Here is a 144,179-nt window from a genome sequence, read left to right as displayed (position 1 = left end):
TACAACCTCCCATTTCAACACAACCCATACCTTCTATTCAGCAAATTCCCGTGCCTATTATAGAAGACAACGATGTTGTCAAACAGCTAAAAAAGACTAAAGTAGAAATGAATGTATGGAAACTTTTAGCCACATCTCGAGGACATAGAGTCGCAGTCATGGATGCACTGGCTAAGGTAGGCATAAATTCGGACACCACTCCTGAGGACTTGTAAACTTCCTCACGAGCGATCTCCCAAGTCCAATTAATTTGGTCACTTTTTCAGATAAAGATCTACCACCGAAAGGTGACAAACACAATAAAGCTCTAAACCTCACAGTCATATGCAAAAGAATGAATGTCCCTATGACTCTTGTGGATAACGGTTCAGCAATTAATGTGTGCCCACTTAGAACCGCAAGAATGTTAGGAATAAGAGATGAGGATTTATCCCCGTCAACCCAAGGAATAAGAGCCTATGATAATTCACGTCGTCAAGCATTAGGGACGATCACTATGAATGTAACGGCAGGCGCAATTGAACATGCTACTACATTTCAAGTAGTAGATATCAAAGCATCTTTTAACTTGCTATTAGGACGCCCTTGGCTTCATGATTTAAAGGCCGTCCCTTCGTCTCTCCATCAACAAGTAAAGGCCATAGTTGGAGGCGTTCCAATAACCATTGATGCTTCATCTATGAGGATTAAAACAGTAGAAAATCCACTAATTAATGTGGAACACGACGAAAACGATGAAGATTTGTGGGGCTTTAGCGAAGAGGTCTCCTTAATAGAGGAAGATGAAAGGACTCCTCTTCATTATGACCTCCACTCAAACATGATAACAAATGCTATCCTAAGAAAACAAGGACACTTTCCTGGAATGACTCTAGGAAAGAAGAAAGGAGTAGCTAAACACATGGGCTTACCTGGCCTCCCTAAATTGGATACTTTCGGACTTGGTTTTGAACCAACCCGCGAAGACCTTAAACGAGCCCAGGAAAAATCAAAAGCACGAAGAAATGCCCGCATACAAAAAAAGGAAATACCCATGGATCAATATCCTCTCACTTTAAACGGGCAATTTATAAGAGAAGGAGAGGATTACCCTTGTCACGAATTTCCTGAACCTTTTGTTGTAAATGGTATAAGGCAGCCTGGATTCGAAATCTTTTTGGATTGTTGTTTCCTAGACGAGATTCCAGCTCCAACATATAAAGAAAAGGCACCCCCTTGTTTCGACTTTAATGTCATGGGACTCCTCTTTGGAAGGGAAAAGAACGAATCAAGATATGCGGAAGATGATTCTTCACTTATCCAAGCAGTTCTCCAAAGCGAAAATTTCGATCCCTCCGAACTTATCACTCCAATAGAAGATCAAGAGTGTGGATGGCGCAAGACAGTGAAGATAGTTACTATAAATGGAAAGAAGATTTCAATAACTACAGGACAAGGACCAATGTTCGAAGAATCGTTTGAGTCAGAGTCTGAGTTAGAGTCCTCCCCTATCGAGTCTTCTAAGTCTTTAGCTGTAGCACCCTCATCTTCCATTTCTACTCCTAGGATAGTTAGCAATCAAGTCCCAACGAACATTTCTTTATTTGATGTAATGATTTCTGAATTTAATAATATGTCTTCTTCCCCGTATTCTTCTTGTTCTTCTTTATCTAAAGATGACGAGCATTGCTTAACTAATGATGAAAATGATAAAGAAATAATTAAAGCAATGGAAACACTTGAAAATAAGACTCCAACAACGCACCAACAACCAAACAACGCTGACTGTAAAAAAAAAAAATTCGCCGAATTAAGCACAAGGTATACCAATGATTTAAGGCACCCCTTGTAGCCATATCATATCTCTCACCCTTTAAATATATAATCCTTTTCTTGATAAACCACTTTGAGCCTCGTCTAACGATAGACCTTTCTTTTTTCAACCCACATCTACTAACCTTGGGATGGGATGGTGTGTAACTTATGCAAGTTCCAAATATGAAAGCTTGAGTGATTTCAAAAGAGTAAAATAAAAATAAGCAAAAATGAATAAAAGTGTACAAAAGGGCAAGTGTTCCAATGTCTTGGATATAAAAATATCTTTGATAAGAACATGTCTCAGATTGCGTCTCTTATCGAGTGCTCGGTACCGTGCCTGAGAAACATGAATGCCAAGTGAGTGGTAGACCGCATGATCGAGATTGCCCACACTTATAAAAAAAAAAAAGAGAGAGCTCAAAAAAATGAGAAACCTCAAGCATAAAAATAAAAAAGATTCAAAAGCATGGTTGCACACCTTGGGGGCTTATTCAGGGTCTTGAGCCTTTATCCCTTTCTTTCTTTAACCTTTAGCCTAACCACATTACAACCCTTAAAAGACCTTTTTGAGGTATACACACACTTGTGCGAGGTTCGGCTAGAGCTACGTTTGGCCTGATTCCTAACGGATACGTAGGCAACCCAGACAGGGTGCGGCCGCTTTAATCTTTTCAGATTCTGTATCCCCGAAGTGAAAAACGCATGTCTGCAAAATTTCAAAACTGGCGCCAGACGTTAGCCTCTGTCGCCAGACGACAATTTTGTCGCCAGGCGACAGAGCTAAATCGTCAGCGACAGTGCATCAGATAGCAGCGCCAGTTTTCTGCGAGTGTCTAGACCAGTTTCGCATGTTCTGGAAATTTATTCGACTTCCGTACTCGAATTAATTCTCCGAAAAAAAAATATTGTAATTGTTTTCATGGCTCTAATTGAAAGTTAATTAAAATAAAAGCTGAAATTTTATTGATTAATAAAGAAAGTACATTATTGATAAAATAAAAGCTGAAAAATTAACTAAAACAAATTAACTTTGTCTAATAAATCAAAAGAAAAGCAATGTTCTAATCTTTTTTCTCCTTCTTCATTCTTTTCCAATTTGTGTCTTCATTCTCTTCCTCTTGATCCATAACCTTCGCTAGGAGACAATCGTTAGAAGATCTACACTCTATTTTAGTATAGATAGTTTCTCCTTCCGCTAGGACTCCATGTTTCTTCTCTACCCAAGCTTCCTTCTTAGTAGAGTCGACTTTTCTTTTTCCTTGATTCTTCTTGGCACTCTTCTTTCTAGGCATAATAGGAGTCTTGAATTCAATTCTTTCCCCTAGGCGTTCTTTAGCAGGGACCTTCTTGTCACCTAGACGATCCTTCACATTGGTCTCTTCAATTGTAACTTGAGATTTTTGGAATCTTCCATCAAGCCATTGCTTCACTTTATTTGACAAGCAAGGTGGTTCCTTATGGGTAATCACCTCCCATAAGGGCCTACCACTCCAGTATCCATCAAAACGCTCAATCTCTTGTGACACAGGAAATTCATAAGGACGGCGAAGATCTCCTGTAGGGATGGTTTGTGCGAGACCATATTGTCTCATGACTCTACAAGGAAAGTAAAAGGTTAGTCTCGACAAGCTCGGGAGACGACAATATGCTTGGTTACTACAACCAATCATCGCCTCAATCCTCCACCAAGGAACAACCCAGTTTATGGTAAAGTCACCGGTAGCGAACACCTTGCTCCACTCACGGCGCCCGATTTTCAAAAATCGTTTCTTTCGGCGGACTATGCAATTTGGAACATATGTGTGAATATCATCAGGAGGATTAATAAGCTTCAGCCTCTCCATGAGCCATATCTGCAAATATGTATTTAAATTAACATTACAGTGTAAAAATAATATTCTTTAGTTCTTGATAAATTAATAATAACATTATTTTATACCTGTAATAAAATTGGAGAACCTCTTAAAGGTGCTCTTGAATTCTTTCTTAGTGCATCTAACCACAGCATAGTCTCTCCAACAATTAATGGCATTGGATTTCTCCCAGATTCAACTTGTTCTATAACAGATACAATTATCGATTGCCCCTCATTATCTTTACCACTCACTAAGAGCAATTGGTTAAATAAACAATAAAGGAAAGCCCTTCTTTTATAGACACGGAAATCGGGATTGGGATTATCATAAAAATAATGTGCAAATTCTGTCAAATTAACTATGTTACCATGCACTATGTGTTTCAAAGCCGTCCCCCTCAAATCAAAAAAGTGTTCGAAATCTTTATAGTAATATTCATTGATTCTAGGCATTACCGCAAGGTCTGTGGAATAATAACCTATGATGGCCCCAAATTCTTCCGGTAAAGGACATATTTCATCATGAAAAAATCTAAAACAATGAGTATCAATATTCCAATAGTCTATGGCAGAATAAATAAAGTCAATATCAAGACTCATCCCCTTGACTCCAAACATACCCCCCATATGAGAAAGATCTAATGCTTTTTTATCTTTAGCAGTTAAGTGACGACACCATTCATCCATGTACCCACAAAAGGTTCTTTTAGCTAAAGGCATGATTACTAGTTAATTAACTATTTAATAAGCTGGTTAAATTATGCAGTAAACGGATGATTCGGGGGCTATTTATAACTTTTTTTGCACGACAGACTTCAATTCCTGTAGGAAACAGGAAAGCGCGTCTGTCGCCAGGCGACAAAATTGTCGCGTGGCGACAGAGCCTGTCGCGTGGCGACAGAGCCTGTCGCGTGGCGACAGGATGGTTTACGCGGCGCCAGTTTATTCCTTAGCAGCGTCATCTATTGCGCGTAGGAAACCGTGTTTTCACGTATTTGATTTCGACTTTGACTTGACTTACTGTTCTATTCCTTTTCTCATACCCTCAATATTTTGATTTTTATTATTATTATTATTATTATTATTATTATTATTATTATTATTATTATTACTCCTATTATTATTATTATTATTATTATTATTATTATTATTATTATTATTACTATTATTATTATTATTATTATTATTATTATTATTATTATAGTAACGCTTAATTAATTTTAAGCTTGCCTTCATTTTCTTTTTTCTTTTTTTTGGGGGAGAGAGTCGGTACCCTCCATTAATATTAAAAATGACGGAAAAATTTTGCGCAAAAATTACACTTTCTCACACACTTACATACACAATGCATTCATTATAAAGTAACAAACTAAGTAAATAAAATGTTCAATAAATAATAAAATGCATATATATATATACAAGTGTCTGGTACATGAGTCATATAAATACAATAGGCAAAGTCCTACAAAAGTCAAACATAAAACAAACACAGGTACAACTATGGCGCTGGAGGTCGCAAGTCGCGAGGAACGCCAAATGTATCGAAAAATGCCCTACTCCGCGGAGTATGTCCATCATCGTCCCCTGGACCCCCAGACGGCGCAAACTGCAGCTCAGGACCAGGCCATCTAACCTCACCCTGAAACCCGACGGAAAGAGGCTGGGGCTGCAAAGGCTGCTGCGACGACGAGCCAAACTCGTATGTCCCACCACCCATCCCACCTCGAACGGTCGGCCCGGTCGGAATGTCCTCAGGTGATGACGCCGAATCCTCTACAGCGGCGGCCTCAGAACGACCACCTCGACCACCAGAAGTAGTCCGGCGACGCCTCGAGTCGGACCTAGTAGTCTCCCTCCTAGGCTCGGGCCTCGATCAAGTGCGTGGAGAAGGAATAGGCTGCCCCTGCAAAAGTAAATCAAAGTTAGCAAATGCAACGAAAATAAAACCAAAAGCAGTAAAAGTAAAAGTAATACCTCCTCAGCGTCGTTGCTACGACAGGTAGCACGGTTCCGCAACCTCACAAGCTGGCTGCGAAAGGCGTCAATGCACCTGGCCATAGCCGTCACCACCTCACGAGAGAACTGCCAAAATAGCCAAAGTCAATAACAATTATAAAGCCAACATAAGGATGGTATATAAAAAAAAACTACTTACTCGAGTCTGGTGACGAGGAATAGACCGCTCCACAAACTGCTCTCCCTCTGGAGCCGGCGGAATAAGCTCCTCGATCGGTCCATACGTACCCTGGTAGCGTATAGACATCCTCGGAGGGATGAACTCCCTAGGACCAGCCTGCTAAAAGTAAAAGTTAGAAAGATACTTGGGGGCTACCTAAGAAAGATAAACTAAACGAATAAAAGCATACCGCTGCCTCCTCTGAAAGGACAGGAGCCGGCGCTAGCAACGGTAGCAGGTCCTCCTCATAGCTCTGCTCGAGGAGAACGTATGACCTCCAGGGAGTACCTCGCAAAGGCCCACCAGCACGATCCCGCTGCAAGGCATCGTGGAATATATGCCGAGGTGGAGGAGCGGGAACAACGAAAGTATCCGAGGAGTGCTGGATGGCCACCCTCTCCCCTAGGTAGACCACCGCGCCATATGTCCCCAGAAAGTAACGACGCTCAGCTGTATACTGCGCCGCCAGCGCAGGGATAGGAAAAGCAGCCCAAGGTCGATATACCGGGCTAGGCTCCTGAAACATCACTAAGTAAGATACTAACGCTAAAAGGTGATAAAAGAGAAAGTAAGAATTAAAGAAAAACCCACCGTGAGGATCATCTCTCGAAGGCGTAGCACCTCCGGCGGACCTCTGCGGCCTCCCCAACTAGCAGCAATGGGGAGCACGCGAGGAGAAGGCCTCGCAGGCGCAAGAGAAGGAAAGTACTCGTAGAACCAGATCTATACGAAACAAATGAAAATTAGTAAAGATTGTGCTTCTAAATTTAGAGTTAAAACCTCAAAAGGAAAGGAGATGTACCTCTACGACCCTCCAGAAACTGGAAAGGGCTATCTCTCCAGACAAGGCCTTGTGACGACAGGAGCGCTGCAAGCCCAGTAAAAAATCAGCATAGGCCATGCTGGCCCAGTCATATGTCCCGACCAACTGGAGGTCGCGAACGGCAGACAGGTAGTATAGAAGTACTCTACTACCTCGATCAGGGGAAAATGTCCCTGATAGCAGAATCAGCACAAAGATGCGCACCCGCTGCTCTCGGGTAGTCGCATCATCCTCGAAAGCTGCAGCCAACGTGCAGCGACGAATACATCAGGAACTCAGCTGTCCCGACTGAGCCTCAGCCTGGGCCCGAATAACGATCGGTCTCAATAACTCCAAAACCTCCGGCGAGTAAACAGTAACGCCAGCATCGAAAGGTAGAGGAGTAGACTGGAATTCTAGCCCCGTAATGAGACTAAAGTCAGCTGGAGTGACTGTCATCTCACCCCAGGGAAAGTGAAAAGTGTTAGTGGTGTCCCAAAAGAACTCCACCAAAGCTCGGACGACGAGGTTACCCCCATCGTATGAAAACATGGCCCGAGCGGCCTGCAGCAGAGGAGTCAATCCACATGACTCCCAAAGACGACGAAGCCCCTCATCGCGGCAGATGAAGTTGTCGTACAAAGAAATGATGGTGGAATTACCCGAGCCATGGCTACGGGTCCTCCCACTCGCTAGACCTCGTCGGATTCTCTCCGACAGATGATGAACCGGCGCGTGAAATAGAGTGCGCTCGTCCCAATCCGGCGTGACACCCAGCCTGGAAGTAGAAGGCACGTCCTCGCCCTCGCTGGTGGGCTCGTCCTCTCGACGTGTGTCCCTCGATCGAGAACCGGAACCACGTCGTCTAGCCATGCTGAAGTATGTAAAAGTAATTAAACTTAAATTTCTACAGTATCTAAAAGTTCGCCTAAGCCGCATGATACTATGTTAAAAAAAAAACAGAGTACGTAGTACTAAAACAGAGCAAAATCTCAAACAAGCATGGAAGTGTTCTTTGAGCAAATAAATAATTTCTTGCAGACATATGATGAATATTGTGACAAATTGTACAAGTAAAAGCAGTCAAAATACAAAGAACGACTCACATTGTCTTCACGACCTTAAGAGGTCCTACAATGGTGAATTGTTTATTTCTTCACCAAATTGAGTCAAACAAGTCTCAAAATACTCCCAAGGTAATATACAAGCATAATTAAACAAATTCAAGGCATAAAATTCAACGAGCAAAGCAAATTAAGCAAAATGATTTTCGAATTTTTCGAAAATTCGCGAACAAGAACGCGTAATTCATCAAAAACCGAGTAGAGTTTGAGCAAAACTTACATAGATCGGGAAAATAGATAAGAAAAGCTTCGATTTGCAACAAGTTTGAGCGAATTTGGTTGAGAAATGAGCAAGAACGAGTAGATTGAAGTTTTCGCGAAATTTGTGAAGCAGAGCAGCGAAATGAGAAAGAAGAAGAAGACGGGTTTAAAACCCCGATTCTGTCGCCAAACAACAGAATTGTCGCGAGGCGACAGACTCTGTCGCGTGGCGACAGACTCTGTCGCGTGGCGACAGATGCAAAAGCTCGCGACAGGCATTTCTGGTCAGCGCTGGAGCGGCGACAGAGTGCTGGGCTCTTCCTTATGGTTTTGTGGGTCCATTTTAGTAATTTGGGTTCCTTGGTACGCCAGTTAGCCCCTTTAAGCAAAATTGACATGATTTAGTCAGCTTGATCAAAATGCACTGAGTGATCGACTTGATGAAAGATCGTCTCACTTAGCTTAAAGCGCCTAAGTATTGGCTCATAATAAAGCACCGAAATAATGGTTCAAGGCACCGAAATAATGGTTCAAGGCACCGAAATAATGGTTCAAGGCACCGAAATATTGGTTCAGTAAACGCGCCAAAGTAATGGTTTACAAAGGCAAAAGCACCAAAGTACCGGCACAAATATAAAAAACAATGATAAATAATGATATTAAGGGTTAATAGGTAAAGTGATTCTTTGGCAATGTCTCAGCATAAAGGGAAATTGTTTAGCGGCGAAGTACGGTCGTGACGAGGTAGTGTCACAAATGGTGGGGATGGCGAAGCAAGGCTACCTTCGGCGGTCCCTCAAGGTAAAGAAGAGATTGTCTATAGCGGCGACATACTGCTGTGGCGACGTACGGCCACACCCAGGAAATGACGACATACAGTTATTTTCGACGATGTTCCCGAAATACTGTGGAGGATTGTCACCAAGAATATTGAAGACGACGACATATGGTTATCTTCAACGATGGCGTTCACGAAATACTGTGGAGGTTGTCACAAACAACATACGATGCAACAACAAAATGGTTACGTTCAGAGGCGTGTGCTCGACGGTGCAAGATACGCGTTTCTTAACTCTTTTATCTGTTTAACTAATGATTGTTTTGCAGGTATCGGCGTTATAAGAATGATTTGGAATTGCAGAACATTTTGAATCATTCTCCGTCCCTATCGATACTTTGACTTTTGTTTTCGAAACATAAGTTTCTTCAAACTCAGTCAAAGTGGGGGCTTCTGTAGACACCCATTTGTGTCTCCCCAAAACCAAACCCAATGATGAATACCTTTTGCGTCAAAACATAATCGAATTAGGTGAAAGTGATTCGAAAGTCAAATGTTGCGGTTTAGTTTTAATTAAATTCTTCTCTCTCTGTTTTTGAAAACGACCTTATTTATTTGAAAACGTCCATTTCAGTTTATTTTGGTCCATGATAAGGGTCCAATAATGGTGTAGTTGGATGGGGCTCGAAGAGACCTTTCCAACGATATATTATAAGCCCGATTCCGATGAATATTGAGGAAGTTATGGCCAAAATACTAAACTGGGCCCAATATTAATTGTTATTCCTAAAATTATTAGGATTAATTATAGTTTTCTAGAAGTTTCTGAAAAGTTTCTTTTAATTCTAATATTGTTAGATTTAATAATTAATTATCTTTAAAAGATTTTTATTTGGAATAAAATATTGTTTTGTTATCTTAAAAATATGTATTTTATCTTCTGTACGGATTCTGTAGATCAAGTTGATTAAAGATCGGATTCCGCGTGAAGAAAAACGCGCTAATACAGGCTGTCGCCAAACGACAAGTCTGTCGCCGCGCGACAGACATTGTCGCGTCGCGACAGAGTTAATTCCTGGCGACAGCGTGGAGTTTTATTCCTTATCAAATTCTATGTTTTTCCGGATTATTTTCATTATAAATAGCGTCCGAATCCCTGTTTTCAGAATTCATTCACAATCATCAACTCTTTCTCTATTCTCTCTCTAAGAAATATAGCTTAATTTCTTTCTTTCTTTCTATTTCTAAACCAACCTTTTTACATACAATATTCCGCATTCACAAGACTTAGAGTCTCTTAGCCAAGTTCGAAGTTGCCTTCGCCCTAGACGTGAAAGGTTGATAATTTCTGAGGGTTTGGTCCAAAACTAGTCTAAACTTTATTTAATTTGATTTCAATTTAATTCTTTAATTGTTCTTTATTATTTTCATTGAAGTTTACTAACTCGTGTATTTTGTTATTAGAAAGAGGTACGAGGCTTCAAAGTATGTAATCTTATTACTCTCTTTCAATGTAGAAAGCATGCTTATTATTGTTTAATATTCCTAGTATCATGTTAGGATGTTATTTTGTGCTTTCTAGTATCATGTTTAGGATGCCTACTCTTTCTATTATCATGTTAGTACCATGTTAGGTTTAAAGCTTTGATCTTTATTGTTTAGTGACATGCTAGGATTCGTTATTAACCTTGTTAGTATCATGCCTAGGATCTTGCTATTATTATTGAGCTTTATTATGCCTTATCATGCTATTATCGTTATTATATATTATATATCATTATGTTGCTTGATTATATTTTATTGTTATTGCTTGATCACGCCTTTTATGCAGGTTTAAAGGGAATTTGTACTTGAAATCACGCTTAATAAGATAATTATTAATTTGGTTTAGGCTAATGTGATTTTAACTCAAGTGATCGCCAATAATAGTATTATTTGTGCATTAATATTCAACCAACATAGATAAACAGGGTAGGTTTAATATAATGTTTGTATGTTATTCGAAAAGCGCACATGAATACGAGTAGAACAAAGTAGAGGCCTATTTTATAGGGCGGGTCCTTTCTTTTGTAGATTGGATTCGTACCCTCATCCCCGGACCCTATTTGGTTCAAGACCTTATGGAGTAGTTGATGGTCCTTTTGGATTGTCTTTTGGGTTTACAATTTCCTAAAACTTGTTGGCGACTCTTTTTGCTCTTTGTCTTTCCCTTTGGAACGCCACCGTACTTTAGTGTATGATCACTGTGGGGTTCAAGTTTGGGGTTATCGTAATGCTTGAAATATTCCCTACAACCAGTTACATGTATTAAGGGTGGCGACGTTTAATCTTAGTTATTCCACTATAGTGATATCATATATGAAGCACATTAGACTTTTTCAAATTTTGAGAGAACATATAAACAATAATAAGTAATAACAATCACGAAAACTTACAAATTTGAAAGTAAAATTGCTATCCAACTAAAATTAGTTTGAATTTCAAATCAATTAAAAAGTTGGTTAATGTTTAGAGAAGATGAATTGGGGATTAATCATTGAAAAAGAATGAGGATTATGACGTAGGTTTTTGGTGCACTCATTATTATCAATAGTATTGCTATTGTGACGTTTAGGAAAGTGAATATAGGAGTAATTGAGTTAAATAGAAAAATGACACGGGTGTTACAATTTTTGGCTATTAGTACTTCCTAGTAGTACCTACTATGAAGACTTAAAATTAAATGCATGAAAAATTGAAAAGTTAAGGCTTATGCTACGATTTTCTACTACGTAATTAACTACCTACACGGCTTACACCAAATTATTATAACGGGATGTTTGGTATAGTATGTGGCTTATGTGAGAACCAGAATTTGAGGAATGGAGGTTAGGATACCAAATTATTATAACGGGATGTTTGGTATAGTATGTGGCTATGTGAGAACGAGAACTTGTGGAATAGAGGTTAGGATAAGAAGTGAGAACTTATTGCTAGGAATTAATTAAAATATGTGTGTTAGAAATCTACTATGGAGTACTTATTGCTAAGAAGTAAGAACTTATTGTAAGGGCCTGTTCTGACTCACTGAATTGAACTGAGCTGAGCTGAAGTGAACTGAACTGAATTGAACTGATTGGAGCTGAACTAAACTGAACTGATTGGAGCTGAACTAAACTGAACTGATGAAATGAATTGTTTATGAGAGAAGGAAATTAGGAGCTGAACTGAACTTAAGTTGAAGAGAACAGACCCAAGTTTACAGAGATACTCCCTCCGTTTTTAAATACTTGCTCTACTTTTTTTTTTCCGGCCGTTTTAAAATACTTGCTCCATTTCCTTATTTGAAAAGTTTTTACAATATTTAATTAATTTATCTCACCTAATGGATCCATTATAAATTATATTTTATTAATTTTATATTCTCTCTCTTCCAATTCTCTCAACTTTTTGCTTTTTACAATTTTTTATTTTTTCCTCAACCCCACTACCTCCATATTTTATTACTATCTCTAATTTCTACTAAAACTCCGTGTATGGAGAAATGGAGCAAATATTTAAAAATGATGGGAGTATCTTTCTGTCAAAAAAACTAAATAAAAAATATCTTTATTACTATCCTCGTTTTATATTATTGCAACGATTATGCATTTTTTATTCACACTTTATATGAAATTGTTACAAATAATATAAAATGAAAAATAAAATTTCTTTGGATTCCTATCCATTAATAGCATTTTAGTTATTTTTCAAACTTTTAATTCTCATCTCCTAATACTTGCCCCTACCCTCTTATTAATATCTAGTTGGAAATAAAGGGCATATAATCCCATGGTTTATTCTCAGACCCAGGAAGCGAACATGGAATTTCATTCACTTGGGATTTAAAATCTCATTCCTAGCCTAAACTCATCCATACCAAACATCCCCTAAAAGGTGAACTTAATAATTACTCTTACTCTCTTAGAACAATTGTCAATGATTATTAATGACTAATGAGTATTCTTATCAAAATGTCATTTATTTTATAGGATAAAGTACAATTAGTATGATGAGAACCAATTGGAACTCTAAAATGAGAACATAGAACAAAACTTGGGCCATTAGATCTCGGACAATCCTTATACTTATCATGTCCTTAATGTCCTTTTTGTAATTATTTCACAACTGTATAAAATATAAATTGGTATTTAGTTTCATTTTTTAACAAAAAAGTAAAATATAGTACTCCCTCCGTCCCCAAATGATAGTCCCTTATGGCCTATTTTTAGTCCCAAATTGATAGTCCCATTTGCTTTTTTCAAGTACCATCAATATCAATTTTTTATCAAAATTTCCTCCAATTACAACAATATTTGTGCAAATTTAACTTTCCCATGTAAATTTTGTTTTTCAATGTACTTTTATTACTTTTTCTCTCTACTATTTTACATACCCAATGTAAATTTATCTTTTCAATGTAATTTTACTACTTTTATTTAAGTTTCTTAATTCCCGTGATTTTTGCCCATAAGGGACTATCATTTGGGGACGGAGGGAGTAAAACTAAATAAAATCACTTTAAAAAACAACATAATTTTTAAGAATGCAAAATTACGAAAATGTCATTAATGACATGGGTCACATCTTGGCCATCCGATTATGATGATTATCAAACGAATATTATTGGTTCCTTGTTCTCTTTTTAGCCTTAAGACTCTCACATGATCTAACCTATATCAAACTAAAAAAAAACTTTACACAAAGTCAATAACTACAAAATTGTTCACTTTAATCGTAATTATCAACTTTCACCACTGACACACTGAAATATTTGTTTTAATTCAGGTGCGTAACACTTTGTGCATATACAAATGATTAGGGCTGTTGATCGGTCTAAGACCGGACCGACCCTGATTGAACCGAAAAAATAGAATTTTAAAAATCGAAGACCGAACCGATTAAGTTGGGACCGAACCCGGACCGGATCGAAAGAATCACCGTTTTGGACTGATTTAAGAATTTTTTTTTAAAAAAAAATCTAAATTTTTAATAAAGTTATAGAAAACACGAAAAAAAAAGTAAAGGAAAAACTATATTTTAACGTCTTCTTTTGTATGTTTAGTACAAAAAAGCTTATAAAATTAAAGTTTTCTAAGCTTATTAACGATAATCTTAACCATTATTTAAGATTTCACGTATATTTTTAATCAAAAAATCGGTCCGGTCCAACACCGATTTTTACAGGGTTTTGGACTAGTTGTTGTTACCTACACCCCCCTTTAGGCATCATTGCCTACACCCCCACCCCCCACACTTAATTACCATAATACCTACAACCCCTCCCCCTTTAGTTTCTTACATTTTCTCTCTCCTCTTATAAATCAGTTTTCTTCATAATTTACTAACACTTAATATTTCTCCTTTCTCATAATTTTACCACTTTCTTTCTCCTCATAATTTTACCACTGTCTCTCTCCTAAACTACCAAAATCTTCTAAAAATTTCTTGAAAAATAAATCAAAATGCTCTTAGATCTCTACTTGTAAAAGAAAAAAACAAGAAATCGAAGAAAAATTCTACAAAAGAACGACCATCGATCAAATTGTAAGTTGATGATTTTGTTTATTTTCGAAAAAAAAAAATCAAACCCTAACTTTTTTATTTGCCTTATTCTTCAATAATATGAAATTTCAATAGTAAGTTCATGATTTCTTATAATTTTACTTGATAATAATGATTTCTTAAGATTATAGTAGAATGATGTTTTATTTACTTTGTTTTAAGTTGATTTAAATTGTGGTGTGTGTTATTAGCTTATACAATTACTGAACAAAAAATTAAAAATAGAGTTCAATTGCCCTAATATATATATATGTATATATATATATATATATATATATGTATATATATATATATGTATATATATATATATATATATATATGTATATATATATATATGTATGTATATATATATATATGTATGTATATATATATATATGTATGTATATATATATATATATGTATGTATATATATATATATATGTATGTATATATATATATATATGTATGTATATATATATATATATATATATGTATATATATATATATATATATATATATGTATATATATATATATATATGTATATATATATATATATATATGTATATATATATATATATGTATATATATATATATAATGAATTATTTGATTTATTTCGTAGAATTGTAGAAAAATAAATTTAGTTCGTAATGGATTTTTTTTTTAATGAATGTTCATTTTTATTTTGGTAAATGTTCATTTATATACTAGTATATGATCATTTACTTATTAATAAATAATCATTAGAATTCTTCACATATCTAATAAGGATTTCAATTAGATTTTGTGATTTCTCATAGTTTTTAATGGAGGTGATTCTTATTATAATAATTGAATTATGTTATAAGAATTTTCCATAATTATATTATAATTTAATTAACATTGTTATTCGGTGAATTTTGACTAGTACATTTATTCTATCGTAAATGTTCATTTGTAGAAGGATAATATTCAAATTATAATTGAAAAAAAAATACAAATTATAAATTTACAATAACTAAAATTAAAGACAAATTATCAATTTGATTTATGAAATTGAAGCATCAGTTATTATTTAATATTACTTATTTTGTCACTAAAAAGTGTTATTTGACGAATTTTGTCTAGTATCTATCATAAATGTTCCTTTTAGATAAGAAAAAAAAATCATTTTAAATGGAATTCATATTCATTTAGGATCATTTGCATATTAATATATATTTATTCAAATTTGATACATGTTCATTCTCTCTGCATTACATGTTCGTTCTCATATGGAAAGATGTTCATTTGCATAATACAATATTTATTTTTATATCTAAGCACATTCATTAGTTTTACACTTTTTCATTCTCATATTAAAAGATATTTGTTTCAATTTTTAATACTTGTTTGTTATTATATCTTTAAAAAATGCTTAATCAAATTTTTTTATTTGTTCATTCTCGTGTTGAAGATGTTCATTTTACTTTTGGTGTATGTTCATTTTTATGCTGAAAGATGTTCATTTAGATATTAATATTTGTTCATTTTCTAGCAATATGTTCAAATTTGTTTTTGTGAATGATTTGATTATCATATTTTGTTTAATGGAAGTGATTTAAATGTTCATTTAGAATACAATACATGTTCATTTAGATTTTATACATTTTCATTCTCATATATTGAAAGATTTTTATATCTTTATAGTGTGTTCATTTCTAAATTCTAATTGTTATTTATGAGTAAATGTTCAATTTTGAATTTTTAAATTTCACATACTTTTGTTTGGAATGTGTTGTTATTATTATTATTATTATTATTATTATTATTATTATTTTTTTTTTTTTAAAAAAAAACTTGATTGATTTCTCATTGTACAGGATAATCAAGTAAAGAAGTTGAAGGCAACATATATATTATGCTCAGATTATGTAGTGAAATAATTACCAAAAGGACATTAAGAACACGATAAGTATAAGGATTGTCCGAGATCTAATGTCCCAAGTTTGTTCTATGTTCTCATTTTAGAGTTCCAATTGGTTCTCATTATACTAATTGTACTTTATCCTATAAAATAAATGACATTTTGATAAGAATACTCATTAATAATCGTTGACAATTATTCTAAGAGAGTAAGAGTAATTATTAATAAGTCAACCTTTTAGGGGATGTTTGGCATGGATGAGTTTAGGTTGGGAATCCCAATTGAATGAAATTCCATGTTCGCTTCCTGGGTCTGAGAATAAACCATGGAAATGGGCTTGGGATTATATGCCCTTTATTTCAACTAAATATTAATAAGAGGGTAGGGGCAAGTATTAGGAGATGAGAATTAAAAGTTTGAAAAATAACTAATATAGTAACATGCCATTAATGGATAGGAATCAGAAGATCATTTTATATTATTTGTAACGATTTCACATAAACTGTGAATAAAAAATGTCTAACTATTGCAATAATATAAAACGACTTAACGAGGATGGTAATAAAGATATCTTTGTAAACTTACACTAGTACTCCATAATACATTTCTTACACATATTTTAATTAATTCCTAGTAATAAGTTCTCACTTCCTATCCTAACCTCTATTCCACAAATTCTAGTTCTCACATACTATACCAAACATCCCGTTATAATAATTTGGTGTAGCCGTGTAGGTAGTTAATTAGAAAATCGTAGCATAACCTTAACTTTTCATGCATTTAATTTGATTATTCATAGATGTGCTAGGTAGTACTAATAGCCAATAATTGTTACACCCGTGTCATTTTTCTATTTAACTCAATTACTCCTATATTCACTTTCTTAAAACGTCACAATAAAGCAATAATGTTGATATTAATGAGTGCACCAAAAACCTACGTCACAACTCACAATTAATCCTCATTCTTTTTCAATGATTAATCCCCAATTCATCTTCTCCAAACATCAGCCAACCTTTTAATTGATTTGAAATTCAAACTAATTTTAGTTGGATAGCAATTTTACTTTCAAATTGTAAGTTTTTGTGATTGTTATTAATGTTTATTTTTTCACTCAAAATTTGAAAAAGTCTAATATACTTCGTATATGATATCACTATAATGGAATAACTAAGACTACGTCGCCACCCCTAATACAGGTAGCTAGCATTTTTGTGGGCCTTGTTTATTTTTGTTAGTCTTATTTAAAATATCTTTAGATTACCAAAAAAAAAAAAAAAAAAAAAAAAAAAAGAAAAAATCAATCAATATTGGATTATTAGACTTAGAGGATCCTTAATTCGCAATTTGTGTAATGCATGATTGGTCTTTACGACCTAGTAGTTTCTAGGGGATGTGGAGTGCTCTTTAATTTATCATGATTTGTAAGTTATCAACTTGTAGTTTGATGAAAGTAGTAAAAGTATATTTTTTTTTAGAAAAAAAAAATAAAATTGTCTTTTATTTTATGAGTTCATTTGAACTATTTTAAATACTACTATACGTACAACCTAGAGATATCTTTAATCCCTTCGTTTTAGAATGAATGTAACATCTTACATATTCACTCAGTTCAATTTAAATAAGAGCATAACTTGCCTAATTTGACCTATTTAGTATTACGTCTTCAAGTCATGGTATTATTGGCTATCAGTGGCGGGTCTAGCAATTTTGTTACTACGAGTGTAGAAAAGGGTTCACCAATGTCAGAAAATGCCCTGTACCTATGTTCTCGGTGTCTTTTCTAATCGCCATTCCCTTGCTATCATCTTAAATTGTTATTGCCATTTGTTTCGGGTTGATCTTGCCTTTGCCTTCTCTGTCGTCTTTGGCAAAATGGCTTTCGTCTCATTGATCGTTTTATCATTACTTCTGACTTCTCTGAAGCCCTGAGAACCTGCCTTCAGCTAGTTGGACTTCTATGTAAACAAGGCATATGCTTGATGATGCTGTTTTCATTGTTAATCTCATGTTTGGGAGAGGTCAAGTCGCGAGCTCTGCCTCCTGCACGATGATAATTAATGAATGTTGTTCACAAAATAAGATTTCTGAGGCATTAGAGTTGTTTGATGTGATGATCAGCCTACGTTACAAGCCTGATTTCTGCAATTACATCAAGTTGATAAAAAATTGTTGCAGTACTTATAAAATGACTGACAGAGCTCTTCAATTTTTTTTTGGATGTTTCTAGTGTGGTCCACTTTATTTGGACCATTACTATACTGAATTATCATTGGCCGAATTTTTAATTTTTTTTTTAACCTTAATCAAACACTATTTTTAGTATTTTTTTTAAAATTCAATTTTTATTTTCCAAAATATAATTACTGAATTTCCGAAAATTATTTTATAATTTCCGAAATTTATTTATTAAAATCAGTTTTTAATTAAATCAAAAAATAACATTAAATTAAAAAATCAAAATCAAAAAATTGTTCATTAATGTTCTTCATTATTCATCATTGTTCTTCAAGTTTGTTCATCCATTGATGAGATTAACCACCATTATGGTAATCTTTGTCCCATAAATATACTCGCACACCAATGAAAATTGAAAATATGCATCCATTTACATATTATATGTGAAGAAATTATTCGAAATTTGGATTCATGTATGAATCTGGGATTGTTTTTTATCCTAAAACAATATATGTTAATTGGATAATCACAAACAAGGGATGCAAAATTGGTCATTATATGTATGCGAAAATAAAAAAAATTAATAATTTTTCGAAATCTGGGTTTGTGAGCAAATTGGAGAAGACAACGATTTTTTTTTGGAATACTTGTTTGATCCGAAAAAAAAAGGATATAGTTTTCAATTCTGTTTGCATATAAGGCATTAACCCAAATGCTAATAGGACATTACCTATAAAACGCAATATTATTGTTGATTTGGTCTACGGGCCATACGTTATTTTGGACATTGCTAATTATTAGTTCATACTGTGCATGCATTAATATCCTAATATTTTTCTTAATTGATAGCGAATAGGATCGTGGTCCTCAATCCTCATTTACTAGCCAAGTCACAATGTACATATACCAAGTTTGATATCAATGATCACTTATATATCAGCTATTGTGGTTTGATTTCTGTATGCATATTCCTCAAAATTAAATTAACTCTCAATCAAACCACCTTTAGAGCTATTCTAATGGCAACCTAATTGTCAAATTAGATGATTATCTTCTTATCTATCGTGTGACCCAATGGTTGGATTACTTGGATACTAGTTTGTTATTAATTAAAATAATGAACCGTCTTTGGTTATTATTATAATTTTACAATAATTTAGGAGATTGAGACCAATTCTAAATATATAAGTGATGTCACACGAATCCCATATAATAACCAAATGAAAAAAAACGTGGAGGTGAGCAATTACATGGCAAACTTTTTTTTTTTCTTTAAAGAATACAATGACAAATTGTTAAATATAGTAAATATAATTTTGTATTTATAAATTAGGAAAGCCAATATTCAACCCCTTATATTTAGGCTAAATGCATGCTACTATTGCTAGTTGTATTCCTTATAATTAGGACATATCATGCTTTTGTTTTGTATATACACGTATTCTAGTTATATTAATGAGAATCAAAATATTCTTTTGCCTATTTGTCAAAATAGCGTTACATGTTAAATGTGATTTTTTGTATCTAGTTTTTTACCCAATGGTTAGTACTACGACTCTACGAGTATCTTTTTTTGATTAATTTAGTTTCATTTTTAATTTATAGTCTATATTGTATATCATTGATTTATTTCCTAAATAGTACGTTAGATATTGTAATAGAATATTTGAAAAAGATTTGAACGACAATTTATATGGGATAACTTATGTATCATTTAGTAACAATATTTCCTAAAAATAAGCAATCAACGGTCATCATATAGGCAATATTCTTCAAATAGATCTTAAATCTAACATATTCCATTGTTAATCTAAATTTCAATTTTGATTGGTTGCTTTAAATACATGATTTTTTTACCTTATAGAAAGATGGTTTGAATTTCAAATTACACAAACCAAAAAACAAAAATTAATGTCCAAACCTATATAATGAGCAAATCGGTCAAAGGAAGAAGACGCAAAGATATATAATGAGCAAATCGATTAGAGGAAGAAGACGCAATTTTTTTTTTAAATTTTCTTCTCATAAACCTTGTTTGATACGTAGAACACAAATGTGAATTTTGTGATCTGTTTATAGCTCAGGAATTAACTTATGTGTACTTTGGTTATTACCTAAAAAAGAAAGTTTATTGAGTTTGACGAATGACCATATGTATTTTGGATATTGTAAAAATTCCAAATTTATGATTTTTTCGACGTGGAGCTGAATGAAACCAACATTTTGATTTTATTTTACGATAAGCATGTCAAAAAAAAATTTGAATGAATTTAATCTTATTTTAGAAATGAACGACTTAAAGTATTTCTTTAAAAAAAATAAGATAGATTTAAAATCATAAACCTTAATTAAATTATGGTATTTTCCTAATTTTATCTTTTTTTTGAGGGAAAGTACGTAAGTTATTATCCTAAGATTTTGTTAATATTCTATTAACCAAATTGCGTGAAGAAATAACAAAATCTCAGGAAAATCTAAAATTTGAGGGAAAGTAAATCAGCTATTATCCTAAGATTTATTAATATTCTATTTACCAAATTTTATTCTCTTTTTAAATTCATTTTACACGATTGTTTATCAAACATTCCATGTTTATTGCATTATTAAAGATATATATTACTATAATTCTAGGCGTGATAAAAATCACTAATTTTACAAAATCATAGGATATGTCGACAAAATCAAGTGGTTATCATTATGTAAAAATCATGTGTGGCAAACAAATTATATGTACATATTTAGCCCTTTTAATTGAAAATAAGACTTTCCTTTTCTGAATATTGTTAAGACCATTATTCCACTTAAAATATTTTTTCACAAATATACAGATTTTAAAAGTGTGAAAAATAACAGTGTTGAGACTATATAAACTACTATACAACCATTGGGTCACAAGATAGATACAAACTATTTAGACAACAAAGATAACAAGATATTAACAAATTATAATCTAAAAATTGGTAATGTCCACAACATTTTATGACCATATCCAATAATTAATTAATTTGTTTTCGCAGGTAAATCCCTTTTAGATGTTTGGTAAATTCCTTGTTCATAAATAAGGTTTAAATTTCAATCTAAGTTTTTTGGGATCAAACAAGGGAATACAAAAAAAAAAAAAAAAAAAAAAAAAAAAAAAAAAAAAAAATTGTTAGTTTCTCTAAAAGTATTTAATCTAATATTGAAGTATGTGCATACATAAAGCAAACCACAATAGTAAATATATATTAGTTACCATTTATACCAAACCTGGTTAACATGAAATGTGGTTGTCCAGTGAAGACCACATTCATATTTACTACCAATTAAGAAGATAACAAGATATTAATAAATTATAAATCAATAATTGGTAATGTCCAAAAGAACTTAATGTCATATGTTTTTAATAATTACAATTTTCATAACAGGTAATGTCCTTCCTTTATTTGGGTAAAAAATTTTACACAAACAAGATTTCAATTTCGATTTCCATTTTTTTGGATCATACAAGGTTTTGAAAAAAATAATGATGCGGTTTCTTTTTCAGATGTTCATGACAAACCCCAATTATCGTAAAACTTAAAAATTGTTATTTTGATTACATAAAATCACCGTTTTTGCAAACGTTGACTGATTTAGTACAATCCAAACCTATTATTTAGGGATTTAAATCACTGCCCCAATTCGCAACGACTACAACTTTTTAATATCTTAAAATTTCGCATTTTCTTTTTAAATCGGTCCATATTGTTAATCGCCTTTCGATGTGTGAGTGAATTTAATGGACGTAGATCATGTGTTCGTGTTTAATCTCATCCATGGATGAAAAAACTTGAAGAACATTGATGAACTATGAAGAACATTGATGAACAATTTTTTTATTTTGATTTTTTTAATTAATCATTTTTTTTATTCAATCGTTTTTTTTATATTATTAAAATCTAATTTTAATAATTAAATTTCAAAAATGTTAAAATGATTTTCATAAATTCAGTAATTAAATTTTGGAAAATAAAAAAAGAATTAAAAAAGGAAATAACTAAAAATAAGGTTTGACCAAGGTAAAAAAAATAAAATAAAATAATTGGCCAATGATAATTCAGTATAGTGATGGTCCAAATAAAGTGGACATAGTAGAATTTTCGACTTTTTTATGCAATATTTGATAAAGAGATGTTCTTGAATGTGGAAGCCTGCATCATTCGACTAGTCTCTGCAGAACAGGTCAACTTCAGATTGCACAATTGCTTTTAATGGTAACCAAAGTGAGTGAGGAACACCCCTACTTCACCATGTGCTAGAACATCTACTTGGGGTGCCCAAGGGACTATCATGATATGCCATTTTGTTGACCCTAAGTTTTGATGATAACTCGAAGGAACCTAAGCAAATTCATAACAGTTTTACTTGTTGTCCTTGTTGAGTTTGATGACAGGAACTAAGTTTACGCTATGAAATTCTGGAGTTGGTGAAGCAACAGAACCAAAGCTCATTCGGAGTTGGTGAAGCAGCAGAACCAAAGATCACATAAACAACAGAGTTAGCCCTTTGTTGGTCAAGCCAACCCAATCAATTATAAGTATCTACCACTTTTGTTGGTGCAACCACTAGGCTTAGAGGACCGACAACAAACACAGCGAGAGCTTAGACTTTAAGTCATTGGTAACAATTGGGTCTAATTCTTCTCAAGAGCTCAAGCAAATTGCACTTGCATTACTTGCATAAGGTAAAACTTGACTCATTTTATGTAGCAATTGAGAAATGGGTGAATCAATTTTTAACCGAACTTGAGTTACTTGACCTAAGATAATGAATCCCCCCCCCCCTTTTTAGGTCGAAGTATATAATTCTTTAGTCTCCAATCAAATTTGGTCCTAAATTCTTCAAAATTATAATGTCATGAAATTTTCACCAAAAAAAAAAAAAAAAAACCAGGAAAACTTTAATTAGAAGATAATACATTGACATGTGTCATTACTGATTCGATTTTAGTCTAGATTTCTAGATGGATTGATTCATTGATATTTATTATGCATGCATGTAAACCCTAAAATGTAAACCCCATATTTCGTCTTTCTGTAACAATGGTGGATGGATGTTCAAACTTGAGTAAAAATTTCATGTTGCATGTCTAGCTATATGTACTACTTTTCCACCATCTACTACAAAGAGGTACAATTAATAGCCCAATTTCAATTCCCAACTAAGCAAATAGACGGATATGATACATCTATTTCAGTCATCAAAATCAAAATTAATTAGGTTGCACTATAGTACTCCACTATACTATTGCGCAGGTTAAACGTGTTCTCTTTGTAACTTATTGAATATCTTAGTACCCCACTATACTATTGCACTATAGGAATGAAATGAATCAATAAATTTGCGAACAACTTATTGAATATCTTAGGAAATCAACAATTTCATTTATGACACAAATGTAATTAAATTATTTAATTTAAACACCTTCATTTCGTACTCCATCCACCATTGTTCCATAAAGACAATGTAGGGTTGGACCATACAGCAAAGGAGGGGCACCATCATGACCACCACCTCCTCTTCATACTACCCACCACCACCACCTCTTCATACTACCCACCACCATCACCACCACCTCCTCCTCTTTTAACCACCAACTTCTTTTACCTCCGGTTTCACGATCTACACAGCCGCGGTAATGACGAGGAAGGACAAAGGGAAGTCGGTCGTCGGAGAAAATATTTGTTTTTTTTTTATTTTCTGAAATCGCAAGGAAACGCCCGGTTTTTTCGAACATCCTAGGCTCAAAAGCCAGTTTTTAGAACAACCGCACGGTTGTTCGCACGAACTAGGCGTTTGAGCCTAGGACGTTCGGAAAAACTAGGCGTTTGCCTGGGTTTTAATTTTTTTTTTAAATTCGTTTTTTTTTATTTTTCGCTATTGTTTATTATTATTATTGTTTTTTTTTAAAAAAAAAAAGTAAAATTCACAACTTCGTTAGTTTGTTTATAGTTTAGATTTGTACTAATTTGTTTTTTTTTTGGGTTGAAAATCGAAACCCAGGAAAACGCGTAGGATTTTCGAAAATCCTAAGTTGAAACGCCTAGTTTTTTCGAAACATCCTAGGATTCGAAAAAACTAGGCGTTTCAGCCTGGGGTTTTCGAAAATCTTAGGCGTTTTCCTAGGTTTCGAATTTTTATAAAAAATTATTGCAACGTACTGAATCCGTACGTTTTCAAATTTAAAAAATTTGTTTGATTTTGAAAATCACGGTGGTTGAAATGGTTGGCTGATGAGCGTTGGTGGCCGTTGACCACTAGAGGAAGCGGTTAAAATTTTTGTGTACGGTAAAAGTGTGAAATTGAGGTAAATTTAATTATTTTTATAATTGTTATTATAAGGATAAGTAAGTAATTTTATTTTATTTTGCGGGCGTTAGTTTAATATTCGAAGGCGATATTTAACAATCCCTATATATATTATGGCAAAACTAAATAAAATCATTTCAAAAAATTGACAATAGTTTTTAAAATTGCAAGAATACGAAAATGTCATTAATGATACGAGATACATTTTGATCATATAATTATGATGAACAAACGACTAATATTGGTTCCTTGTTCTCTTTATAGCCTTATGCTTTTACATGATCTAATCTATATCAAAGTATAAAAACTTTTCACAAATAAGTCAATAACTAAAAATTTATTCACTTTAATCGTAATTATCAACTTTTGCCACTGGCACACTAAAATATTCATTTTAATTCACACGCGCGTAACACTTTGTGCATTATATAAATGATACACTTATTTAATAGTGAAGCTAAGGGATCGGAGCGAGTGTCAACTACTGCTTATTACGGAGTATTAACTAAATCCACCTTAATTACTTTTAGTCGGTCAACTACTAATTAGGTGCCAACTACTCACTCTTTTTTTTTCTTTTTTTGAAAAGATTTGTCAACCTTATATATAGTCCATCCTACAAGCTATGCAATAGAGAATAACGACCACCAAAGCCATGAGTAAACATATAGCAGTATTTGCCTTCCCATTTACCAGCCATGGCACCTCTCTCCTAAACACAATAAGGCAGTTAGCTGCCTTAGCACCGCGAAACAAGGTGCATTTTACTTTCTTTAGCACACCCAACTCAATAAACTCTCTTTTTCCAAAAGGGTCTAAAAATGATGTAGACTACCCCAACATCAAGGCCTATGAAGTTTGGGATGGTAAGCCTGTAGGGTATGCTTCTAAGGGCAATCTCGTGGAGGAGATTGACCTCTTTGTTAAGGCGGCGACAAGGCCGGGTGCATTGAAGAAGGTGTTGGAGGAAGCTGAGGAAGATGTTGGTGTTAAAGTGAGTTGTGTTATGGGAGATGCATTCTTGTGGTTTTTGTGGGATTTGGCAAAGGAAAGTGAGGTGCCTTGGGTGTCTTATTGGGTCGCTGGAGAACATTCTTTCTCTGCCCATGTCTATACTGATGTAATTAGACAGAAGTTTGGCACTCAAGGTAAGGGTCATGAAAACTATGACAGGAATTGTACTGGGCCGATAAAATTGATCCAAAACCCGAATTGGGTCGGTTTGGAGCAGTTTTAGACTTTACTTATTTTTCTTTTTGGTTTTTTTTTTTTAAAGGTAGTTTTTTTACTATCTTCGTTAAATTTTAGTTGCAAATTTGAAATATTTTATATCTCACAAATAATAACCTAAAGTTGCTACTAAAAGTTAATGTAGGTAGTACAACATTTTATTTTTGTAAGGTGTTTTTTTTTTCAAATTTTGCTTTCTAAAAGGTGTTTTCTAACAACATTTACTAATTTTGGGGTTAAAGAAGTTATGTACCTCACAGGCTGACACATGCTCAGTTGGTAAATTGCAACTAAGTTGCAACGTCATGTATTCCAATAAAAGATGGTAAATTGCAACAAAATTTTTTAAAAAAAGTTTGTTCTCGCAACATAATTTTTTAAAGCAGTTTTTCACAAATTTTGGCTTTTAAAATGTGGATCTTGACAAATTTTCCAAAGGAATAAAAGTTTTTAAAGAATGTAAAAGTAGAATGATTGTTTAAAATCTTTTATAAAATTCTGTTATAAAATAGGTCATAAAAAATTAAATATTGAAATAGAAATTAATTATTTAAGGTTTATATGCATAATCAATATCATTGAATCAATAATAATCATTTTTAAGAGGCATAAAGAAGGTAAACAAACGATTTTATCAGAAAAATTTTACATAAGAAATAAAAGAAGACTAAATTACTATAAGTATAAATTATATGGGAAATTTGCAAATTGCAGCCATTTAACGTTCGTATTTTGCAAATTGCAGCCATTTAAAAAAAATTGCAAATTGCAGTCCAAAAGTTCGTATAAATTGTAAATTGCAGCCCGATTAAACTTTTTCATCGGTTTACATGTCGAAAAATCTTCGTTTAAGGTTTTAGGGGTCATTTTATCCCTTAGGGAACCGAATTGAGCTCTGAATTAGCAAAAAAATAACGTAAGTGTATCATTTTTACAATTTTCCACAAATCGATACATTTTTATTACGCAAAACGAGGCACTTGTGTTATTTTTTTTGCTAATTCCGAGCTCAATTCGGACCCCTAAGGGCTAAGATGACCCCTAAAACCTTAAATGAAAATTTTTCGACTTGTAAACCGATGAAAAAGTTGAATCGGGCTGCAATTTACAATTTATACGAACTTTTGGGTTGCAATTTACAATTTTTTTAAAATGACTGCAATTTGCAAAATACGAACTTTAAATGGCTGCAATTTGCAAATTTTCCAAATTATATTAATTAATTTGTTGATTTATACTACCTCCATTTCATATTATTTGCAACGATTAAACATTTTTTCTCTCTACTTTATGTCAAATCGTTGCAAATAATATGAAATGAAGGTAATATTATATATTCTCTTTTCAAAGTGTAAGTGAGGTTATATGTTAGGTTGTTAGCGAAGGAAGTATAAAATACTAAAACACGCACTAGAGATGACTATAATATTTCCAATTGAATTCCAAATTTCCAACCATTTTTGGTTTTCACATTTTCTAAAAAAGATTCGGTATTATATAATTATATCATCAATTTCATTTGAAATTATGGATACTATATATTTGACATGTTAAAGTTGTATCACTTACTAGCGCCATGTTTTTTTAAATGTTACAGTTTGACTTTTTTTTTACAATTCATATAATGGTTTTGACTTAGTATTTTACTAATCTTAAAAAAAAATAAAATGTTATTGTATAATACATTGTTGGATTCGTCATAATGTATACTTTCATAATATTATTATTCCTACAATTTTACTAACCTATAATTTGATAAACTAGATTATCCCCTTGCGATGCACAATTTTAATTAAAAAAATAAAATAAAATTGTACGGAGTAGTATAAAACTCGTATATACAATGAATCTTTTCAATTTTGTCATAAATTCATTGAAAGGAGATTTCTTAAAAAAAAAAATACAGTTTGAATATTTTAGAAAATTTTTGGACGTTCGAATATTCGTGTTAAGGAATTGAGGAGAAGGAATGACAGATCTTTAAATCAATAGAAAGGAATACAGTTGCTATTCAATTTACTATACTTCGATTTTCTAGATTAAAGTTTTTGAAATAACTTAATTAGCTTGTTTGCGAAGTATCACACAAAAGAAAAAAAAATATCACAAAAAATGACATCATTAATGGTTTTAGACGGGAAAAAATTTCATAAAAAAGTGACACATATACAGTTTTGATGAGAGATGATGTCAACAATATTTTGTTTTAATAATAATTAATAGATTAGTGGTCAAAATCGTGTCTCGACATGCATACTTAGTCAAATTATAACATTTAAAAAAACACAGAGTAATTAAAAATAACCTAAAGTCCACTAGCTAAAATAGAGATAGGGGTAGGGTTGAATCTGCAGAAAGATAGTTATTGTTCTATGCATGATTGTCGATTACAAAGATCTAGTCTACGTAAGGGCGATTAAAACGAAAACCAAGAATGAAATCAAATAGTAAAAATTCTAAGAGATACTGTCAAAGAATATTAGGAATTTAACAAGCATCACACATAAATATGATGAATATGGTCAAACTATTTAGGTCGATAAGTTCTCTTGAATTGTTTATTTCCCTTAGAATATCGTCCCTCTAGGAGTCTCTCGTAATTTACTTGATTGACTCACATATTATCGAAAGTGTTAGAGCAAAATTAGCCCTAAGCCTTAATACTTGTCATGACATTATCATGAAGTGGTTTGTCGATGTTGGGTTTGAGTATATTTTGAGTTAAGGAGTTAAGGGTTGAAGAATTGAATTTGGTTGAGTGACTTAATTGAGTCTGAAGCAATCTTAAGAAGATTATAAAACTTTAAAGAAATATTGAGTATTTAGTGGAAAGTCATAGAGATAAAGACATGGCTAATCTTGCTCAAACATGATGTTTCTACCTCGGCGCTTTACACGGTGCTTACAAGCATAATCAATCAAATATGGTCATAATTCAACTAATAAATCAATAATAACAAATAATAATCATTAATATCCCTCATATCATTTTTTTAAAATTGTCCTCATTATCGATTTCATATACTGTCATTATTGAACTAGGCATCGAAGAAGGGAAAGAAGAAGAGACCTTGGATTTTATACCAGGACTAAACAAGATCAAGTTGAAAGACATACCAGATGAAATTGTAACAGGAAATCTTGATTCACCCGTTTCTAAAATGCTACATAAAATGAGTCAAGTTTTACCTTATGCAAATGCAGTTTGCATTCGCTCTTGTGAAGAATTAGACCCAATTGTTACCAATGACTTAAAGTCTAAGTTCTCAAACGTGTTTGAGGTCGGTCCTCTGAGCCTAGTGGTTGCACCATCAAAAGTAGCAGACACTTATAATTGTTTGGGTTGGCTTGACAAACAAAGGGCGCGCTAACTCAGTTGTCTACGTGAGCTTTGGTTCTGTTGCTACACCAACTCCAAATGAGCTTTTCGCTTTGGCTGAGGCTCTTCAAGCTAGTGGACTCAAGTTTTTGTGGTCGATTAAGGATCAATTAAAGGTATTACTCTCTCTGTCTACAATTAATATTCATGTGTACGTAATAAGTCAAAATAAAATACAGTGTTGCATTGCACTTTTTTACGTGATTTAAACAGGTACATTTTCCAAATGGTTTTTTGGAAAATAACCAAGAAAATGGTATGGCAGTCCCTTGGGCACCCCAGAAAGATGTCCTAGCACATGATGCAGTAGGGGTGTACATCACTCAAGGCCTATGAAGTTTGGGATGGTAAGCCTGTAGGCTATGTTTTTAAAGGCAATCATTTGGAGGAGATTGACCTCTTCCTTAAGGCGGTGGCGAGGCTGGGTGCTTTGAAGAAGGTGTTAGAGGTAGCTGAGGAGGATGTAAGTGTTAAAGTGAGTTATGTAATGGGAGATGCCTTCTTGTGGTTTTTATGTGATTTGGCTTTGGAAGTTAAGGTGCCTTAGGTGTCTTGTTGGATCCCTGGAGAACATTATTTCTCTGTCCATGTTTATACTGATGCAATTAGACAGAGGTTTGGTACTCAGGGTAAGCCTCCAACAAACTAGGACCAGATTCAAACTGGACCGATAAAACTAGTCCAAAACTTGAACCGGACCGGTTTGGAGCAGTTATAGACTAATATATTTAACTTTTATAATATTAATAATTATTAAGGAAAAAATTATGACAAAAAAAGTTCTAGTATAAGAAATCTAATTGTTCAATGTTCTTATTAAATTCTAACCCAAAATAACTCATAATTAAAAAAATATTTTCAAATTATTCAAGGTTAACTTAATCATTTTAAGGTTTACATGCATGCATATATATCAATGAATAAATCTATCTAGAAATTTATACTAAAGTGGGATCAACAATGACACATGTTAATGTATCATCTCCTAAAAAAAAGTTTTCTACGACGATGCCCCGTCCTATCACAAGAGGGGTGGGGTGAGGATCGAACACAGGTCACAATTGGGGGAGATGGAGGGACTGACCCTCGCTCCCATTATTATTATAGATATGACATAATAATATGTTAAATAATCATTTTTCCTAAATAAAAAAAAATGTAAAATTATCCTTTACAATAGTCACGCTCCCACACCTCAGTTACTTGTCCTTATCATTTCATGTTATTGATCTAGGCATTGAAGAAGGGAGAGAAGAAGAAAACTTGGATTTTATACCAGGACTAAACAAGATCAATGTAAAAGATATACCAGATGGAATAGTCACAGGAAATATTGATTCACCCATTTATCAATTGCTACATAAAATGAGTCAAGTTTTACCTTACGCAAGTGCAATTTGCTTGAGCTCTTGCCAAGAATTAGACCCAATTGTTACCAATGACTTAAAGTCTAAGCTCTCGAACGTGTTTGTTGTCGTTCCTCTAAGCCTAGTGGTTGCACCATCAAAAGTGGCAGATACTTATAATTGTTTGGGTTGGCTTGACCAACAAAGGGCTAACTCTGTTCTTTACGTGAGCTTTGGTTCTGTTGCTTCACCAACTCCGAATGAGCTTTTCGCTTTGGCTGAGGCTCTTCAAGCTAGTGGACTCAAGCTCTTGTGGTCGATTAAGGACCACTTAAAGGTATTGTGTTGTTAATTACTCGCTCTGCCTATATATATAGTCGATGATTACACAAAATAATCAAATTTGGTTTATGTTGTCGATTAAGACTTTGATTAATTGATTGCTGTGTTTATATATAATAGTCATGTGTACGTAATACAATATAATACCTATAGTATTGCATTGAACTTTTTTACGTGACCTAAACAGGTACACTTTCTTAACGGTTTCATGGAAAATAACAAAGAAAATGGCATGATAGTCCCTTGGGCACCCCAAGTAGATGCTCTAGCACATGGTGAAGTAGGGGTGTTCAACACTCACTTTGGTTACCATTCCATCATTGAAAGTATAGCAGCCGAAGTTCCGATGATTGGGAGGCCCTTTCTCGGTGACCATAAGCTAAACGGACGACTGGTAGAGGCTGTTTGGAAGATTGGACTGAAAGTTGAAGGAGGGGTTTTTACGAAGAATGAAGTAGTGAAGAGCTTGGATCGAATTTTGTGGTGTGACGAAGGGAAGAAAATGAAGGAGACTATCAAACACCTAATTAAAGTGGTTCGAAAGGCTATTCCTCTTGATGGAAGCTCCAACAAAAATTTTAAGTTGCTATTGGAACTAGTAATGAAAACATAGGTGTAATGCTATTATAGTACTTCTACAATTGTACGGTTGAATAATTTTAATTTCAAAATCTTTAGATTTTTATGAAGTAATTGATATCAAACTTATTCATTTAAAAGATAACTCCATGATCATATATCATAAATATTTAATTATAATGAAGTTCGAAAATCAAATTTTATACAAGTTCACAACTCAACGTAGATTCGTAGCGCAAATTATAACTCATATGTTAGGAAAGACAGTTGTAGATGTAGTAATTAAAACAAAATTATTTGATCAACCCCTGAAAATAAAACAACAAAAGAAATAATATCTCCACCAAAAGCAAAATGAGATGTGGACACAGGACATACCTTTCCATATAATTAAGAATGGGCATGTTCTTAGCTTTGCGAATTGTATAATTATCAACAACTTCCTGCACCTCATAATCCCTAGGCACAAACTCAAGAAGATGATCGGGAATACGAATACCCATACATGTACCTTGAATCCTTTATCATACATTATGAGAAGGTACTCTATGGCCATTGAATTGTCGTGTTTCCTAAGATAACCTCGTACAAATATTGTAAGTGTAAGCATTTGGGAGACACTCATTTCTTTCCATAATATGAAGTAATTCAACAGCATCTGATAGCCTCCCTTGCAAAGATAACCCATAAATGAGACAATTGTAGGTGACACCATCAGGGATTGGGCCGCGATTATGCATATGTTAAAGTAATTGTAGTGCAACCTGAAGTTGACCTATTCTGCAGAGACTAGTCATTAGAATGATGCAGGATTCAAGATCATCCCTTTATTGGATATTACATAAAAAAATTTGAAAAGCCCTGTCAATAATTGTATGCTTCCTGCAACAATTTTATATCAACTTCATGTAAGTGCAGAGATCAGGCACGAGACATTGACTGATCATCACTTCAAACAACTCTAATGCCTCAAAAATCTTGTTTAGTGAATAATACTCATTGATTATCATCGTGCTGGTGACAGAACTCGGGACTTGACATCACTGAAACATGAGATTAACAATGATTACTGCATCATCAAGCATGCCTTGTTTACATAGTTCCACTGATGGCAGGGTTCCCACTTCCCAGGGCTTTAGACAAGTCAGCAGTATTGATAAAACTATCAATGATACAATTGAAGGTAACTTGATTGGGCTACATAAGTTGCTGGTGCATAATGTAGATAAGACTTGAGAAACTCGAATGCTTGAGTTTAGTTTCCAGTGAGAGTAATGCCATTAAGTACTACCTCTGTTTCATATTATTTGCAATGATTAGACACTTTGCACTCACACTTTATGTCAAATCATTGCAAGTAATATGAAATGGAAGTAGTATTAAAGGTGACATCATGAAGACGAAACCCAAGTTTAATAATTTTGCCAAAGACAGAGACGATAAGATCAACCTGAAACAAATGGCAGTAACTGTTTTGGGTGTTTTTGTCCCTCGGGAGAGTTACAGCTCGAAGACTGATCCGATTGCGCTTGTACCTGCAAAACAACGGAGACTCCGGGTGTTTGGAGTTCCGCCTCCGACGATCAAGTTAGTACTTGAACGTGAGTAGGAGAAGGTGCGGAAAATGAAATGAGATCTTCTCGGATTTCGAGATCAGGTGTTTCTCTGATGTGAGAGAATGTAGGGTAGGTGTAATAAATGATTGAATATCCCCAAAATTTGAGGAATATCTCCCTATTTATAGGGTCGTTAGTGAACGTGCCCCTTCTAGGCCATTTGACCTAGATTTGGTGGGCTGCGCCGTTTTGCGACGCTCTTGGGAATTGGGCCTTGAAGGCTGCAATTTAGGAAGCATCTGAGGTTGACACGTGTCAGCTGGCAATTGGCCCAAATGGACCTGCCTAGGCTTGACATGTGGTCCTCTCTAATTGGTCCACGTGGATAGGGTAATTTTACCTAAAACATTTTACCTCACAGGTGGCACGTGGCTGGCCACGTGGCGCCTATGACACGCAGCATTCAGTAAACGGTGAATAGTAAAAACTATTCACCTTCTAGGGTTTTACGGGGATGCCCCTGCTTTTACCCTTCTATAAATAGAAGGTTTTACCCTCTCTCTCTCTCCCCATTTCACACCAGAGCCTTTGACTTCTTAGAGAGAGAAAGAGAGAGCTTTTTAGAGAGAGAAGCTCTACATCTGTTTTGCTGTGATTTTGCATTTTTCCGACTGCATTTCAAGGAACACATCCGGTCACCGCGTGTAGCTGTTTTCAGACATTCAGAGCTAAGTTAAAGGCAACCGCCTATACTCCTTTCAAGCTTTTTATACTTTTCCGCTTGTGTAGTTAGGCTTCAAAGATAAAATGGACTATCCATCGACCCACACGGCACCGCCTAGGTCATTCAACCGGTCTCCTGGTACGGCTGAATCTAGAACCGGGGGTTCCATTTCTGGAAATTCGGACCTGCTTTGCTCATCCCAGAACACTTCCGTCTCTGTGTCTATGCAGGACAACATGGCTAGAGTTAAACAAACGGCTGTCAAGCCGAGCAGGCGGCGCGCTAGAAGAGTGCCCGCTGATGAAGTTATTTCAGATGAAGAATATGAGGAATATGAAAGTTCGGAGAAAGAGCAAGAGCAGGTGGGTTCTTCACCGGGTGGCACCCCTTCAACCCCCAGTGACACAATATTGGAAGGGGCAGACGGCGAGGACGATGCCTCTTCCCTAAGGTCTGATGAAGTGGGGTCAGGTGGTGAGGAAGCCTCCAAGAGGTTCGACTCAGAAGCGTCGGGTTCTGACCAGGATGATGTAGCGGCTGAGTATCAGCAGCCGGCTAAAGGGCCTGATCAGCCAAATCCCTTGACAACTAAAATGCTTCCTAGGGACTTAGCTGTCATGCAAAGCAGCTTTAGGGCTTTTGCGGATGCGCACCCGGTAGGAGAGGGATGGAGAATAGAGGTTCCTCCGACTGAGGCAACGATTGCCTGAGGGGGCGATATTGAGAATGCCGACACCTGTTTCGGCTGTTATGAGGCCGTGATTAAAGCCGGCCTCCGCTTCCCCCTTCACAAAGGGATTAAAAGAATTTTGAAGGGGTATGACTTGGGTGTCTAGCAGCTTACCCCAAACTCATGGATTAACATTCTGGGCTATATTGCCACCTACGAGTATCAAAACATAGAGCCTAGTTTTGCTGCGTTTGCTCATATGCATTATATGAGCCGGGCCCCAGGCGGGTATGGTGCGTGGTACACTCTAACCACACACCCGGAATACTTAATAACCTTGGACAAGCCGTCCAAATGGTCCTGGTGGAAGGACAGATTTTACTTAATCTGTTCTCCAACTCTGGGGCACAACCGGTTCCTTTGCCGGTACAATCAAGATCCGGCGCTACTCGAAAAGAAGTGTGCCTTGCCCCGGATGTCTTCTAGGGCTTACGAGCAGATCATGGAGCCGGGTTTTTTTAAGACAACAACTATGCCCTTGGAGGATGGGACTCAAATAATTGTTCCTAAGAATTGGATACCCTATCCGGACTTCTTTAAGAACGAGGCCTTCCTCTCCGCCTGTGGTCTTAGCCCTATGTTCAAGCAGGGTAGACTTATAACACACCCGGCGATTTACCGTCTGTATTAATACCTTGTTTGTTTTTTGTACTCTTTTTGACCAACCGTTTCCTTTCTTACTGCAAACGAAGCAAAGGATATGGTTCCTCCTGAGATGACGCCTGCTAAGTCGACTGCTCTTCTGAGGAAGGAGCAGCTTCTGGAGAAGAAGGTGGCCTTGGAAGCCAAGGAAGTCAAGAAAGGAGGAGTAGGTCGTCTGTTAAACTCAAACTTCTGGCTGTACTGACAGGCTAAAGTCGTATCACCTAATCAAAAGTAATTCCTAAAACCACTAACTAATAATAGATAGGGAAGTAGGGTCGAATCCACAGGGAAACAAGTCTTTCTATTCCTAATTAATTATTATAATCTAAATTATTAAGTAATCAAAAGTTGTTATTTAAAGGAACTATACTACGAAGAATATGACTAGGGAGAAATAAAAGTAGGGAGAAATCAAATGATAAAAGACCTAGGGCATAGGTTCGCCAATAAATAATATTCCAGGGTAAAACATAACAATCAATCATCAATGCATCAATTAATCAGAGCATAAAGGGCTTTCGCTACGTATTACAATCACAGAGTTAATTTACAGGTATTAAATCCCATCTCTCGAATCTCGACCTAACCATTTATAAATTAGTCTGCCTATTGAAACTAAGCCTAAATATCAATTCTCATCTCTCGAATCTCGAATCAATATTGCTAAACTCATACGAATTAAATCTGGCCAAAATTAACCGCATAACATTAAATCAATCAATAGGAAATTAATCAAGCATTGACAATTAACAATAATAAATTACCCCTTCATATCATTTATGGATCCCCATAACCCTAGAAAGAAAACTACTCACACATAATTAAATATAAACTAAATAAAGCAATTAAACAAGTCATGATGAAAGAGAGAGAATAAATAACTGAGATTAAAGGAGGAGAAATCGTTGCCAAAGTTGAAGGAAATAAGAGATGGAATTAAACAAAGAGTTGTAGAGAGGGAAAATAATACTAGAGTTTAAGAGGAGAGAGAGAGAGAGAAAAGTTAGAGAGAGAAAGAGAGAGAGAGTAAGGGAAAGGGAGAAAAGAATACTAAACTCGCTTAACAAAAGCGTATCTATACTAAGCTCAAAAATCCTAAGTTAAAACAACTTAAACGACGCTTAAACTTCTCCTCAGAAACACGCGCCCGATCGGGCGAGGCACCGCTTGATCGGGCTCGCCTTTTTCTTCGCCCACTCGTTCTGGGCATCCGCCCGATCGGGCCAAAGCTCGCCCGATCGGGCCCGGCTATATGCTGGACTTGGATTGGGCCTCATTCTTGGCCCAATTCGAAACTCCACTTCGGGTCTGAAATACTCAGTTTCCAAAAGCAATCGGTCATGCCTTCAAATGCTCGTAGTTGTACCGCAATAATCCCGGGAAAAAGCTCCAAAGATGCAATTCCCTACAAAACTCAACCGAAACTACGAAAACACTAGAAAACACCAATTAGTAATAAAAGTGGCTCTAAAGAGCCAAAAACACTACTAATTATGACCAAGGGACGAGGGTAAAACACTATATAAAATGGACATATCATGTACCCCTTTCATTCAACCTATGAATTTCTGTTTGTATCTCATACTTTATTGTTTGCAGGGCGAAAACAAGTCAATCCCCCGCTCCATCACCAAATTGTTAAAGCGGCCGGGGGAAGAGCTGGCCAAAACTCCGTCTAAGACGAGGAGAAAGAACCCTTCTACTCCCTCTTCAGCCAACCCAGATCGTCCTATAACCGGGGGCAAAAGCCCATCTGCAATGAAAGCTTTGAGTGAAAGCTCAGGGCGATCTGCTGGAAAACAGCCGGATGTCTCAACGGCATCGAAGGGTGGCATACCACCCACTACTACAGACGGCTCTGTAGTGGCTGAAGGGGAAACCCCTCAGCTTCGCGTCCAAGGTAAGACAAGGATAGAACTCTCTTGGCCGGTTGACTATATGCGAGTCAAGACTCGGGTCAATCCGCCTGAAGGCTCGACGAGCAGCCGGCATGAGTCAGGTGTCGCCTATGCTACTTTCTCACCAAGTAATTCTTTTGGCGCAGATGCTCCCTCAGCTCCGCCTGACATGCAGGGGTTTGCTAAGAGGATGGTGAGGACTCTCACCCGATCAGAGAAGCTCTCTGTGCCGGATGTCCATGTCGTGGATTTTGACTATATCCAGGGCCTGCTGGCTGAGGTAATCCCCTACTTTTTATTTAACTTTTTAAGTTTTAAGCTTACTCTTTCTAGAGCCAGCCGTTTTCTTTTCGATCAGATCCTTGATCTCACCCTTGAAACTCGTCATGAATTTCATGAGCTCGTCTCCGGTGACTGGAGCCTGACCTCTTACCGACTGGGTTTCCCCTTCCAGCTGACCAAGGGGCCTACTGGTACCCGTCTGGCTTTCGCCGCGTTCCAGAGTGTCTCTGGGACGGATGCGCTTAGTGATGAGAGAGCCATCTTTGGCTATGTATGTTTCAACCTGAGGATCATCATCCTCGTCATCTGTAAAGACCTCCGGCTGGTTAGCCTTGGGGTCAGGAGGCGGTACAGACTCTTGAACCATCCTTGAGGTACTCTCCCCACAGACAACGCCAAATGTTTTGGGTGTTTTTGTCCCTCGGGAGAGTTACAGCTCGAGGACTGATCCGACTGCGCCTGTACCTGCAAAACAACGGAGACTCTGGGTGTTTGGAGTTCCGCCTCCGACGATCAAGTTAGTACTTGAACGTGTGTAGGAGAAGGTGCAGAAAATGAAATGAGATCTTCTCGGATTCCGAGATCAGGTGTTTCTCTGATGTGAGAGAATGTAAGGTAGGTGTAATAAATGATTGAATGTCCCCAAAATTTGAGGAATATCTCCCTATTTATAGGGTCATTGGTGAACGTGCCCCTTCTAGGTCATTTGACCTAGATTTGGTGGGCTGTGCCGTTTTGCGGCGCTCTTGGGAATTAGACCTTGAAGGCCGCAATTCAGGAAGCATCTAAGGTTGACACGTGTCAGCTGACAATTGGCCTAAATGGACCTGCCTAGGCTTGACACATGGTCCTCTCTAATCGATCCACGTGGACAGGGTAATTTTACCCAAAACAGTAACAATTCAGGGTGATAGCAAGGGAATAATGATTAGGAAAGACACCAAGAGCATCGAGGTTCCTATACATTGGACAAAATAGAAAAGTAATCCTGAATTCTATAAATTGCTGCAGCAAATTGATTGAATTCAACAATAGTAGGAAGAGGGTTCATTCTACTAAAATAGCAAAGTAATACCACTATTACTACTCACAAATTTACAATGGTACCATTACAAGAATAGTCGTTAATAAAATTCCTAGATCCGCCACTGATAGCCAATAATACCATGACTCGAACTAGTAATACTAATTACAGATACCAATTATATGGCATCATTTTCTTCCAACAGCAATCAACATCATGATCATTCAAGCTTCCACAATGAATGAATGCATAAAAAATACTCAATTATCTAGCTGGATTAAAACTAAGAATTAGTGAATAGTATATGATAAATTGGCATATAATGCACAACAACAACAACAACAACAACAATAATTAATGATTTACTAAACAGATTATAACTAACTGTCTAACTTCAACAGATTATAACAAAATCATAAATTACACATCCTCTAGCAATTATAGAAATTATTGTTCTTTCTCCTTACCCTTGAATAAACCATCATTTGTAATCAATGTTGAGTAGGCGTATCAAACCAGTGGCAGCTTTGCCGTTATCGATATGTTTCTGGTGTTCCCATGGCGCCTAGAGGAGAGAGAAAATTGGGAGAAAGAGGGAAGATAAAAGGGGTTGAACTGAAAGGAACATTGTCACTTGAAAAATTGTACAATTGCCAGATGTACTCCGTTACACTTAAGGCCCATCATAGACATCACTCCGCCTTATTTTTGTTGAATCATTACTTAAATTATTTTTAAGTAGCTAAAATTATTGTTAGTGAAATGAAATTATTTTTACAACATTGAAATCAGCGTGTGAATCGTGTGGCCAGTTGACACACACAAAAACACTGATCCAATCAAGTAACCCCTGACCAACTGATTGATCTTTGACCGATCGAGTAACCCCTGAGTCCCTAACCAAGTAACCCCTGACTAATTAACTTCTGATCAAGTAACCCCTGATCGAGTAATCCCCGAATAAGTAATCTCGGTCATATGATGTGATTAGCCGCTTATGAAACTTAGTCTTGTGGAATATTGTTAATTTCTTTTTAAACATATAATTTCAAAATATTGATCACATTTCCTATCTATGTTGATAATTTTTAAAACTAATGACGAAAAGGAAATTAGAAACTCAAGTCAACAAAGTACGAGAAGAATGAAAATGAATATAGATATCATTTGAAATGCATTGGAATGGAATTAAAAAATCCATTCCATCTATTTTTGTTTGGTTGATTTTTTTAGTAATGGAATCTCATGCCCTAGGGATTCTAATACTCACCTCCCCCTCTCCTTCCCCAAAGATTCCCAATCCATTCTATTAATGAAGAATACAATCCATTCCAACATTAAACCAAATAACTTTAGGCTAGTATGGGTTTTAGAATCCATATCTTTCTAGTATAAGATTATATTCCAATCCATTCTAATATAATGAACCAAACACCCCCGTATTAACTTGTTAGCTTTATAAGACCCTTTTAAAAACCCTATATAAAGTTCAAATTTACTTTTGCTTAATGGCCTGTTAATCTGTTATAATTTTATTTGCAAGGTGTGAATGGGTTAGGTCGGGTCGAGCCTAATGACCCATGAGCCATGACCCAGCCCGATCCATTTTAAATAAGGTTTGGTCCGAATTCGACCCATTGAACAAGTCTAAAGATAACCCCATACGTTCATACTAAAATTTCAAAGAAAAAAGCTTTTAATGTATATCTGAACATAAGAAATCGGATCTTTTCAAAACAAACTCATAAATATTGTAACAATCTAATTCAAAGGTATCCCCACCATATATTTTAGGAAAAATTAGAAAAAATAATCCCAACTTTCATTAATTTTGGTACAATAATCCCAACTTTGGATTATTCTGGAATAATTCCAACTTTTGGGGGTCTTTTTTTTCTTCAATTCCAAACCGGTCAACAAAAGTCAACAACCTTTAATAAGAGGTCACCATGACATGTGTCAGCTTGTCATTGGTCCAAAAATAAATTAAATTAAAAAAATATAAAATAAATTAAAAATCAGAAACCAAAAAAAAAAACTTCCCTCCTTCAAAACCACCAGCCCCCCACCCAAACCACCCCCCCACCAGCCCTTCCTCACCCGAAAACACCCCCCACCCAGCCGAAAAACCGCCCCCACCCCCCAACCACCACTCTCACCCGCCGAAACACCTCCCCCTCCCTTCCCCCACCCACGAAACCCTCCCCCCTCCCTTCCCCCACCCCGTAAAAACTCCCCCCTCCCTTTCCCCCACCCTCGAAAACGCAGGAAACGGCAAGGGGGTTCAATTTCAAAATTGTACAAGTCTTCAAAGTTAAAGAGCCACAAACGACACCAAGCTTTAAAACCTTGTAGAACAAAGGTCACATTCTTGTTGAGTTGGTCAGAGGGTGAAATCAACAGCAAACTGACATACTATCACCTAAAAAACATAGTAAATTAAGCATACCTTTTTAGCAAAATATAAACTTGACCACTTCTCAAAAACTTTGAAAATGTTTACCCCGTTAATTCTGAAAAATAAATTATCATGTCAATTTAAATGAATGAAATGGTACAATAATATCATTTGTAAATGTGATTTTAAATTACTTACTGTAGACTCTTGTTTTTTGCATAATCATATAACGCCTCATACAAGTCAAAATAAATATTTGGGAAAAAGCTTCGTAGATATTCTTCATTATCATCGGGGGTATAAAATTATAATAGACATCAAGACGCCACTAATTAACATAAATAAAAGACAACAAGCTGCCATATAACAAATCATTAACATGAAAAAAAAAGCAACCAACTGCCAGTGGCCTGTTGTACCGTGCGACAGGGTTACTCGAGTTACTCGGTCAGGGGTTACATACTCGAGTTGTCGGGGTTACTCAAGTTACTCGGTCAGGGGTTACTCGAGCTACCCCTGACCGAGTAACTCCTCAAGTAACCCCTGACCGAGTAACCCCTCGATTAATCCATGACCGAACCCCTCAAGTAATCCCTCAAGTAACCCCTGACTGAGTAACCCCTTAAGTTACCCCGCCCTAACTCCTTAAATAACCCTTAACCAAATTACTCAAGTATGTAACCCCTGACCGAACTCCTTAAATAATCCTGACCTAGTAACTCGAGTAACCCTTGACTGAGTAACTCATGACCGAGTAACCCCTAACCGAGTAACCCCTCAAGTAACCGTAGATAGAGTGAACCCCTCGAGTAACCCCTATCCGAACCCCTCAAGTAACCCCTAACCGAGTAACTCGAGTAACCCCTGACTGAATAACTCAGGTAACCTTTAACAAAATAACTCGGGTAACCCCTGCCACACGGTATGGCCTGCTGCACCAAAAATTTGTTGTAGTTTTATTATGTATGTAAATATTAGTTCTCATATTTTTCTTTCCCTCTTGGAGAATAAGAAATATGAAATTATCTTGTCTCATAACCTACTAAATTTTATCACATGATGAATGTAGGGAATATTTCAAGCCATTAACCCCAAGCTTGAAGCCCACTGTGATCATACACTTAAGCATGGTGGCGTCCAAAGGGAATGAAGCTAGAGCAAAAGAGTCGCTAACAAGTTTTAGGAACTTGTAAAGCGTTCACAAGGTGAAGATTACACCCCTTAACGATCCAGGAGATCGTCAACTCCAAAAAGGTCTTGAACCAAAAAGGGTTCGGGGATGAGGGTACAAATCCAACCTAAAAGAGATTGAACCAAATAGGCCTCTACTTCATTCTTCTCGTATTCATGTGCGCTTTCTGACTAACATGCAAACATTAGATTAATCCTAAACCTGTTTATCTATGTTGGTTGAGTTTTAATGCACAAACAAAACTATTATTGGCGATCACTTGAATTATAATCATATTAGCCCTAAACAAGATTATTAATTATCTTATTAAGCATGATTATAAGTACAAATTCCCTTTAAACATGCATAAAAGGTGTGATCAAGCAATAACAATAACAATATATACATCAAGCAACATGATAATCATAATAATCATAACAACAATTATAATAATCATGTTAATAATAAAGCTTAAATATAATAGCAAGATCCTAGGCATGATACTAACAAGATTAATAACAAACCCTAGCATGTCACTAAGCAATAAAAATCAAAGCTTTAGCCCTAACATGGTACTAACATGATATTAGAAAAGAGTAAAAGGCACCCTAAACATGATACTAGAAATCAATAATAACATCCTAAGCATGATGCTATGAATTAATAAATAATAAACATGCTTTCTACAAGAATAGAGCAATAAGATTACATATTTTGATGCCTCGTATCACTTTCTAATAACAAAATACACGCGTTAGTAACTTCAAGGAGAATATAAAATCAAACAATTAAATTAAATAATTGAAATAGAGATTTGGGACCAAACCCTCAGAAATTATAACCTTTCACGTCTAGGGCGAAGGTAACTTCGAACTTGGCTAGGTGTGTCTAGATCTCGTGTATGCGGAATTTTGTTTATGAAAAGCTAGAGAGAGAGAAAGAGGATTGATGATTGTAGATGAGAATTGATGATTGATGATTGATGATTGTCGATTGTCGATTGTGAATTCTTAAAAACGGAGGTTCAGGACCTTATTTATAAGAAAACAGTCCGAAAATAAGTAGAAATTGATAAGGAATAAAACTCCACGCTGTCGCCGCAAAACCGACCTTGTCGCTTGGCGACAGGATCTGTCGCGTGGCGACAGGCCTGTCGTTTGGCGACAGCCTGGATTCCTACGCGCTTTCAAACACGGAGTCCACTTATCAATTAAAATTGTCTCGTAAAGTCCATATGAAAACTGAAATCGTATTTTTCATAAAATAATATTTTATTCCAAATAAAACTTATCAAAATATAATTATTAATTCTAATTTTATTAGGATTTAAAAGAACCTTCTAGAGAATTCTAGAAGATTATAATTAATTCTAATAACTTTAGGAATAATAATTAACATTGGGCCCTCCCCTAGATCATCGGGCCGCATGTAAAGATCAAACCGGGCCCAGTTTAGTATTTTGGCCATAACTTCCTCAATATTCATCGGAATTGGGCTTATAATATATCGTTGGAAAGCGCTTTGCAAGCCCCATCCAACTACACTATTATTGGACCCTTGTCATGGACCAAATTAAACTGGATTGGCTGTTTTCATAAAATAGAGTTGTTTTTCGAAAACAGAAATAAAGAATTTTTAATAAAAACTAACCGCAACACCTGACTTTTCACACTTTCACTTTATTTGATTATCATTTGACACAAAAGGTATTCATCACTGGGTTTGGTTTTGGGGAGACACATTTGGGTGTCTACAGAAGCCAACCTCATCACCACACACATATTGCATCTTCCACATCCAAAAATTTGCACGTCTAAAAATTTGAAAAGCCATTGCTTAGTATATTTTTTAAAAAAAAAATTGTAACCTTTAGCTATATATGACCTTAGAAGGATGCGTAGGCTTGCCCTTAATTGTTTGATTATTATTATTATTATTATTATTATTATTATTATATGTAATCATTTGATATTTTTATTGCACATACAAGTATATAATAGTGAAAAAAAAAATTATACGTACACAGATATAAGAGAAGTAAAAAAAAAAAAGCATATTACTCTTACATATCACTCGTGACGACATATACAAAATATGCAATGCATTTTCTATGCGACTGGCACACCGTGTGGCCGCTTGTAAAAAGAAATAGTAACGCTTATGACACCGACAAGTTAACCCCTATTTTACTAACAGATTAGAGTAGCCCCTTATTATACTTATTGGATAACTATTAAATAATTAACAAATAAAGTATCCCCTACAACACTCACAGTGTAACTATTATAACACTTACTAATAAGTAAGGCCTATATTTTCCTCAAAAAAAAAAAAAAAAAAAAAAAAAAAAAAAAAAAAAAAAAAGTAAGCCATATATCACTAATTGAGTGACTCCTATAACACTAACTGAGTAACCCTATGGTGGCTACCTACATTGATGAATAACTAACATAATCAAACTTTGCATACATGTCGATGCAATAGTTTGACTTAGTTTTTATGTAATTAAATATCAATAAAAATTATATTCTTTTTAATTATAACACCTTACATCAATATCTATTTAACAACTTAAAATGATAAAATATGAATTTATTACATTTATAAAATAAAGTAAAATAAATAAACTACAATCAATGTTAATATTATAGATAGTAAAAAAAAAAAAAAAAAATTCTAACGTGACAGTTATAATAGAAAGAATGGAGTAAAAAATAGTGTCGAACTCTGTATTTAAAAATGAGAATTATAGTTTATAGAGAATTATATATCAATCAACTTTTTTACAATTTGTAGATGTTATGCATGAGTGTGTTGTGACTTTAGTTGTCGAATAAATAGTTTGTTTATAGGTTTAGCAAAAGTTTAAAAACTTGTTATAATAATTTAGAGATTTCGCGTTTAGGAGTTCTGTAACAAAATATTATAATAAATGAATTATATATAGCATGTGTAATTTTTTAAAAAAATTAAGTATGATATACCTAAAATTATATGGTAGAAAATTAGTAAAGTCATTAAAATTGTATCACAATTTACATTTATTTTTGTAGAAAAACACAATCTACATATTTATAAGCTATTTATGATTCACAACATGTCAAATTGTTTAAATATAAGCTAGAAAGCACATTATTATCAAGTTTGATCTTATTAGATTAAAATTATTATAACTTTTCAATATATCAACTTTGTATAATTTAAATTAATGCACAATTTTATATTAAAAAAAAAAATTAATGGTCAAAATAGTGAATTGGAGATCATTTAAATGTAACACTTAACAAAGTGGAGGTAGTACTCCGTATTATATTTTTTAAATAAGATATATAATTTATACACATTAGTATATTTGAGTGATAATCTACATTTAATATATAATCAAATATATCTTTTACTAATCCGTAATATAAACTTGACTTAAATATAATGATATGGATGGAGGAGGCCAGGGTGAAATCCATGAAGAAACTTGAAAAGGTCATATCCCACAAGTATAGTCTCAAGTTGAATTTTTCAGGATAAATAATTGGTTGAATTGAGTTTGATAATATTAGTGAGGTTGACAACATAGCACAATTAGTTTCAACATCATTAGGAATGGTGTTAGTAGCCATAGGAATAATGTGGGGAGGAAAAAAAATTAGGTTGAAGGAATAACCTGTCATAATATAGTTGTATATGTGCTAATAAGGAAACCTAAAATATAATGTACGGAGTACAAAATAACAAAATATACTCTCCTTGAATTAAGCAATCTAAAGTCAAATAATATGGACTAAATATATGCTGAAAATCCATGAATAATATTAATTGAGAAACAATATTAAGAAAGTTAAGATATTATCTCGGAGTATCTTTAATAATAGGATCTTTGACAATTATACATTTTACCAAAAAAAAAATTAAAAAAACCTAAAACAGGGACACGTGGCAGCCATGGAGCTAGTGTATCCTATTTTAGTATAGTATATAGATAAAATAATGATAATAGAACAAAAACCCCCATACCACCAAAAAAAGGGGTAGAGGCATCACATACAAAGGCAAGAATCATACTTCCTCCATTTCTATTTAGTTGACGTGTTTGATTTAGGCACATATATTAAGGAGAGGAGAGAGAGTGAGAGAGAATGAAAAAGCAAGTGGAGTAGCTTGTAAATACAAGGTAAAAAATTTACCCTAAAAGAAAACGTGTCAACTAAAAAAAAACTTCCTAAAAAGAAATACGTGTCAACTAAAAAAAAAACGAAAATAATGTTTTATAGTATTGATTTTTTAGTCTAGTATTTACTAGTCATATACTTGAAGTAGAGGGGAGAGTAAAGAAAACTCTATTCTCAATGCTCATTTGGCAGGATTCGAACCGTAAATCTTTATGATATGAGGTAAGAAACTTATAAGTGAGCGTTACCTTCTTGTAAAAAATAATGAGTACTTGTGAATTTGTCATAATCTTTAGGGGAAAGTGATGCTAGATCCATATAAGAGGTACTCGATCAATCTAGTCCCACAAAATAGCTACATGCAACATGCCTACATTTACGGCAATAAACACTAGAAAACAAAATAAAGTAATTGAATGGGAATTTTGATTGATGGAATCAATTTCAATCAATGCCCATGTCACTAGGGCTGTCAAACGGGTCGTGTCGTGTTCGTATTCGTATTCGTGTTGATACTAAACGTGTTGAAAAACCCTTGATTCAAACTTAACCCATTTATTAAATGGGTTGAAAACCCTTGACCTAAACCTAACCCACTTATTAAACAGGTTACCCGTGTAACCTTTTACCCATATAGTATATAATAAACTATAATATTCAATTTAAAAATTAAAAAGACATACATTATTAATTCATTAATGATACTACAAAGTTAGTAATTTTAGCAAAAGTATTACAGGAATTTAAAGCTAGTTGCTTTAACAGCATGACCATACATAAAAATTGTCCCAAATTAACAGCCAACTTTTAATTTACAAAAGTTGAAATTTATTTTATTCGCCAAATTAAATGCCAAAAATTACTTAAATGTATACATGATGCCAAGGCAATTTATAAAATTACAAGTTTAGAATAATATTTTCGGGTTTTTTTTACTACTTAATTAATAGGTTAGCATGTCGGGTTCGGATTACCGGGTTGTCGTTCAACCCATTTATATAATTGGGTTATGCGTGTCGGTTTCGGATTGAAAATTTTAACTCAAACCTAACCTGTTTAATTTCGTGTCGGGTTCGTGTCGACCCATCTATGTAAATGGGTCGAGAATACTTGACCCAACCCGCTTATTTCGTGTCGAGTTCGTGTAGGGTTATCGTGTCGTGTCAGCTTTTGATAGCCCTACATGTCACCAATTGAACAACATAAGTGCTGCTTATTTAAAAATTTTAGAACGAGCAAAAATCTAATGAATGGGCAAATAGATATAAAATCGTCACACTTTTATAAGAACTTTTTAGGTCAAATGGTTCAAAACAATAAGAAATAAAGAGAGTACTCCTTCCGCTTTAAAATACTAGCTCCACTTTCCATTTTTAGTCGCTTTTAAATACTTGTTACCATTTTCTTATTTGGAAAGTTTTTACAATCCAATATATATATATATATATATATATATATATATATATATATATCTAATCTAATATATATATATATATAAAGTGGAGTTTTTTCCCGAGTTTTTAGAGAGTCACGTAGGATTTAATTTTTTCAGTGTGCCATGTAGGATAATAAATTTTAGTGGTACCCAATTAAATACGAGATTATTAATTTCTTTTAAAATTAAATAATTTAAATGACACGTAAGCAAAATTGGCGAATGAGATTTCCCAGTTTAAATTAATTAAATATAAAATATTATCTTTTGATATCGGAAATTTTATCTAAATATATAACAAATTTTAGCACATAAATATATATAAAAAAAAAATTATTTAAAAAAATTCAAACAAACCATTCATCGCACGGGTTTCATTTAGTATTTAATTAATTTATCTCATCTAATGGACCTGGATCTTTTCATAACAAACTCATAAATATTGTAACTACCTAATTCAAAGGTATCCCCACCATATATTTTGTCAAGTAGAACCGTTGGATGTCCTACTTACCACATATTACACCTACCAAATCACAAAAAGAAGACCTTTTCTTTTACGAGTAAATATTTTTCTTTTGAAGGAAAAAGATGACTTTCATTTTTATCAATTATGAAGTTTTATATTCATATTATTATTCTAAATTATTGGATAATTACCTATATACTAGATGAATTCCGTACGATGTATGGTTTGTTTGAATTTTAAAAAAAAAATTATATATATATATGCTAAAATTTGTTATATATTTAAATAAAATTCCTGATATCAAAATATTTTATATTCAATTAATTTAAAATGAGAAATCTCATTCGCCAATTTTGCTTATGTGTCATTTAAATTATTTAATTCTAAAATAAATTAATAATCTCGTATTTAATTGGTTATCACTAAAATTTATTATCCTACCTGACGCGCTGAATATATATATATATATATATATATATATATATATATATATATATATATATATATATATATATATATATATATATATATATATTAGATTGTTAGAAGAAACATCTTCATATATATCACAAATTCACAACCCAAATTACTCAATTCATATAATTATTTACCCATTTGATAATAATCCTTTAAAATCATACCATAATGTCGAATTTAAGTCCAAATTACAACCCCAAATCATCTAATGATCAACTTCATGTAGCTGTATTTGCCTTCCCATTTGCAACACATGCTACACCACTTTTTAACATAACCAAAAGATTAGCCTCATTTGCACCGAATATAATCTTCTCATTTTTTAGTACTAATGAGTCTAACAATAAGACTTTTTTGGGGTGTAAAGATGAAATTTTGTTGCCTAACATAAAGGCTTATGATGTTTGGGATGGGATGCCAAAAGGGTATATTTTCAATGGTAACCCAGAAGAACCAATTGAGTTATTCATGGTTTCGGCCCCCGGGAGTTTAAGGAAGGCGGTGGCCGAGGCAGAGGAGGAGAAGGGGAGGAAGGTTAGTTGTATGATTGGGGATTCTTTCTTGTGGTTTGTGGTGGAGATGGCTGAAGAGAAAGGTGTGCCTTGGGTGCCTGTGTACATGTCTGAAGAACATTCACTTGCTGTTCATTTTTACACTAATCTTATTAGGGAAAAGATTGGTATTCAAGGTAAAATCGTCATATACTCGTATATATAATCCCTCTGTCTCCAATTATTTACCCCGTATATTTATCTTTTATTTACTCTATTAAGTTTTAATTAACTGGAATTGATAGAGTATAGTTAGTATTTCATTAAAAAGAGGCAATCTTATAAAGAAGAAGAAAAATGGGACAAATATTAAGCAATAGAGGTAGTCTATATTTTATACTCGTAGTAACTATATTGTGGCTAAACTAATTAATATGTTAATAGTACTAAATACACAGACTAGAAGTTGGTAGTACATGTAACTATCGCCTCACATTTATTTATAAAGAATTTAGGCTGAAAATGTCTTGAATTTTCACATGAAGCTAATTATGAAACTATACACATTAATTTCATTACATGTTGCTTGTGTTAGCTATGATACTTAATTAGAACTCTTCACTTTACCTCAAGTATGTGCATCGGTTCTATGATATTTCAATTTGTGTATAGACACTTCGACACTTTATTTTAAATCATAAACACGAAGAAAAACCTTTCATAAAACAGTCAAGTGTGACACTTGATCCCATACTCGTGTCTGATACAAGTTTTTTAGTCCAAATAGTATACATAGCTGATGTTTTTACCCTTCCTATATGAATACAGACATTGCTGAACAAAGAAAAGATGAGCTGTTAGAATTTGTACCAGGAATGTCAAAGTTCAGAGTGAGAGATTTACCAGATGGTATTGTCATGGGAAATTTCGGATCCTTTTTCTCTAAGATGCTTTACCAAATGACTCAAGTCTTACCGCGAGCAGCTGCAGTGTGTGTTAGTACATGTGCAGAGCTCAACTCTACTGTACTTGATGATTTGAAGTCGAAGTTGCCAAATTTTCTTTGCCTTGGACCTCTTAGTCTAATAATGCCACCCCCGAAAACTCCTGATACAAACAACTGCCTAGTTTGGCTTGATAAACAGCAGGAGGCTCATAATAATTCAGAGGTTGTGTATGTTAGTTTTGGCTCTATTGCAAGGCCTAGTCCAAGTGAGATTGCGGCTTTAGCTCAAGGATTGGAAGCAAGTGGAGTCAAGTTTATATGGTCTCTAAGGGACAATTTAAAGGTAATTCCTTTTCGCTTCTTCAATGATCAATTTCTGTAACAATGTCAGTCAGGTACTAACACAAAAATTATTTATACTATGTAAGTGATTATAACTCTGATTTGATGTACTGAGTACTACGGGTGTAGTCTTAGATGGGTGACCTCCTGGGAAGTTTCTAAGTATTCACGTAAATGAAACTGTTAATGTTTCTGCGTTTTACTGACTAAGTATTTGACATGGGAACGACGTTTACAGGAGCATCTACCACATGGATTTCTAGAGAACAGCGGGAAGAATGGCATGGTCGTGTCATGGGCACCACAAACAGAAATTTTGGCACATGATGCAGTAAGAGTGTTCATAACCCATTTCGGTCACAACTCCATAATGGAAAGCGTGGCCTCTGGAGTTCCACTCATCGGAAGGCCATTCCATGGTGAACAGAAGTTGAATGGACGATTAGTAGAAGCTGTGTGGGAGATAGGTCTGGAAGTTGAAGGCGGAGTTCTCACCAAGGATGGAGTAGTCAAGAGCCTGGAGAAAATTCTACATGGTGATGAAGGGAAAAAAATGAGAGAAAATGTCAGCGGTCTAAGAAGTCTTGTGGAAAAGGCCATTAGCTCCAAGGGAAGCTGCAACGAAGATTTTAAGAAGTTGTTAGAGGTAGTGAACAAGTCCTGCTAGTTAGCCAGAATCAGAGACTGATTGCAAAGGTTCTACAAAAATGACACCAAAAACTTAATAATTCAGGTTTTCTTTTAGTTGTTTATCAATCTGTTAAGGCCTTCATTAGTTGTTTCTACTATGCTGCATACTGATATAGTAGCATAGGATGATTTCATTAATTCTTGCACCTAGATTTACAAAGAATGTTACATATAAATTGCTGCATGAAGAAACAATTATTTACATCAATTTCATAATTGTTTGTGTTAGTTATACCCTGTTATGTGTACTCTGGACTCTTCATCGCACCTCAAGTGTACTTGTATCGATTATATTCTACACTTGGACACATCGAGTCCAAGTAACATATACGGAGTATTTAGCTCCTATGCATATGATTAGTCTGACTGGTGACAACTAGTATTTCCCTCCTAAATGAACAGACAACTGGTGATTAGTCCACGATGATCATTATCTTTAACAATGTCATCCATGAAGTAGTTTGCTTCAAATAGATTTGAGGTCAATATGCAGCTAAGTCCTAAGCCAATGTAATTGCCAATCAATACTGATTGGCTCGAGAATATGCACATCAGTAGGATTTTTTGATTAAGTTGCTTAGAGACAGACATATATGCATATTATCTAAATACTACCTCCGTTACAGGTTATGTGCAACGATTAGACATATTCTCTCTCTGCTTTATGTCAAATCGTTGCACATAACCTGTAACGGAGGTAGTAATTTTCTGCATAATTTTCAACAAGGCAGTAACACAAAGTCGTCGATACACTATAGAGGTTGAGTTCAAATTAATTTAGTTAAAAATGCGTCTAAAGAGTGTCAATAAACATTTAGAACATATAAGGTGTTTTCTTAATCAGCTTAATGATAATGTATATCATTAATTAATTAGAACCGAACCACCAATAAACCTTTGACTTGTACAATAGTTAAGGAATGAAAGCTGTAAGGATTTGTGGAGGAAAATGTGGACTTCAATTCATGGAATCATTTCTCCTCTATATAAGAAATATATCGGATTCCTCTATAAATACAGTCATATGAAAAATTAACAGCCCAAAGTCTATAAAGGTAAGGCCCTGCATATCAACAAGGGACATTAGAATTGATAAATTTCCAAGCAATGTGTTTGAGAGGGTGAGAGACATACAATTCAGATATACACAGATTACTTGTTCAAAATTGTACAAGTCTTCAAAGTTCAAGAGCCACAAACGACACTAAGCTTTAAAACCTTGTAGAACAAAAGTCACATTAAGCTTTAAAACCTTGTAGAACAAAAATCACATTCTTGTTGAGTTGGTCAGAGGGTGAAATCAACAGCAAAATGACATACTATCACCTAAAAAACATAGTAAATTAAGCATTACCTTTTAACAAAATATAAACTAGACCACTTCTTAAAAACTTTGAAAATGTTTGCCCCATTAATTCTGAAAAATAAATTATCATGTCAATTTAAATGAATGAAATGGTACAATAATATCATTTGTAAATGTGATTTTAATTAAATTACTTACTATAGACTCTTGTTTTTTGCATAATCATACAACGCCTCATACAAGTCAAGATAAACATTTGAGATAAAGATTCGTAAATATTCTTCATTATCATCAGGGGTATAAAATTATAATAGACATCAAGAAGCCACTAAAAAAAAAGCAACCAACTGCTACTAATTGACGAACAAAATAACTTAAAATTTTCTTTTAACAATTGGCGGTATACATTATCATTAACATGATTGTAACATGCTATCATATAGTGAATCATCTCAACTGCACAATGAGGATCATATGGTTTCATGGTCATTACCTTTGGTTTATTATAAATCTCCACACTTCATTCTCATTGGTTGCATCAAAATCCATTTCAATCAAAATGTTTTGTTTCATAAAGGATTTTAATTTTATATAAAATTGAGCCTCTCTTTAATTGACAAAAAAATGGATGGTTAACCAACAAAAAAGTTTTGTTTCCTGAAAACAAATATTCCATTTAAATATTTTGAATAAATAGTGGAAAATAACCAAATTAAATTAAGTTGCTAAATTACAAACATACAATTTGTCGGGAGATACAAATACAAAAAATTCATTAACGCATTTGAAAGATTGAAAGATTCGTCAACCATATCAGTGAATGGGAGAGTGATAATTTCTTACATGCTTTCAATCAAAGTCTTTATCTTATAACTCTCGGTTATTTGGTCATCCAAAAAAGAAATTAATAACACCAAATATAAAACCAAATATAAAGTAATTTTTACAATCAATAACCTAAAATTTAATAATCAATTAAAAAAAAATAACACAATTAATTTCTTACAGTGTATAAAATCGTAATAATTTCATATAAGTTGTTAAGATAAATTTATTTCATGTAATTTGTTAATACAAATTTATTTCATGTAATTTGTTTTTATATGTATCATATATGGTATATGTGTATATATTTTTAATGGTGGTAAAAATAATTGGATTGGTTTGAAATTAAAGCCAAACCTAATTTAATTTAATTAAAGATATGTCAATACATAAACAAAAACTTAATTGAAGAAAAGAAAAAAGGTAAAAGATAATTACCCTATTATTTGACATAAATTTTATGATATTTTGCTAGTTTTATAATTATAATACTATAAGTAGGATGCATCTTCATATACAACAAATCAAAACCATACTATGTTATAATAGAGTAACATAACATAAATTAAAATTTTTGGTTTATAAATCTTTTGCTTTTACAAGAAAGACTAGTAGCATGTATCTTAACATATCGCGACAAAATTTGTGATCTAAAACAGAATTTTTAAAAAAATTAACTTATTTTCAATCATTTTTCAATTCAGTTTTTTTTTTTTTTTAATTTCTATATTTTCCCAGATTTTCTAGTTTTTTATTGTCATTTATCAATGAGATGTTTATTTCTAAGGTTTTAATAATTAGAAAGGTATTTAGATTCACATAGGATTTAGGTCTTGTTATCAACTCAAAAATTATAACATGAACGCCGAAAGTAAAATTCTCTATTTAGAATTATGCAAAGACATTTAAAACTATGGTTCGCGGCAAGTTTGAAATAGTGGAATAAGAGTTGTGTATATTGTTCTAAATTCTAGTTATTAATGAATTATTTATCAATAAATCCATTTCACCATCATTATTTAATCACACTACAAGACTCAAGCTTAAACTTGTAAAACACATTATATTGGATGGAAAGCATAACGTTAATTAATTTCATTATTTATAAACTAAAATGGATTAAATTGAAAAGAAAAAGAAGATAAGTAACTCCTATTTTATTCTACCAAACTCTTCGTTCCTTTTTTCTAATACAAATTACTTTCTTTTTTTTCTAATCTAGATGTCGTATGGCTTTTTTTTTAATAATTGATTTGATTAAAAAAAAAGTGTAAAAATTAATATAGGACCGGTAAAAAAAAAAATAAAAAAAAAGGTTTAAAACCTAACATGTGAGTAGTTGAACAAAGGAAATAGAATTTTATTCCTTAAATTGTTGAGTATATTTTTTATTTTAAAATTTTAGAGTTTTTTACAATAACCACCAATAATTGTTTGTGTTTTAATAATAATCCCCAACAGTTGTTTTTTTTTTTTTTTTTTTTTTTTTTGAATTTTACCACCTACTATTTTTCCTAAACATTAAAACTTCCTACCAAATCGATTATTCACTCATGTGTGACGTCATTTTGGGGTCCACTAACTACCTTCCCCCCCTTTTTCTTCCTTTTCTTTCTTCTTCTCTTGATTCTCAATTCCCCGTCTTCCACCCCATTTTCTTTCATCTTTACTGTCAATTAATCAAGCTCACCCACTTGAAAATTCACCTTTGATCTCTCCCACTGTGGGTATGACTTTTAAACCCATACCCGCCTACTTCTCCGCCAAAATTAGACTCGTATCCACTCTAATTGAGACGGGTGTAGTGCGAGATCTGCATTTTTATACCCATCTGTCATCCTTAAAAAGTACGAAGTATATAGATAGCGTACATATGTAAAGAATGAAATTTACAGATCATCTTATGTTGACAAAATAAATTAAGCACATATTAGGCTGAAACAATAATGCATTTGAAATATCAAGGCTCCATTTGCTTTGACAAGAAGAACATATTCCTTTCCTAAGAAAAACAATTTTATGTAATTACCCTATTGTACAATTAGTTTCCTTTATTAGGAGAAAATGGATAAAAAAGATATTAGGAGTAAGGGAAAAAAAGTGACAATCCTACCTTTTGAAAGTAAAATGTTTAGTTACTCTTAAATGAGCTAATTGTATATATCCTTTATCAGAAATTATTAAATTATTTATACACTTGAGTGCACCATGCAGACAACTATCTCAAAGTTAGTTTTTGCTCTTCGCTTGATGGTTAAAAAAGAAAAGAAAAAAAAAATCAAAATGAGAATAAAATACTCATAGATACACCGTACACCCAGGTATAAATAACAATCTCTCTTTATTTTCCAACCTTGTGATTCATTTTCTTTACAAGCCTTAACAATGGAAAATCATTTTCTTGGAAAATATTTTCCAAACCGAGCCTCATTTTAAAAGCAAAACTAATGCTATAAATCTCATTGCTATATAACAGAACATTTAGTCGAACAAAATTGTATATGTAGATCAAAGAACAATGCTCTTTGTCAATAAGAATACACTGACAGTCTAATATAGACCCCCATTCCTAAAAGAGAAACCCCAAAAGTATAAGAAAACTTTCTGCACAAACCAGCTAACGCAGTACTTACAAATTATAATAACTACATCAAAAGATTGATGCCAGAAAGTCGAACTAATAACACACCTCTTAACCCCCCAGATGAATACAATTCAACTGAATTCTAAAAAAGCCCTTAAAACAGCTTTGTATGTTCCTAGGAAAACCTAAATAATCTACAACCAGCCAACTGATGATATAAGCCATCCACTAAAAAGAACCAAGGTTACCAGTAGGGGCACCGCCATCATCCACAAGCCAAAAACAATTATACTTCAGAGAAACAGCACCGGAAAAAGGTGGATCATGCTCGCCAACCAACCTCATAAACCTTTGGTTAATCTAAGTTCCCCCATGATTAAGTTAGGAACCACGAAGCAATTATGCCCAGAATATTAGCCTTCTTAAGAATCCACCATTTCATCTTGGATCTCATTAGGAGCAATAAGCCCAGGAATGTTGAGCATTCTTTGGCGTTCCCTCTCCCTTTGAGCAGCAGCCTCCTCTGCATAAAGGTCTTTATTGTCCTGCAGAAAATAAAAGCAACAATTTATAAAATTACAGTAAAAAGACACCAAGAGAGAACACTTGGCACACAATTTATAAAACTTTACTGCTGTAGAAGCTTTGTATGCAAAAATTAATAATCTTGTTTTTCTCAAGGGTGATATTTGATGTTCATCACACCAAACGGGAGCAAAAACTGAAATTGCTATCTAACAGAGAAGAGAACTATCGACCAAGCAGGCAAAGTATAGCTGGGGAAAACATGGAAACATTCAAGTATTTTCAGGTCAAAAGGTACTTGATCGTGCTTTAACCCACGACAAGCAAGTATAAAAGCAATATAAATGCTTTCAGGGCAATCTCATCCATTAAATAAATGCCATCCAAATAAAAATTTAAAGCATAATGCTGCAGAAACATGTGAAGAACAAAGTAACAGCAATGCGACATGATTGTACCTGAGCTGAGAACTCCTTTGATTGCACCAAGAAGTCCCGTATGTGATTCTTGAATGCGGGAAGCTCACTTGTTGACTCGAACAGTCCATTGACAAATTGAGTAACCTGTAAAAGCTTAAAATTTAAAACGAGGAATAAAGACATAACCCAGATCTTTTGAATAAATTAAAACGTACCTCAGTAGGTGTCATGTTAGGAAATGAAGTACTGAGCAGCTTTATTGTGTACTCACGAACAAACATCTCGTTATTTGGATATTGATAAGGGACTGTCGCTGCATCCCATAGAGGTTCTGTGACAGCACCAGATTGTACCTGAAAGGAACCCAATAAGCAACAGCTAGATTCTTAACAACATCACTGTTCATGCCTTCTTACAAACTCTTACTTTATAACTTCAAGGCAAAAGCTAAACTTTGACATGCTTGGTTGCCAGGTCAAAGCATGAAACCAGAGATGCATGGTACTAGAACTATCAGCGACATTACACATACTTTCAGTCCCTCTCCTACTTTTGCCACTAAAGCAGCTAATTTTTTTTTTTAAAAATAAAAAATAAAAAAAAAAAAAAATTGACATCAATAAAGGTTCTAACTCTTTTTACATACAGCTTCCTTAAGAATGAGGATTATACAATGTCACTTCTTTTTGAGCAACTTTTTTAGGAACAAACTCACTTCTTGTAACAAAGCCAATTTACTACCTCTAAACCACACAAACATCAGCAAATGGGAAATACAATGTCTCTTAAACGCTATATAATGATCCTCCGTGAAAGTAAACAAAATGTACATAAAACCAATTTTATATCCAGATTTCACAAATGCGGAACTAAAGAAATAAAAAGAAACAGATATTCATGCTAATATGTAAAATTCCACACAGCTAAAATAAAAGGGTTTCATCTCAAAGTCTGTAATCACAATGTACGAATGCGCGAGAACCAGAAACCAAAATAAATAAATAAGTAAAAAGTATACCAGGCAGAATAAATGCTGCAAGACCAACACATGCAGCTTAAACCCAGGTTTGTGAAAGGTGTCCGTCAGCACAGCAAAAATTTCTTGCTCAATTGTCAAGAAGTAAGTCCGGTAGAACTGATTACAGAACTCAGATACCTGTTACGTGAAACAGTAAGCATAAGCAAACAGCACAAGTAGCAACACTACCACAAAAAGCAAGAGGATCAAACCTGAAAGTTCTTTAGCATCTCTAGAAGGAGGTTAAGCCCAGTTTCAGCAATATTTCTTTCTGTATGACGAAATGCCCAAATAATCGAGTCCATCACAAGTTTCAATTGCTGGAATAGGCAAATATGTTAGGATAATAATAATTTGGCAGATATTACTAAATATGGGACGTTATCTTTTTCTAAGACTGTCTAAATTTATCCAAATACAGAAAAACAGTATTTAATAGAATGACTATTTTATAATCACTATTAAAGCAACATAAGTTAACAAAAAAATTATACTTGACAAACAGAAGAATAGAAGATTATTAAATACTCTCCAAAGAAATTAGAGACTTGAAAATATAAAATATATAGTAATAGCAATAAAAATAAAAACAACCTGAGGTGACAGTCGAATCAATGCAGCGAAACAATGAGTAGCAATTGCCCGAAGTAATGAAAAGAACTTTAGTCGATGCTCTGGATAATCTTCAAAATTCTTTGTTATCATCTAAGCGCACAATAAAAATACATGTTAGATAACATAGTGAAGGGGAAAATCCTGATGACAGCTCTCTCATACAGAACAGCATCAGTAACTCTCCATATAGAAAAACAGCTAACAGAAAGGCCCATTTAGCATAAAAAAGGTAAAAATCCCAACCAAAGCAACAAAGTCCAATGTAAGCATATAGATGCAGATACAATGCAGCAGCATATATAACTTCAAATGCAGTTTTATGAAGCAGCAGGTACATTGTGCTGCATAGGAGCTTAAAATACAGGACAACATCTCTTTACTTTCCTGGGTAACCAGGGAAGCTAGTGTCAAAGGTCAATCAGCACGTGACATTAGGGTGCAAGACAATGTCTAATAGTTCATCAAAATCAGATTGCTATACTTCAAAATATAGTTTGGTAATTCAGTTTACTTTCCACAATATCAGATCCAATCATGTAAACACTTCAAGACAATACTGCTAAAGAAAGTTGAGACGCTCACCTCCAAGGTGCATTGGAAAACGGCTTCAAAAATGCGAGGGACATCATCAATCATCGCAGCCTTGTACCTGACAAAAGTTCACAGAAGAATCATTTATAATCCAAAGGAGTTACAATAGCTTCAAAAACCTAATATGCATCATAAGACCGAGGCATTAGCATATGCAATCACAATAACTGTGGGGAAAAAAAATGAAAATTGCACCATTACTTAGCTAGGCTCATACTGTTTATAGTAACAAACTGTTAGCAACATGATAAACTCATTCATAACCCAAATTGCCATTTTCCAAAGCAATTAACAAAGTTTAAGGAATCAAATTCAGTAATATCGTCGTGACCAATACAGAATATTAGTCAACAACAATATGCAAATAGTAGGAATAGCAAAATGCATATGGAAACGCATAAATCACATTACAGTAGAATTTCAAACAGATGATAGCCTCAAAGTAGGATCTTACTTGTTAATTATAGTAGCAAAGAGAGAGAGGACTTCAGACTCCCTAGCATCAGGCAAATTCCTTGCATAATCCCCAAGAACAGGATCCATCATTGGCGGCACAAATTGGGTTCCAATATGTGGCTGATCCTCAGCCTTATCCAAGAATGTTTCAATGAGCTTAAGAGTCTCTCGCTTCACCGATCTGGTTCAAGCAAAATAAACCACAACAAGATCTCAATGCAAAAGCAAGTAAAAGCAGAAAGAAGGAATAATATTTAATAGCCTCAAAAGGCAGGAATGTAGATTTAAGATCTAGTATAACCTCAAAAGCTTCACAAACGAGGTTTTTGATGCAAAAGGGCCACCGCCAGCAATGGTGTTTGAGATAAGTTCACTATACATTCTACAAAGCCCGGAAAAGAAAGGCAGAGAGGACGGGTTATTAGACTACATCACAAATAAAGCAATACACACTATAAGAAACAGGGAACAAAAAAGAAATACAATATACCTGTACACATTAAGCATGTCCAAAAAGATCAACGAGATCTGTTGGAAGAAACAAGTGCCAAGAGAGGTGGCGGCACTTGTATTTGTCTGATAAGAAGGGAAAAAACATGGGAATAAAATTAATCAGCAACTCTTCAAAAACCTCAGGCAATCAACTTGAAAAGTGAATTCATTCAGACAATTAATACATAAACTCAAAACAATCAAAAAACCTAGCCAAAAAACCCAATTACTATTATGCTAAAATGAATTATACATACAACTCCATCATAAAACTCAGCCCTCTCTATCTTCCACCATACCAACGCTAGTAACACTAAGAGTTCCCAATGTCGCCAGGAAGTAGAAAATCTCACCTTCCTTTGCCATTCAAGTTTATGAAAAAATAAGCACATTTTAACATTAAAAAGAAGAAATGATTGGCAGCCACTAAAGGCAAATTGGGTTCTTCTGAATATTCCCAAACTCAGTCAAGCCAATCTTTTTCCTTTCCCTTTTAGAGGACAAAAACATACAAAAACGGTACACTTTACAATCTTTTTAATATTTTCCTCATATATTAAGGGTAATACACAAGCAACGACATCTCTATTAGTGACATACGTAATTTCAGTTATGTTTCTACCTGTAAAATGTTAAGAACAGCCCTGATCACTTCAGTTTCCTTCAGCACATCAACACTTTGGCGTGCCTGCCCAATGATCTCTGCCCATTTCTGTGCAGCAACAAAACGATCACAATCACATAAAAACATGACGATGGAGTACAAATACCATTATATTAAAGCATCAAAGACTAGGTACCTGATTGGGCAACTCCATTAAGCGACGTAGATATTCATCCCTTTTTTGTGGATCAGATTCAGCACTAATCATATGACCAACCTAGAATTGCGTAGAAATTGCTGTCACACAATTGGAAAACACTTAAATAACATGATAGATAAAGGGGAATGACATACAGCTTCATAGAACATGTGAATCTGATGAGATTCAAGGTCAGTAATTGTTGTTGGAAGGCCGGTAAGAAGTTCGGATACAAATGGCTCACTTTCCCCAACCTGCAATCACAAAAAAAAAACTATATTAAGTCTTCAAGTATGTGAACTCCACAGGTTCAACATCAAGAACCACAAGATGTCTAAAGAGAAATAAAATTAAATATATAGCACGCCATACAAAATTTTAAAAAATAATAAAATAATAAAAAATAAAAAATCCAGCCTTCGTTCCCATTACCTGAATAATGACAAATTTACGCTTGCATTTCTGAACTATTTTCAAGAATGTATCACATGCCATGTCCTGTAAGAAACAACATGATAATAACATATGAAATTTTACTGAAGGACAAAGAAGCAATGGATCAAAAGGTTGCCTCAATATCTACACAAACAAAATAAATTTAATGAAAATTGAAGCAGAACCAAAATTTCCAACAAAACACTAAATCAAGGTCAACTGGCTAAATACCAACAGAATTATTAAAATATAACAATGCAAACCTGAACTCCTGGATGTGTTTCATGCATGAACTCGAACAACTTATTGACAACTGTTTTCAAAAATTTCCAATGAGCCCTCAAAAATCTTGGGTACTGCCCAACAACATACCTGCCATCCCCAACAACATCAAATTGATGAATACAGGCATAATCAAATCAAAATAACAAAAAAACTGCAGGACGAAAGCTCAACCAATATGTCTATCAAAACTTGGAAAAAAAAAAAAAAAAAACATTCATTACTGGGAAATACAAATCAAGCCATAACATGAAAGCTTGAAATCCTATAAACACCAATACCAAGCCATAACATGAAAGCTTGAAATCCTATAAACACCAATACCAAAGTAAGCTTAGCAGGAAACCAGTCAAAAAAGCATGAGCCCTTACATGATATTACTTGCAATCACAGCTTTGTTGTCTTTCCCTTTTGTGATTTCACATAAATTCAGCAAGTCACGAATAACCATCACCAAAAACCTGTTCTCCTAAAAATGACCAAAAAACACCAGAAAATTTTCAATTATAAAGCTAATAATGAAAGGTTGACTGTAACAAGGATTTAACTCATAGATCAGACTGCTGATAACAAAACGTTGCGATTAAAAAATCACATAAAATACCTGCTCTTCCATCATTGATCCAGATATTGATCCGATTGCCCAACACAACGTGTTCAAATTATTCCATGACCAATCTTCACCATTAAGCTGCTTGCTTAATTTTTTAAGCATCTGAAATAAAACAGGGCAGATTAGGACAAAAGAAGTCACATATCATTAGGCACTGAGCCATTGACTGCAGATATCTTCAATCAAATATCAAGAAAGCACAGATCCTAGCACCAACATTTTGTCTATAACCTAGATCCTGTCAACAAAAACCTCAATGATTTACTGTAAAGAAAAGGAATGCCCATAATAAAACCAGACATTACAGCAACGTAAATAATGAAGTATAAAAACAAACATCAACCACCAAACCCATAAAAACTTAGGCTGGCTGAGAAATGTCACAACTCTTGACCTCACCAAAATTTGTATGTCGACCATGTACAAACAGACAAACACAGCATACAATATAGAGCCTATAAAGATATTGATACAAGAAATGGTCAAATACCTGCTTCTCAGTATCATCATGGTCAAGATGTGTCAAGTATATGAGAGTTTCCCTCATGATCTGCAAAAGACAACGCACCAATGAGCCAGTCCTTCTCAATGATAGCGACATAAAAATGTATGACCCATAAACACAAAAACCCTCCTTGTGAAAATACTACAAGGGAGAAAGGCTAAAAAGGTGCAAGCAAGAGAAAGGAATCCACAAGAATCAGAATCACGCAATAAACTGCAACAACTTTTTATCATGCTGGAATAATAACAGATAATTAAAACAAGTACAGCTGTTAACTCCTCAACAAGAGCAAATTTCTCTATAGCCACAGCTCAACAGTCAAAAGTTATGGTAGAAAACAATAATTTGGCAGACAAATAACCAGCAACTCAGATGTTGCCACAAAATGACTACTAAAACAAATCTCCAGCCAAAACCACAGCCATCATACCACCAGAGCACCATCCAAGCACACAGGATTTAAAAAACATATCACCAGTTCCTCACAATTACAAGGATAATCAATCCTTCAATATGCAAAAAAAAAATGAATAAATACACACAGATAAAAAGAAAAAAAGCATCTCCACATCCAGACTTAAATTCATACAAGTCAAAGCCTCCAAGACTATAACCAAAATAGTCTGCGAAGGATAAAATAACTATTCTAACAGAATGCAGCACCCAATACTTAAGGTACAAGATAAGTCCAAAACGATTAATCACCTTATACTGAACTAGAACATCATTATCCTTCATAGTCTCGCGGACGATATTTCCATTTTCGTCTTCAACTATCAGAACCTCTTCAGGCTTTGCCATTCGACAAATCATTAGCAAACGCAACTTTGACATAGTGCCAGCATAAAGTTGCCGTCTCTGCAGGAGCTGAGAGCCCGTACCATCAGCCATGCCAGGAAAGGGCAACTGCCAAGAAAACATATTTTTGAGTAAAAAATTGAGCAGGGAACGAAAGCAAAATTGAGCCTCCATCCAAGAAATGCACAAACAAGGAACATGATGGCAGTTATGGCATCCATCTCTAAAACTTACATATGCTAAAAGACATTTTAACAATATAAAATACAGAGAAGACAGTAAATTGACAGAAAAATAAGCTACATGGAGATCAGAAAGAAGATAAACTTCCTAGTGAAATATAAAACACTGTATAGAAATTACAAAGAATCATAACAATTTCACCTGCAGCCCCATCATATTCGCAACTGCTGCAGGATTATCCACATTATGGTGTGCCTCAAACAGCTCCAAGACTAGAGAATTCCAGTAGTCCAAGCAAACCTGACAAGCAATTACATAAGAAGGAATCAAAGATCAATACTACTCATGAAAAGCCAAGACCGCAAATTGACAGCCAAAAAGAATGATTTACAGAAATTATTTAACTCACCTTGAAAACCTCAGTATCATCTACATATGATATGTTGATAAGATACTCTAGACCCATCAGGAGGGAAGCTATACTCTCTTGAGAGGCTTCCAGAACCCTGATATGTGACTGCAAACAAAGGCATCAGTGAGATTGATGCTAATCAACATGAAACGAACATGTAAAAGATGTAAAGACGACATACTACCTCCATTTCAGAAAGTTACTCAACAATTTCTATCTTTTTCCATCACAAAAAGTACTTATCACTTACACTTTACTCCATATTTGGTAAACCCTCTTTACTATCTTACCCTATAATATTTACATTTTCAATCAAACTTGTTTTGGCTACTTTTTTATTCACACAAACCCACCTTTTTACAGTATTTTTCTCTCGTGATTTATCCACCCTTTTTGTAACACCCTCTCACTTCATCAACACTCTTTCTCCAATTGTCTTAATTTGTGTAAAAACTTTAGATGCAAATAATGCAGGCAGTATTTGTCAGCATAGCTTAAAGTCACAAACTTCAGAAAAGATGAGACACCCCGCAACAAGGATATGGCCTAAAAATTGGGCAACACTAATTCCAGCTTACTAAAGAAACAATAAAGAAAAATAAGTATCAGTAAACTATTATCACACTGTTATTAAATCCATTTAACAGTCAATGCATTATGCGACTATACCCCCAAATCAAGACAAAAACTATACAAGAAACCCAAAAAAAAAAAAAAAGGCAAGTGTTCATTACAGAAACTCACTTTGAAAAATGCAGTGAAAAAAAGAGCCAAATTCTGAATAAAAGCCTGAGAAAACATCACAAATTGAAGTTAGTTGAATCTTGAATGGAAAATTAACTAGCAGATAGTTCAGGTGGAAATCGAAAACCAAAAGCAGAACCTGCTCATCAGATGATCCATTAGCATACGCATCAGGAATATTTGTTGTTGGCGGGAGAATAGCCTGAGAGCAATCAAAAGCAATAATCAATATCAATATAAACCCAAAAAAAAAAAACAAAAAAAAAAAAAAAAAAAAAAAAAGAAACAACTGATGTGCCAGAATTCCACAATTCTCTTTACTAGAACTTAGTTCACCACCAATAACTATATACCGAAATTTCTTAAAATGCATTGACTGCATAAAACCAATACAAACAATATGATCAATAACAATATAAACTAGTGAATTAAGAATGAATTTATAAACATTAAAAGAATTAGTAGCACTAATGGATGTCCCTTCTATAATTGAATTTCTCATTAATGGCTAATAAAATGGAACACGAAAAAAAAAAAAAATAAATAAATAAAATAACCAGATAGCAAAATAATTAATTAATTAATTAATTAATTAATTAATAAAACATGAAACATTTACACATCAACTTATATTTGGTCATATATTAACTAATACCAAAATACTATTTATGTAGTACGTACTTCCTCCATTTCTTAATAATTGCATCATTTCAACTAGTCAAAATTGCAAACGCATGACCATTAATAAATGCTTTTATTAAAATTTAAAAAAATTATAATTTAAAAATATGTAATGAGATTAACTCAACAACAATTATAAACATGAAATTTATTTTTATATATTTGTAATAGGCCTTGGTCAAAGGTAGTAAAAGAACAATATGAAAAGTCAAAAAGAGGCAACTATTGAGAAAGGAAAAATAAATTACAATTTTCTCCCCATAGAATTAAACGGTAAGTGGGCGTGAATAAAATGACAAAATAATCATAATCACCTCAAAAAAGAATGAACATAGTGCCCAGAGGGGGTAAAAATCCAAAGTCAAAGAGCCACCAACGACTATATATATTAAATTGTGTAGCAAATAACAAGTGATACTTCAAAAGGAGATTGTGGTTTCAGCAATGTTTATTACGGAATACAAAAAAGTACCAGAAATAATAACCCAAAAGCTATAATTGAACAACCTCTTAAGGGACTCGTTCCCATTCTTCGCTAATTTAAAGTGCACCACTAACAGAAATTCATTCCCACAATTCACTAGTTAACTTAATACTCAGCACCTTTTTTCCCTTTCCACCAAAACTTAGACTTGGACATTAAACCAAAGAAAGAGAAGCTTAAATGAAACAAGTTGAGCAACCAGCAAACAGATAAGAGGAAAAATATTGCTCACAAATGATATAACATCTTAGTAAGCTAAACGTAAAACCCTTATCTAACGTTAGGAAAAGATAACTTCCTTAAAATCTAACTGGAAAGCACAAGAATAAAGAGGTAATAAGCAGATCTTCCCCCAAGACATTAAAAGTTTCACCAAAATGAGAGGGGGGAAAAAAAGCAAAAAAAAAAAGCCACACCCCCCCCCCCCCCCCTCTCTCTCTTCTTATCTACTAATAGCAGAAATTAATGAAGTGGGAAAGATAATTACGGTCAAATATGACCATAGAAAATTGAAGACGGATATGAGAACCCTATAGCCATTTACCTGTAACTGAACCATGAATACATTGTACATCTTAACATATTGGGCATTGTAGAATTCACCAAAGGTCAGCGCAGCAACCTGTAACAATATCAACAAAAATAGTCATTCATAACCACACATATAGTGATACTGAAGCACAAACAAAGGGTAAGAAAAGACCTTAAGAAAATCAAATATCAATATTACCTCAGATAAGCACTGGAGGGTAAGATTTCGATATGCTGGAACGGAGAAGAATTTCAAAAGAGTTTCCAGCTATAGCATTCAAGAAACAAAGACACAACAGTTAGACAAACATAATGAAAGGGAAATCAGAAGCACCAATAAATGAAGCAGATTAGACAAACCAGAGGGGATTCAAAAATATATCCCAAAGGAATCCATGAAAGGAAAGCATGAAGTGTAGAAAGAGTAGCACGTATCAACTCGGTCCTCTGGGATGCTGATAGCACATACAGGCATAACTCGTGAATAAGTTGAAATTCACTGCAGCAATGCAAGAAGAATAAGGTAAGAACATCTGGGATAGTATCACAACTTAAGGCAGACACTAATAAACAAGATCAAACTCCAAGCATAAACTCAGAGAGATGGAATAACCGAATAACGAGTTGAATGGGTGTCAGAATTAGTATATAAAATAAGAGATTGTGTAAAGGAGTAAATATTGTGAGGTAATTGGAGTAAGATGATAAAGGAATCGGGAAAGGAAATTTGCATTTGTATACTTTTAATAATGGAAATATGGAATAGAATTATTCTAATCCTACATTTACTTTTACGGAATAACAATAAGATTAACCAATAAAGCCTCTTTCCCATCTTCCTCACTAGCCCCTGCCACCAGATTTCCTCAACATCTACCCCTCCCCCTAATAATCTTCCTCAGTCCGACGAAGGTCCCCATAAAGGTAATCCAGATGTTTGTAGTTGAGATCAATCTGAAAGTCATAAACTCAGGATGATTTAGGGTATGAGCCTTTAAGACTTGGTGGCAACAAGGACCAGAATTGATGATGGTAAGGACCACTCTTTCTCCTCCATCGGCAGTGTGGTAATTGAACTTGGATGCAACACATTACTAGTAGTTTCTGCAGCAGTGGTCTTAGAGTGGAAAGAGACCAGTAGTTTGACTAGTTTCTACAGCAACGATATTAAAAGGTCAACAATGTTGAGTCTCTGAGGGTTGCAATAGTGCTTGTGGGCCATAAGATGAATGATAAAGTAGGCATGAATCTTAAATCCCAGGAAAGGAGAATTGAAATCCTAAGGGGCATAGGAGATCGGCTAAGGGGTTAAAGTAATTCTACGAACAAGAGAAGTAAGGCAACAACAAAGAGTAAACCAGACACAAGCAAAGGGAATTGAGAACCCACATATCGATTTCTATTTTCTTTTTTGATTAAGTAAAACCAAAATAACACACTGCTGAAGATTTCTTAAATTACAAGTTCAAATACAAACCTATTTAACGAGTGCTTAAGTTCCTTAATCTTCAGTTGTGTCATTTCTCCTCTTGAGAAATCAAAAACCTCCTCACTCAACAGCTGATGAGAGAAAAGATAAACAACAGCAATTAATTACAAGAGTCAGGATTTGCCCACCACGGGTGGGGGGGGTGGAGGGGAGGATGTGCAATGATATATGAAAAAATACATACTTTCAGTATGACCATGCAATTCTCACAAATTGTTTCACTGCTTTTAGCAGCACTAACAAGATCAGGAACAAAGCTTTTCCATCTAGTGGGCCAGTCATGCTTCAAAATCTGCAGATTATACAAGAATCAGCTGCCATAAAAAAGACAGAACAAATGATAGGAACCATTCTAATCACGGTCCGAGACAATTTCTTATAAATAAAAAATCATCCACACATCAAATAATGACCAGCAACAGAACTGACAACAAAAGATAAAAGAGGGATTACTAACCAAAACACAAGATTAAGGTTACAAAAGAAAGTTCTGAGACACACAATCACCCAAAACATGAAAAGAAATCTTATAAAAGTGTAGTCCATTAAGCAACCACCACCTAAATTCCCAAATAACTTTTATGCTGTTAGCAAGAATGTTAAAAAAGACACTTAACAAGGCATAGCATGATAATTTCCAATATTCTTTTGTAGAACAAACTTACACTATCAGCAGATTATACATATGTCTCAAACATAATCCAAGGTAATTTAAGATATTCAACATACTGATCAAATCCCTAACAAAAGTCCAAATTCATTAAAGACAATCCAAACTGTGAAAAACTACTCTTCAATTTATTCCATGTGGACATTAGTTAACGGGAAAAGAGAACAAGCTTTAGAGTAGAATCAATCATACCTGAACCAGTATGACATTTAATTTGTTGACATATAGCCTTTCCCGCCTGAAAGAAGCCTCGTCTCTTGAAAGCTTTCAAATTTCAAAAAGACAAAGAAAAAGAAATCTGATCAGTAATTATAAAGTAAGATCCAAAAAGAACAAAGAAGATAACTCAGAAGCTGAGAAAAGTACTAGTGAAAAAGTTGATGATTAAAAACGGCTTTTTAAGGATAGAAGGAGAAAAAATAATGCAAATAATACTAGGTAAACAAGTGTGAGGTACACACCTGGACAATAACATCAGATATATAATTCTTCATTCCATCTCTCTGTTCAACAGGCAATGCATTCCAGCGGTACTTAATGACACCTTCCAAAACCTGTCACAATTCAGTAAAAACATAATCATAAACTAAAGTGTACATTTATATTTGGACATCATATACAAAAAAAAAAAAATGGTCATATAGTAAAGGCATTATAACAGATTTACAGCTTTAATCCTATAGCTGAACTATCCTGCAGCTTATCACTTTAAATTTACAAGAAAATTAATTGTTTGTACAATACAATGACCTAAAGATTCACATGAACACCCAAAGCAATGATTATGATATGCTGTCATCACATACGCTGGTAAAATTACAAAGAACCAAAGAGATAGCAACAGCCATCATTGTTACCCAACCCGATTTCTATTTTTAGAAGGTCAGATGTTTTGTAATTAGTAAAAGGCACAGAAATCCAGCTAACTTAAATAAAAGGCAAAACATAAAAAGTTTAACTAGGATGCCTTTGCGATCCGGATAACAGTCAAATACGTAGTCAGACTGGTCAGAATCTAATTTATTGGAGCATGCAGCAAAATGGATCTATTAAACGGGAAATAAGTTTCCAGCACAAAAGATAAAGCAAGCCAATCAGCATTTTCCTTGCGACCCCAGCCACATTTATTACCAACTTAAATCTTAATTCCACCTCAAATACCCTTGCCAGTTGCCACACACTCAATACAAACACAACACTTCAATTCTCGGCTCAGACAGCTCAATGACTATTTAGAATCAGGAATTTATTTCAAGAAGTGTCTCTGCATTTTGTGTCTTGTTAGTAGGATAGAGTTCCCGATTTAAACATTTTACGCCCTGCTACATCAAGTTCTTGAAATATACTTGAACCTGATACTCATACTGGTGTTTGGTACGATAGTCTGCCAAAGGTCCACATCTATTCTCAAAATATATACAAAAACTAATCCACAGGATCTGACCAATTCTGCTCTGGCTACCATAGACAATGTATAAAATAGTTGAGGGATACAACCAACCGAAAGAGCTATATGACCCCCGACAAAGAACTTGAAGATAAATCATACATGAACTATATGCATGCACTGTAATTCCATCACACACTTCTTGCCCCTTCCATCAGATGTGCTTAATTATCATAATTCCACCACAAACCTCTTGCCCCTTCCGTCAGATGTGTTCAATCATCATAATTCCACCAAAAACTTCTTGCCCCTTCCATTAAAGCTGCTAATTGTGTTTAATCATCATCTTACTGCAACAAAATTTCCAAATCAACAATCTTCAACGACAACTTAACATGGCTGCACTGGCATACAGACAACCTTCAAAACCAAAATGTACAGGTTACTTTTCAATTTTTCGTATTCAAAATTAACTTTGGTCTTCTGTTATCCTCAATTCATCAAGCTACATTGGACCTCTTTCTCAGAGAAAGAGATATTATCCACCTTTACGCCCAGCATAATCTTGACTGTGACACTGAATTCTCCATTTTCACTTCATTCCTTCATAAGAATAATACTATCGCCACAAATATAATTTACCAATCCCTTGCTTACTTGACGGCTCGTAGGTCGTCCCAGTAATCAGAGGCTATTTGATGAGTCACTTTCCAAAGGATAAGCTCAAATGAGTAGAAACTAAACCTTAACCAACTGCTACTCAATGAGTAGCAAAAGCGGTATTCTATATATAATTAAAATGTATGCTACACATTCACAGTCACAAGTAATAGCCAATCCAGTAATACTGGAACTCTGGACATTTATGAACAGTAATCCATTCTGGCCAAAGAGGTCTTAGGGGAAGTAAGGGGAAGAACTTCGGTACAGAGAGATACTTCGTGGTGGAATGAAGAGGTGAAAGCAGTAATTAAGCAAAAAAGGGAATGCTATCAAGCCTTAGGAAAATGTAGGAGTGATGAAACCTTTGCAGCGTATAAGGAGGCTAAGAGTAAGGCAAAGGCAGCTGTTCGCCAAGCAAAAGAAAAGGCATATCAGGAGGTTTATGAAAAGCTTGATTCCAAGGAGGGAGAAAGGATCATTTATAAGATGGCAAAGAGAAGACAAGAGGCAAGGAAGGATATTGGCATGGTGAAGTGTGTCAAAGATAAGAACCAAATGGTCCTAGTGCAAGAGGAGGGCATCAAGGACAGGTGGAAGGGGTACTTCGATGAATTATTTAATGGAAGTAATGGAGTTGTGATAGGAGATACCTCTATGAGTGATGAAGAAATCAACATGGAGTATGTGCGAAGGATTAGGAGAGTAGAGGTGGAGATTGCACTGAGGAAAATGAAACCTAAGAAGGCGGTTGGCCCTGATGGGGTACCGATAGAGGTGTGGAGGTGTTTGGGTAAGATTGGTATTGATTGGTTAACAAACCTTTTCAACAAGATATGGACGGCTACAAGGATCCCACAAGATTGGAGGAAGAGCACCTTGGTCCCGGTTTATAAAAACAAAGGAGACGCTCAAGATTGTTCTAACTATCGAGGAATTAAGCTTATGAGCCATACTATGAAGTTGTGGGAAAGGGTGATTGAACAAAGGTTGAGGGCATGCACAAGCATTTCAGATAACCAATTTGGTTTTATGCCTGGGAGATCTACTATGGAGGCAATCCATTTGATAAGACAAATGATGGAGTTTTATAGGGTAAAGAAGAAAGATCTTCATATGGTCTTTATTGATTTAGAGAAGGCATATGACAAGGTGCCAAGAGAGATACTTTGGTGGGCAATGTTGAAGAAAGGTATCCCACGAAGGTATGTAGACCTAGTTAAGGATATGTATCGGGATGTGTCAACAAATGTGAGGACATGCGGAGGGTTGACAAAAGATTTCCCTATTACAATCGGATTGCATCAAGGGTCTGCATTAAGCCCTTTTCTTTTTGCAACGGTTCTAGATGAATTAACTAGACCAATTCAAGATGAGGTTCCATGGTGTATGCTGTTCGCAGATGATATCGTTTTGGTGGATGAGACTAAGGATGGGGTTAATGTCAAGTTGGAGCAATGGAGGCAAAGGTTGGAATCTAGAGGGTTTAAGCTAAGTCGGAGTAAGACTGAATATTTGGTATGTCGTTTTGGCACTCAGAGGGGGACAAGCAATGAAGTGGTGAGTTTGGATGGAAAGGATTTGACCATGAGTGAATGTTTTAAGTACCTAGGGTCGATCATCCAGAAGAATGGTGACATTGATCAAGACGTGACCCACAGGATTAAGTCAGGGTGGCTTAAATGGAGAGCGGCCACGGGAGTGTTATGCGACCGCAGCATTCCCTTAAAGTTGAAGGGAAAATTCTACAGGACTGCCATAAGACCAGTGTTGCTCTATGGTACAGAATGTTGGGCTTCTAAGAAAGAGCATATTAAAAAGATGGAGGTTACGGAAATGCGCATGTTAAGGTGGATGTGTGGAAACACTTTAAGAGATAGAATCAGAAATGAGGTTATTCGCAAGAAAGTAGGTGTGGCGGGCATTGTAGATAAATTAAGGGAAAATCGTCTGCGTTGGTTTGGACATGTAAGACGGAGACCCGAGGGTGCACCGGTGCGAAGAGTGGAAGAGTGGGACCATGGAGGGATTAAACGAGGAAGAGGGAGACCAAAGATGACTTGGTTGGAAGGAGTGAGGAAGGATATGAAGTGCATGGATTTACGTGAGGATGAAGTTTTGGATCGTAAGGGATGGAGGAGAAAGATTTATGTTGATGACTACACGGAATAATCAAATTTGGTTCATGTTAGCCGACCCCACTTTTGGGATTAAGGCTTTGATTGATTGATTGATTGATTGAATCCATTCTGGCCAAAGCTTTCAGGTATTCATGTGATAATAAATGCCAAACCGTCCTTTTTTTCCCCTTTTTCACTGAATGATTGCACAAATTGATGGGGTATTAAAGTGTAAAAAGAGTTTGAACAATCCATCAAGAAAAATTGGCCCCAGTGCTGTGCTGAGGTCAAAATATTGCGTATAGTCAGACCTCGGAATATGGCTTATAGTCTGAACTGATCTCAGATATTCGCACAGCTTGACAAAAATCCCAAAGACAACTTCCACATATTAAAAGAATAAAAGCATAACAACATGCAAACAAATTAAAATTTGAATGAAGTTCTTAAATGGAAAACTAGAGAAATTTATTGGACTGACCTGCAACGCAAAAAATTTTGTATTTAAGTTTTGACTGTTCTGAAGGATGTGCACTACTTGGAGCCACATGTCAGGATTGTTCTGCAATTCTCGTAATATCTGGTCTGCTGCAGCCCTCTGTCAACATCGCAAAGGGAAAAACATTCTGTTAGGCTTCAGAAAAAATCAACATGGAAAAGTCATTGACCCTACCACTTCTCTTCTTAGGGCTTGTAATGAAATTCTGAGCCACAAAGGATTTTGAAAAATGAAGAAGCTAATTATTCCGAATTTTGAAATTTAGGGGAGGGGGTGAAACGACATGACACGAAATCAACCCGAACACGACTTTTTTAGATAAAATGGACAAATTATGCAATTATATTACATTTTACATAATTTTTTATAGATTTTATGAACAACACTAAATTGACATGAGACCAAACACGACACGGCACGAACTTTTGCCGGCTATAAAGGGGGTCATAAGCAACTATTATGCAGCAAATATCACCACTAGACCTGGTTTGGGCAGGGTCGGTGCGGGCAGGTTGGGTCAAAGAGGGTCACATTTTAGAGGTCAATAATGGGTCAAAAATGGGCAGACCAACAAACTATCAATCTAAATGAATACTAGACAAAGCCCTAATTAAGTGTATATAAATATGAAAATATCTATGTAATTTTTTTACATTATCTATTTTCTTTAAGTTTTAAATTGGACAAACATTTTAACCCTACATTGACCCTATCCAATAATGGCCCTATCCATTAAACGCCCTTTAACCTTGGTCCTAACCCTATTATCATTGGGCTACCCTACCCAATAACCAGGTCTAATCACCACTCTCCCTCCATACATCCCAGCGGCGTAACTCATTCAACAAATAAATTTGCGGTACAATCAAACCAGCAATACAAATATTTGACATGTGACTATATATTAATAGGAACACAAGTGTTCAACTCTTTCAGCATTCAGCTAAGTACATACGTTATATTTACCAAAAACACTAAGCAAAAAAAAAAATGTTTAACTTCTCCAAAACACCTAGATTACTACTTCTTGACGCATAATTCCCTCGGGCACTACTTTACATGTTCCTTATCAATTCAAAGTATGCAAATTTATAGAAAATTTAACTCCCAAAATCATAAATTCACGAGGAACCAATCCAGTATACAATACGCAGTAAATTCAAACAATAAACCATCCTACAACACAATTATACAATGATTCCCAACAATTCCACAATATTTGCGAGCATAACAACTACATTATACCCCCAAAAATACTCAACAAAATCAAAATTACATGCCCTAAATTGCTCCAACAACCAATGTATTACCATAAACATAACAAATTACCAAAAACAAATCCTCAATTGCAACCATAAAACAAAGCAAACCAAAATCAAAAAAAAAAAAAAAAAAAAAAGTCACAAACTCGCAGAATACTCCACACTCCACGAGCGTAAAAAATTCAAAAAAAAATGCAGCAAAAATTGAAAAAAAATCGAGCGTAAATTTGACACTACAATACCTCTTCCTTAGATCCGGTGCCATAGAAAGCGGCAACGGTAGCGTCAAGAAGAGGAACATCAATAGGCTGACTCAAATCCCTAAGCTTTTCTGCCGCCATAACAAATTGATCGGAAAAAAAGTTTTCCGATAAACCCTAACCCTAGAAATTAGTCGGAAAAAAGTTCAGTGAAAAACAAAAACCCTAGCCTTTCTCTCTCTATAATTTTTCTAAAAATTTGGAAGATTTAAGAGAGAGAAAATTAAAAGCGGGACAAACGAAAGGGAGAAGACTGTAAAAAAAGACAGCTTCAAATTGAAGCAGAGTTTTTTTCTTTTGTTTTTTTTTTTTTTTTAATTTGGGTTTAAGTTTTTGGGTTTTATAGGAGTTATACAATACAATAATTTGAGTTAGCGTTAATTTGAAGTGGGAGTTTTATTAAGTGAGGGTGCGGCACACCGTCGTATGGTAAGAGAGTATTGAGGGAGGAGTTTGGAGGCTCGGAGCAAAATGATAATATTTTGGCCCATTTTTTAATGTAGTTTGGTAGGGAAAAGGGAATATTGTTGTTTTTGTATCTTTGAATTTGAATCTTCTTAATGAATGAATATGTTGGAAAAAGTTAGAATTTGGAATAAATATGTTATGCTTTTAATTGAATGCTACCTTTTTTAAAAAAAAATGGTATATGTAGTTTTAACTGGTTTCATATGGTTCTTGCGAGAATGATGCAAAGAATAATGGTAGTACTCGTATAATATACTTGGCTGGTTGTGAATGAGATTGTTTATTGTAACTTAAAATTATGATGATTATGGAATTTTTATGCGTTTTTATGAAATGTTACCATTAAAACAACAGTATATGTAACTGTAACAGGTTTTGTAGGATTCTTGTGTTGATGAATACATAGTATGATGGTGGTATAATCTACTTGGTTGGATCTGGAAATGAGATTGTTTATTGTAACTGAAAGTTCATGATAATTTGCGTGTTTTACCATGTGAACAGATCTAAATAGATCTTCTTGTTTTCTATATAAGTATGGGATTAATGTGATACCAGAAAAAATAACCTAAACAATCCTCTTAGTCAACTAGTTTCCATGGTTTCAGGTTGTGAAAATTTTATTGTCAAGTTTTATTAAATGACCATATAATGTAATTTTCATTGTGATAATTTTGTTAATAAACTTTCAAAAATCTAAATTAACCAAAAGAAATCATGCTCTAAACTCGGAAGAAGAAAAAAATGTCGAGCATCTCATCTGTCAAGGGCATCTCATCTGTCAAGGGCATTTCATCTGTCAAGAAACAATGATCACGATCAAACTTCAGATGCAACTTCAAATGCATTAAGCACATGCGCATAGTGCCCATCGCTATACAAGGAGACGCTTACATTTGACAATCATTTTCCAACCTTACTCAACTTCAAAGGAGTTAGACCATTTTCATGAAATCTTATCTAACATCCGCTTTTAAAGAAATGTAATGAAAGAAAAAAAGTCAAATATTCAAGAAAATAACACTTGATAATCAAACACCACCCACCCCCGTATATAGTCTAAGTCTCACCACTAGGGCTGTGCACTTTTAGACCTGGACCGTAAAACCGACCGGGACCGACCGGGACCGGACCGGACCCGGACCGGACCGTAGCCTTCCGGGTCGGTCCTCGGTCCTTTGAAATCAGTCATTCCGGGTTCCCGGTCCGGTCCGGGTAAAACCCGGTAAATTCCGGGCTGGACCGGAAACCCGGGAAAAATGTATAATTTTTTTTTTTTTTTTTAAAAATTTCCTAAAAACCCTAATTTCTATCAATCTCATTCACAGCCTCTTCAGTCTTCACTCTCACTCTCTGTCCTCCTCTAACCTCTTTCCCGTTCTCACTCTCTGCCCGAAGCCGCCGCGGCACCGCCCTCATCTCCGCAGGCCGCACCGCCCTCATCTCCGCAGGCCGCACCGCCGCACCGCCGCAGCACCGCCCTCCTCTTCGACTTCCAGCCTACAGCCCTCCAGGTATGTTCCAGCCTCCTCATCTCTTTGGTATTTTTTTTTTTTGTTTAATTAATTCAATTTGTATGACTCAGCCTCCTCCTCCGATGACTCCAGCCGTCGACACCGCGCTGTCAAAAAACAGGTTAAAAAATAGCAGGAAGCACGAAGCAGTGCTGTTAAAATGCAGGGGGAAAAAAAAAACAGCATAAAGTCGGTCCCAACCGGTCCAAAACCGGAACGGACCGTATTAAACAGGTCCAGACCGGGACCGGACCGGCAGATTACGGTCCGGTCTCCGGTCCTTAAAAAATGCTCATTCCGGGTTCCGGTCCATTCCGGTCCCGGTCCGGTCCGGTCCGGTTTTGGACCGGTGCACAGCCCTACTCACCACCATAGCAAATGCTTTACAATCAACAATTTTAACTATCCACAACTACGACTAATTGAGATAGACCTACTGGTGCAATGGCCCAAAGGTTGCCTTGCATATCACCCTTTTTATCTTCTCATGCACTGTTAAGTGCCAGCCAAGCTTCTTGTAATAAGACCCTCAGTTAGGGCCTAATTGACCTTACTGTGTTAATAAAAAAAATATATATATATAAAAAAACCAACAACTAATAGCACCGTGCTTCATAAGGTGCTAAAAAAAATAATCCTTTTTTTGGTGGAAGTTTAACATTTAGAGAATAAATCACATTAAAATTTATTGCATTGCTTCAAACTTGCATTTTGTAATGTTTAGTTTTGCTTACTCAGTATGATAGGCTAAACAACTTAAACAATATATTTGATTACTCCGTTAATTTTAAAACATGTTTAAAAGCGTGCAAACACTCGGCTTTCCACCACGACATCACTCAAGTGTATATTAGGTGTATATCATTTACAAGTATTATAACATCGTCAATATTCTAATCTAGATGAAATTTATCTTTTGTAATTCAATGCGAAATACAAAAACAATCAACTAAGTTAAAACGAATGAACAAAACTCAAACTAATCAACATCCAAGTATCCAACCAATACTTCTGATGCTAATTGTTATGCAATTTAGTTTTGTGGACAACTGCCTAGCTAGAACAAAGTGCTTTTATAACAATGAATATACATCATTTTGTTATCCCTTGATTGCAACGTGGAGGGAACGCATTATAAGGAAACGAGAAAGACCCAAACCTTGACGAGAGAAATAAAGAAAAGAACATCATCGACCAAATAAAATGCCATTACAACTACTTTGTAGTTGATAATTTACCACAAAAAAATACAGTACAGTAAATTAAGATACTTTTAAGCTATGTGACAAAATTATAGTATTCAACTATTCTGTAGTATTAGGTTAATAATCTTAATATCATTTACAAGTATTAAAACTTCACCAATACTTTTAAGTTATGTGACATTTGTCTTTTGTAACTCAACGTAAAACACAAAAACAACCAGCTAAGCTAAAACGTATGAACAAAATTCAAACCAAACAACATCTAACCAACATGTCCAATGCTAATTGTTATGCAATTTAGCTTTGTGGACAATGGCATAACAACATACTTTTATAACAATGAATACACATATATTGTTATCCCTTAATTGCAACGTAGAGAGGATGCATTATAAAGAAACGAGAAAGTTAAATAAAGATCCAAGCCTTGAGGAGAGAAAAACAGAAAAGAACATCACCGACCAAATAACTCCTCGGTCTTTCACAAAAATCTATATTTAAAAATATTATTAAAGCAACAACCGCTGACATCATATTGTCCACATGACAGCTTTACAAGAAAATTTTCCACCTAATTAAAATACGACATCATTATATTTTTCTTTGGTTTCAAATTTAGTTTCTCCTCCTCTCAATTTATTTATATTCTTTAATTTATTCATTTTCCTTTTATCACCACTCACCAACTATCCTGTATCTAATGTATCTTTCCCTTGTGCCAAGGGCGGAGCCACAGGAGGGCTGGTGGAGGACCGGCCCCCCGTGGCCCAACTGCTAGCTCTATTTTTAAAAAGCTGGCTCCCTTAATATTAGAATGTATATTAAACACTCACTTTCTTATTGCTTTGCATGTCATAGCCCAATGGTAACATTGTGGGCTAGAGCGCAAGTTCGATCCCCAGCTTAATCCTTTCATGTTTTTTTTGAATGGATTAATACTTTTGCTTTTTAATCCAATCTTTCTTTTATTATTATTATTATTATTATTATTTATTATACTTTGGCACTTAAACCACTTATTAACATTTCCTACAAATTATACCATTTGATACTTGTAATAATAATTAGTAAAAATTATAATATATGGTTTATGTTATATAGGGAGTAGAATCGTACAATTCAACCTACTTACACCTTTTTTTATAATCACATCGTATTAAATTTTACACTATTTTACGCACTATTTTTTATTTATTATTTTTTTTACCGTTTTTGTGATTTGTAGATAGGGAAACAATAATCATGTAAGATGTTATTAGCATCGTCTTGATATTAAATTTAAAACAATCAATTTTTTTTATAATTTTATTAATATATAAGGCAACATATTAGCGGTATATAAGATACATTATTGTCTTATTGACAATCATGAAATTCCTAGCGTAGTAATTTTTTTAGGGTAATGCTATGTATAAGTATTAAAAAAAAAAACACTCTTGAAAATTGTATAAAATTAGAAATTTATGTTAAAAACACGCGTAGATCATTGTAATTATTGTGTTTTAATTTAGTCATGATTTTCTAAATTTAAACAATTTTCAAGAGTATTTAAACTGCTTATATGTAGCCCTACGGGCTATGAATAGCATTTTCCATATTTTTATTATAAAAATTTAATTTTATATATTAGTAAAAAAATTATGGTCAAAGCTAATTTATAATAGTTAAGGCCCCGTTTTTTTGAGCTTCTGGTAGAGTAGAGTAGAGCAGGGGTCAGCAGAGCAGATTTCAGCATTATTGTTGTTAATATTAATACTATTATTATTATTAATGTTCTTATTATTCAATTTTAACTATTATTACTATCATTATCGCATTGTACTATTATTATTATTATTATTATTACCACCACCACTATTATAATTGATTTAGGTGAATGAAAACATAAATAGATGTGTACTATCTTTAACATATGTTAATAGTAAATAGATAAAAGACAATGGTTTAAAATATTCAAATTATTACAACCACTAATCAATAACATAACATAATTAGATTAGAGTTTAACATTGTGGTGAACTAACCATCTACTTCCATATGATCTTCATTTTCATCATCTTCACTGTCATATTGATTTTCATTGTCATCACCTTCATTGTCGCTTTCCTAGCAGTTAGCCCTCCAAATTCGGCGTGCTATACGATGTCGCACTCTGCCCATCCTATTTTTGCGCCATTGTGCATACATAGTTGAATCTGCTACTCCTATGCTTGCATCATGTTGAATGATTGGTATGCCAAGCTTATGTATCCGAATAAAATTATGTAGTGTGCAAGTGGCTACAATGATTGACATTTGACTCTTTTGTGACACCTGTGACATGTTATGTAATATCCTCCACATTTTTTTCAATTGTCCAAATGAATATTCCACCTTCATTCTTAACGATGAATGAAGCTTATTAAAATGTTCTTTTAATCCTCTATGTGACATTACTTTTGTAAAAAGATATCATTTTACTCCTATATCATTACTTTTTATTATAAAAAGATATTGTAGTATTATTATTAAATATGAAGTATTATTATTCCCACAAAAAATATATATTATGTGTTATTATTATGATCAATATATATTTATAAATTGTTAGACATTATTATTAATAAATATTATTATAAATATGAATAATTTGTATTGTGAATTATTAATTATTATTATTATTCTTAAGTATTAACTATAATTATTAATTATTATTAATTATTGTTTTACTAATATTATTAATTGATATTAATCCAGAGCAGGGCAAAGCAGCTCTAAAGAACGGGACCTTAAAGTATTTGATTGCGTTGTGAAAAAAAATGTAGGAGATACAATACGAGTATTGTACTATTTTGTTTAATATAAACCTCGGCCCCCTGAGTCTTAATTCATGGCTTCGTCCCTGCCTTGTGCTTTATCGAACAAAAAACTTTGTACGTATATATATTTTTTCTATTTTCCTTTATAAATATCAAGTTTAAAATCATTTCTTATTTGTTTAAAATTGTGTATACTACAATTCTAACATTTCGTACATGCTTAAGTTTTTATATTCGATTTGCTCTTTTTCAAAATTAAATTAAGTCAAATATGACATATAAATGGTGTAAATTTTCAAGTGATGCATTAAAAAAAAAACGAAGGGAGGATATTGCAATTAAAATAGAACGAGAATAAAAAAAAAATCCGTTATAGGGCGTGTTCGGCAAAATGTAGCTGTAGAGGTAGCTGTTAGCTGTGCTGGTGGCTGTTAGCTGTATATGTAGCTGTTAGCTGTCAACTAGCTGTTAGCTGTGAAAATAAATAATTTAGTATGAGTGTTTGGTAAACTAACTGTGAACTGTAAAATTCTAAAAAAATAGAAGAAAATTCAACAGCTACCTAGCTTTTCACAAAAGTTAATAATGTTAACTTTTCACAAAAGCTACTTCAACCACTAAACTCTACCCCCACCACTACATTCCCAAACACTCATAATTTTTTCTATGTAGTGGTTTGAATAAATCAAACCACTAAAAGCTACCTAAAAGCTACTCAAAAGCTAGTGCCGAACACGCCCATAGTCTTGCTCACAAAACTAACAACAGGGTCACCGCTCACGCACAAAGTCTACGCCACGGCTACTCTCTCTCTCTCTCTCCCCCCTTTCTCTCTCTTCTGGTACGTATGTTTATGCAAAAACTCGTCTGAAATCACATTGACATTCCCAGGTTTGAGGAAGTGAGAGTAATGATGAACCTATTCAGGTTAGCCGGGGATATGACCCATCTCCTTAGCATCATTGTTCTTCTTTTGAAGATCCATGCTACCAAGTCTTGTTCTGGTATTATATTTCTTGTTTCCTCCTTTCATTTCTATGATTTTTGTTGCCCATTTTTAATGATTTTGTCATCAATGTTGTTTTTGTTTATTTTTTGATGTGGGTAATGATTATATGTTAATGGGTTTCTCTCATTTCTGAATATTTAGTTGAAATATTTTTTTAGATTATGCATGTTGGATTGTTTTATTGATGAAGTTTGGGAATTTTTGATTAGGGATTTTGTTATAATTCATGAAGTTTTTGTTTTGTGGTTGATTTTATTGATTTTGGTTTGTTTGATTATGATTCATGCACATTTGGGAAGAAGAGGTGGGTAATTAGGAAATCGGTGAACTAATTTTGTTTTGTTCACCTTGACCTAAAATGGGGGCATGTAGGAAGAAATTTGAATGATATTGTCTCCAATTGTTTCGTTAGTATGGAGTAAGAAGGCTTAAATTATTGGAAATTGATGATCGAAATTGATAAATTGTCACTCCTTAATTATTGCAATATAAAGTATCAGATGGGTATGTATTGTGTATCCGATTTAGAGTATTTGGGAAACAACCTCTCTTTTATCGCGGAGCCGGTTTAAAGGCATTGGGGTGATGTTGATTCATGGGTGATTTTGATGATTTAAATCTTGGTGGAATTTCATGTTAAGAACTTTTGCCTGTTTGAGAGTTTGCTGAACTTTTGTTTGTGCTGAAAAATTTGTTATATATTTCTCCAGGGATATCTCTGAAAACCCAGGAATTATATGTTATTGTCTTCTTGACCCGGTACTTGGATCTCTTCACCAGATTTGTGTCGTTGTATAACACTGTAATGAAGATAGTCTTTATTGGAACATCATTCGCTATTGTTTGGTACATGAGATATCATAAAGTTGTGAAACAAACATACAGCATGAACGAAGATACTTTTAAGCATTACTTTTTGCTGCTTCCATGCTTTGGGTTGGCTCTTCTGCTTCACAACGAATTCACTTTGATGGATGTAAGTCATACTGTCTGTTCTTACACTTAATTTGCAAGTCTGTGCTGATTTTATTGATGTCGTAACAATAATCTTGAACAAAATCTGTAGCCTTTTTTTTTTTTTTTTTTTTTCCAAATAAGGCTAGTAGAAATATTAAGCAAATTGTTATTACCTAGAGAACTAAAGTACTCCTACAATAAATGAAATTGGGAAGACAGATAAATTACCTTTTATAACATATGTGCTCACATGAATGCTTGATACTTAACTACAAATGATTTGCAATGAACAAATGAACCGATGAGCTAATTTGAAGAGTCTACTGTGGAGGATCTTATGACTAAGTTAAAACTTTCTAATAGTGGATAGATCTCCCTTCATGTTCTCTAAACAGTTCATGTTTCTTTTAGGAGTTAAGTTGCAAAGATAAGGGCCTGAATACCAGGATGTAAAACCTGTCAGTACATTGAAGAAGCTTATCAGTCTTTGTATTAGGGACTAGCTTTCACTTCAGCTCAACTTCCACTCCTTCACTTATTCATGTTTACTGTAATTTGTCGAAACTCAAGACTTGATAGTTTCTCTTATTAGAAACATACTATCAGTGTTTGATGAATTGAGTGTTGCTTATTCTTCATTTTTCTTGAATCCTGATTCCTAAATGTGTATGGTAGGTTTTGTGGACCTTTTCATTGTATCTGGAAGCAGTTGCCATCTTGCCACAACTGGTATTGTTGCAGCATTCAAGAAACATTGACAACTTGACTGGAAATTATGTGTTCCTCCTGGGGTATTTTCCCTCCATTTCACCTTATTCAGTCATTCTGTTAGGTTTAAGCTTTGCTTGTTCAAGTAGAGTTATCATAATGAATATTGTTTCATTCTTCGTGGCTGCTGTTATTGAGATGTTTGTATTTGGTTAGCATCATTCTTCCTATTCTGTTAAAATTCCTTCTAGCCTAACCTGATCTGTTATACTGGAGGTTGTTTTTTTATGACTGTATGAGCAGTAATTTGTGAAAGAAATTGTTTGGAAAACTCAGAAGCCATTGTGATGGTATTGGCTTAATCTGCCAAGATCCAAGGTTGGATACTTGGATGGGGAGTTCATGTTTTACTTGCTCTGATGTTGTTTTGCATGATATCGTGATGTAACTCACCCCCGACCCGTCTTCGGCCCTTTATCCCAAACAGCGTTATGAAATTCTTTAAGGACTGAAGCACACAATCAAGTAAAGATTTGAAGAACATATGTTCCTAAACTAATATTTTGTAACAGATATTTTAGTGCCACGAATCATCGTTTAACTTTTCTACCTAATTAGTCTCTTTTTTCCTTATTTTGAAGGGTTGCATAATCCTTTTTAATCCCTCTACTCCCTTATCCTTCCAAATAATAATAATTAATTTTGCTTAAATTGCCTTTTTTGTCCTTTAAATGAAAAAGAGGTAATTTTTTGAGTTATTGTTGTTTACAATGTAGGGAAAAAATGTCTTCAATATTTAATTTAGTATTTGCAAGATTTTAGGTACAGATAATATACATTTATATAATCATATGAAAATCCAATCGGTGCATTGCATGGAAAAAATCTGGTTGCCATTAATCCGTATCTGCTCCACAATGATCTGAATTTCTGTTTCTGTCTCTTAATGTGTCAAGGGTGGAACATAAAAATTTCTTTTTTTGACTTTTTTAACCTGTGCTCCGTAGTTTTTGTTTTTGGTCCAAAAATATATATAGATCACACTTGTTTCTATATGTTAAGTGAACTAGAGTATTGAATTTACCTTCCACCTCCAGAGTTAAAGGCAACAGCCTCTATGCAACTACCAGTGTGAGACTGTGTGTGTTTTTCAATTCTAATTCCCCTAGGCACTGCCGTGGTTTAGGATGTTGCCTAATCTAAAAAAATCTGAGTAGTGTCATGGTGTAATGTAATGTCATTATGTTTTCTTTACCAAGATTTCTTTGAAAGAGGGCTTTGGGGGTTGTACCTCCTAATTGTATATTTTATTGGTCACCATTCAAATGAGATTCCATATATGGTGGATGGATTATAGTGATCCATCTTTTATCCCTTTTTTGCAGTGCATATCGTGCTCTTTATGTGTTGAACTGGATATATCGGTACTTTTTGCAAGATCACAGGGCTCGCTGGATTCGTAAGTCTTGAGAAGTTTCATGTTCATTTCATTGATTTTTCATGATGTCCATATCTGAGAAAATAACTTGAATATAAAATCATTTGCAGCTTGGATATCAGGTCTGGTCCAGACAGCTCTTTATGCCGACTTCTTTTACTACTACATACACAGGTATGGAGTATTCCTTTTCTGCATGATTCCCACCTCATTCCCAAACATAGAAAGAGAGGGGGGGGGGGGGGGGGGGGGAATTAAAATTTAGAAAAAGATGCCATGATCATGCTGTAGTCATGCCAATCAATTGGAGCTGCAGGGCATATATAGATCATGGGTCCGAGATCATGGATTTTTTACTGTGATTGATGAATGCAGTTTCTTTATACCTTTTCTTTTTTGTTGTCATGAAGAGCAATGTGGTCTATAGTATGTTGCTTTCTTTCCCCCTAATGTGAAAACCCATGCCAATAAGAAATAAAATGCTTGCCATGTTCTTATATAGATATGTGACCGAGCTTGCTTAATTATTAGTGGGGCAATTGTCGGTGTGGCTGGCCTTCCTGAAAATTTGCAGTATAACTTGAACTTTGTAACAATCACCAAGTTGATTTTATCTGACAAAGATTGTTTGAACATACTAATAAGTTGTTCAAGTGCAAATTGCCATCATACTTTGATCAAAATCATGATTTCTTTTTGAATGTTATCTGATTTTTTACTTTCTAATCAGTAATTTGTTTGTTTTTTGCAGCTGGAAAAAGCATGAGAAGCTCAAACTTCCTGCTTGATGTATGGAGCAGCTTTCATTCAGCTTATACATGATCAGAAAGTGAAAAACAGGGTTCTAATGACACCGAAACTCGACAAACTCCAGATTATACATATATTTTTAGAAAAACACTTATCATCAAAAAGCTACAGGATATCTTATATTTTCTTATCATATCATAATGTTTAGGAGACAGTTGTTATATGCCTCTTCTAACCTAGCAGCAATACTACTGCTGTTACTAGTTTAATTTTGTTTAGTGTAGAACCATGATAACTATTAACAAGTTGTCAATTATCTTAGCTTGCACTTCATATTTTCTCCTTTCCTTTTTCCGAGTCTCTGATTTTGTACAAGATTTTACTGGACTGAGAGTCTATCTAATGCTATACAGTTTTCTCCTAAACTAATGAAACAAGTGAAAGTGTTTTCAGCACAAAAATTATTTTTGTGAATTTTCAACAAGTTGTCAAATATTTCAGCAGATTGCAATTTGTTAACAATTTGAGTTTAGCTTGGTGAGAAATTTTAATTTGGCTTGCCTTCACTAATACTACAAGGTCTATAATAATGAGAATTTTTGGCTTAAAACTCAGTCACATTTACCAAAAAAAAAAGCTGTTTGAGCTCAACCAGTTTGACTCTTAAGCCAAAGCAAACTTCAATTTTATCTACCTTCCGAAAAGAGGAAGTAGGATGGAGAGCTCAGATTTGCAAGGTATATTGCCAAGTTAAACTCAAGGTTTGATTTGTGGCTCAAAATGAATTAACGAATATCAAACTCTTTGAGGTGCTTATTAGTGGTTAATTGGTTATGCTCGTTGTAAACCGAGTTCAGTTTATTTATCAACAAGGTGCCAAATTATAAACACCATGTTTGTGGAAGCACTGTGTTGTCAGCGAGGCCAGCTTTTATACGAAACAAACCGCACAAGTGATTATCTGTCTAGTTTAAAGGCATTACATATATAGCCAATCTTGGCTCAGACACTAAACAGATTTTCCTTTCATCAATAATTTACGAGTCAATTCAGTATCTAAAGTTTGAAAGTAAGAAATACAACATGCCTGAAGGAACCTAAGGGTTCTGCAACATACATCTAAGATTCCCAAATTGAAACAGTATACAGAACATATTGGAGAAGACTACATAGCCAAAATTCTCCAATAGTCAGGAGGCCTATACATCTTGTAACACCTCTCTTCTTTTATATGTACAGACCTTTAACAAGTCGTCATGAATAATGTGATCAATTTTGACAATCGGAAGGGCTTACTCCACCTCAAATGAAAGAAAATAAGCATCTATACCAGCCTTCTTATCCCTCAGATTAAAACTCTGCAAATTCATTTCTCAGGTTTGCTTTCAACGATTATCAAGGACAACTCACAAATTTGATTCCTGGATATTTGTGTGAGATGTAGCATCTGAAGATGACTCTGTAGTTGTCACATTGGTAACTGTGGATACTGAATGGCTAGAGCTAGCACCTTTGTCCACCTGTTGTTTCCGCAGATACTCTAGTTGACTCTGTAACAACTGAGGCAGAACATAGTGAAGGTTAGTCATAAAACATAACAGATAAGCACTAGCAAATAGATAAAGTTGTAAAAAATACACATAAAAGTATAAAACAAACTCATAAATAATTTCATCTTTATTGGCACCCTTAATTATGGGTGGAAGGATACAGAATATCTCAGATAAATGCTCAAAATGAAGCCAACAGTACATAAATCATGTGTTGATACATAAGAATAATGTTGGGATTTGAGAGCATAAGACGATCATCTTCGTAGAAAGGCTGAAATATAGACGATCTGCATCCTATTCCACCCCAAAACCAACCTAAGGGTTTCGGTGGAGAAGATCCCTGGGCATATATGTCTATCATTTGATTCTAAATGTGAGACTGTAAAGAATAAGAGCCTCAACAATTGTTTGCTATGACATTTGGCCAATACTATGATGATGGATCGATAGCACAGAAAGCAATTATGTTTCCATGGGCAAGCCTGTCGATATCTCATAGATTTGTTTTCTCCGAAAACATAAAACATTGAGCATCTGATAAGTCCATAATAATATGCATTAGGGATGTCACCCTTTAATTTTCCTTATGAAGGAGAGATTGTGTTTTGCACAGATAATATACATTGGAACTTTGGAAACACAATATAAAATGGGTCTGTTTTCATCATAAAAATTTGTCATTCTACAAGGAGATCACTAATCACTCTATCTCAATCACTCATTCTCCCTTCACTGTCTATCATGAACTGAAAGCTTACTCCCATACCCCTTTTGTTCATCTTAGCAGCTGTCAAAGGAAAACTTCCAAACAGAGGATGTGCATGAGAGGAGAAATTTCAGTCTACTAAGTCGATGTAGCTAGTGTCAAAGTATAAAGATAAACTAATAACCATCTTTCTGTCTATGGGTGCTTGGATTCTCTCTTTGGCATTTAATAATAGGGAAATAAGGGATCAATTGGATACTTGGGCACATACTGATAAGCCTAATTCTAAAGATATAGATCAAGGCTTGGAAATCAGGGATGAAGAAGGGATCCTGCAAAAAACGTGTGGCAAACTTGTCAAGGATTAACATTCTAAATTTGAGGCTGCTGCATAGTTGAAGACTTGTTGCATTGTTAAACCCAGTTAACTTGACTTCATGAGAAGTCTAGTACAGTCAGAGGGCATCATGATTTCTGTTATTAATAGTGTCAAAGTATAAAGATAGATTAATAACCTTTTTTTCTGTTTATGGGTGCTTGAAATCTTGAATTAAGTTCATAATAGGATTCAGCAAGTAATCAGGCCAACACATCTAAATGCCCTGATTCATATTCAATGAATAAACCAAGTCCCAGTTTAAGCAAAACACACGAGGCATCTAGAGAGTAGAGACAATTGGTGTTGGTACCCATAAAGACAGGAAACGCTTATCAGCAAAGGAAAGCTAGAATATCCTCATATCACAGGAGATGCCACATTACCAGAAACAAAATTTACTGAAACAACATAATCAAAGGACCCAAAAAAGCAAAGGGAAGATTCACAAAAATCCCAGGATCCAAATAGCCAAGATTGGAACTAGTTCAGTCTTACCTGAATTTGATGCTCAAGAAAATTCCTCTGAGACTCAACTGAAAGATGACTGCTTTCCTCTCTCAACATATCAGTACCAGGTACTTGAATAGATGAAACAGAAAAAGGAGGTGCCTGCACATAGGGAAAACTCATTTGCTCACTGGACATCACTTGTTGATGCTGAACTTGTCCAACTGGACCAACCCCCTCATCAGAATTTGCATTGCTTGAACCAGGCATAGCACCATGAACTTGTGGAAGTACGGCATATCCAGGTGCCCTTCAGATAAGGAGAAAATTTAAATTGTAAAGGATCTCTAATGTTGTTTATGAATTAAAAAGTCGGATGAAAAATAATTTACACTACTGAGCATGCCAAGTAGCAGACCATTAGTTAAATGCTCAAAACTAAAGTTTACAATATCCACAGAATTCCTGTCAAATGAGCAATAGACATCTGCAAATTCAAGCAAAACCAGTCCAGCTAAAGCATACTTAAGGGTTATTTTCTACTTGGTCTTATGGAACACATACAATAATAAGGTTGATAATTCATGTTATATTTTAAGACTGTGACAAGGCAATAAAGAATACCAGATTAACAAGTCCCAATTTGTGAAAAAGATTAGAAGAACAAGTTACTTGTAAATAAAACTCACAGGGTTTCCAGCTCCAATCATTCACAATAGTCTGGTAATGAGAAAATGCTGGATGTTATGGTTGCTACTAAGAGACTTCAGCAAAACACAGAGTTTTAGCTAATATGCTTAGAGTTTTAGACAGTTTTTTCCCCCTATACCAGCAAACAGCAAGAACTGATCTCAGTTGATGCTGTGAAAATTCCATCATGAAATGTAACATCATTCAACTACATTGTTTGTGAGAAACTTATACCATTTAAATCTACTCAGTAAAAATCTGGATAGCAGAGACAGTAAGAACTCACCACACTAATGTATTTGCGGACGGGTAAACAAGGGATTTCTCATAAACTGCAGCAGCAGCTGCAGCTGCCTGCAGTCTTGCTTGATTACCACTCAAGGGGCTGTCTGTAACAGTACCACTAGTTGACCCTTGACCAGAAGTATTAGTAGAAGCTGAAGAATCATAAAACATCGTCAGCAAATTCCAGTGAATGCAACAAAGTTACAAGAAGGGACTAACAATCACTGAATATATATGAATCTTGCAATATTTCATCAATGAATATACTCAAAAGGAAAGCATGGTTACCAGACTGTTGGACACCAGAATGCGGTCCATGTTGCCCTCCAGCACTAACTGCACCAGTTTCAGGTGGAAGAACAAGAGCCCTGCAGGTTGGACAAGTATTTTGTCTTTCCAACCATGATCGAAGGCAGTGCACGTGAAAAAAATGTCCACATCTCAATTTCTTGGCAGTAGTCATTTCCTCACGACAAATAATGCAGGTTGCATCGCTTCTGCAATTGTTATAAAAGAAAGCTCAGAAAAACAGCACAGTTATTTAGTGAGAAATAAATATGTTGACACTAGAAAACAAGCCAATAGCTTACGTGTCCAGTTCCTCTGGGGTTGCATCTGGAAAACGGTCATTCATATTTGAAGTTATCTTCCGGTATCGAATGTAATCGGCAATGCGAATCTTAAAGTTGCGGAATGTTTCATAAAGCTCTCTTATCAAATGCAACGGCACACCGTAGTTCCTACACAGTTTATCAAAAATCAACCAATATCCTCAAGGAGGTATGTATGCAAAAATTTAAGCATTTAGCCCAACATAGTATAAAATCATATATTACAAGTTCAATTAGGAAACTTACACAAATATAACCATGAAGAAACAAAGGTACATAGACAGGTGCAGCAAATCTCGGATAAGCTCCAGGTAGAAAGTACACACAGCCTTCTTCTCCCATTGCCCATCCATAAGCATGTCGCTCACATAGAATATGTATTTCATAAACATAGCCACCGTTGTCGTAGCAAGTATCATGTACCTAAATTATACAACAATCAGCAAATCATAATCATTGCCTCCAACATAGAGGACAGATGAAAACTAACCCATTGTGCAACATCAATATATATACTTTCCATGAAGACTTACTCGAATGAGAAGAAGATGGACACTGAAGCTGTCTGTGTTTCAATCAAAGACTTCACCGAGCTGTATAAGAAGATACTGTCCAAGAAAAGAAGGAAGCCCATAAAAGAGACAATCCTTACATGAGACAAGGTGGGCACAGCTGGAGTCGTTTCGATGAATTCAACCCTCTTTTGGGCCAGCCAATGAAGCGACTTAATTAATAAAAGCGCAGTAACCATAGCAAGAAACGAAACAGAAAAATCCTGCCGGAAAATAGTGATGGCAAACAGAATCTCCATAACCTCCCTCCATGACTGTTCATTCAGCCTCTCAACCTCAGCCTCTCGAAGAGAACCAAGAAACACACGTTTTGCCAATTGCCATAAAGAACATAGTATAACTAAACCCATATTGAGAAGTATAACTAAACTGATCTTCGAAGTCGAAAGGTATACCATAGCAGGGTAAAACTGCCTTCTACTGTGAAATGCATGATAAACAACAGCAATTGCTGCAAACAAACTAAGCCCGGCATATGGCTTTAGCCTCACCATCATGCAAACCTAAACAACCACCATTAATCTAAGTTAATCACCAAAAAATACAAAAACTAGTTTCACACTTTCACAAAATTATATCAAACATTATATAACTTACCAAAAAATAACAATCTAAATCAATAAATAATCATAAACCTGGCTCGATTTTTAACACATAGGTTCAATCAAAACAACAAAAAATTAAAATAATAAGAATTGGGCATCTGAAAATAGATGATAATCTGATTACCCAATAAATAAAGCTACCCATTAATTGATTTCCCAAAAAAATTATGGGACATTGAAAAAGCGGAACACATTTATATAATCTATCACAGTACATGGATGCATGTCATGCAAGAATCATGGAAATTAAATTGGGGAAAACTAGATGTTGTTCATCAGATTACCCAAAAAAATGCTACCCATTGATGGATTTCCCCAGAAAAATTATGGGATATTGAAAATTTGAGCCAATAATTTAATCAATCACAGTATATGGATACATAAATCTTTGAATAAAAAAAGGGAAAATTTAATGAAATAAGTTAAAAATCAAAAGAAATCGATAAACAATAGTGAAAAAACAAAAGGGTAGTAAGAAATTAGATCGAATTTACCTGTAATTGTATCAATTCGAGCAAGAAATTGGGGATTTCTGGGTTTAGCTGATGAGAAGTCGATTTTGATTTTTGGAATGAAGAAATTTGAAGAAAAGAGGAGAAAGAAAGATGAATTTCCTCGTCACTGCTATAGAATCTACCCAATAATAAGATGCCACGTCATATATGATTCAATTGGTAGTTTTGGTAATGTTTTTTTACCCGAACCCGAATGGATTTTTTCTTTTTTTTTTTACGAGACCCGAATGTTTTTTTTTTTTTTTTTTACGACGAGACCCGAATGGATTTTACTTTGAAGGTATTTATTAATTAATTGACTTGTCCAAAAAAAAAAAAAATGGAGTATCGTAAAACAATGAACCTCATGCAGTCATGCTACGTGTCGAATAATCACTTTGGGTGTTCCAAATCGGATTTGGTGAGATCGATTCTAATTTTAAACTTAAGTCGTGCTCAATTATGTTTATGTGAGTCAAAATCCGAATCGGATAAGGGCTTGTTTGGTATCATTTTTGGTTTTTAGTTTCCTGTTTTTTTGAAAATCAAAAACCAAAAGCAGGAAACAAGAAAAAGGTGTTTCTACTTTTCTGTTGTCAGTTTTCAAAAATATCATGATTTTAATAAGTTTGAACAATTTTTTATTCATTATGGGACATATATCATATGCTTTTAAACAACAAAAAACAGAAAACTACAACAATGCCAAACGAACCCTTACGGATTAATTTCGAATCGAATTCGGTGTCAAACCTCTACGTCTCTTAATTTTTTTTGCTCCATTAGGATAATGTTACTTTATTAATTTTTAGTTGGGAAATTATTATGAGAGAAACCGCTGGAATTAATAGGGTGGTTGTGAGAGTTAAGGTATGGTCCTATATGTCCAAAAATATAATGAAGCAAAAATAAAGGGACAAGTTAAAGGAAATTGAGGCAAGCGATAAGGGACAAAAGGAGTAATAATAAATACTCCTTTGATGGGAAATTTATCCGATGAAAATCTTGTTAAGTTGTTTGACGTTTTTTGTATTTATTACAAAGATTCTACAACAATTCTATTTTCCGGGTGGTGATTCAATTGCATTTCTCGTATCAGGATGGGATAGTTATGGTAACTCGAAATTAATTTTTATTCACGCTTTTTACCAAAGTATTTCCCAGGGAGGTAGTATGTCTTTGGCTAAATAAGGGAGACGTTTGGTTCATTAGGGAAGTGAAAATTCCCAAAATTTTCAAACTGTAGAAATTAAATCTTATCTTTCAAATCATGAGCATTCATCATAATAGTTTTATTAATATGAGTAATGGAGGAAGTAAATTTCCATAGGAATTTTAACTTACCAAGAGGGGGTGAAAGTAAGTAAATTTTCATATTTTATGGTAAGTTAAAATTTTTATGAATGGGAGAGTGAGGGATAACTCAAGTGGTTAGAGCTGAGTTTCCTCCCGATTTTGCATTTTTTTTTTTTGACGAACCTGAGCAATGCCTTTATTTATACTTTTTATTTTTTTTGTAAAGTAGGAAAAAACTAAGATTTTGGAAATGAAAAAAAAAATGTATATTAATAATAATTTTGAAGAAATTGGGATAAGAGAATAAGGTGGTTAAATTTTCAAATAACATTTTAGTAGATCATGTGTTCGCTATTACATTGACAATGTAATCAAACTTAAACTCTATATTATACGGAGTTAAGATGAGTCGTGACACAAATCATTTTGTGCTAAACAAAACATAGCTCATTAGTCATCATATTCTTCTCCTTCTAGACATCACGAATTACGATACTAGCAATGTATTTTACGGAGTATAAATATCAAAATTTTAAAATCGTTAAATAAAAGCGTAAACAATAAAAAGGATCGAAAGGAAAAGGTTGTCAAAGTTCGAAATATGGCTTGTTTGGGTACAATGCAAACTAAATATCTAAAGTAATCTATAGTACATGGGAACTTATTTTCTTCACACAATAATTCTTAGGAAATATGTCCATAGGTTGTTTGGTTGTATTTAAAATTTGTAATTTATAAGAATTTTGAGTAATAGAAGGGGGAGATTGGTGATTTATTTAATTAGTTTGTCTCGCATTTTATAAGGTTAACCAAACAAGTCCTAAAAGAAACTACGAAAAGGCCCAACATCCTAATGCTTTCATCCTTTGTCCGCGCTCTATTCCACCCATTTTCCCGCCTTTCTACCTCCAAAAGATCCGAGTCTGAAAACTCAATACACCAATTAGCAGAACAACTTCCGCCATTTTTAGGGTTCAATACCAGAGGAGAGAGAAAGCTTTAGAGAGAGAAAAATGGGGGCGATAACTAGGAAGGAAATCAGCAAGCAGTTCAAGCAACGGCGCTACACTCTTCAAGCTGCTGCTCTTCAAGAAGTGCTTTCCTTCGTCAATCGCGATGGAATTGATGATCCTGAAGAAGCTTTGGAACTTCTACTTGACCTCCTTGATCAAGAACCTCGTAATCTTTTTTCCTCAATTTGTAATTTATAGTTACAATTTTGGCAAATTAGGTTTATAATTGTGATTTTAATTGTTTTTTCTGTGGATTTTGATAGTGAAATCGTCGATTTTGGATAAGGAAACTGTTAATCGAGTGATTTCTGAAATTCTTGATGTTGATGAAGTTTCTCCGGCGCATTCTCATTTGCGTTTCATTGATGCTTTTGTTGTTCCCAAATATCGTTTCGATCCTACTCGGAAAGTTTTTTATGAGTAATTTTCTTCCTTTCCTTTTTTTATTTTTAATCATTTGGATTTAATTTGGTTATATTAAATAGTTTATGAGGCAATTGAGCTTCAACTTTACTTTTACAATTTTTTGAAAGAATTGAACTAAGTTCAGGGGAGAAATTAGAAGATTTTGATGAGTTTGTGTATTTTTTTTTCATCCTTGCCTTAAGTGGAACTATATACCTTGCAATTTGTTCATTGCCAAGGATAAAGGAATTAACATCAATGAATTATCATCTTAAGCACATTGTTTCGAAATAATGGACTATAATTTGCTTTTGTGGTAGAAGTTCAATAACTTGACCATAATTTGTCAGTATGATATTGATCTATATCTAAGATCTTTGTTGGTAAAATTGTCAAATTGGCAAGGTTTGACCAAAAGATTTGAACTTGGCTTATTTTTTAGGGTGATAGGGAATGTACAAAATGTCATTTATGTAATCATGTATCATGTTGAAACTGATATTGTTTTCATCGCTAGGGCTTAAGATATACAAAATGTTGTATATGCAATCATGTCAAAACTGATGATTTCAGTTGATTCCAAAAAACCTAGGCAACGTGGGTTGCGGCTAAGATGAATGGTATCGTTTAGAAGTTGCGTGATATGTTGTGTTGATGGTTGCATCTTTTGGTATGTAGATGTACGGGGGCACTTCCTATCCATGGTAATGCGCCTGCAAAGGCAGGTTTGTATAGAGATAGATTTGAGCTATTGACACAGAAACTTGCTCGCCATCCACATTTTTCAAAACCTGCTTTTGAAACTGAAGCATCAAATTTTGGATGCTGTGAGGTATGCAATTATCTCCTTTATTCTTCCCCAGTTATTATAACACAAAATCATCAGTGTATTTCCTTTCAATCTACTTCCTCTGATAAGATGCATGTCCTTATACTATAGGTTTTCCTTTTTCTTCTTACTGCCCCAATCCCCATGTATGTTTATTTGATTGTTCCATGATATTGTGGGTTGGCAGATAGTTCCCATTCAGAACCTAAATTGGCAAACAGGGAGAAGGTGGATAATGGGTGTAATATCCCAGCTGGAAGATGGACATTTTTATCTAGAAGATCTCACTGCCTCAGTGGAGGTTGATTTATCGAGCGCAATATCCTTGCCATATGAATAACTGTTTTATTTAATATTGCTTGTCTCTATGGTTTATTTTATAGTTTACATCTAATGGCAGGATGAGTGTCAACATTTTTGGGTGGTGGGGGGGGGGGGGGGGGGGGGTTAAGTAGTGCAGAGTTGCCAAGAGAAGTAGCTGGTTAAGTTTCATGTAATTTACTGTTTAGTAGGTCACCCATGAAGGAGTCTTTATTTGACGGAAAGGGATGTGTCAATGCTTCGGTTACATGTCATGTGTCATATTCAGTTCCGAACCACGATCTATGTTTCCTTGACATGTATTACAAGGTTACCACTGGTTTCTTTACAGAAAATACAATAGTTGTAGCCGAAGGTGAGAAGCTTTCTGGTGGTATATTTAAGGTAAACTTCTAAATGCTAATTATTATATTAATGAATACCCTAATGTTGCTATTTAACTAGGTGCTAGAGTTAGGCACATTGGATGCATGAGTACTTTTAACCCTGCTATTATCATTTTTTTTTTCTTTTTCTTTCTTCAGCATTCTGCCTTTCAGTAAATTTTTTTACGTGCTGTTAAAATGCTTGAACCCCGGGCAGCTAGTATAATCTATGAGAATATTCTTGTTAACTACTACATATGACCAGCTGATGTATCTTTCTGGTCTTCTTGATAAAGAAAACAAATTTCTAATATAATGCTACTTGACTTTTGGCAACATTTCATAAAAGCAACTGATAGAGACAAGGTACATAAAACATGGAAATAGACTGATAGCTCTGTGACTGGGTTGAATTATGAACTATTGGTGATAGACTGATAGCTCTGTGACTGGGTTGAATTATGAACTATTGGTGATAGACTGATAGCTCTGTGATTGGGTTGAATAAGTATTATACAGTCCAAACTCCAGGGTAACAAATGTCGGACCTGAAAGTTATTCGAACTACGTATCAGTAAAGTCTGAATTCGAATGATAGGAAGATATGTGGACCTGCAGCAACCACATTTGCAAAAGGGGGTGGATGTATGCCAAAATTTATGAGAGTTCTGCGAAGTGATAATCGTTAGAGTTTGTAGGCTTTGTTTGATACTCACTCATTATGCATGAAAAGCTTAGACCATATACTTGTATCTTGCTGATGGTAGTACTTTTGTTCTGGCTTTGTTGGTTCATCTTCTGAATGTGATTCCATTGGAGCTGTACAGGTCAATACATGTGGCTTCCCTCCCATAGAGAACAGGGAAGAGTCTCTTGCATTTATCTCAGGACTGGACTTTTTTGGTTGCGGCACATTTACGAGTGAGGAGACGGTAATTCCTGCTAACATCTTTCTTTTTTGTCAAAATCAATCAAGAAGTACCTTCTCTTGAGGGGCAGCAATTTCAGACATTTTGACTTTTTATATTTTCACAACAGAGGAAACTAGCTGACATGGAAAGAAAAGCAGTTAATGACATGTTTGTGGTACTTTCTGACATATGGCTAGATGACGAAGAGGTAATTGGATATTAATACTTCTACTAGTTTCCTGCTTTCTTTCTTTATCACTTTGATGAAACTCAATTATCCCTGTTCTTAGACTATGGTAAAGCTGAAAGAAGTTCTGGAGGGATATGAAGCTGTGGAGGTGGTTCCTTCTTTGTTCATATTCATGGGGAGTTTCTGCTCTTCCCCATGTAATCTATCATTTCATTCTTTTGCTTCGCTTAGGTAAGGAGTTAATGCTTATCTCTGTTCCTTTCTCTCTTTTAACTTGTAATTTACATGATGCTAATGCATGTACAACTTTGAATGACAAAAATTTGCACGCAGATCGCAGTTTGGGAAACTTGGTAAAATGATTGCTGAATATCCTCGAATACTAGAGCAAAGCCGGTTTTTATTTATTCCTAGCATTGATGATGCAGGTGATTTCTGTTTATTGACTTATTGTTGCTTGTATATATCATCTCCAATGTCCATTCTTATGTTATAGTGTTATTAATATCAGGCCCCTCGTCTGTTCTCCCAAGGTGTGCTCTTCCAAAGTATCTAACAGAAGAACTTCAGAAAGAAATGCCAAATGCCCTATTTATGAGCAATCCTTGCAGGTAAATTGGTACACTTAATCGTATTAGCAGTTGCTTTATAATGTGAGGCAGCATTGTCAACGCTATTGTTTTATTTATTTATTTATTTTTATATTTATTTATTTATTTATTTTTTATTTTTTTAAAGACAGTAATTCTTTTATCATTTTTTCTATATTTTTGGAAATTCACTTCCTTTCTAATGCTATGCTATTATAATAACCTCTGATGGAGCTGTTTAAGCATGTAGAATGAGAGTATAATGTACTTTATGACTATTCCTGACTAGTTTCCTGGTTTGGAAAACAGAATAAAGTATTACTCTCAAGAAATTGTAATTTTTCGACGGGACCTCTTGTATAGAATGCGGCGTTCATGCTTGATTCCCCCTTCATCTGCTGAAACCAGTGATCCTTTTGCTCATGTGAGCTCATCATTCTACTTGTTCTGACTGTCTTTATATCTGCTGGTCATTTTCTGTTTATTCACATAAATTATTGTTGTGTTTCCTCTGCAGTTAGTTGCTACAATTGTCCACCAAAGCCATCTCTGCCCTCTTCCACTGACAATCCAACCAATCAGCTGGAATCACGATCATTGCCTCAACTTGTATCCAACCCCTCACACGGTATCATTTTTGCTCTTTATTTCTCGCATCATTCAATATCATAACTTGAATATCCTTGAAGAATTCAGAAACAATTTGCACCAAACAAGACTTGCAACCATAATATTACTTGATTTTTTGCTTGCATTATAATCTGTTCTACAGATAATTTTAGGGGATAGAAGTGAACAAAAGGCATTTAAGTATGGAGGAGTTACATGTTTCAATCCTGGCTCTTTCTCAAGTGACCACACCTTTGTGGCATACCGTCCTTGTAACCATGAAGTTGAGTTGTCTGCTATTTAACCCTTTTTTGTTTTCGGATATAATTAACGTGAATAATCCGAACTATTTATCAATTATATTCAACCCACCTTGGAATTTAATACGATGAAATTCCAAAACCTTAGGGTGTCAAATTCTCATTTGATCCCTGCTCCTCAGAATAGTTTTATGTTTATAATCATAGAATGTAACTTAATATTTTATTTAATTTGTGTTACTGCCCTTCAGAGAAAGCGGCAATCTTTGTGTACCTCCTTAATACAATAGAGTTATACTGTGAAATATGTACCAATTTTTGTATCAATGTAGAACTGTATCTTTATTACCGAGTACGTTCTTGTGAAATAATTTTTTTTTTTCTTTTTCATACTTTTGAAATTTTGGCTTTATATACTTCATTTTAAAAAAAAATTTGCATTATTTGGTGAAAAATGTGTGTGTGTGTGTGTTTTTTTTTTTTTTTTTTTTAAAGAGATTTCTGATATCTGAAAAATAGACGATTTTTTTCAGAATTTATTTTAACACTCAGCCAAACACCTAAACAAATACCCTCTAAAGAGTTAATTCACAATTGGAATAATTTTATGGATTACAATTTAAACAAAATTTTTCGATAATTATTTTACACCCAACCAAACACTCCGATCACAATCTAGATCTGATATCAGAAGAATCAGAACTCTGCTCTTCCTCGCTGCTGCTGCCCACAGTCCAAAGCTCATTCAAAATCCCGATCGCTTCCTGCACTCTCCTTTGAATCTGATCAATTTTCGCCCCGATTCGATGTATGTTCACCAAATTACAAGGCCTACATATACATTCCCTGAAAAAATTGCCATCATTAACAATGAATTTATACACACCGATCACATTCTCAATTTCTCGAACAAGTTTTTCGATCACCTCGAAATGAGTTTGTAGAAGCTCTTTGTTAGAAATTTCTTGTTTCTTGACATCTTTAAGAAAGCTTTGCAGATATCTTAACTTGATTTGTAGGTTGTAGATTTGCTCTCTAACTCCATACAAGTACTTGACTTCTTCGATGATTAAGGACCCCATTAAATCTACAACGAAGGCTACGATTGATTCTGCTATCATTTGCTTTTATTTAAATTTTCAGAATTGTTACATCAAATTCGACCAAAGTTACAAATTCCTCTGTAAAATAATTTTAGGACTGTAACAGTGTTCATTAGCACACGAGATATTCGTGGGAAGTAAGGCGAATTTTGTGTCGTATCTTTGTTGATTTGAAGAGAAAGGGGTGCTACATGATGTCGGCTTTTTAAGCTTTATTGCTCCATTTCTTTCTTTTTTTCTTCTTTTATTTAGACTAGTCGGTGCTCCCCGACGGCAAGATAAGTAATATTCGTGGTTGTGTTTGGTTTTTGTGATATTCGTGGTTGTGTTCGGGTTTTGTGATATTCGTGGTTGTGTCGGGTTTTGCATCAGTAAGGATACATGAATTTACAAGTCATAACAAGAAGTAGTGATAAAGTTTCTACGGGGAAATATTTATAGAATTACAATTTTGAAAGTAAAGTTTTCTAAAATTAGTTAGAATTTAAAGATTTTTAAAAAATTATGCAATTGTTTTAGATATTATTTTAGAACGCAATATGGTTTTTTATTGAGTAGCTTAATCATTAACAAATATCTTCGTCTTAAAATGATTGTGATAATAGGGAATTGTAATAAGGAAATGCAATTCTAAAGGTCAAAGTTATGTAAAATGGATTAAATGCAAAACATATGAAAGAATTGTATATGTCTTTGTTATCAGTCTACATGATTGGTGTGATCTAAACTTCTTCAAAGCTTGTTTTGTATTTTTTTTTTCTTCGAGTTGAATGTTGAATTTTAGTGCTATTTTTATCCTCAAAATTTGTTTTCCTAAGTGAATATACGATCTAATCTAGGCAAAAGTTAATGTATTCTTCCCTTGGCCTTGTCTCGTTTCTTTTTTTTTTTTATTATATATATATATATATATATATATATATATATATATATATATATATATATATATATATATATATATATATATATATATATATATATATATATATATATATATATATATATATATATAATGACTTTGAAATTCACATACCGCAGTTGCTCCTCTCTCAATCATTCCTTGTGTTTTATTGGTCGAAACTCTTTCTCTCTCTCTTTTTTTTCCTTTTCTAATCTCACTTGTCCCTATTCCATCTTTAAAAAGGCTTTGAAATTATAAGCTGCACTTGTTCTCCCAATCCATATCCCCCAGCTTCTTTATCTTTCCTAGCTTTCTCTATATATATATTTCTTTCTTCCGACCTCCTTCTCTCTTTTCTTTCCCAACCCCTCTATGTGTCTCCAGGCCCCATTATCTCTTATCGTTGTATTGCTTTTTCTTTTAACCCTTTTCCTCCTCATCTGGGCCTCTTTTTCTTTCTTTATTCCTCTTAGGCCCTCTTTCTCTTTCTCTTATTAACTCCTCTCTCATGGCCTGTGTTTCTTTCACTCTCTCCTAGACCTCTTTTGTCTCTTTTTCGGCCGTCGTTCTCTATCGGCCCATATATTTCCCAACTCCTTCCCCCTCTCTCCCCCTATTCTCCCTCCTTCTTTCACTCTCTCCTAGACCTCTTTTGACTTTGTAGTTTTTTTTTTTTTTTTTTTTTTGATATAATAATAATAATAATAATAATAATAATAGTATTAATAATAATGTTGAAATCTGCTCTGCTCGGCTCAACTATCCTGAAATCTGCTCTGCTGAAATTTAATCTGCTCTGCTCTGTTGACCCCTGCTCTGTTGTGCTCTGCTCTGCCCAGAAGCTCAAAAGAACAGGGCCTTAGCTTGCTCTCTCTCTTTTCCAGCCCTCTTCTCTCTCACAGCCCCATTCTTTTCTTTCTCCTTGCCCTTCTTTTTCTCAACTCCCCTTCTCTCTTTCTTTCTCTCTCTGCCCCTCTGTATCTCTCTCCCTCTCGTATGTGATGAGTGTCATTTTGACATTTATTTTCTAGTCATGTTCCTAGATTTTATGTTAATTCCTTAAAAATTTAATGTCTTTATTTATGTTTTTGATATTTTATAGCTTATTTCTCCTTTGTGTGTTTTTATACATTATTGAGGTCATTTTGGAAGATAAAAAGATGAACAAAATAAAGGTATTTAATGTCTTTGAAAAGAAACATGGTATATGCAAACTAAAGGAAATACGAAGTATTACATAAGAATCCAACACGTTCTACCTTAAGGTTGAAATCATTTTTAAAATATGTTATTTATCAGATTAATTTTCTATAGAAATTACAGTATTGATTTTTTATTACATGAAATTGACAATTAATTGATCATCTCTTTCTCCCCCTCTTTTCCTTTCCTATCTTATGATTTTCAATATTTATAATGTTATGCTTTATTTGCATCCCCCCCGTTCTCAATCATTCTCCTCTCTCTTTCCATCTATTGTTACGTTGCACCACTTATGTTTTCCAAAATTTAAAGCCTTTATAAAAATATTGTTTTTTTTCTCAATTTCTAAAGTTTTGTATATCTTTAATTCATTAGGTTAATTAGAAAATTGTGTTCGCACATAACTTTTTTGAAAGTGTTTACATTTTTTATTTGTAAGTATGTAACGTTAATGCAAATGAAGGAGCATAGAAAAAAAGTATGAGCTAGTAATCTAAAGTTCTCACATACATTAGAGCCATTAGTGTCACCCTATCTCAACGCGTGGTTGCACTTTACATGGTGTGTCATAACCATTAAAATCAACGATCACGTGCGGTTCCTTAAATTATCAAAAAGCTTTAAAGATACACTTGATATTTATTAAGAGCTAATAAAAAAGGTCGTTATAAATACAAGTTTTCTTTACATCCTAAATGTTACTTTAGACAAGGCCTCTAGGGTTTGTTCTATTCACCTGATTTTCATTAATCTTAACTTATTAGAACTTACGTGAACTTATTTGACCTTGTTAAAACTTGTTTTAGTTGTAGTTTATACTTGAATAACCCTTATCAAAACTTATTACACATGAAATAAGCGAAAATAAGGTGAACAAAACAAATCCTAAAATGTGTTCTCTCACTAAGAGTTTTTAAGAGACCATACTGCACTATTCCAGATTTCCAAGTACGGACACCTTATTCAAAAAAAAAATAATAAAAAAATAAAGTATAGACATCTTCAAAAAATCCACGCAGACTTAAATAAGTGTTTTTGGCTTATTCCAAGCCAAAAAATTATCATTAATCCTGTAAAGAGATTCAAATTCCACCAAAGCACAATCATGTTAATAGTAAAAAAAAAAAAAAATTCATTATTTCAATATTTGCCATCCTATACCGTAAAACCACTTATGGGATTAAGGCTTTGATTGATTGATTAATTGATTGATTATACTGTAAATCAATCACTTGTATTTGACCTACCACTTTTTTTTCACGCAAAAGGGGGAGATATTATATTACATCATAAAGGCCTTAGCCGAGTTTAGCAACAACAAAAGCAGATAAGAGAGATACTTAAGCAGTAATCTCCTCTTAATCTGAATAAAAGAAACAGACTTGAAAGTAATGAAAACAGAGCTAGATAAAGTTTTAGGACATAAACAAAATGATCCTGCTTGACTCATTACAGCACATAGTACTCATCAGGAATAGCAGCAGCACGATAGAACTAAGCTTGGGGCTGGAAAGCTGGGATTTCAGCAGCATACTGATCAAAGATATCAGCAGGAGAGTAGAAATAAGTTTCTTTCTCCCCCTTCTTGACCCTAGTTCTGCCAATATGAGCTAAAGCATCTGCAATTTGGTTGACAGACCTCTTGGCATGAAAGATAGCAACATCCCAATCTCGAGCAAGAAGGGAAGCAACATCCCTGATAATGTTACCTAGATCGTGATCCTTGAAAGCTTCTGGATTTTTCAGCATTTTAGAAAGAGCATCAGCGTCTGTTTCAAGGTCAAGGTGCTGAATTTTCCTCTTCCAAGCCATAAGAAGACCTTCTCTGATCGTGATCCTTGACCTACCACTTATTTTGAAGTGATGAGCTCAAAAAATGTATTCTAAACAACAAACACTTGCAGTTGCATGCATAAAACACCATCAATCAATTAGTACAATATCTTTAGGCCAAATGAAAATCAAAATAGATAAAATTATATATTCATCATGGACAATCCATCAAAAAAGATACCTTCACAGAGGGCATCTTGTTATTGTCTAAGAAACCCGATAAACAACTATAAAAGCCTCTTCTCCCAATTTCTTTCCCAACACAAAATCATCCTGATACGAAAAAAACTAAAATTGAATATGTTAGCATAGAAACCTAAGCAATTAAAATATTTTGGTACTGGATGTACTTGTTTATTTGGTCACTACAAGAAACTTTATGAGTTCCATATGGCCCTCAATTCTTTACCAACCTCTATATTTCCAAAGTCAATGCCTCTCATGCAATTATTAACTCAATATACGATTCAAGATAGCTCTCACAAAGACAGCAGTACATCACAACACAAATTCATAAAGATATTTCTTCATATTTTTAGTAACAGAACCTAGATGAGAGTATCAGTATGCCAACAAAACAAAAAAGTAAAAATTATATGGCATTGTCCAATTATGCTAAATTTGTGACCTTCCATCACATCTCAATAGCCTCAATAAAAATACAATCCAGTCAAGGAACATATAATCCAAACCAACATGAAAAAAAGAAAATGAAAGTCGATGCCTAAAATACATGCCATGCATTTATTTCTAATACTCCAAAAGGATATCTTGACCATTCAAAAAACCCAACAGCCAATGACATTGGAAAAGAGAAAAAATCATGGAACATACACATATAGCCATAATATTTCAAGGTAGTTCTGAAATTCATCAATCGAATGAAATTTGGTGACACATCCAAGGCAAAGGCCTATATGAGGAATATGGGTATGAGTATGCAGACAACATTCATTTGCTCTCGGTTATATGACAACTAAATCAGTATCAATATGGCCTGTATAGCATATGCATGGACATAGTCATTAAGTCACTAATACATTAGACATATAAGTAAGCTACGAAATTTAACAATCCCTATTAGAGATTCTGTGAATTAATGTTAACAAACAGAAGAATATAGAAACAGATTTCATAAACAATTAAGGTATGCGGCACCAAAAACAATTGTCACAATAGTTGTATCGATCAATCAGATACTTACTCCCTCCATCTCTTTACTCCCTCCATCTCTTTATTAGAGTCCCCTTTCTAACATTTATTACTCTAATAATGAAAAAGGGGACTCTAATAAAGAGACGGAGGGAGTATATCATAATCACAGAGAATTCGCAAAATCGTAAGCTATACGACAAAAGTGAACAAATAGACTCGAAACTTAATAGTAAACCATGATATTTGAGCTATAAAAAAATCAAATACAGTGAAGTGATAACCTGAAACATCTGAAACCGCCAAACTTCTACCGTCACACACCAAATTACCAGCCAAAATAAAAAGAACTACGGGCTAGACTCAGACATCCATGATTACTGAATTAAAACATACGGAGCTTTGTTCAAAACAGTCTCTATGTTTCTATAAGACTATAACAATAACAATTGGTAATTGATGAAACAATAAGAAGATTATATGTCATAAATCTGAATTCCAAAGCCTAAGAATCAAAAAATTTGATTACAACAACAACAAGAAGTGCAACGCAGGTACATCATAATCCATTCCTAATTAGGTTTTTTCAAGAATTGAAAACCCAGTTAAAAATATCAACTAATTAACTTCTTAATCGAATTTTTAGCTCTGATAGAAATTTTCAGGTCAACCATGATTCTCAATCAAAAATAAAAGGAATTTTTATAAATTTACGATGATTAATTCAACAAATTCATGACAATTCCCACAAACAAGAAAAGTGCTTTATCAATAGAATGAATTATTCATACAATTATTAATCCAGATGTTAACCACAAATTTCCATCACGAATTAATGGTGGGTTTAATCAAATTAAAATATAATCATGAAAAAGAACCAGAAAACAGCAACTTTCATGAAATAATTCAGATGAACAATCAAATTATACAATCAAGATTACAACTTTATTTTTTTTTAAAAAAAGTCATACAATCAACAAAAACCACTACATAACAATCAAAATTTAAAAATTAAACAAAATCAAAGTAGAAAATATTAGAAAAGAATTAGGTACCTGATTTTTCGTGAGGATTGAAGATGAGTAGGAAAAAGATTAAAAAGGTTGGAAAAGAAGACTACAAAAATTGAAGAAGATTCCTTAGATTAATACATACCATTTATTTCCAATTACACTTTATCTACTCCATCATTGAAGCTGAGGAAGCAATTTTTCACGCGCAATTTACCATCACCAGAATCTGCATCACGAAGAAAAAAAACAAAAATATTTTAAAATCCTATACCAAAAAAAAAAAATGAAAAATCTAGATCATAGAAAAGGGGAGCAATTTCTGTAACCACCCAAAAAATCCTGCGAAAAAAACCCAGAAATAATAAAAAATTAAATCAGTTAAATAAACGGAAAAATCTAATCGAAGAGATGAACACCAGAAATAAACAAAAATTAAATCATAATTTTTTTTGTTTTGAACCTCAGAAACTGTTCCAATGGAGGAGATAGAGAGTGAGAGCGGGTAGAGAAGAGAGAAAGAAAGTGAGAGGAGAAGAAGGAAGAAGACTTAAGAGTTAAGAGAGAGAAAGAAGACAGTCTGAGACTGCTGCCAAAAGCCAAACAATAAAGGGTAAAATCGACAATTCAATGAATTCAGGGGCGCATAAGTAATAGCACAACAAAGTACTATTCATAAGCTACAGTAGTTTGGTTTGCATTTTTATAATGGTTATGGATTGGTAACGAAAAAAGTCCAATGGAGTCAAAATCTCTCACCTGCTTTTTATGCAATAAAGACATTAATGCAAAGTAAATAATGAGAATTAGTGAGGTTAAAATAATAGAGTAGTGACATCCACCTCATATTATTGAGGTTATGACTTACTCCCTCCATTTTTTTTTATTTGCATCATTTTGGATTATACAAAGTTTTAGGAGAGTAATATAATATTGTGAGTAAGTGAATAAATTATTATAGTAAAAGTAAAATAGGGACCATAAAAGAAAAAGTATGTGAGAGAGAATAGATTTTTTTATTATTTTAGTGGGGACCATGGAAGAGAGAGAAATGATAAAATATAGTATAAAATTACCAAATATAGAAGTGATGTATTTAAAAAAAACACCCCAAAAAGAAAATTGATGCAATTAAAAAAAAAAAAAACAGAGGGAGTATAAGAATCAAACTATATGAGTTCATTTAAAAGATTTCCCTAATCTCCTCAAATAGTTTGTTGTGCTAGGTGTGTTATGAATGAAAAAAATAAGAAAATATGAATCCTTTGACTTAATTTCTTTTTACTTATATATTTCAATCCTCACCTCTTCCTCTTAAACGTAAATTATAAATAGTTTGTACGTTGCACAACTCAAAAAAATCAGTGAAAAGAGACCGAGCATATCTCTATTATTTAGAAATCACACAATCTACAAATCGATTCATTATTACATTCATACACCTACATGAACACGTTTCCTGGAAAAACAACAAACTTGTGATAATGTTAATATGTTAGTATGCAACAATCATCTCCTTAATAGTTGTCTGATAATTTTGAAGGTAGTATTAGTTTTAAAATAAGAGAATTAGCAAACTTAGTCAAAACTCATTAGTTATTTTTTTAAAAAAAGGTAAACAAAGTATATGAGCTAAATGTTCAACTATTCATGTTTATGAACATCTTATTTAAGTTCATTTTTAACTTTATTCTTGTCCATTTAAAATCTTTAACCATTTAAAAGCTATTTCATCATCTTTGTATATTTCTTACAAAAATTTGTAGCCACTAAAAGCTAATGCTGAACACTGTCTTAAGCTTGTTCAAGCTTGAGCATAAACGAGTAAGTTTGTAAACTTTTTTTTTTTTTTTGACACAACCCAAAGCTTAGCCTTTTATTACGTCAACAAAAGTTCAAGATCGTTACAAATCTCCCCATGAATTTCAGGGGGGTACTCTTCTAACCACACACGAAAATCATCAAAAGTACTACTAAGATTGGCTAAACTATGAGCTACTCTATTACCCTTTCTCTTCACAAAGGAGAAGGAGCAAGAAGAACATTGATTAGATAAAAGAAGTATATCTCTAACCACATTCCCAAAAGCACTTGGTCGAGTGATGCCCTTCTTCATATGGTGGAACAGCTTTAGATTATCAGTTTCTAAAAGCATATCTCTGAACCCCGCTTCTAAAGCTATCAAGAGACTTTGCCTCATCGCAATTGCTTCACCAACTTCAACCTCGAAATGGCCCTTCACATTCGAACAGTAGGCTAGCAGCACGTCGCCCTCCGCGTCCCTCAGCACAGCTCCTATTCCAAGTTGCTGCTGAACAGAAAAATTAGCGTCTGTATTCAGCTTAGACACATTCCTGGGAGGCGGCTTCCAAACAGAGCTGAGAACAGGGCTTGCCAGAGTAACTGGAACCACCTTCATCGCTTCTTCATATTCCCCAACTAAGCCCACAGCCTTGTGTAAAATATCACGCTATAGTCTCGATTTTTTCTCAAAAACCCACGCATTACGCTGCAGCCATACACCCCACACCAAGCACCAAAAAATATCCCACCAATGATTATCTTTAATGTTCACCTTCATGCTTGTGCACCAAGCTTGAAAACAGTCAGCCTCCAGCAATTGAGGCTCCATTCGCAAAACTGAGTGCCTCCAGATCGAGGCAACTTTAGGACAGAACAGCAACATATGCATTATGGTTTCATCTCCTTCACCACACATTGGACAAATACTATCAACATCCATGCCTCTATCCTTGAGTCTCATGCGCACCGGAATAGCCTCTCTAATACAACGCCAAGCAAAATACTTTATCTTCTGTGGGATTTTAGCATGCCAAATCATCTTCCAATCGAAACTTGGAGGAGCCCAAGATGTGGTGGCTCTGCCAAGTTCCTCATTCTCTATCAAGAGGTGATACGCACTCTTGACACTATACTCACCATCTTTCGATAGGTGCCAACACCAATCATCCGAGCTATCAAACATGGGAATTGAGGTACTGCAAATATCCTCAATCTCTCTTTCCGAAAAGAGCTCACGGAGAGTGCTTAAATTCCAGCTTCTACCCTCCCACAGTTCATTGACATAATTTGGCACATTTTCCCCATCACCCTTTGTAAACTTTATTTATAATATATAGAAATATTTTTTTTTATTAATGTTATATTTAATATTTAAGACATTATTATACTTCCTAAAATGGAAATAATTTGTGAATTCATGATAAATTCACGCGCAAATCAGTGTAATAAATGTTTTATTTTATGAAATATTACTACCTTTGGCTCCTTATTCATAGCCTTAGGGCTATATTTATCATTCCCCCCCCTCTTATTTTTTTTTTTTACGTAAATGGCCAAAAAAAAAAAAAAAAAAAAAAATTCCATTCAAAATTGACACAAAAAAAAAAAAAAAAAAAAAAAAAAAACTCCTATGTAAAATTTTGGGCCTAGAGTCTAGACTTCTAAAATTATTGGGCCCAAATTGCAAAATGAGTCAAACATTTTTGTTGAGAGAAAATAGACAAAAAGAGGAAAATAGGAGGAGTCAGTGGTGAGGAGAGAGAAAATCAATGGCGTCGATTGTGAGGAACACCTTCAAGGCGATCAAGGAGAAGGGTTTGGGAAACTTCCTTCGTGAGCTCAGAGAAGAAGGTTATCTGTAAGTCATTATTTTCACATCATTATTTCATCAATCAATTGATAAATTTCGAGAAATTTGTTGTTGAATTTACAATCAAATTAGGGTTATTGGATCTTATTTCATTTCTTTTCTATTGAAAATTGGATGAGTTTTTGTCAATTTGACGCCAAAATTATATTATTTGGTGATTTTTTTACTTAATTTTAAAAACAATTTTCTGATTTTGATATTTTCAGGAGATGTCTACCGGACGGCAACCTTCTGTAAGTGTATTTTTAATTTGTTTTATCATTTTTTATTCACGAAATTTATAGCATAATGAAGTAGAATTTATTTTGATTTATTGTAATCTGTAACAGTTGATGTTAGAAAAGGTTGAATCTTATGAACTTGATGCTGCAATTTTTTCCATTAAATTTTCAATTTGTTGCTGTGAGCTGCCGAAAATTGATCTGATTTGAGTTGAATTGAACTGACTAATCAACTGATTGACCTGCTTGACTTCAAATCAGTTGAAACTTACCCGAACTCCCTATTTGATAGCTCTATATAACTAGCAGCTTTGGAGGACAGATTGAATTATTGTATATATACTCTAATGGCTTGAGTGTTCTTGTTGTTATAGATTTTGGCATTTACAAATTACGAGTATAAGCTTAATATTCCTTCCTAACGTCATGTTGCGTGGTTTGATGTTTTGGCTTTGGATTAACATGTTTTTGGTAGTAAATCATGAATATATTTTGAACTGGTTTTTTTGGCTCGATGTTGGCCCCTTTATTGTCTGAAGAGAAAACCATTTATACTTTGAATTGGCTAATACGTCGTACATGTTATATTTTCTTCCATTCCATGAAGGGTAGGATGCAATGGAGTTTTTGCAAGATGGGGTTGTAGTGCGTAGATGCTAGAAAAGTAAGAATTGGTTTCAACCTCAAATCCTTTTATACAGATTATAGGACCATGGACTTGTTTGTGATTTAAGGACAACAAAATTGTGTAAGGACTCTTTTTTGTTTGTGAGGCACATTAGATAAGGGTTCTTTAGTTCTGCTTCTGTCCCACCTTTTGAGCTTCTTCGGTTGTATATATGGTTTGAGAATTAATTTGTGACATATTATCTTTTGGGCTGATAACCATAATTTTTATACGGCCCCCAAGAAAATACTTTGCCTCATATTGTATGTATGTAATTGAGGCTGTGCCAAGAAAATACTTTGCTTCATATTGTATGTATGTAATTGAGGCTGTGCTTGCATTTGCAATAAAAATACTGCAGTTTGAGCAATTAGTTTTTTTATTCATGGATTTCTTATAACCTGAGTATAAAACTGACAGTGATAACAGTTACTTTTCTGTATTAAGTTAATCTCATCTCTGTGTTTGGGCTGATAAAGATACGAAGCTTTAAAATGATTTTTTGCTTGTTTTGGCCATGATTTGGCACTAGAAAGTTTGTTTATATAGCTAGTAAATCTTCCTTTTATATTTGTTCAGGCAGACCAAAATCCACAATATTGGGGCAAAGGTTGTGGGCGTTGATCAATATGGAAATAAGTACTATGAGAATATGAATGTTCAATATGGTTAGTCCTTTCTGTTCTCCTATTTGCTGCCACCCTCTCTCCTTGCTTGTGTACTGTCAAACTCACTATTGAGTGTATCAGTTTAATGATTTGGTTTTCTCTTAATTATTCACCTAGAGCCTAGAGGTGTTGACATTTTTTTTATTTTTTAATTTTTTTTTAAGTGCTGCATTTCTACAAGTTTAATCAGATTAAATCAGGAGTTATTTGAGAGTGTATCATGTTGAATTGATTGCTTCCAAATGATGTATACTGTATAATCTGACTATGTGTTACTACATTGTATGCATCGTTCAGCTGTCTGAAAAAGCCAAAAATTTGCAATTCAGTAATCTTTCTGAAGAGCCAGTTGACTCTGCACTGCACTATGTCTAAATTATCCTTCATGAATTATAGAAGGAGTGTTAAGTACTATTAACAAAAATTGTTTACTGTGTGCAATTTAAAAAAGTTCAAGGTGAACTAAAGCAACAAGGTCCTACTGTACCTTGGACGCACCTTGGGCATGCTTTAGTGTGCCTCTTGAATTGAGGCACAGGGTGTAAACAATTTAAAAATTCACAGAAGTGCACCTCATATGCGCCTTGTGCGCACCTCAGGATGGTTTCTCATGTTACGAATTTCACAACACACATGTATTCCAAGCCATAATCATGGCAAACTCATGTCTCTTGTACTGTCATGAGTGTCACCTGATTCTGATGATGGTTGTTTATGGGATTTCATATAGGAACGCGTGTAAAATCTCTTGTTTTGCAGGAAGACACAGGTGGGTAGAATATGCGAGTAAAAACCGCTATAATGCTTCCCAAGTGCCACCAGAATGGCATGGCTGGCTTCACTACATCACTGACCACACCGGGGATGAGGTTAGTCTGTCATCATGTGGAAGATATTAATTATTATGCCTGATGGTGTATGATGGTGCCATTATCTGACTGAATATTAATACATTTGTTGCAGATTCTTATGCTAAAGCCGAGCAGGTATGCCATTGACCACAAGGAGAACTTCACTGGAGAGGGTGATGAAAAAATTTACCACTCCAAAGGCCACACTCTCAATCCTGGGCAAAGGGACTGGACCAGGTACCAGTCATGGCAACCTGGCAAGAGCTAAATTATCTTCTTGTGCTCATTTTTGCCTGGCGAGGTTTTTTCCTCCTGTTAAGCTACCTCCTGTGATGAATAATACCCTGTTATGCTAGGTGCTACTGTGGTCAAATGTTTGCTGTAACTATAAGCATAAATCAGGCAAATTTGAAAACGCTGATAATATTGTTGTTATTCTTTTGTTTTATAACGCCATTAATGTATGTGAACCTAGAGCCTTCTCTGTTTCAATTCTGTATTGCAATTTGTTACTTGTGATCATTGTTGGAGAATTTCTCAATGTAAACACCTGCATTGTGGCCAACTTGATTCTTTTTCCATGATCGAGAATATACTCAGTATTAAATTTGGCGTGTTTAGAAGAAAAGGATGGATCTGATGTTATCCCATGTCTTGCTATTAATGCATAAGCATTTTCAGTTAACATTATTAATGCAGGGTAGCAATTGCTTTAGCTTTGGAGGTTGTAAATTACAGAACCAGCACAGATAAGACCAAAAGTACGCTTATGTCTTTTATATTGAATTTTGGTTGGCCTGCTTCTATCTACTGAAGGATAATGAATGATGGAGTATTAAACCACGTTGTTTGGTTTAGTATCATACTTGTAAGCAACTTGGTGGCTGAACAATATACGTACTAAAAGTTTCTAAACAGAAGGATTATTTCGATCCATTTATCTATATCATTTAGGAAAATTTGTCAAAAATAAGCAAATCTTTGCTCGATCTTTCCAAAATAAGCAAACTTTTTGATTAACCCAGAGTAAGTTGATCTTTATTGGGTATTTTTTTTTAATTAGATGACCTACAATCTATCAAATAGGTCACTTTTTTCCTAATTCTAATTAATTTTTTTTTAATTTATATTTGATGATTAATTAAATTGTACTAAAAAAAAAAACCCACTGCATACCAGTGCTCCACCCCCATCCCCCCAGCCACCGCACAAACCACATCCCAGGGGTATCTAAAAAATTAAAGGATTTTTTTTTTTAATCTTGAAAAAGTGTTTTTTTTTTTAAAAATAAAATTTTTTTACAAAATTTTAAAAATTAATTAAAATAATACATTTTAATTCAACTTTTAAAAATTGGCTAACCACACAATGACATATGGCATAAGCAACCCAAACAACCGGTTACACTTAAATGAAACCGGTCATGACTTATTTTGAGAAAATACCCCATAAAAGTCAACTTACGCTGGGTTAATCAAAATGTTTGCTTATTTTGGAAAGATTGAGCAAAGGTTTACTTATTATTGACAAATTTTCCTATAATTTATTTTTCTCCTTAGCAACTTTTTTTTTTTTTTTTTTAATTTTTTTTTAATTTTAAATCAATCCTTGCAAATTGGATTTGGCACGTGTTTACGGGTTCACTCTAGTAGTTTAGGGTTATTGAGGGCAATATGAAAAGAAAGGAAAGGGGCAGTTATAATTGCATTGTACTAATGATGAGTACTAGAGTTGTGGTACGTATCCTATTGTGAAGGTAAAAACCGAGTTCTTTTGTTTATCAACTCTTTTCTGCTCAAATCATACAACCACGAGTCCATGAAGACATGATTGAGTGATTGCTACTATATCTATGATTTTCTAAGGAAACTTTACTTCCATCAAAGTAGCAGACGTGATAAAGATCTTTTGGGGTTGAGAGTTTGAGACAGATGATTGACTCGGCATATTGAAAATTCGATTTTGACCAAAAATATTACTCATAATCTAATCTAATATATATATAAATAAAGTAGGCATTTTTTCGGGAGCATTCGGTACGCCACATAAGAAAAGCCATTATTTTGTCCAATGAAAAATTAGATTAATAATTTATTTTAGAATTAAAAAATTTTACTCGCCACCTAAGCAAAAGTGACGAATAAGATTTAAGAATTTTGACACATAGGTAAAAACAACGAATGGAGAATAATTAAAATTAAATTACTTTTAAAAACCAATAATTATCTTCTCTAAAAAAAAAAACAAAATAAAAAAAAACTAAGTAATAATTATCTTTTTTACATATATGGATGCAAATTTTTAATCGCAAATATCTTTAATCTCTCTCCCTAGAAAATATTGTAAAAGTTTGATTTTAATAATGTACTCATCGAAACGAATAAAACTAAATCTCATATGACTAATTTTCCATAATATTTTATAGTTAAACGATTATAAATGAGACTAACATTTTAAACCGAACGAGTAAATTAAATAAACACATAGGTAAAAGACTTATTTTGATCAATAAAAAAACGAGATTTGTCATTATTTTTGTCACATAAGCAAAATTAGTGAATAAGGTTTGGGATTTTAAATTCAAGCGTCACATAAAATAAATAAAACAACAAAAGATAACTTCAGTGTTAAAATTAAAAAATTATCTTATGATATTAGGAATTTTATCCATATATTTAATGAATGATCTTATAAATATACACAATTTAAAATTAAATAAAATAATTACTAGAATCGTACATCGCACGGGTTTACATCTAGTATGTGATATTATTAACTACTCCGTACGAAGTAATTTAACGAGTATTTTTTTTTATTTAACCGAAAAAACAAAATTCACGCTTGAAAGTTGAAAAACTAGCTAATTACTTTAGCCATATTTATTACTCCCTATTACAAAAAAATAAAACAAGTAAAAAAAGGGTACTGTACCTTTTTTTTTTTTGAAAACAGAGAGTACCCTGTACTTAAATAAAACCAAAGAGTAAAAGTTTAATCAAGATTCAAGAATCACAAAATCCCAATCATTTTGAAATTTTGATAGAAAAAAAAAAAAAAAAAAAAAACCGGATAGAATTTTTTTTTCCTCACGTGTCTCTAGAATCTAGATGACGCTTCTTTAAAATAAAAGTAAAAAAAAATAAATAATAATAATATAAAAATGGCGGTTCTGCTATTGAAGAGCTGAAACCAACCCAAAGTTTTCCGTGCTAAAAATGGCTACCGCTACCTCCGATCACCAACAACCATTTCTTTCTTCTTTTGGAAAGGTATCTTTTTATTTTTCCAAACTTTTTTCGCATCTCATTTTTCTTAAAATTGCTTGATCATTTTTCAATTTTACTCATTTTTTAGTTCGTGATCGGCTATGAATTTTGTTAATTTAATTGCTTTTCTTTTTGTTGTTTTAATTTGGAATTAAATTTAATTTCGTAATTGTTTGATTTGAGTTTTTTCAGACTTCAGATGAATTTGATGGTGATGCAGAACATCAACCTCTCTCTAATGGAGGTCATCCTAACGAGGAATTCTCGGTTATGTCCTGCATTTTACCGTAAGTGGATTTAATTTCATTTTTATTTTTGGTCCGAATGAGCTACGAGTGATTTACAGATTATAAATGGGGAGCGGAATTTGAACATGTGAGTTATCGTACATAGAGCCTTAGTTCTGTACATTAGTGAAAAAACATGTCATGAAATCTTAGTCACATGAATTTTTTAATTGAACTAGGAAATTTTGCGACCTAACATGATATTTTCTTTGCTAAACACTATATATAATCATATATGCCTGAAAGACAATAAATTGACTTTCAATGGAACTTCATTAATAACTAACTTGACTATCAATGTAACTTCATTCTAACAAAATTGCCCAAAAGGGTAGTACTCATTATCTGTTGAGCCCGTGAGAAAACCCACGTGTGAGTGATGTGTTGTCCCACATTAATTGAGTGTATACCAGTATAAGTGAGAGTTTGTATTGGGATTTGTATCCGAAGAAAGAAGATAATTGTGTCCACTTTATAAGGCTAAGGGGCTACTCCCCTCATTGGCATATGGTTTTGAGGTAGAACCTTCTCGGTCGTATAAAGTGGACAATTGTGACGGGTGTGGCCCAGGCTCGTTTATCATTATCAATTTTGCTTTTGGTTGACAAAATTGTGAGATAAATGATTGATGAATCTAGATTGTTATAATTTAGAAGGTGGTGATATGCTGATAAGGTGCATATAAGGTTGTTTTTGATATTAGTTAAATATTTTAAGGTGGTTTGTATATTTTCAAATCGTGTAATTTTTGATTGGTTTCTTGGAAAAATGTGTCACCAAAGACAACTACAATCGTGATAAGACACTTAAATTTGAACGGTTGGAGATGTGTTGCTGAGTGTTAGAGGCCTTAGAGCTTTGCTTTTTTACCCTTTTTTACGTGGGATGTGTGATGGTTCTTAGTTGGAGCTTTTCCTTAGCTTGTTTATGGGCTATATATGTGGATTACTGTGGCTCTGGCTCTGCTCATGATGCTGCTTTGAGTACTTGTCGTGCAAAATATGCTCACAAACTTTGTTGTGCTGGGGATCTTTGCTAACTTGATGCTCCTATAGGGCAAATATGGTGAAATGTGTTCCTTTTGTTTTTACAGCTTTTTATTCCCTGCTCTTGGAGGACTACTTTTTGGATATGATATTGGTGCTACATCATCTGCCACGATTTCAATTAAGGTATGAGAGCGATTTCATATTTTTGTTGTGAACATAACTTTTTTGCCGACCTGCATTTATCTTATAAATCGGCATTTTACGACTTATATTTATTTCAACATTGAATTTCTAGCTTCTATAAATCTATTTTATATCTTTTTCTTTATAATTCTGAAAATCACACCAGATTACATTTCCTTAGTAGAACAGATTAGCTTCATTTTAGGAAATCTGCATGTCTGCTGTGCATTTCTTGTTGATTTGTATTATAGTTCTTATGCTTGAAAGACAATAAATTTGTCTTCTTTGGTCAAGTTGATATGGAGTACATTTCGTTTAACTTTTAGTATACTGATTTCAATCATTTTATCCTCATACCTTAAATGTAATTTCATGTCACCGTTTGGTTGAGGTTTGTGATGCTTGAAGTTTTAGCATCTCACCTTGGTGGGTAGCAGGATGTCTCACTGGCTTAAGGGGCTTAACTTCTGCCTTAAGTAATAAAATTATATCTCTCAGGCCTATGTAGCGGTCCAAGTTGGCAACTTTGTAAAGTATCTACATTTTTTTTTAAAAAAAACTTAGTTCTTTTATGGATATTACTTGTATCACTTGATTAGTATGTTCAATGTTGGGAAAAATTAAATATTTATCCACACGATATTACCCACGGTTCTTTATTTATCTGTATATGGTTTTTATTTAAATGGCTGTTTTTGAGATTTGATACGCCAAATATGTTAGAATATAGTTCTTGTGCATGTTATATGAGGTTATAATTATATGGCTACCATTTGAATTCTGGCCTATGCAGACTCTCTGTACAGTCGAAGCTGTGAATTTACGAGGTTCTGGAGTGGGCTTATAAAATTATGAAGCTATCTATACTATTACAAAATGAGATACTCTCTCTTGATGTGTACTTGAATGTTCATTTCATAATTTTTATATGGCTTGTGAATTATATACTTCTTTTGGAGTTTTGGTGGTGTTGACATTTCGTACACAGTAGAGAATGATATATACTCTTAATTGGAATTTGGAGAAAAGAAACATTGGTCCGGTCACTAATTCATCTCGCTTCTTTTGCAGTCACCAACTCTGAGCGGAACTACATGGTATGACTTAACTTCCGTTGAAGTTGGCCTTATTGTGAGTCTTCTGTTTTTCCTGTTCATTATGCTGAGACAATTTGCCAACTCTTTATAAAGATATGCTTCGTATTATACAAATAAAGCGACATTTTAATTAATATAGCCTTTGTCTTCTGCAGAGTAGTGGCTCATTGTATGGAGCTTTGATTGGTTCTGTCTTGGCCTTTAAAATTGCCGATATTATTGGTTTGTACTTCTGCATATGTTGACTAGCTGACAATTGTTTAGCTACTTTCCTGTCTTTTTATGTGATTTATTTTTTGCACATCCTTTATAGGTCGAAGGAGAGAGTTGATCACATCTGCCGTGCTCTATCTTGTTGGGGCTCTAATTACTGCAATAGGACCTAACTTTGCAATCTTGATGATAGGGCGCTTTATTTACGGCATTGGGATTGGATTGGTAATTATCTTAATAATTCTTCTTTCGCTTGAGTTTGCATGAGAGTGGTTATGATTCTTGCCATGCTCACTGATAATTTATGTGCATATTCACAACAGTTATACTTTCACTCACCATAAGTTCCTGTCCTCTGCTCATAACATTCGTATGCACCTGTTGTGTCTTACTGCAGTTCTTTGTGTATATTTTCCTGTATTCCACTCCCAGAGTGTTTTTGTATGTTAGTAATTTTATTTTGAGGAGTTAGGGGCAGCATACCTGTTTTACTTTGCTGAATAAGGATCTAGCATCTTCAAAATATGGTTGCTGTGATGATGCAGTTTTTGTGTAGTTATTTCTTTAAGTGTGCTCACTGCTGTACTATTATGCTATGTGCTATTGCAGGCAATGCATGCTGCGCCAATGTACATTTCTGAGACTGCTCCATCTCATTTAAGAGGCAGAGTAATCTCTCTTAAAGAGTTTTTTATAATTATCGGCATGGTTGTAAGTGTTCAACTCCATTACCTTTGTTATTGGCTAGTTTGAGACTTTTAAGGACATCAAGCATCCTTCTCAACTAGACAACTTGATCCTCAATGCTCCTCAATTTCATGAAATTTTGCTTGATATGTGCAGCTTGGCTATCTCATTGGGAGCCTTCTAGTGGATGTCATTTCTGGTTGGCGCTATATGTATGGCTTGAGCTCTCCTATATCAGTTATAATGGCAATTGGGATGTGGTGGCTTCCAGATTCTCCTAGATGGCTACTTTATTGTGCTATACAAGGAAAAGGAAACATGCAGGATTTAAGGGAGAGTGCCATTCATTGCATGTGCCGTCTTAGAGGGCCAGCTGTCAGTGCTACAGCTGCCCAGCAAGTGGATGATATCATGGATGAACTTTCTCTTTCAGGTGAACTGAATGACATCTCTACAATTGAGATGTTTAGAGGAAAATACTTGAAGGCACTGTTTATTGGTTGCGGTTTAGTCTTATTCCAACAGGTAGCATCTCTCTGTTTGGGTTGTAATACATGAACCTGTTAAATCATCATCGGTCTGACACATCTTATCCTCATGCTTCATAGATAACAGGTCAACCAAGTGTGCTGTACTATGCTGCCTCTATCTTTCAGGCAAGATGTTTGAGCCGAATTATTGTTTTTAGTGACATTTGATGACCTAGTCTACTCTTAGGGGATTTCATGTTACTGTATAACTTTTATGCAACAGACTGCAGGATTTTCTGCCGCATCTGATGCGACAAGGGTCTCAATTCTGCTTGGCTTGGTTAAGGTATATCTTTTTTAATATCGATACAGAAGCATGTCTTCCTTGTAGGATTGTGACTGTACATGTCTTATTACTTGGAAATATGTTTCAGTATAATCTATTATTTTATCATTTGGAAAAAATTACTAGCTAGTCTTGCACTCTAGCTACATAAGTTAATTGAAAAGGATGGTTTGCATGTGTAAAGTAGTGTTTTTTGACTTATTTCTTCTTATGGTGCATGTCATGTAACTAGTCCTTTGAGCTTATGTGGCTTATTGATTGCAGCTGGTAATGACTGGAGTTGCTGTTTTGTTTGTTGATAAATTTGGGAGAAGACCCTTACTACTTGGTGGTGTGTCTGGGATGGTAATCTTTTGCTCCTCCCTCCTAGTCTCTCTCTCCCTCTCTCTGGATTAATGCACATATGCTTTGCTTTTATGTTTTGAAATGCAATATAATAGCAAATTGATGCCTATTTATACTGAAGTACAAGTCCACAGGACAGCATAATTGTAAACAAGATGAACTTTTTAGCTATGATTTCCTAAAATTATAATGTTAATGTGGCAGGTGATCTCTTTATTGTTCCTTGGTGCTTATTACACATTCCTTGGTGATGCTCCGGCTATCGCTGTCATTGGTCTCCTTCTTTATGTTGGCTGTTATCAGGTATGGCCAAATATTAATCTTGCATTTTAAGTTCAAATACTGTATTTACAAATAATTGAATCCCTGCATTACTTTGTCTTGATTTATTTATTTAAACACATATAGGGTTTATAGGGCAATTACTAAGGAGTTCAAGTTGTGTCCTATGGTTTACTATCCGATAAAAAGAATTTCATAATCCTTACTGATCTTACCCGAGTTTGCAAATTCCAAGTTTTGTCTGAACTTTTTCCTTAATTTGCATTTTACTCTAGATACTTTAATATATGCTTCCTTCAGGTTCTAATTTCTAAGGTTAGCTGCCTGGTATCATCTCTTTATAGATGTGAGGATAATATTTGCGTCAAATCATCCACTGAACTGTGTTATTGATTTTATGTTGCACACTGTAATATAACACGGTGGATTAAATAATGGTTGAGTGCACATTCAACAGCTTCATGTACCCCCCACCCCCACTCAGAGATTAATGTACTACATTTTGCAGTTATCGTTTGGTCCGATTGGTTGGTTGCTGATGTCAGAAATTTTCCCCTTGCGCATGAGAGGAAGAGGAGTGAGTTTAGCTGTGCTCGTGAATTTTGGGGCAAATGCTCTTGTTGCTTTTGCATTTTCTCCCTTGAAGGTATCTCTTACGACCACTTTTCTTTGATGCTCCATATACTGATCGTTTGTAAAATTGAAAAACAGCCTGAAGTTAATTCATGTTTTCTTTTCTAAGTTTTACATATTATTGGATATGGAGGAAGAAGAGGAGGATAAACCTTTGACCTGTTTTCTTATCACAGGATCTCATTGGAGCTGCAAATTTGTTCTTTCTGTTTGGTGGCATAACTTTCCTGTCTCTCATATTCATATTTTTTGCAATACCGGAGACCAAGGGGCTGACTCTCGAGGAAATTGAGGCCAATCTGTTGTAACTTCTTTAAGCTAATAGTACCTTGAAGTTGAAACTACCATACTGGTGAATTAGTGAGAGCAAAGTGGTGGCAATGCCCTTTTCAATGGTGCAGTGTAACGTTGGATCAAACTATCGAAGTGTGATGTATTCTTGTGCATATCTACAATCCTATAACTAGATTTTGATTGTACATTTGTAGCAAAAAATACAATCAGAATGTCATTTAACAAGCAGCATAAAGCTGGCCACATGGTCAGTCACCCAAAATCTCCACAGGAACAACCGTTACTAGAATGGTGAAATTGATTCAAGTTCCTGACTGATCTCCCTCTTTGTAATGATCGACACAAACCTCTTTGACAATTGCCGCGAATATCCAAGTTATTCATTTTCCTGATAGGCGCATACTGATGATCCCAAAATTGAGAATGCAAGCTTTTCACTATGATGTCTCAGCAACATCTGTTTATTACTCTCATCCACTTCATGATGGTCGTGTTCCATTTCAACTTTATAACCCAATCTCTATCTATCCTTGATAGCTTCACTCGATCTCCTTAAGTAGCTGCCGTGACTTGGCAACTTTGCCTAATTCTTGTTTGCTGCATATATGCAAGCAATAGATCATATGCCACAGGCCATAATTTAAACCTATTAGCAAGCTTATTATGGTTCCAAACTAGTTTATATGACCTTAGGGATACTCCATAGATTCACTTTAATATTGGGAAAATTTCTCAAAATTCGTCTGTTAGCTTGGATTGTAGTCTTCTATTTTAGACAATTTATGACTTTTACGGACCCGGAAAAAAGAACAACGGTTGGGTTGCTTCCTATGTAACTCACAACACCTTTGGATGCCATATGGGTGGTTGCAATTGTCCACTCTGCCTTTAAATTGTCAATTTAATCATTTACGTATGCATTTCATCTTATCAATTCAACAAACATTATTTGACCTTGGGATGAATTTCGATTGCATAATCATGCTTGGTCCAAAAATGTTCTCCGGGCGCCGAGTTTGAAGGTTAATGCATGAAATCAACTATTTTTTGTTTATGACCTAGTGTCTAGAATTCATGAGATCATTAAGGACACATCACAGAATCATAATATTGTTTGGAACCATACGATCATTAGTCGGCTACATAAAGTCATGTGATAGTCTTGAGTCAGTGAATTGAAGCATATACATAAATGTCTAAATTGACAGTTTAAAGACAAATTTGACGGTTCCAATCACCCAAATGGCTTTCTTAGGCCCTTTGGAAATCCTGCCAATCACCTCAATGCATTATCTTACCAATCCCAAAAATGTTTTTCATATATCAAATTTGAAGGCTATATTATACACGAAACGAACCAAATTTGAAGATTCTAGAACCTCGTGCTAAAACACTCGAGATTGTATTGAATGTATCACAAAATTGTAAAGATAGCACTAGTCGGGCCATCTATGGCACGGGCACGACGTAGGCCCAACATGACACGTTACTGTGCGTGTCAAGCCATGGGTCGCCTTTATTTGGGAGAAGTACGATAAGGCAGAGCAGTCCTAGCACGACAAATCACGCTAAAATCAATGAAATTTTGTTTAGGCACGCAAGCACGACTCGACACGATGACACGTGGGCTTGAGTCGTACACATGCCAAATTTTTGAAAATTTCGGTCCATCATGACACAACACGTAATTTATAAGTCATGCCTAACTAACCCCAAAATACGTCGGCCTGACACGAGGCATGGCCTAGAGCCATCTTTACGAGATTGTAGTGAATGTATCAAATACTTCGTATCATACAAAGTAAATGTACTAGTAGTATACAAGTATAAAAATATAAAAATAACTACGTGTAAAAAAAGGGAAAAAAAAAGTAACCTATAAATGCTGGAGTGCTCGCTATAACACAACACGGTGTCGCAGAGCCGTCGAGTGATAGACGGCTGAAAGAGTAAAGTTCCGCCATTAAAATTAGGGTTTTACAGAGAGAAAACAAAAACAATGGCGAAATTTAACGAAGTACAGAAGAAAAGAAGAACTTTAATTTCCCAGAATAAGAGGGCTGCTCATGGAGATCCTTACACCAAGAAGCTTAAACGCCAAACCCAACTTCATTCTGTTTCTGGCAAGCGCAAACGAAAGAACCTCAAAAAATGGCGTCGGGTATTAATTTTATTTCAATTTCTTTGAATTTTTTTTGATTTGTTGTTGTTTTTGATTTTCATATTAGGGATTAATTGATTGAATTGATGATTTTCCCCAAAAAAATTAGGAACAAAGGGAGGCTGTAGAAAAGGGTCTTATTATTCTGGGTGATGTTGATATGGCTCCCGTTGATGGTAAGTCTCTCTCTTTCTCTCTCCTTGTTGCTTAATTTGAGTTTTTGATTGTGGGTTTTGTTGTTAACTGTAGTTTTAGGGTTCTGATTAATTGATTTAAAGGGTTTTTGCTTGAATTTCTGGGTTTAATACTGGAAGAAATGTGTGTTGTTATGTTTGTACTTTGTAGAGTGTTGATTAGAAGCTTGAGAATAGTATGTAATGGTTGTTTGTGAATTGTACCTCATGTTATGATATTATCAATATTTATGTACTTTATGGTGAAGAATCCGTCTGCCGTTGTGTAGTTATTACAGGAATGTTCTGCTGAAGAATGTTTTTGAAAGGTTCGCTCACTATGTGAGAGATTAGAGAGTGAATATTTTAGTACATTGTTGTATCATGGTTTGTTGGCGTAGGCGGTTTAGTGTGGTGTAATTCTAATCATAGTAATATCTCCTAACATGTTAAGGTGCTGATACATCCCGTAAAGAGTAAAGTTTTTGTTGGTTGAATTGCTGGATACTCTTGGAATTTTATCCCGGAATTTGGTTTACATAGGTGAAGTTCAGCTCTTTTTGGATGCTCAGTAGCCGAGTAGCATATCTAATTTTTTTTGCTTATATGTGGCTGTCATTATCTCTGTTTTTAACTGGTTTGCTGGTAGCATAATTGTGTATTACTCCGTAGATTATTACTGAAAGTACTGAACTTGCTTTTGTGAATGACAAAAGGCAACATGGTTGTTTTAATGGAAATGAAGGGTGAAGATAGTTTCCTTGCATCCAGACTGCAATTGAAACTTTTTAACTTGTTGATTGCCAGCTTATACTGCATGATCCTTTGTTCTAGTATGATGTTGGAGTGATGGACACAAGTGATTATGCTGCTACTCTCTACTCTTGCTTGAACTAACTTGTAACTGTTGCGAACGAAATCCAGAACCTGCAGAATCTAAGACGACTCCTGCCAAGTTTCACTTAAAGAAGAGTGTAAAGCTTAAACACAAACAGAAAAAGCACAAAGGTAATCCTTGAATCAATTGGATCCCCCTTCCCTCGATCCAAGTGACCACATTACCGCAACATAAGCTTCATCAGTTTTTATATTAATGTTTGAATAAATCATACAGGTAAAGGCCAAAGTGAATCTTCTAAACCTGCTGCTGAAGCTGCTCGTGCTGATGCCATGGTAGAATAAGTATTCAAATTTCAGAAAGAATGCAGCTCAATTCTGCCTTGCTGAAAAGTTCTTACCAACTAGTCTCTCTTGGGCATTGTTCATTACAAATTTTGTTTAGATTAAAAAATTTATGGCAGTACTCATTTCACTTGTAATCTCTTCAATTTTTACTCCTGTTTGTAAGCTTTCAGATTAGGAGAATGTCTTGCTGAGAAAAATGTAGATTGCAAATTTTTTTAAGCATTTTAGTATTAATGTACACAAGAGATGCCCTCTTTTTTTTTTGCCTTAAAATGTTAAAAGCTTATTTTTGATGTTATTGTTAAGTGAAAAATTGCTCCAAAAAATACTTGATATAGTTCGGACTCTTGGCCATTCCATCACTGATCCTATGCTATACTGTCTCCTGCCCTTGTGCTTTGAGTATACTTCCTCCGTTCTCCGTTCTTTTTTACTTGACCTGCTTTGACTTTCACACTATTCATCACCCCTCCTTTGACCGTCTTTTGTGAATAATATGTAAGGAAAAATATATTTATGTGAGATCTTTTTAAATTCATCTCAATAAGTACTATCATAATATATAATTTTTATTTATGGAGAATCAAAGTTATTGATTATTGAAATTTTGCATTGACAAGCGCGACAAAAGAAATGGGTCAAGTAAAAAAGAACGAAGGAAGTATGATATTTAACTGAGGGGGAGTTTATGAAAAAGTAGAATAGTGTGATTATATATTGTTGATGAGAGTTCTAATATCATCACAAATAATCAATCATCTGATAATTATGAAAATGATAACAAATCATTATATCTTAGTGAGGAAAACGAACATTACAAAATCATTGAAATATTCTCTAATTGCTACGAATTACAAGTCCAAAGGCAAATTACTGAATTATGTACTGACAGGTCCTTAAACTATCACCATGACTCCCTGGTCCTGAAGTACTAAATTTCTAGTTTGCTATGTCTAGTAAGAATGGACAATGGAGACAAATGGAAGTGTTTAACTACAATTGAACAAGCAACTACCAATCTATCAAGTTACAATCTAAATCTCCACAAACGTCTCCAAGACCAATTCCCTACATCTCTATCGCCAAATCCCTGATAACTAACAAATCAACCAATAAAGTAAAAGAGCTATCTCCTAAATAAACCTGAGTTTTGAAGAGTTCTGCAATAGTCTGTAATGGTGGGAGAATTCTTCACCAACTCCCATATCTTTGCAGTGTTTTTCAGCCAGTCTCGTTCAGATACAGTTCTTGCAAAAGAGGGACGGGCCATAGACAATATGTGATCCCGAATTCTCCACAGCATTGAATCACAGCTTTCATAGCGAAGTTCCAATGGATTATCTTTTCTTCTAGGCACCAAGAACAAGTCCAACAGTTTATGGTCAACATTGGTGTCCTGAGAATGGTAAGATTTTGGGATAGGCATATGATCATCCACTGTTGGTCTTGTGAAAGAAGACGAATGAAAGTATTGCCCAAGAACCTTCTTCATCTTCTCACAAGTCTGTGGTGAAACATCCTCATCTCGCAGTCTGCATTAAATGAAAATATAGTCTTCCCAGTCAGATTTCAATGTTTTAATACCCAACTCCGTGTATGTGTGTGTGTGTGTGTGTCTGTAAATTAATAGAGTATTAAGTAAACTTGCTTGAAGCTATCTGCACAAGCAAAGGAAAGGCTGCATGAAGAACTTTAAGATACAAAAAAAGCTGTACACTTCTCTACTTAAAGATTTCTTCAAGGCCTTTTTATGATTTTTTTCCTTTTACTATATTCATTATCTGGTTAACGATTGTTATCCCATCATCATATCCAATGAGAATAACTAACTTGGTATGTATGAAAACAGGAGTTGCCATGTATTCTTCTCCGCCTTCTAAAAACTTGTCCTTATTATCCTTATCCGTGCCTGAGCTTGAGCTTTGCAAGTGTGATGTTACTGACGAAGGATCAGGTAAGCCATGTTTCAACAAGTCCACCTGAGAAACCACAAAAACTTCAATTCATATACTAGTATATTGCAACCTAGAGTAAAGTCTAAATTACTGAAAAGCCAAGATTTCTGAACTCATTCCAGAAAAAAAAGAGATTACTGAAATCATCAGTTCTACAGTCTTCAAATTACCCGATGCAAAACCTCCAAAATCAAATGCATAAGGATTGGCTGACAAAAGTGTACACATATATATTAACAACACATCACCACCAGCCAAAGTAGAGTAGAAGCACTACTTAGAAAGTTTACAAAAGTAAATTGTACAACAAACTTAGGGAGGTAAATAGCAAAGTGGTGGTGGTGGTGGTGGTGGTGGTGTCAGCTGCTAAGGATGTATGGTAAGCATCCTAGATAACTATTTATCAAAGCAACGAACAGCAGTTTTCCAATAAATGACGCTAGAAGGGAGCCAGCGCAACAATGCATAATGAGAAAATATATTTATACAGTAAAAAATTACCGTTGACATTAAGCGCCACATGTTAGCTTCATGAGCACCTTCTGATACCACCAGCAAAACATGACAAACAGAAGAAAGTAGCACACCAAGCTAGAAAGATTCCTTGCAGAAACCATAAAGAACAAGTTTAGAACAAGAACTCTTTTGCAGATTGGACAACTAAGATCCTTCGATTACCACAGAGGCCATAAGCGCTGATTGCAAGAACTAAAATCAAGTAACTGAATCTTAGAGTAAATAACATTTGGACAAAAAGCTATTTTCAATTTGTGCTAACCTGGATGCATAGAAGTTCATGTGCCAATTCAGAAGATAAAGTTTCACCTCCTAAAACAGGGACTGTGGATGAGCCATCTGGTCTCGTCATCTCAGCCAAAACTGACGGACTAAACACAGGCTGCAAGAGCAAGTAGTAGTCAAATACAAAACAGAATTATCAATGGTGAGACCTGTGCAATTTGAATAACCAGTTTATAAGTATAATTAAGGGATATTACAACTCTCTATCTGTTGCTGAAGTAAAAGGATTATAGAAACGCTTTGTTACAGAAACAACATGAGAAAATAGATAGGTTAGAAAATGAGGAAACAAAAAGAATCACATGACTCCTAATTCCTCCTTTGGCACAAGATTTCGCAACTGTTATAATTACCAATTTCTAGCAAGTATAGAGTAACTGAGTAAGCCTAGAGTCTTATTCTCATGATTAACACAATCATAAACCAATGTCATAAATAAAATATAGCAATCCGAAAAAGAAATAAACCTGAGTATCAAGTAGTATCAAACGTTCCGAAGAAATCCGAGGTTCAATACCAGTAGTACAATGCCTAGCATTCGCTCGAGTTTCCTCGGATTGAATTGCAAACGGAGGTAACATTCCTACAATAATAATCAACCACCCTTTGATCACACTATATACTACAACATTAACCCATTTACATCACTTCTCAATAATAAGACTGATTTACAATAATCGAAATGAAAATTAACATCTTTTCCCTCAATTTCTTCACTTAAATAAACAATCAATAATCCTACAAAAGTTAAATATAATTGATATGACAAAAATTACCAGGAGAAGTAGGATCAAACCCATAAATCTCATTCATAATAGTCGATTTTCCAACCCCAGGAGACCCAATTACTCCAATAACAGTAAAATCAGTATTATCAGTCAAAAACTGCAATACCCATAAAAAAGATTCAATCTTTCACAAATTTAATTCCAAAATAATCAACAAAAAAAGAGAAGAGGAAGAATGATTAATCATACAGGAAGAAAACGATCAAAGTGGAAGTCCCATGAATCGGAGAGGAGATTAAGGGAGCCAACAGGAGGAAGACGAGACCGAATTGAAGCTGCTGATAAAGATGCATCGTCTTCTCCGGCGGCGCCTCGGATGAATTTTCCGGCAGCCGAAGGACTTCCGGCGACAAGACCAGGCTTTGCTAACAGTATTTTTGGTGACGGCGATGATGGACCGCCTGCTCCTCCGCCACCGCTGGAAGCCATTTTTATCCTACTACAGTCAAGCTCAAGTTTTTAGGTTTTGTGATTTTTGGGAGTCTTCGATTGAAGTTTTAAAGTTTGGAGAATTGGAGCTTGAGGAATGTAAAAGTGTAGAGAGAGTCTACAATACATGACATACATTAATATGTACTGCAAACGATATGTAATGCTATGTACTACTAAATTATATATATATATATATATATTAAAAATTAAAATTTAATTCCAAAAAAAAAAATTCAATTCTTTCGCATCCCTTTTCCCCATTGTAGCTGGAAGCAAATTATAATCGAAAGGAACATAATCACTCAATATATATCATTGAAGATTCAATTGAGGTAACTAATTTGATTTTTGTTAATTTTAAATCCCCCTCACTGATCTAAAAGACTAAAACCCTAATTAGTGTTTCTAATATTGAATCAACAATTCACCTTTATTGAGTTGGTGATTAATATTTCAAACATTGAATGAATCATATTTCGTTTAATTATTTTTGTACCAACGAAAATTAAAATTGAATAAATTAATTGGTGTGATTATAGAAATGAAGTGCAGCGGGTTGTATCTCTAATTTTTTTTACTGATCTTATCTCTTCCGATAATCCGATGGAATTTGACGAGGCATTTGTGGCTGCGGAACGGCAGATGACAGATGAGATGAATGTGATTCTTGATCGAGAGGCATGAGCTATCTTCAGAAGGGATCAGAGTTGCTCACTTGCTCTGTTGCTTCTATTAAAAATTGTCAAATACGAAGCGATTATTTATAGCATTGTTGGATTTTTTGCTTTTCAAAAGAAACACCCTTGCTAATTTCTAATTTCTAATTTCTAAAACACCCTTGCTAATTGCTAATTTCTAGAAATACCTAGTGGCTAGAGTGCTGTTGCAAACTTGTAACTCTACGATTATTGTACAGTATACCAAGTATGATATACGTAGTATCTCTTATTGCTTCTCTTTGATTTTTCCTAAGTTTTGAAGCTCACTTGTCTTATACGGATATTAGAAACTCTTAAGATCAAAATCTGAAAAAAGTGTTGTCATCTATAATGATAGATCACTTCAAATAATCAAGTGATATATGATTATCATAGGTAATAATTATTCAAAAGCTTTGGGGTGTGAACGTAAGTGTCGTGTTTCCAAATCAAGTGTTTACTATTATGTAAGTGACATGGTTTGTACTAGCTTATTAATTTCATATCGTATGGGGATTTAATTTTGTACTCTTAAAATCATATTGTAGTATTTTCTATTGAATAGCTTATTTGGAATTTGAAAGCTTATTGGCTCAAATGGTAGATCAATGTACATTTGTACATGGATGTAGGTTCAAGTACTACATAAGATATAATTACAGCACTACGCATAAATTGGTTGGGGCAAAATAAATATTATGATCCTTTAAGCATCCTATCTAGTCAAGATTACTTAATGGCTTAAACTAATAGATCTCATTTTTTGTTTATCATGTTTCCTTAAAAAGAATAGACAAGAAACTTGTATAAATATTCTCTCCATCCCATTATTAAATAATCATTTATCATATTTTGTGAGAATTAAATCTCTCTTTGAATAGTACATGTCACAATAATTAAGACAATTATTGAAACGAGAATAATAATTTATCATATTTTGGAAAATAAGAGAAGGGAAAAAAGAATCTAAAAAAATGCTAAGGCCTAAGAGCGTTGGTGTTCAAATTAAATAGTACGAGTATGTAAAATATACTTTTTAAATGATAAGCACTATAATTGAAAAAAAAAAATTGGGTGTTGGAAAAAGAATCGATCATGGTACCTTCAAGTGAAAATTGGAAACACTTAACCAACTTGGCTAGATTTGAGATTTGTTTAAAAATACAAATATTAAATAGTATATTTAATAAATAAAATTAGTGGTACATAGCGGTATATTACTTTAGTGGTACATAGCGCTACATGTCATTTACTGTAGAATTTTCGAAAAGTGTAATATGTTTTTGGAAAAATTGACACTTGGTACCCGCGAAAGAACTTGTGTCATATTTGCTACCTATTTAATATTTTATTTTACTTTACTACCACTCAAATACCAAAAATACATAATTCACTATCAGATAACGATTTCGGTTAATGTTGCTGTTAGTGGGGCACAACCACCGTCTAACCACCTTCACTGCAGCCACTCTCCTTCCAGCCACCCTCCTTCCAGCCCCCTTCCAACCACCCTCACTACCAGCCCCCTCCCCTCTTGCCAGCTGCAAGCACCAAACTCCACCTTCACACACCCCTCAACGCACCAACCATGCGCTCCTCCTTCCCCTTGTTGGCTTCCGCGCCGGCGACCCCATTCCCCTCCCCTTTCCCACTCTCGGCTGCCCCCACTGATACAAGATGAATGCTTGGACTCCGTCTCCAATTACATGTCGCTGCAATTGAAAAATTTCCCCCCTTTTCAAGAACCCTAAATCAAAATCTTCAATCAAATCACTTCAATGGCTCTTCGATACATTTTTGATGCTTTAGTGCTATGAACCGAGTTCGAAAACGCCGGAATCAACCTTCAATTCATCCCTTAATCCTCTTGCAATCAATATTTTGTTACACTTTAATTGTACGAACCGAGCTCGAAAAAGTGGATTATGTCTACATCTTAAGGGGAATCAACCTTCAATGAGTTCGAAATCGACAAAATCAACCTTCAATTCATCCGTCGGCCTGCTGTTGCTACTGCTGCTTACCTTCTTCTCAATTCCAAGTCCTTCATCTTCAAACCTTCACTTTGTTTCTCATTCTACTGATGCAATTACCACTGAACTTTTTTTGCATTTTCCCCCTTTTTTTTCCAATCAACGTGGGAAAGGGGAGGGGGTAGGGTCACCGACGCCGGGAGATCATTTGGGCGCCGGCAGCTGGCACGGAGGGGAGGGACGATTGACGGGAGGTGGCTGATATTTTTTTTTTAAAGTTTTTTCTTTTTTTTAATAAATTAAATCATTATTTAATGAGCCCCACTTAACGGAATCATAACGGATTCTGTTAAGTGGTAGTAAATCTATCTGTTGTAACTTTTAAAGGTAGTAAAATAAAATAAAATATTAAACAAGTAGTAAATGTGACACAAGGTTTTTTCGCTGGTAGCAAATGTCAAATTTTCCTATATTTTTATTTTGGAAAAATGAAAACTAAAAATCCAACCTTTACGCGGTCTTCCCTTAAAAATCCAACCTTCCATTACTCTCAAATAAATCCAACCTTTGCACCTCGCCTTCTCTAACAGATCCATGACCTATTAAAACAGGTAAACTTTATATTTTGCTTAATGTATCCGATTTCTTCCCTCCTTATTTATTATCGTTGCAGGAGGAAGTTAAGTTGGGCATTAATTCCTTTGTTCTTCTCCCTTTCCCATCTCCTTAAAAGCTCTGCCCTCCCCCTTCCCCCTCAATTTTTTTTCATTCCATCTTCATTTCCATTTTTGTGCAAGTTTAGTTCTTTGTTCTCTCTCCAAAAAAATGGCAAGTCATCTATCTGTTGGCTCTGGTTCCTCTAGGTCTAGGTCTAAGGGAAATTCTTCCCCTACAAAATTGGTGTGCTACCACAACGAGATTGCGCCGTTGAGGTCTGTTCGCTATGACGGTCCAACAAAGGGGAAGAGGTTTTATGGGTGTTCCTATTGGCCTGTAAGTGTGTGAGGGTGATGTGTCCAATTTATATAGTATTTTAACCCCATCCCTTGGTCATAATTGGTAGTGTTTTTGGCTCTTTAGAGCCACTTTTATTACTAATATGTGTTTTCTAGTGTTTTCGTAGTTTTGGTTGAGTTTTATAGGGAATTGCACTCTTGAAGCATTTTCCCGGGATTTTATGAAGCGGCTACGAGCATTGGAGGAGCACGACCATCTTTCATAGCCCAAGATCGGTTAGAGTCATCGAACTGGTGATTAAGGGCTCGACTTATGAGAAGATGAGGCATTGGACCGAATGATTAAAGCCCTAAGGAGGATATTTGGTTTGGGCCGAGTTACAAGCCTAAACAAGGAGTCCAAGTAGCCCGAAGGGTCTCTGCCCGATGGCGCGCCCGATCGGGCGCGAGAAGAGAAGATCACGAAGGAAAAAAAGGCGGGCCCGATCGGGCGGTGCCTCGCCCGATCGGGCGCGTGTTTCTGAGGAGAAGTTTAAGCATCGTTTAAGTTGTTTTAATTTAGGATTCTCGAGCTTAGTTTTAAATACGCTTTTGTTAAGCAAGTTTAGTATTCTTTTTTCTCCCTTCCCTTACTCTCTCTAACTTTTCTCTCTCTCTCTCTCCTCTTAAACTCTAGTATTATTTTCTCTCTCTGCAACTCTTTGTTTAATTCCATCTCTTGTTTCCTTCAACTTTGGTAACGATTTCTTCTCCTTTAATCTCAGCTATTTATTTTATTTCTTCCATCATGACTTGTTTAATTGCTTTGTTTAGTTTATGTTCGATTATGTCTGAGTAGTTTTCTTTCTAGGGTTTATGGGGATCCATAAATAATATGAAGGGGTAATTCATTGTTGCTGATTGTCAAAGCTTGATTAATTTCCTATCGATTGATTTAATGCTCTATGACTAGATTAGGCCTGATTTTTTATGCATGAGTTTGACAATATTGATTCGAGATTCGAGAGATGGGAATTGATGTTTAGGTATAGTTTCAATAAGCAGGTTAATTTATAAATGGTTAAGTCGAGATTCGAGAGATGAGATTTAATACCGGTAGATTAATTCTGTGATTGTAATATGTAGCGAAAGCCCTTTATGATCTGATTAATTGATGCATTGATGATTGATTATTATGTTTTACCTTGGAATATTATTTATTGGTGAACCTATGCCCTAGGTCTTTTATTCCTTGATTTTCCTTCTACTTTTATTCCTTTCCACTTTTACTCCTAGTAGTTTAGTTCTCCTTTATAATAACAAATTGGTTACTTGATAATCTAGATTATATAGATTTATTAGGAATAAATTGACTTGTTTCCCTGTGGTTCGACCCTTCTTCCCTATTTGCATAGTTAGTGGATTTAGGTATTATTTTTGATTGAGTGACTACGACTTTAGCCTGTCAAATTTTGGCGCCGTTGCCGGGGAAACGGTTTTATTTTTATTTCTGATTATTTTTATAGTCTAGATTATTTTCTCCCGTCCCAGAGAACGTAAGTTATTTGGGACAGTTCTCATATTTGTCGTCTAGTTCTTTGTGTATGCCCAGGTGTTCCAGATCATGTTATATCCTATTCGACCCTGAGATCGAACGCTCTTTTCATAGACAAAAGAATCTTTACAGGAAAATCCTGGCGGGTTCTGGGGATAACAATAATCGCCGAGACCTTCCATCTGATTCAAGTGATTAAGAAGAGCCTTCAGATTCAGAATCAGAGATGACGACACCTAAGAAGCTCAGTGATTATTCGCAGCCGACACTGACAGATTTTCCACACCTTACTCCCACTCCGGCTCTTGATGGGGTGCAATTCGAGATTAAACCCCAATTTATCACGATGATAGAAAGGAAGTAATTCAGTGGAGCTAAGGGTGAAGACCCAAATCTTCATATTGCAGACTACTGTCAATATTGCAATATCATCAGGCAAGCTGGAGTCATACAGGACCAAATCAGGGAGATTCTCTTTCCTTTTTCTTTATGTGGAAAAGCCAAATTATGGTATAATGGATTAAATAGAACTGCACTTGGTATAGCTAACTGGGAGACTCTTGTTTTAAATTTCTATAATAAATATTATCCTGCAGAGAGGACAACTTTGCTAAGAAGCGCAATTCAAAACTTTGCCCAAGAGCCAGATGAGACTTTGTATGAGGCTTGGGAAAGATTCAAGGATCTGCAGAGGGAGTGTCCCCACCATAATTTAGCACAATGGCAGTTAATCCAAGCCTTTTATAATGGGATTGGAAATTTATCTAGAACAATATTGGATTGCAACTAGTGTGAGGTTTATAAACCTTAATGTTGACGATGTAGGTCAAGTTATTGAAGATATGGCAATCCACAATTCCCAATATGGGAATCCTAGAGGCTTTGCTAACAAAGGGAAACATAGTGTCGACTCTGTATCCTTTTTACAAGCTCAATTAACCTTTATTTGCCAAAAATTAGATAATCTTAGTACTGCAAATATAACTAATATTTCTACAATTAATAATAATTCTAATGAGGCTTTCTGTGAAAATTGTGGAATTGTAGGTCATAGGGAGCAAGATTGCAGGAGTTCTGTAGAGCAAGTCAATGCCTTTCAAGCTTATAGGTAGAATGACCCATACTCCAACACCTACAATCCTGGGTTCCAGAATCATCCATATCTTTCCTACCGGAGCACCAATGTTCAAAATCCGCCACCTCCACAACAATCACAGGTGCCACAACAACCACAACAGAAATACTACCATCCCAATGTTGGCCAGAAGAACCAACCACAACAACCCTCCTCATCTTCCGACCCCGCTTTGGTAGAAATTAGAGTGATGCTAGCTAGTATGCAAAAGCACATGGAGAGTAAAGATGCCCAAATTGACTCGATCATAGCACATAATAAAAATGTAGATAATCAAATTGCGTAGATTTCTTCTACTCTACAAGCCCGTCAACAGGGAGCCCTGCCAGCACAGCCAACCAGGCCTACGGATCAAGCCTTCGCAATTACTCTAAGGAGTGGTTTACACTATGATGGGCCCCCTATGCCCAGAAATGATGAACTTGTTTTAATGAACAATGCTAAACTTGATTCCATTAAACCTAACAATGTTGCTAATAGCCCTACAGGGCTAAAGAGTAGTACTAATATTTCTGATAATACATTACAGGGTACAACTCCAGGGAAAGTAGCAGCTCCAGATAAGAGCAGTAATACTCCAAAGCCGGTTATCAAACTTTCATTCCCCAATCGTCACTTAAAAACAAATTTGGATAAGCAGTTTGGTAAGTTTCTGGAGATGGTTAAAGATTTGCAGGTAACAGTCCCCTTCACATAACTAATTACACAAATTCCTGCATATGCAAAATTCATGAAGGAAATATTGACTAGGAAGAGATCTATTAGTGAGGTAGAGACAGTCGCTTTTACTGCAGAATGTAGTGTCGTACTACAAAATAAATCTCCACCTAAACTGAAAGATCCGGGTAGTTTTTCTATCCCTTGTCATATTGGCAATCTAATGATTAATAATGCATTATGTGATTTGGGTGCTAGCGTTAGTGTCATGCCATTGTTGGTGTGTTCCAAGCTAAATATGGGTAAATTAAAAGCTACTAATATTACTCTACAAGTGGCCGGCCGTTCTTTTAAATATCCCTTAGGTGTTTTAGAGGATGTTCCTGTTAGAGTAGGTAAATTTTATATACCTGTTGATTTTGTTGTTCTTGACATGGCTGAGGATATGCAAACCCCAATTATTTTGGGCAGACCATTCCTTAACACTGCAGGAGCAATTATAGACGTGAAATGTGGTAAATTGACACTATCAGTAGGGGATGATAAAATTACTTTCAATTTGAATAATACCCCTAAAAGCCCCATGACAGAGCAGAAGTGTTTAGTGTTAATGTGGTTCATAATTGTTCTAATAAGCCCCAAGCTCTTGTAAAAGATCCCTTGGAGGCGGTATCTTGTGTTGCATCTTCTACAGATGAAATAGACAAATGGCAAAAGGAAGTTGATGCAATAGAAAGAGCCCTCTACACTGTCGGTCTTGGCTTTGAAGATGAGAAGGTAGAAATAAACAAGCAAGTTGTGGAAACTGAGCCTATAGTAAGTGTTCCACCAGATCGAGTTGAAATTGATCAATCCAGTGATAATTTGAAGCAACCATCGGTCAAGAAGAGGTCTCTTGTGAGTAGTAGTAAAGAACCCCTAGTTCACGACAAAGAAGATCCACCAGATAAGGTGAATTGGCGACCCACAGGGCATGTCAGGAAGCCGCGTCGTGGTCTAAATACCGCTCGACCGGGTGAGAAACCACCCGATCAAGCGGTAGGCCAAGGGTCCTAACTTTTAGTCTTGTGGTAAAAGGGTCGTGCGGGACCTAGATAAACCAGCGCTTTGCGGGAGGCAACCCGTATTTCTTGCTTTCTAGACTAGTTCTTTTTATTTTTATTGTTCTAGAGAGGTGAGGAGAGTGAAATTTTACCTTTCCAAGGTGTTTTTTTTTACAGGTATTAGATCAATAAGTAAGGAGTTTTAAAGAGAAAAAGTTAGAAGAATAAGCATTCCAATTTGGGTACGGGCCCGATCGGGCGAGGCTCGCCCGATCGGGCGCGCACCTAAGGGTCGAAATCAAGCGAAAATGTGCCCGATCGGGCAAGGAGTCCTAATCGAGCGCGCAAATGAAGATTTGTCGGAGCTTTATTTCGCCCGATCGGGCGAGGCTCGCCTGATCGGGCGCGCAAGTGAGGTAGAAAATCAAGGGAAATTCGCCCGATCGGGCGGATTTTTGGAGAAATCGAGTGAAGAAAAAAAAAGATTTGTCGGGCGAGGCTCACCCGATCGGGCGAAAAAAGGGCGAATTTTTGTTCGAGTTCGCGCCCGATCGGGCGGATGTCGCCCGATCGGGCGCGGGTACGCGGCAACATAATTCGTCAACTTCGACAGGCCATAACTTTTGTGTTTCTTATCGGATTTTGGCGTGTGACCTATCATTGGAAAGATCTTTAAGTCTACTTTCCAATGAAATTAAAATCACTAAATTATCACTTATACATCAAAAGTTATGATCAGAATAGTGCACCTGACTTAATTTTTATATTTTTCCCACTAACACTATTTTTCTTTCTTGCCCAAATTTGTTCCACAGAGATGCATTGCAATCCTTGAGACTTTGGTGAAATTATTGTGGTGATGTTGAGGAGTAGTCACCTTGACTACTAGCTTCCCTATAAGACAATGAGGACATTGTCTGATTTAGCTTGGGGGGAGGTTCTCGTGTTCGTATGCGTGTTCGTATGGTATATCTTTCACTCTCTTTTTATTTTATTTTATTTATTTATTTCCTTTTGGTGTGCTTAGTATAGTTTTATTTCTTTCTTAGGTTAGATTTATTGCTTTCAAAAAATACAAATAAATGGAAAAAAAATCCAAAAATACGTTCCAATGAATTGTAAATCATGCTTCCCTGTGTCCCATATTTGGAAAATATTGTTTTGAAATGAGATTTGTGAATTTGTTGATCATGATTTGAAGTTTAATTGTTTGGATGCCTAAACATGCGTCAATTTTGCCAACCGCTTGTGAATATAGTGCTTGACTAGTTGATTTGGTTAGGAATGTGTGATAGTTCCTGGTATGTCAATGAATCTGAGTATTGACTTGTGACTATGAGTAATGTTTATATGGCTCACCATTATGCACATTGTGGAGGACGAAGGTGTTCATTCTTTTAGGTAGCCTTCAGACGATATTAGATACATTTGTTCCCTTATTGCTACCCATGTTGTTGCTTGTGCCCTTTTGTTGTTTATTAGCCACATTACAAGCCTATTTATCCCCATTGGTTACTAGTCCCAAGCTTGGCTTGGGGGAGCTATTAGTTGGTGAGGTGAGGGAGTTGTGGTGTGTATATTATTAGCACAATGTGGGAATAAAAGAAGAGTGCTTGTTCTTTTGATTTTGTGATTGAAAAAATAAGAATTTGTGTTTCAAAGTTAAATTCCAATGTGAGATAAAAAGAAAAAAAAAAAGAGCAAAAGAAAAAAATGTTTCAATGATCAAGTGTTCTATGTGAGGGTTACTCAAAAGAAAAGAAAGAAAAAAAAAGTATCAAAATTGAGTTCAAAGTTTGTTTATTCACTCTAGTTCTATATCATCATATCTTTATGAGTGAAATTTGTAAGTGTTGGGATTGTGTGATATGTTTGGAGTTATATTCGGTGAACTTTTGTTGGAGTTGAGTATGTTGGAGATGATTTGGTCATGATTTATTTTTGACCTTGGTTTTATTAGGATTTGCTCCCTTATGCATGGCTTTACTCTCGCATTTTCCCAAATGTTTCCTACCCTTTTACCCTAGCCTTACATTACAAGCTTTAAAGACCTTTCGACCTTTGTGCGTAGAGTTGTGTGAATGTGAAAGTAGTTGTTTATCAATGCAAGTTATGATTTGACATATTCCGAGTCGACTATTAGGTTGAGTGCTTGTCTTTTTAAACACACGAGAGTGTGAGTTTGGGAGGGCATTGTTCACATAAAGGGGTTGGGATGGAGAGCGATCGAGTACATCTTTTACTCGCCACATAAATGAGAGTTGAGTGTGTGAGCACTAGTCTTGAATTCTATATGCTCTTGTGGTTTGCTCTATTTGAAAATTGGACGAGTGATTGGATGGATGAGATCGGTTGATGTTGAAGCATGTTTATTAGATTTGCCTTGAATTGTTTGGTCTTGATTTTGACTATTTGGGGTGAGGCATGTATTTATTTATTCATTGATGAGCTCTTTGGTTAGGGACAAGCAAAGGTTTGGCTTGGGGTAGTTTGATGTGTCCAATTTATATAGTATTTTACCCCCGTCCCTTGGTCATAATTGGTAGTGTTTTTGGCTCTTTAGAGCCACTTTTATTACTAATATGTGTTTTCTAGTGTTTTAGTAGTTTTGGTTGAGTTTTATAGGGAATTGCACTCTTGGAGCATTTTCCCGGGATTTTATGAAGCGGCTATGAGCATTGGAGGAGCACGACCATCTTTCATAGCCCAAGATCGGTTAGAGTCATCGAACTGGTGATTAAGGGCTCGACTTATGAGAAGATGAGGCATTGGACCGAATGATTAAAGCCCCAAGGAGGATATTTGGTTTGGGCCGAGTTACAAGCCTAAACAAGGAGTCCAAGTAGCCCGAAGGGTCTCCGCCCGATGGCGCGCCCGATCGGGCGTGAGAAGAGAAGCTCACGAAGGAAAAAAAGGCGGGCCCGATCGGGCGGTGCCTCGCCCGATCGGGCGTGTGTTTCTGAGGAGAAGTTTAAGTGTCGTTTAAGTTGTTTTAATTTAGGATTCTCAAGCTTAGTTTTAAATACGCTTTTGTTAAGCAAGTTTAGTATTCTTTTTTCTCCCTTCCCTTACTCTCTCTAACTTTTCTCTCTCTCTCTCCTCTTAAACTCTAGTATTATTTTCTCTCTCTGCAACTCTTTGTTTAATTCCATCTCTTGTTTCCTTCAACTTTGGTAACGATTTCTTCTCCTTTAATCTCAGCTATTTATTTTATTTCTTCCATCATGACTTGTTTAATTGCTTTGTTTAGTTTATGTTCGATTATGTCTGAGTAGTTTTCTTTCTAGGGTTTATGGGGATCCATAAATAATATGAAGGGGTAATTCATTGTTGCTGATTGTCAAAGCTTGATTAATTTCCTATCGATTGATTTAATGCTCTATGACTAGATTAGGCCTGATTTTTTATGCATGAGTTTGACAATATTGATTCGAGATTCGAGATATGGGAATTGATGTTTAGGTATAGTTTCAATAAGAAGGTTAATTTATAAATGGTTAAGTCGAGATTCGAGAGATGAGATTTAATACCGGTAGATTAATTCTGTGATTGTAATATGTAGCGAAAGCCCTTTATGATCTGATTAATTGATGCATTGATGATTGATTATTATGTTTTACCCTGGAATATTATTTATTGGTGAACCTATGCCCTAGGTCTTTTATTCCTTGATTTTCCTCCTACTTTTATTCCTTTCCACTTTTACTCCTAGTAGTTTAGTTCTCCTTTATAATAACAAATTGGTTACTTGATAATCTAGATTATATAGATTTATTAGGAATAAATTGACTTGTTTCCCTGTGGTTCGACCCTTCTTCCCTATCTGCATAGTTAGTGGATTTAGGTATTATTTTTGATTGGGTGACTACGACTTTAGCCTGTCAGAGGGTAGAATTAATTTTTTGGTTAATGTTTTTTTTAATTGCATGTTCAATTTGGGGTGTTAATTTGATTAATTTGTAGGAGCAGAGAACTTTCGGGTTCTTCAAATGGGCTGATGAGGTTGATGACGTTCGTGAGTTGCAACACATTGTTGTTGAAAAGGAGGAAACTATCTCTGAGCTTGAGCATCAAGTGGATATGCTGAAGCAAGAGATGGAACTGATGAGGGACAAAGTGAAGAAGCTGAAGGCGAAAAAGGAGAAGTTGTTCGAGGAGGTTGAAGAGATGGGTATTGCTACTACTAAGACTATGTTCGAGCTGAAGGAGAATAACACTGACAAGAGGCTCATGCTGACTCTGGTGTTTTCTTGGGCATTTTTCACTTTAGTGCTTATGTTGAAGTAGTTGATGATGTTGTTGCAGTATTTTGGGAAGGGTGTGGATGTAGTTGCAAGTTTTAGGGTATGAGTCAATAGGAATTGGTGGACGTATCTGCTTTTGGGAATGTTGAATTAGTAGTTTGTTCTATTTTATTTTTCATGCAATTACTAGAAGTAGTATGATGGCTGTAGGTATGTCTGTAGTAGGAGTAGCAGACACTGATTTGGCAAAAAAAAAGTTCCTTTGTTTAGTTTGGTCAGATGTGGACCAAGTAGGTGATGGTATGATGATAATATGGGTTGAATTGCACATTTTGGCAACTGATTTCAAAGAAATGAATATATGATGTTGCTTTATATACTTTGTGTGTGTTTTGTGATTGCAAAAGTTAGATGAAAATAAAGGTAGAATCAGATTAGGGAAATATAATTACCATAGATTTAAAGTGAATGAAAAATTCTAAAGTGTTCAAGCAAATCCATATAAATATCAAACTTAACTGAAAACTTAGTCAAATGCATAAGAAAATGTGTCCAACACAAATTACAACTTATCAATCTTCACTTAAGAACTAAGTTAACTAAATTGAGTTAGGAAGTGGAGCCTTGGCTGAAGTTGTATGTAAAGCTTTTGGTTGTAACACTACTTGTGGCTGCACCTCCATGCACAATTAAAATTCAACAAATTGGGTGAGATTAAATTGAGGAGAAAGAACAAACATACATTGTAATTAGTAAATTTGTGTGAAATAGCTTACATATGAGTTTCCATCTTGTGACACAAACACTCCAAAGCCTTCAGGTATCCTAGCAGGCCCCCTTCCTCTTCCTCTCCCTCTTCCACTGCTTCTCCCTCTTCCCCTGCTACTATCATTCCATGCAGTGTTATCCCCTCCCCTGCCACCATCCTTTCTAGGCCTTCCCCTTCCCCTAGTTGGTCCATTGTTGCTGCCTTCCATGATGATGCCTCCCCTGGTGTCTTCTCCCCTGGTGCCTCCCCTGTTCCCTCCCCTACTAATCATCCTGCCACCTCTTCCAATTCTTGAAGGTTCTGCAGTCGCAGTAACATGGGAAGGTGGTGGTGGCTGTAATGGTTGGGCAACTTGTTCTGCAGGCTCTTTTCTAGGCCTACACCTAGGTCTTTTTTCCGGGGGTGGTTGTGGCAATGATGTCCCTTTATTAGGACAACCTCTTTTGTTATGCCCTTTTCACTGACAGACAGCACATGTCATTTCCATACCATGCCTTGTAAGCTTACCTGGCTTCTTAGGGTCTACAAAAGGATCTTTCCTCCTATTCTTTCTTGGCCTACCTGGGCCAATCTTGATAGGAGGGGGATCCAGTACCAAGTCGGACAAAGGCCAGTGTCTTTCACCCTCTAATGGTGGGATTGAGTTCTTATAAGCTTTCAAATAAGTGGCCTTCTTATAGCAGTCATCCACATAATCTTCTGCAGTCTTCCTTAAGAAGTATATGGCAGCCACAACATGACAACAGGGTATCCCACACATATCCCACTTTCTACGTGTGCAGGTCCTCTGTTGTAAATTAACAGAGCAAGTGTCCAAGTGGTAGCTCACTTGGAACACTGTCTGTGAGGATGGCAGCACATCACCAAATGCAGCTTCCTCTTTTTTCCTCTCCAATTTTTTCAGAACCCTGGGGCACAGTGCAGTTTTCCACTTCAACATCTCTTCCTTCTTCATAACCAATCTCCTCATTAGTGCCCCTCTAATGTCCTCCAACATGTATAACAGGTGCTTTGTTGTAGCATGAATGATGTAACCATTAAAAGTCTCTGCCATATTGCTTGTGATGACATCTGACTTCACTTCAGTTTTCAAAAATTCTCTGCAGAAAATCTTAGGGTTGTAACTCTTGATTGCTTCTGCTGCAAGTGGGTCTGTAATAGCTAACTTAGCTATAGCATCATTGTAGTCTGCTTCATTATATTCTTTGGCAGAGCTCCAGAACTGGAGTTTCATGTCATCACCCTTGAAGTTCTTGTGCCAATGAGCAAAAATGTGCCTTGCACAATGTCTATGCTCTGCAATTGGAAGCACTAATGACACTCCAGCTAAGATGGAGTGACACACATAAACCAAAGCATACAGTTACAAAGTCATACAACTAAATACATACCAGAGTGAAAGAAAGTACAAAATAACAGGAAAAAGGGCAATGTTATTACCTGATGCTCATCTGAAACAGTGACAGTCCCAGTCCCATCACCAAGTTCAAGGTCTTCTTCAAGTTCTCCAAAAACCACTTCCATGACTGGTTGTTCTCACCTTCTACAACAGCCCTTGCAATAAGATACATTTGATCATTTCCATCTCTCCCAATTGTTGACATCAATTGCCCTCCAAAAAATGTCTTCAAGAAACATGCATCAATACATATGACTTTCCTACAACCTTATTTTCAACCCTTTTACACTCCCTTAAAACAAACATACAGCCTTTGAAAGATTTCAGGTGGTTTCTTCTTCTCCATGTAAGTAACTAAGTCCAAGTGTGTGTTTGGACTAACCCTTTTCAATGCTTGTAAATACCTCCTAACTTTCCCATAATGTTCTTTCATAGAACCATGCAGCTTTCTATGGGCATAGTATGTCACTTTGTAAGCAAAATCTCTCTTAATTATAACCCTGTAAGCCCTCTTAACTGTCTCAATTATATCCTTAGTAGGCCAATATGGTCTAGCCTTGAACACATCAAGCAACAGCTCAACCAACCAAGTGCACTTCAATTGCTTGTTTTTCTCCATATTCCTTAAGCAACTATGGTCCTGCATGACTGTTTTCAGTACAAATGAACCCATCCTAAAATCCCAGGAATCATACAATCTAAATGGACACCCTGCTGAACACCTCACAACAATTCTCTGTTGCTTAGGCCTATTTCCTGACATAATGCTTAAGTTCATACCCTGAAACACTGCATACTTAGCCACAACCTCCTTAAATGCTACTCTACTTCCAAACCTTTGTCTTACCTTCCACTGAAATACTTTGAAGTCTGTGTCAGGCCCTACCAACAACCCCCTCATGTTTCTTCTTTCCTCAATTGTTTCCACATCCTCACTACCCTTAGGTGTATTAATTTCATCCTCTGACTCCTCATATTCAGAAACAAATCCCCCCTCACCACTTCTTTCCACTAAGTTACCCCCTTCTTGTTGTGCAGAAAGATTTCCCCTACCAGCTTCTTGTTGAAGTTTCTGTGCTAATTCAACCACACTGCAATTGAAACCCCTAACTCTCTCCCTGGCTTCCTGTTGTTCATCATCACTGGTATCTAAATCATTCACCTCAGGATCTTTCAACAGATCTAGGTCATTAGTCTCTCCATCTGCCTCACCAAACCAACGTTTGCTTCATAAATTTCATAATCTCCCAGCCAATCTTCTTCTTCAC

At 34.8% G+C, this 144,179-nt stretch overlaps 11 protein-coding genes and 1 pseudogene across 12 annotated transcripts; 8 read left to right on the top strand and 4 right to left on the bottom strand.

Annotated features, from left to right (window-relative positions):
* The first annotated feature begins 25,341 nt into the window (after window positions 1-25,341).
* On the top strand, window positions 25,342-30,340 carry LOC145564229 (anthocyanidin 3-O-glucosyltransferase UFGT-like). The gene is made up of 3 exons (XM_081624556.1): window positions 25,342-25,835; window positions 28,960-29,412; window positions 29,510-30,340. Exons 1-2 carry the CDS (start codon window positions 25,343-25,345, stop codon window positions 29,286-29,288), a joined length of 822 nt encoding a protein of 273 aa, XP_081480682.1. The 5' UTR covers window position 25,342; the 3' UTR covers window positions 29,289-29,412; window positions 29,510-30,340.
* A 69-nt stretch (window positions 30,341-30,409) lies between these two features.
* LOC145564228 (anthocyanidin 3-O-glucosyltransferase 7 pseudogene) lies at window positions 30,410-31,597 on the top strand (annotated as a pseudogene). Its single transcript, XR_014094773.1, has 2 exons — window positions 30,410-30,979; window positions 31,172-31,597. The product of XR_014094773.1 is annotated as an anthocyanidin 3-O-glucosyltransferase 7 pseudogene (transcript).
* Window positions 31,598-48,608: 17,011 nt separating this feature from the next.
* On the top strand, window positions 48,609-51,239 carry LOC145564225 (anthocyanidin 3-O-glucosyltransferase 7-like). The gene is made up of 3 exons (XM_081624555.1): window positions 48,609-49,226; window positions 49,858-50,318; window positions 50,556-51,239. Exons 1-3 carry the CDS (start codon window positions 48,707-48,709, stop codon window positions 50,982-50,984), a joined length of 1,410 nt encoding a protein of 469 aa, XP_081480681.1. The 5' UTR covers window positions 48,609-48,706; the 3' UTR covers window positions 50,985-51,239.
* A 4,344-nt stretch (window positions 51,240-55,583) lies between these two features.
* On the bottom strand, window positions 55,584-74,978 carry LOC145562600 (protein EXPORTIN 1A-like). The gene is made up of 32 exons (XM_081622929.1): window positions 74,639-74,978; window positions 73,117-73,233; window positions 68,930-69,022; window positions 68,661-68,732; window positions 67,983-68,090; window positions 67,787-67,869; window positions 66,670-66,808; window positions 66,509-66,577; window positions 66,323-66,400; window positions 64,753-64,815; window positions 64,614-64,658; window positions 63,867-63,974; window positions 63,659-63,757; window positions 63,182-63,382; window positions 62,462-62,521; window positions 61,963-62,073; window positions 61,730-61,827; window positions 61,340-61,448; window positions 61,074-61,139; window positions 60,797-60,895; window positions 60,639-60,719; window positions 60,461-60,550; window positions 59,837-59,922; window positions 59,648-59,728; window positions 59,345-59,527; window positions 58,882-58,948; window positions 58,279-58,389; window positions 57,897-58,004; window positions 57,685-57,822; window positions 56,882-57,019; window positions 56,706-56,810; window positions 55,584-56,267 (listed from the first exon to the last, which is right to left on the bottom strand). The coding sequence occupies exons 1-32, from the start codon at window positions 74,735-74,737 to the stop codon at window positions 56,145-56,147; spliced, it is 3,228 nt and encodes a 1,075-aa protein (XP_081479055.1). The 5' UTR covers window positions 74,738-74,978; the 3' UTR covers window positions 55,584-56,144.
* Window positions 74,979-81,421: 6,443 nt separating this feature from the next.
* On the top strand, window positions 81,422-85,841 carry LOC145564224 (ER lumen protein-retaining receptor B-like). Its single transcript, XM_081624554.1, has 6 exons — window positions 81,422-81,645; window positions 82,361-82,626; window positions 83,283-83,398; window positions 84,701-84,774; window positions 84,864-84,927; window positions 85,505-85,841. Exons 1-6 carry the CDS (start codon window positions 81,552-81,554, stop codon window positions 85,539-85,541), a joined length of 651 nt encoding a protein of 216 aa, XP_081480680.1. The 5' UTR covers window positions 81,422-81,551; the 3' UTR covers window positions 85,542-85,841.
* Window positions 85,842-86,460: 619 nt separating this feature from the next.
* LOC145564223 (ERAD-associated E3 ubiquitin-protein ligase HRD1B-like) lies at window positions 86,461-91,963 on the bottom strand. Its single transcript, XM_081624553.1, has 8 exons — window positions 91,846-91,963; window positions 90,708-91,249; window positions 90,421-90,597; window positions 90,154-90,303; window positions 89,852-90,060; window positions 89,565-89,715; window positions 88,637-88,898; window positions 86,461-87,062 (listed from the first exon to the last, which is right to left on the bottom strand). Exons 2-8 carry the CDS (start codon window positions 91,241-91,243, stop codon window positions 86,910-86,912), a joined length of 1,638 nt encoding a protein of 545 aa, XP_081480679.1. The 5' UTR covers window positions 91,244-91,249; window positions 91,846-91,963; the 3' UTR covers window positions 86,461-86,909.
* Window positions 91,964-94,022: 2,059 nt separating this feature from the next.
* Window positions 94,023-99,217, top strand: LOC145564222 (DNA polymerase epsilon subunit B-like). Its single transcript, XM_081624552.1, has 13 exons — window positions 94,023-94,320; window positions 94,418-94,574; window positions 95,238-95,391; window positions 95,576-95,707; window positions 96,016-96,093; window positions 96,902-97,006; window positions 97,113-97,193; window positions 97,276-97,406; window positions 97,509-97,603; window positions 97,687-97,786; window positions 98,075-98,189; window positions 98,283-98,393; window positions 98,538-99,217. Exons 1-13 carry the CDS (start codon window positions 94,155-94,157, stop codon window positions 98,676-98,678), a joined length of 1,566 nt encoding a protein of 521 aa, XP_081480678.1. The 5' UTR covers window positions 94,023-94,154; the 3' UTR covers window positions 98,679-99,217.
* Window positions 99,218-107,715: 8,498 nt separating this feature from the next.
* On the bottom strand, window positions 107,716-108,255 carry LOC145565460 (uncharacterized). Its single transcript, XM_081625456.1, has one exon. It carries the CDS (start codon window positions 108,253-108,255, stop codon window positions 107,716-107,718), a length of 540 nt encoding a protein of 179 aa, XP_081481582.1.
* A 1,101-nt stretch (window positions 108,256-109,356) lies between these two features.
* On the top strand, window positions 109,357-112,408 carry LOC145564221 (putative NADH dehydrogenase [ubiquinone] 1 alpha subcomplex subunit 12). Its single transcript, XM_081624551.1, has 5 exons — window positions 109,357-109,497; window positions 109,716-109,742; window positions 110,977-111,065; window positions 111,825-111,934; window positions 112,029-112,408. The coding sequence occupies exons 1-5, from the start codon at window positions 109,409-109,411 to the stop codon at window positions 112,182-112,184; spliced, it is 471 nt and encodes a 156-aa protein (XP_081480677.1). The 5' UTR covers window positions 109,357-109,408; the 3' UTR covers window positions 112,185-112,408.
* Window positions 112,409-115,085: 2,677 nt separating this feature from the next.
* Window positions 115,086-121,402, top strand: LOC145564220 (D-xylose-proton symporter-like 2). Its single transcript, XM_081624550.1, has 14 exons — window positions 115,086-115,185; window positions 115,375-115,469; window positions 116,563-116,641; window positions 117,713-117,772; window positions 117,894-117,960; window positions 118,052-118,176; window positions 118,561-118,662; window positions 118,795-119,163; window positions 119,247-119,294; window positions 119,392-119,454; window positions 119,719-119,799; window positions 120,004-120,102; window positions 120,590-120,727; window positions 120,891-121,402. Exons 1-14 carry the CDS (start codon window positions 115,132-115,134, stop codon window positions 121,020-121,022), a joined length of 1,512 nt encoding a protein of 503 aa, XP_081480676.1. The 5' UTR covers window positions 115,086-115,131; the 3' UTR covers window positions 121,023-121,402.
* A 1,518-nt stretch (window positions 121,403-122,920) lies between these two features.
* On the top strand, window positions 122,921-124,790 carry LOC145564219 (uncharacterized). The gene is made up of 4 exons (XM_081624549.1): window positions 122,921-123,169; window positions 123,279-123,345; window positions 124,267-124,350; window positions 124,457-124,790. Exons 1-4 carry the CDS (start codon window positions 123,008-123,010, stop codon window positions 124,522-124,524), a joined length of 381 nt encoding a protein of 126 aa, XP_081480675.1. The 5' UTR covers window positions 122,921-123,007; the 3' UTR covers window positions 124,525-124,790.
* A 503-nt stretch (window positions 124,791-125,293) lies between these two features.
* Window positions 125,294-128,637, bottom strand: LOC145564217 (uncharacterized). The gene is made up of 7 exons (XM_081624548.1): window positions 128,261-128,637; window positions 128,060-128,168; window positions 127,751-127,866; window positions 127,261-127,380; window positions 126,984-127,073; window positions 126,358-126,506; window positions 125,294-126,059 (listed from the first exon to the last, which is right to left on the bottom strand). The coding sequence occupies exons 1-7, from the start codon at window positions 128,498-128,500 to the stop codon at window positions 125,654-125,656; spliced, it is 1,230 nt and encodes a 409-aa protein (XP_081480674.1). The 5' UTR covers window positions 128,501-128,637; the 3' UTR covers window positions 125,294-125,653.
* Between the last annotated feature and the right edge of the window lie 15,542 nt (window positions 128,638-144,179).

Source organism: Chenopodium album, chromosome 10, assembly GCF_948465745.1.
Source record: "Chenopodium album chromosome 10, dcCheAlbu1.1, whole genome shotgun sequence".
Taxonomy (NCBI): Eukaryota; Viridiplantae; Streptophyta; class Magnoliopsida; order Caryophyllales; family Amaranthaceae; genus Chenopodium; species Chenopodium album.
This window is presented reverse-complemented; position numbering and strand designations above follow the sequence as displayed.

Excerpts from the sequence above, each read along its gene's own strand:
- LOC145564229 (XM_081624556.1), top strand. The coding sequence starts at position 25,343 with ATGAGTAAACATATAGCAGTATTTGCCTTCCCATTTACCAGCCATGGC. Across the intron at positions 25,836-28,959 it reads ACAGAAGTTTGGCACTCAAG|GCATCGAAGAAGGGAAAGAA; the intron begins GTAAGGGTCATG and ends TTATTGAACTAG.
- LOC145564225 (XM_081624555.1), top strand. The coding sequence starts at position 48,707 with ATGTCGAATTTAAGTCCAAATTACAACCCCAAATCATCTAATGATCAA. Across the intron at positions 49,227-49,857 it reads GGAAAAGATTGGTATTCAAG|ACATTGCTGAACAAAGAAAA; the intron begins GTAAAATCGTCA and ends ATATGAATACAG. Across the intron at positions 50,319-50,555 it reads CTCTAAGGGACAATTTAAAG|GAGCATCTACCACATGGATT; the intron begins GTAATTCCTTTT and ends CGACGTTTACAG.
- LOC145562600 (XM_081622929.1), bottom strand. The coding sequence starts at position 74,737 with ATGGCGGCAGAAAAGCTTAGGGATTTGAGTCAGCCTATTGATGTTCCT. Across the intron at positions 66,809-67,786 it reads CTTAAGCACTCGTTAAATAG|TGAATTTCAACTTATTCACG; the intron begins GTTTGTATTTGA and ends GCATTGCTGCAG. Across the intron at positions 60,896-61,073 it reads GTAAATTTGTCATTATTCAG|GTTGGGGAAAGTGAGCCATT; the intron begins GTAATGGGAACG and ends TTGTGATTGCAG.
- LOC145564224 (XM_081624554.1), top strand. The coding sequence starts at position 81,552 with ATGATGAACCTATTCAGGTTAGCCGGGGATATGACCCATCTCCTTAGC. Across the intron at positions 81,646-82,360 it reads TGCTACCAAGTCTTGTTCTG|GGATATCTCTGAAAACCCAG; the intron begins GTATTATATTTC and ends ATATTTCTCCAG. Across the intron at positions 84,928-85,504 it reads TTTTACTACTACATACACAG|CTGGAAAAAGCATGAGAAGC; the intron begins GTATGGAGTATT and ends TGTTTTTTGCAG.
- LOC145564223 (XM_081624553.1), bottom strand. The coding sequence starts at position 91,243 with ATGATGGTGAGGCTAAAGCCATATGCCGGGCTTAGTTTGTTTGCAGCA. Across the intron at positions 90,061-90,153 it reads ACCCCAGAGGAACTGGACAC|AAGCGATGCAACCTGCATTA; the intron begins GTAAGCTATTGG and ends TAACAATTGCAG. Across the intron at positions 88,899-89,564 it reads TCCGCAAATACATTAGTGTG|GGCACCTGGATATGCCGTAC; the intron begins GTGAGTTCTTAC and ends CCTTATCTGAAG.
- LOC145564222 (XM_081624552.1), top strand. The coding sequence starts at position 94,155 with ATGGGGGCGATAACTAGGAAGGAAATCAGCAAGCAGTTCAAGCAACGG. Across the intron at positions 96,094-96,901 it reads TTTCTGGTGGTATATTTAAG|GTCAATACATGTGGCTTCCC; the intron begins GTAAACTTCTAA and ends GGAGCTGTACAG. Across the intron at positions 97,194-97,275 it reads TATGGCTAGATGACGAAGAG|ACTATGGTAAAGCTGAAAGA; the intron begins GTAATTGGATAT and ends CCCTGTTCTTAG.
- LOC145565460 (XM_081625456.1), bottom strand. The coding sequence starts at position 108,255 with ATGAAGGTGGTTCCAGTTACTCTGGCAAGCCCTGTTCTCAGCTCTGTT.
- LOC145564221 (XM_081624551.1), top strand. The coding sequence starts at position 109,409 with ATGGCGTCGATTGTGAGGAACACCTTCAAGGCGATCAAGGAGAAGGGT. Across the intron at positions 109,498-109,715 it reads CTCAGAGAAGAAGGTTATCT|GAGATGTCTACCGGACGGCA; the intron begins GTAAGTCATTAT and ends TGATATTTTCAG. Across the intron at positions 111,935-112,028 it reads CTGACCACACCGGGGATGAG|ATTCTTATGCTAAAGCCGAG; the intron begins GTTAGTCTGTCA and ends CATTTGTTGCAG.
- LOC145564220 (XM_081624550.1), top strand. The coding sequence starts at position 115,132 with ATGGCTACCGCTACCTCCGATCACCAACAACCATTTCTTTCTTCTTTT. Across the intron at positions 115,470-116,562 it reads GTTATGTCCTGCATTTTACC|CTTTTTATTCCCTGCTCTTG; the intron begins GTAAGTGGATTT and ends TTGTTTTTACAG. Across the intron at positions 119,295-119,391 it reads ATGCTGCCTCTATCTTTCAG|ACTGCAGGATTTTCTGCCGC; the intron begins GCAAGATGTTTG and ends TTTATGCAACAG.
- LOC145564219 (XM_081624549.1), top strand. The coding sequence starts at position 123,008 with ATGGCGAAATTTAACGAAGTACAGAAGAAAAGAAGAACTTTAATTTCC. Across the intron at positions 123,170-123,278 it reads ACCTCAAAAAATGGCGTCGG|GAACAAAGGGAGGCTGTAGA; the intron begins GTATTAATTTTA and ends CAAAAAAATTAG. Across the intron at positions 123,346-124,266 it reads TGATATGGCTCCCGTTGATG|AACCTGCAGAATCTAAGACG; the intron begins GTAAGTCTCTCT and ends AACGAAATCCAG.
- LOC145564217 (XM_081624548.1), bottom strand. The coding sequence starts at position 128,500 with ATGGCTTCCAGCGGTGGCGGAGGAGCAGGCGGTCCATCATCGCCGTCA. Across the intron at positions 128,169-128,260 it reads ACTTTGATCGTTTTCTTCCT|TTTTTGACTGATAATACTGA; the intron begins GTATGATTAATC and ends TGGGTATTGCAG. Across the intron at positions 127,381-127,750 it reads TGATACTACTTGATACTCAG|CCTGTGTTTAGTCCGTCAGT; the intron begins GTTTATTTCTTT and ends TTGCTCTTGCAG.